Raw genomic sequence first — 143863 nt, forward strand, 5'->3', positions numbered from 1 at the left:
TTGTTACAGCCATGCCACAGCACCAGGAGTGGTGCTAGCTAAACGCGAAGGTTCTTATTTTCCTGAATTCCCGGTCATGCTTATGTATGGCTGCTGTGGAGCTCTCACTCCTGCATGCTGAAATCTGACATGAAAAAAAAAAAAAAAAAAAAAGACTATAGATGAATTTCACTTTTCTGTCTGCTTGAGTCTTGGCTAATTCTTCAGCCATGTCACATAGGACTCGAGTCCACATAAACCTTCCAGTGGCTCTGTGCAAAAGAATGAATTCACTCTTTGGTACTGTACAGTTTACAGTGGCTGATTTTGCCATTCATCTGAGTAATAAAAGACATTTCTACGTTTCTTTTTTAAACGCAGCTGAAGTGGGTTTGGCTGCCACGTGAAACAGGATTCACACAGGAGAAGCACTATGTATCCCGCTAAATGTCACATTATTCTGGCCCACGAGGGAGGTCACAATAACTTAACAAAAGAATAGCAGGAAAACAATGGGTTAGGAGCAAGACAGAGCATGAAGGGAAAATCAGGATAGAATGAGTAGAACAAAAAAGTACAACAGAGCTCTCTGAAGTCCGCTGCCATTTAACATGACATGCTCAAGCCGATCAAATGAACATAATGCTGCAATACTAATGAAGAGTCAACAGAAGCACCTTGGCCATTCCTCTGTCTGCAGCTACGGCAGTAAATCAAGTTTCATCATTGTGCATTTCTTTTTTGTTCCGCCCCAGCCAAAGCCCAGGCAGGGACAAGATGTTCCTGCAAACCTGCAGGGCGCAAAGACGTAGATGGGGACAGGCCTGTTCCTCCCCAGTCCTGATACACTCGTGCGCCACATCTCTCGTGCTTTGCCTTTTGCTGTTAAAATTCCTGCAGGCAAGGGAGAGAGGATTGCTTGTAACACTAGCACAGCATGTGAGTTGTGACTTTTGTTTTTATTTCTAGTCCAGCTCCCTGAATCATAGAATATGTGTTAATTCTCAAAGCAAGAACATATTCCTCAATGCTTCGAAAGTCACGCTTTTGAAAACTGAATCTTCTATTTCTTCCATCAGCTCACTTCTTCAGTCTCTCTTTAGATTTTTAAAATATTCTCATTACTGTTCATACCAAGGCAACAGACTCATTGGCATCATAAAATGAAAGATTGACAGAGAGACTTGCACAGAGTGTGCATTTCATATGTTCCACCATGCTTAGGCTGGACTGACTGCATTCTTCCTAAACTAAGAGCTAGATTTCTTGCTTTTGTCAGACCTTTTTCAGTGCAAGGTTATACAAAGTTGTACATACCACCCTGTTGGAGCAGTTCTCATGAGGAAAGCCCATCCTGAATACCATGGCATGCTTTCTGCAGCAATTACCCAGCTGGTGCTGTTTCCATATCTCTGTAGATTTTCGATGACACTAACAGCATGGTAAATCAAGCAGAATTACCTTAGTTTCTGATGCATTAGAAATACGGTAGTTTTGCAGCCTAAGCTCACTTTTTTTTTTTTTTTTTGGTACACTTTGAATCAGCTTCTTCTATTTTATTCTGGGATATGGAACAGAAGGGAGAATACCAGATGATTTGCCAAATGGAGAGGAATTAAACTGTGCCAAGTGTTATCTGGAGTTTACTCACAGACACATACGCCCATATCACAAATTGCCTTGCTGCAATATTTTTCCACTAAACCTGAAAGTGGTGCAAGAGGCATTATTGTGCATTTCTTCATGGATTACAAGATTCGTATGCACTCAAATGCCTTTGTTTTTGTAATATGTGCCCTGCTGGTTTTGAAATGTGTTTGGTGTGTCAGAATCTGGCTAGTGTCTGTCAGTAGTGAAAGTGTTAATGCTTCAGATACAATAAAGCTTCATCAAAAATAGCACCCCCACCAACTGAGGCTTATTCCTTGGGAGGCAGATAACACTTTTCTTATCATTTCAACTAAAAGCCTCTGAGTCCTTTTACAGTTCCTACTTATACCACACCCCGGCACCAGCTGTTCACATGCAGTGGTCACCCCTCTGTCCTGCAAATGAAGAGCATTTGCAGGTCCATAAGTATATTAGAGACGGCTGGGCTCTCAGAGCTGGTCTTGTTCAAATACATAGTCCATCTTGTAATTGACTGTCAGCTTGATTTACAATGGCAGTTGTGATGGGTTTGGAGATTTCAGTCCAAAAGGCTCTCTGAAATAAATGAGGGGAAAAGTCAATCCAGAGAGGCAACTCAATTTGTTAATATCATCAAAGAACAGGGAACAATTTAGGCAACACATCAGCCCGAAACAAAATGCACTCAGGACAGAAGCAGACCATACAGAGATGGTTTATAAAACAAATCACAACAGCTGTAGAAATTATAGAAGGAGATGGAGGAAAGAAGGTCAGAAAGGGGAAATAAAAAATCAGTCTATCCAGAAGTGAAGCAAGGAATGAGCAACAACATTTAAATTCTGAAAAATTTGACCTTTCTATTATCTTACGTCATTTGTGGAAAAAGCTCCATAGGAAAGAAAATCAATCATATGTTGTGGGTTTGAAATGGTGGCACTGCAAATCTACCGGACAACCAGTTTGCCTCAGAAAAAAAATGTGCCTTACAATTTAATTTTTGTACTGTGGAGTTTTGTTTAAACATTAGGAAAGGAGATAAAGGGTAAGTCTTCACTTCCCTTCACTTCCAAGGCTCTCAACATCTTGCATTCTGCAGCCATTGCCTTTCCATTTTTAAAGTGAACAGAGACACACTGAATATTTTCCTCCCATTGAAGAGCTCGTCAGCAGGTGAAAATATTAACACCTTATTTTCCAGTCACAACTTTGCCAGTCTCATTCCTGTGCTTAAGCTGTTTCTTTCAGACTAAATCAGCTGAGATTCTTTCTAAATTAAAACCATTCATTGACATTTTGGGCTTTGTTTCAGTAAACAGAAATAAAGTGTAAAGCAAAGTTGACTTCAAAATCTATCACATATTTTATACAGAACCTTAAGGACTAAAATAGGATGTTTTTTTTAAAGAAAACCCAAAAAGTTATTGTATGAATCTGATCCTCTTGATCCTTCACCTTGGTAGAACTTACTCATTTGAATGGGTTATTACTTTGCCACAGGGATTTCTCTTCCTTTATATACCAAAGGCACTGTTCTTCACTCTTTTGGAAGGTTTAATTATTTCTGGACTTAAAATCCTTAATCTCCTTCCTGTCTACTCAAACAGGTTGGAAAATTATGTCCATATTGTTTGCACTGGCAATGTTTACATATAAGTTCTTTTTTCCGCTAAAAGGAGTCTATTTTTTAAAGAAAAACATTCTGTTCCAATTTCTGTTGAAAAATATTTTACCTTACAAAATAAGAGGTAAACATAAACTGAAAATTCTGCGAATATGTGTGTTTCAAGTAAACTGAAATACAAAAACCAGATGGTGCTTTTCATCAGTCTTAATTCTTCTTCTTTACATCAATTTCACTCCTGCTTTTCTCATCTCCAGAGCTTATTACAAGTTCATTCAGTTCATGACCATTCCCTTTTCATGACTTCCAATCTTTTTTGTCTCATCACTGAAAACTCTCTTATTTTTCCTTTCATTTGCACCTCCTACTCTCATTTTGATATCTCTTTTTCTCACTACAGCTACAGTACCTTTCAGGCCTGGTAAAAAGCAATCTTTCCAGCTTTAAAGTTCTACCTCAGTTCCTCCAAATGTATCAGCTACGACTGTGCTCCCTGTTATACAAAACATTACCCATTATCCAGACATTTTCTTATGATGCCCTTAACCTAAGTCATTGAATTTTGTCTTTGGATATTATCACTTACCTGGCAAAAAACCTATGGGATCTCATTAAAATTCCTTTCTTTTGCCCTTCTTCCCAGAAGAGAATGTAGGACAAGCAAATTAATTAATATATAGATAGATCCCAAAGTCCCAACAACATTCCCCATGAGGAACATGCTCATAAAATTCCATCTTTTCACATTCCCAAGGAACTAGGTTATTTTTTCTGCTGCCCGTAGCCCTCCTGGGATTGTTGGCTGGGGACTCTCTCTGGGAGAAGGGAGGAAAGGCTGCAGCTGCATAACACTACTGAGGTAAATCTGTTAGCACATTTCCATACATGAATGACTTTATTAAAGTCATTTAGCCAGAGCTGGAGAGGCTGAGGTACAAAACCTACAAAGAAATTCAAAAAAAAAGATGATTATGGGATTTGACAACAGTGGTCATGGGGGCAGTATTACAGAAAGGGACAATGAAAAAGGGGATTTAAGAATTGTAAAGAAACAAAGGAATATGTATAAAGGAAAAGAATAGGGCAAAAGATGTGGCTACAACAAATGTTTCTAAAAATACCATCTTTGTAAACAACCTGAACATACATCAAACATGACATCATCTGTGTATTGGGATCAGGGGGTTAACTTTAATTACGTTTAAACATAAAAAAGTAGATGCCTCCTCCAAAGCAGTTTCCCTCTGGAATCAAAAAATAAAATAAAATAAAAAAGAAAAGGAGAAATAAGGAAAAAAAAAAAAAAATGAGAAAGGATAAAACATAAAATACCTGGAGTTCCCTGAAAGATGAGATGCAGTGAGAGAAAGCCTCTCTGGAAATGTTTTTTTTTTTTACAGGTTTCTGAAGAGTCATTGCTTTGTAACACAGAGCTCTGCTCCCCAGGAAACTCCACTCCTCGGGACTGCCAAGCGCACAGCCTGGCTAGCAAAGTGCAGCTGCTCAGAGAGTAAGCTGCACTCTGCTACTGAAAGAAGGGGCAGTTGTTTCTGCTTTGTCCACGCTATGCAAAGGTAGTGTCTTAAACTAGAAAAGCTCCCGTGAAAGAGTGAGGGATTTCAAAGGACAGCAGAGGAAGTGTAAGGAGGAAGAGATGGCCAAAGCCAGCTTTCCAGAGAGTACTGGAAGCCTTTGAAATAAACTTGGAAAGAACATTCACCAAGTTTGGTAGCATTTGTATGCTGAGATCTGTACAGAGAAAATCAGCCTTTGAGTTCTGTACCTCCTTTGGATCCATCTGCTTCCTGATTACTACATCTAAGTTGTTACTTCTAGGCTAGCGCTTTACATGCTGAAAGGAAGATGAAAGGCAAGATACAAACTAATGTACACGCTCAGTAGAAGGTTCCCATGAATGTAAAGGAGGGAGGATGGAGGGCCATGGACTCGCTCAGTGCTAAGGGAGAAAGGAAAAATAAAAAAAAAAAGTTATGCCATTGGCATCTGAATGAGGACGCCAGTTTTTGCTGCTGTAACTGAGTGCAGAACCCAGCTTCATTTAGTGCTGGTCAAAATGTCTTCCATTGTAAACGCATGTGCCAATTCTGGGCACATCCAGCGTCTTTGGAGAGAGCCTCCACTGTGATTTCTGTTCTCAGGATAGAAAACAAAAATAATCTGAGGTTTCTGAAGCATCAGTGTTCATACACTGTCCCTCTACACGAGTCGCTGCTCTCCAGCTGAGGTCAGACCTTCTCTTTGACAAAGAAACGAGAGCCAGCAATCTGTTTCCTCATCTTCTGCTCATCCTTCCTTCTGCTCATCTATGTGACGTACAGTAGGAAATCCAAAATGAGAGAGCACTGCTAGAAACAGATTAACAGAGGGAAGTCCTCCTGAGGAGACTTTGAAAGTGAGCACCAGGGAACTGGGCAAGTAAGGAATGCTACAGGGCAGGGAACAAATGCCCCGAGGTTCCGCCTGCAGGAAGGGAGGGAACACGGCCAGGTGGCACTGGATGCTGTATGCCAACACCTGATCCGCTCCTTATTGCCCCAGAGCACTTGCAGTCGCAGTCACAGCCACAGTGCTCCCCAGCCACACATCCCAGAGCACAGCCTTCGTCCCTGCAGCACGTACGTGCTGCTCTGCTGCCTCGTTGTCGACCACAAGAGGGTTTTTGTAACATATGGGAGCTCTATACCTGGAACATCCTCTGGGTAGGAAACTAACTGTTGGAGAGAGCAGGGGAAAGAAGCTTGCATGTGCCACTCTGAAGCAATTTACCAGGTGTTTGCTTGATTTCAGAGCTAGTGTAAGCTTTCCTTTTTTTTTTTTTTTTTTTTAACTTCACTGCTGAAAACATTTCTATTCTTCTTACAAAAGAGCGTGGAGCTTATTCAGCTGTAGTGGAAATCCATTGACTCACGCTAGAGATAAATTTGCCCCTCAGGATTCAAAAGGAAACAGTCAAAGCATTCTGGCATGGTGCAAGGAAACATGCCTGCTCCTAAACCCCTTCCTGGGGCAGAGCACACTCCTCTCACCCCTGCAACCAGCAGGATCTGCTAGCTGGTACAAAGTAGGAAGCAGAAAAATAGCTCTGCACCTTCGCCCTCTCACCTGGCTTTTTTCCAGTCACCATCCCACCTGGCTGCATGGGAGCTGCCCGCTGAGTGCTGCTCACCCCTTCCCAGACAGGGAAGGCAGGCAGGCAACCCTCTGTCCTTCCCCCCACGCTCTCACCAGCCCCAGGCACTTGCCTGAACACTGGACCTTGCCTGTAGGCTGTAAAATCTTAAAGGCCCTCCCAGCTGACAGGGGCTGTGGAAACATAACGTGAATCTTAACGGCACCCTATTGGCGGTATCTGGGATCATCTTTGCCTGCCCGCTAGCATTTATTGAGGTCAGTAAAACCACTCTGACATTTATGTGTTGTTTGCAGAAGGAAAGGGGTGGGTAAAAGACTGGCATTGGATGCTTAGTCTCCCTTTTATCAGGAGCTATTTGAAGAGTGCTATTTGAAGAGTCAGACTAGATTTAGCAAGATGATTCAGGAGGGATCAACAGAGCTTTATTTCATATAGTCCCAACTTGAGAAGCGAGATTGCTTTACCTGCAATTGCTCTCAAGCTCATTCTCAGCAGAATACATGTGGATTTTATGCAACTTGCCACCATTTTCTCTCCTTAAAACCCTTTAACTGGTGTCTCAAAATTTCAGCCTTTGAGGGTAATTTTTTTCACGAGGCGACCTTTCTGATGCAGCAAGGTGCACACAGAAGCCTGATGGTTACAGAGGCCCATAGCAACAGTGTTAAGTAAGCATAAAACCTGGGTTTTTCTTTGAGATATAAATAAACACCACATTTCCAGGGAGACAGTCCCATCTTTATTTGTCTCCCAAGGAGTCTAGACAGTGGCAGTCACCAACATCAGTGATAACACACTGCCCTGTAGAGCACCATGCAGAATAAGGACCCTCCAGACTCTCTGTTTGTCATTTTGAACACTTCAGATGGGCCACACAAAGCCAGCCCAGTCGTCTCACATCCTTGCAGAGATTCAGCAGCTTTCCTTTAGCCCAAGACAAGGATAAAGCAGTGGACAAGTCACTGCTGAGAAATCACACTTGCTTCATCCCTCCTCCCTAAGTCCCATAGTGCAGGAGCTGGGATCTAAGGCCTAGGTACCCTGCTCTGGTGCTTACAGGTTCTCTGAAAGCAACAGCTGGGTTTTACCAAGGACCCATAAAAGTCTTTCTAGCTAACGTGAGGCTTAAAAGATTAACCCGATGCTTAAAAGAAACACATGCTAAAAGCAGACTGCAATTCTCCTGATTCAGCAGTACTCCCTCAATGTGCTTATGAATTTCATCACTCAGCGCCAACGTGCATGACAGATGGAGACAGACAGAGTGGTGATGGCAGGGGTGGAGGGTGCAGTATTTCCTTTCCTCTTTTGCTCCTTAGTCAAACAAATGGCAGCCAAGTAACACCCTCCAAACTCCCCCTTCTCTGCAAGTTAATGGCAGCTACAAGATGTAATATTCATTAGCTCAATGGTTTGCAGTGCAACTCAAGGCTCAGCTGATATTTTTCATGTGGAATGAGGCAAGAAAATATAATGGGAAGGCTTGGTGGCTGCCTGAGCCCAATTTCTCATTACTCTGATTGTACCTGAGAGCTAAGTGTGAAATTTTGCATACCAAAATATGTTATAGAAAGGGTGCAATATACCTGACTGTGGAGCTTTTAAAGAAACAGAAAGCAATGCACGCCTAGTACTCACCTGTAGAAGTATTACCAGTAGTTCTCTTAATTAACTTATATTCTTGACCACTTTTTTTTCCAGTAAATTAATTTTGTACTGGTGAAAAATAACAGAGCAAGGATCTTGGAACCCTAAAGTCCTCTAACCAGAGAATAAATAAAGCACATGCAGCAGCAACACGATCTCTCCATCTTTCATTATTATTGTCTTCTTCTTTCCTTCAGTGCCAAGAAGCAGTAAAACAACCTGTATTCTTGGTCCTGGGCCACATATATATCTTCAGCCAGGTCTTTGGGTGTGAAGTGGCCAGGCTTGCTCCTTCTCTTTAAGGTGCCTCTCTTAAATGCAGTGTGTTAACCCATGATCCAGTTCTGATGGCCTGTTATCTACACCGTGTTTATTCTCTGTGCTGAAAACACTTGCTATAGGTGACCAAAACAGCTCCACAGACTTTTTTTTCCTGCTCTTCTTGCTGCTACATTCTTCCAGCTTCTTCCCCTGTATCTATGCATCTATTATCATTGACCCTGCCATTTTCTACATTCCTACATTTCATTCAAACTGTGAGCACATCCATCATGCACTTACGGCAATTGTGTCTCTTCATATTTACCAGCTGCATCTCATCCCAGCAATGTCTGCATTTTGCAATCTGCATCTACGAAAACACAATAGCAATGGACAATAGTAAAAATTCTGTCGCCGTCTGTAGTGGATCTTGTTTTCTGTCCTTCAGTGGGTTTTGTGCTCCTGAAGAAATTATTTTCTTTGCTTACTTGGAAGCTAAAACTTTGCTATTTTTATGGTGGCTTTTTGCTTAGCTCAGTAATGGTCTGTTGTTATTGCCCAGAAGGGAGCCCCAGGTGGGACCTGGGCCTGAGACATCAGCTGTTTAAACAAGTGGAACGGCTGCCATTAATCTTTGCTTCTGGAGCTCATAGCAGGAAAATGGAGCAAGCAGGGAATTGGTTCTCAATAAAAGAAGCGTCCTTCAGCCTTGCACAGTTTCATGTCCAGCCACTAATCAATATATATTGTTCCCATAGATCACAGCAGCGGCAGGTGAGAAATTGCTTGGACTAGAGGCTGGTGTAGAGTGGACATGTGAGGATTTCCCATGCACACCACAGACAGATCAATCTTGGAGAATAAGACTCAGAAGAAGTGTCAGGAAAAGGCAAGAGATGATACCAAGGATATCTGAAAGCAGAGTCTCTGAGGGAAATATGAAGACAGGAGGAAAGCCCGGTTCTTGGCATAAGGATTTTCTTGTACTGCAAAGATCAATAGAAATATGCTAGAAGATATGTCTTTGCAAAATTATTGGTAGCTGAGGGCTAACTGAAAAATGCCACGTGGCTGCATACCAGGACCTCTTTGTATTAATGACTTTCTTGCTAGTATCTCAAACAACTGCATCCTCTGGTCCACACAAGGCGCATCTCAATATTGCTCCTATGTTCTGACCAACTCACCCTTGCCCCTTCCTCCTCTGTCTGCTGACTCTCTCTTTGCCACATCAAGGCTATATTCGTCACTACAATGTGATTCTTCTTGTGCAGGACGGTTCCTCGGTGCTATGAGCTGCTCCAGCCTCCCTTCCACTCTCATAAACCAGCAGAGCAGTTGCTACAAATGCAATTTACAACAGCCCATGAGAGTGGCCCTGAGATCCAAGAGGCCCATTCTGCTTAGATATAGGAATGCAATCTCCAGGTTACTGCTCTCCGAGTCCACGGAGCTGGGTTCAGTCTGACTGAGGCACCACGCTGACATTTGAGAGCAAGCCAGCAGTTCCCATTGTGTGCCTGGCTCTTCTCTAACAGCAACCAAAACTCCGGCGTTTGGGTACTGTATTTCTTACCAGAGGCTTTGGCTACAAATAACTCATTTTTTCCTTCAGGAACAAAGGAAAACATCTAGAGCACTTAATTGGCTGCGTTGACCTAACTCCATGCAGAGGATGCTTTCATGACCTTCAGGAACCGTATCGCTGCCCACTGCTGGCCAGCAGCCCCAGTTAGAGCTGGCACACGCCGGACTGAGCATCTCCGAAGGAAAGGTTTAATGGGCCCAATGGCTGTCTTTTCTGTAAAGAACAGAGGGTACCTTAAAGTGGGCCACGATGGAGAAGAGAGGTTTTAATGGCTAAGAATTTGCCCAGTAGGTAACACAGCCCCTGTGTTTTCAGCCGCTGTGCAGGAGAGGTTAAAGCAACAGGCATTTCAATTCCCAGAAGGAAGAAAGCACTTCTGGTTATATTACCAAGACAAATAGTGCAGTGAAATCAGTTCTGAGAGACAAGAATTGGTCCCGAAAGATTGACTGAGTAAATTTTCAGTACAATTCAATTCATATGCTCGTTTGGTACTTTCTATTTTTTCCTTGTAAGCAGGTGGTAGGCAGCACAGAATGTGGCAAGCTCTTTTTCATGATTGATGATTTAGACTCTTCAATTAAAACCGTGTTTGCAGGTTTGAGCAAATCTCTGTGATGAGGGAGAAGGAAGAGCTCCGTGTGTGCAAAGAAGAAAGTCTTATTTTTTGTGTGCACTAACACCTCCGTTCCACTTCTTTAGTTCTGTCATTATTTGACCAAGGGGATAGGGCACCACAGCACACCGTTGTGGGCTGGAAGCGTGATGCCCAGCTCCTCTCCTTCACAGGGTCTGCACCACCCTGCCAAGGACACAGGGAGGTCAGGTGTGAGCTGGGAGCTTTGCTGTAGCTGCAGCAGGAGTGTCACCCGAGGGCTGACCGTGCTGTTGCTCCCAGTGCCTTCTGTCACCCGTCTTATCATTCTCTAAGGACCTCGTTAGGGAGGGATAAAGTGTGTTGTGACAGGTGCAAACCAGCTGTAAAAAAAAAAAAAAAAAAAAAAAAAAAAGAGTCTGTCTGCTGTAGGAAATGACCATCCAGGTCCCTCTTGGAAACCCTGGCAATGTGCACTGCTGCTTCACCTCCTGTTCCCAGCTGAGGAACACCTGCCTTGGGTTGGTGTGTCCACAGGCATGATCCACCCCAAGTCCCTGCTGGCCACTGGAGCTGAGGGCACGGGCCCAGCCACCACTGCTGGGCTGCTTTTGCACTTCCTAATTAGCACTGAGAGCAGGCGCCCTGGCTGGATTGCTGCCTTGCTCAAGCAAGCCTGATCCCTGGCAGTGGTTTTGAAGAGGACGTTTCACCTGTTTTTGCTGAATGAAAATGCATCCTCCTTGAGGATGACATGCAGTGAATATTCAGGTACCCTGCAATTCTTAAGGTAACTGAACTTGCTTATCCTGTAAATGGTAGGTTGTAACATATCCTTAGCCCATGTTTTTTATGAGATTCAGTATCTTTTGTACGTGGATATTTCTTTTGCCCTCTAAGAAATGAAATTTTGATTGATTTGTTTTATAAATGGCCTTTTATTGTGGTCAGGATTGCCAAGAGTGATCGTAAGCAAGTTTTGTCTTTTGTTTTCACTAATTTATTTCAAATTGCTCTAAGGAGCATCTCATCAAATGGCTGATATTTTCACTGCCTAAACAGTCCTGGAATGAAAAATGCCTGTTGTCTGCTGGCTGGGAGAAAAGCAGACTTTTGTATCCACGTTGCTATCAGCTGTATTCTGAGCTGGGAATTCACTGACAGTTATTTGCCAGATACTGAAACAACATTGTAAATTGGCTTGGTTCCAGCTGTGCTTTGGAAGAAGTGCATAAACAAGGTGTATCATTCAAACCCAGCACATTTCAGAGAGCTGCTTTTGTTGGAAATGGGGGATACAGAGCCATGTTAATGCATCTGTATGGCTTCTGGACTACAGGTGTTACTTCAGTTAGCTGTCATGTCCTGTTAATTTAAGGGATGTTCCTACAAAACTGCCTTTCACTAGCTAAATCTGTGTTATCCTCTGGAGGTGCCTCTTTCTTTCCCTTGATTATGGATATCTGGGTATATCTCAATCACCAGCAGAGGTACCTGACTTACACACCTCGGGTGAGATGGAATTAAGCCAGTTGTGCACATCCCTCTTCTCCACCAAAAGCTGTGGAAGTTGGTGCAATTATGTGGTCAAAGATACTAAATTAGCAACTTTGTAGTGAGATTGTGAAGGTGGGCAAATGGCCTAGATCCACAGTTTGGGAAGGTGAAAATATTCCCGTTGGAATAACCATTATCACTGGACCAGAAGTGGCTTAACCTTCCTGTATTAACTTTAAATATATTTAGAGAACCAGTCCAGTGAGCAGTCCTTCATAGGGACTTCCACAGTGTTTGGGGCAGGAAGGTGTTATAACCACCTGAGGCTATCATGAAGTATAAGGCACACTGTTGTATCATCTCCACCAACTCCCAGCCCCTTGCAGGTGATGGATTGCTTCTCAGAAAGGTTTCCTGTGGCCACAGGCTGTGTTGTGGGCTGATAAGCCTGGCCTTTCCCTCTTCTGCTGTCTGCACTGGCTTAGATCTGAAGCGTACATGCCCAAACCTTTCTTGAGTTTCCCTTTATGGCAGCAATGATAAAACCTGAGACATGCAGCAAGGATGTAGCATTAAATTATTTTGACAGAGCTAAAATTACTTGCCCAGGATGTCAGTCAGGAGAAAGCAAGAAGACAGCATGAGAAGTACACCAATAAGGCAGCCAAGGCTCGGGTCCAGAGAAGTGACTTTTGAGGTGGAAAAGCAGCAGCCTGGGCACAGAACTTTTTAGAGCAGCCAGACCTGGTAACTTCTGCGATACTAAGCATTGAATCCTGCAAAAGCCTGAGAGCCCCTGCCCTTTGACTTATATGAACGCTGAAGGTAAGCCAGAGGTGCAGTAGTAATAAGCACCTCTCTATCTTTTGTACCAGTACCATGGTACATACACTCTAAAACATTCCTGTTTAACAAAGGCTAAACCAACACTTAGCTGGATTTCAGTATGTTTCTTATAAATATTCATGTGTTTGGTCTCACAGCACAGCTATAAGTTACGTAAATATTATTATTCCCACATCGTGAATAAGGAGTCGTTCAGTAGACACAATTTTATGCCTGCAGTTTAGATCACAGAGATGTCTACAACTCTTACTGCTCTTTCAAATCAGGGACTTAAGCACCTGAACGGCCTAAGTTGCCAGAGCAGAAGGGGGATGTTCATGCCCCAGAATCTCACCCTAAATGATGGTCCGTGTCAGCTAATCAACATGCAGCATGGAAAAGGGAGCTTGCACAATCTTAACTTCTTGTGCCATATCTTATCCAAAAGACCATCCTTTCTCTGTGTTATTGTGTGTGGCTCCAATGTAAACTGTTTAAGTGGAAATGAGTCTTAAAGGAGCATCACAAGTAGCAGGTGAGAAAAGTCCTGTTTAATTTGTCAGGTTTAAGGTCTACCTGCATAAATACATTAAATAAAAGTAAATAAATAAATAAATAAAAGGGGGGGACATATATGTGGGTTTTTGTACAAATAGACTCACAAAACAGAGATTCCTCTCTGCAGTGTTTGAAATTAGCTGCTCACAACACCCATCATAACGCCAAGAGCAACATCTTAGCCAGCTACGGCTTCTGACTGTTTACTTGCAAAATCTATGTCATGCGCTCAGTGCCTTGATGATCAGTAGTTTCTTTGCCCTTCCCTGGATAGACGAAGGGGTGGAACTAAGGAGTTATGGATGTTTTCCACCTGTTCTTAAAGTTAGAAAGCCAGTTCATTGCATTGCCTCTAGAACAATTGCTTATTAAATATGTCATTAATTCTAGTTCTTTTTAACACGTTAGCATAGAGTCTGTAAGAGCCAAGGGAACAGAAACATTGGAAGCCATTTCTCACACATCAGTGAAATAATAAAACACTATGAACTAAAAGAAGAACATGAGCTTAAAAGAACAAATTCCATCTGGAAATTTTATTTATGTATCAAAACTAATTATTGCAAGTTCCACCTCAGTAGCACTTGAGGATTTCATTACAAGATCTAATTGGACTTATATGTACTGTAAAAGTTTTTTATCTTTTAATTGGTAGCAGACATCAAAGCAAAGAGAATCAGAGACAAACTTGGTATTTGTTCCACAAACTCATCTTCTGGCTTCATTTGCATTTACATGGTTCTTTGGAGCCGCTCGCAGCACAGGCTTGTATTAGCATGCCAAAAAAGAATCTGCTCCTGGTCCTCCAGTTCAATGCTTCAGAAGTTTGTCAGAGTCATCCAGCCAGTCAGATCTTAATTACCAAAGGATTCTGCTTCAAGTCAGCCCTGTTTCCCACCCCTCCTCAAGCCTGTCTGGAACAGGTTTGGAAAAAAGACACATGGCAGCTGTTGTGCCATTTTTCTGCACTGTCCATGACGGAGGGGCAAGCCTACTTTCCCAGGGGTGAATGAGTCCTTGGAACAGCTCATCTGAAGTAGTTTTGTGGGTCTGGATCATAGCCCTTTTAACCTTCACCCAGCCTGGCAGCCTGAACATTTTTGCTTGATTCTACCTTTAATGTAGCCAAGCTACATTTGGGCTCTTTCAGAGAAACATCTCTTGAGCTGCTGTGGGAACATTTCTAGAGCCAGTGACACAGAGGTGGATTCTTCCAGCCCAGTGAATCAATAATAGCTGAATTCATTAAGGCTGAGGCAGCAGTAGTAGCAACACAGATTTAAACCTGCCGTCTTAGGATGTGCAAAAGTTGGCTAGATGCTAGTGACACCAAAAGACACCAAAATATCTACTCATGAAAGTCAGGCACCACTGTTCATCTGAGCTCAAGTTGAACTGACCCAGGTGCATCCCTGAACCTTGCTAATATCTGAAATCAAGCTGTAAGTGGAGACAGCGACAGAAAGGGCGAAAATGACATAAAAGATTCTTTTGAATGTTGAGCATTCATGCTGGCATGTTGGGAAGATGAATGAGCTGCCAAAGAGACTGAAGATTTTTAGTTGTATTTATCATTCAAATGTTCTTCTGATTTGTTGCATTTTACCAAAGAATAGCTGCGTCCTTTCTTCCTTTAAGCTTCTAGTTTATACTCATATTCATTGTTTACAAGGGAAGTATTGATTGTTGAGGTTTCAGCTTGGAGGTATTTAATCTTCATAGTTTTCTGTGTGTTTGAGCCAGTTTTGTGTTAAAACTGTAAGAGGCCTACACTGGTACTGGCCACCCATGCTGGAAGAAAGGTCGTGTGTTAGAAGTGTAACACCTCCCGGCCTTTACAAGGAATTGTGAAAGCTGCCAGTCTACTTTTCTGGTCCTGCAGCAAAAAACGGGGTAATTTTTTTACAAATATACAAATACAAATAACTGGCAAACTGCATTTACACCATGTGCAGAAGCAGAGAGGGTACAGGAACATTGTTTTCAGAATCTGTTGACCCATTTGCTGTCACCTTGCTCTGTCAGCTTGTGCTGCTTCACTTTGCCACATAGAAAAAGACCGCAATACTTACACACAGATCCCCAAAGGGCAAGAAGGCTAAACTGACACTGTTCAGTTGCTTTGGGAACCCTCAGAGAAATTGACTCAGACAAAAGATGATGCTGACCCAAATGACACCATCATTTTCTCTCTGTGATGGTCCTGAGATGTGACCTCCACTGAAAAGGCATCCTGCTCCCCATGGTGCTTGCACATAAGATGAGTATGTCCTTCAGGAAGGCGTTTTATTTCCTTTTCTCTGGCTCCTTCTAACTCTCACCCTCTTCTTGAAGCAGCCCAGCAGCTTCGATAGTGGATCCTTCCCTTTCTTTTACAGATATTAATTAAAGAGCTCAATCTCCAATTCATTTATTATAATAAAATAACCAAGCAGTATAAAGCAATCTAATTTTCTCTACTCCACAGAGGCCAACAAAATGCTCACTTTGGAGCCTTAATATAATCAAAGAGCTGAAGAGTTACTCAGAGGCATGCTGAAGATTCACATGTTTGAGTGGGTCATGGATGCTTTATTATACCCTCATCATAACAAAAAAAAAATAATTAAAAAAAATGCTTATTCTTTGATGAGGAGTTCCACAGTGACTGAAAGCAAGCAGCTTTATAACAGCACTTGTAAAAGCAGCCTACATCTCATAGGAAGTACGTGCAGTCCTGTCTCTAAATTGATAGTTCCTCCCAGCTAAACAGCTGCAGAACTGACCATGGTGCGTGTATATGGGCTACATGGCAGCACTTTTGCTCCTGAACAGTATGACAGTGCACTGTACCAGGCCATATTAATGGACAGGTCATAGGAAAGACTACTGCTTCTTTGTCATGGTTAGCCTGCCCAGCAGCAACACTGGAAAGTAAATATTCTTAACTGGTATTTTTCTTATCTGAGAAAACAAGGATTTTTGAGATATGATCACCCTCACTCTACATTAGATAGCCTACATTAAGAAAACTGTCTGAAAATCCTCACCTGCAGTTTGTGCCCTACTGAGTAGTAGAAAAAACAACAGTACACAAAACCATCAGAAATCAGACTTCATTAGTTCCTTTGCTCTCATAACTACATGTTTATTTACTATGGTAATTCTCCTGCAAAAAAAAACCTCACTGCAAAAAAGTTCTCCTGCATTCATAATCCGCTGCTTGGAACACCCTGATCCTCTGTTTCCATAGGGGTGTCTACACTTTGTAGTGTTAAGCTGTTGAAAGAGGACACTTCACAGACCAACAGGCTAAAAATGGCTTTAGAGCTTCGGTGTATCAACACATACGCGGGGGGCTGATATCCCCCTGCCTGAGCAATCATTTTACATCTGTGCAAAATGAGCTTCAAGCTTTTCCATTCTGATTCAGTTGAGTTTCAACACCCTTTATGGGTAAGTTTAAATGACAGCATAAGCGGCAAGACAACAGAAAATCAAACGCTGTGATATGGATATGCCAGCTCAAAATGGATAAGGCAATAATAAAACAGATTAGCCTTGTGGTTTTCATGCCAGCAATCCTAATATAATTGACATACTCTACAGGAATCACAGGAAAATAGATAGGGACATAGGATTGGCAGGGAGTGCCTAGGTCATTGAGTCCAGTCCCCTGCTATCACAGGCAACCATGTCATATAATCCTTCTCATAAATCCTTTGACTTGCCAATGAAATGCAGCGAACACAGGGGAGAACACTGCAGCTGTTCAGTAGAGCATAGAAAAACCCACAGTCTGTTTACAATAAAATATTTAATTGAAGTCATACAGGGTTTTAATAGGGATGAACCAAAAAAGTTTGGTTTATTTTATCTCTGACACCAAACTTTTCTGTCAGGTGTGAAAGTGTCACATGTGAATATCTGATGCAGGACATTCATATTCCTCTTTCACATATAAGGGGGGTCTATGAGAAGTGAGGGTTGGTTTGAGCAGCAGTGTGGTCAAAGATTGTCCATGGATCATGAATAATCAACACTGGTTGAATATTCCACTGCACATATCACTTGAGGCATAATGAACATGACATTTGACTAGTTTGTCTGTTGGCTCCAGGAAAGGCTAACCAAATCCAGAAGGGAGGATATGCCAGGTCCTTAATCCCTGTTTTACACAGGATATCAGAGACATTCATCTATGGCACGTAGAGTTCTGAGAAAAACACAGGTCTTCCCCAAGTTTCTATTCAGTTTGTGATTCAGACATTTAATTCTGTCTTGCTCTTTTGCAAGCTACATATAAATAACCCACTACCCGTTGATTTAGCTTCCAGAAGGGCCAAATTCAATGGCAAGAGAAAGGGATTAGTTGGAACGGCTTGCTGGGACCGATAAAACTAATGAGGAAACAGTCTGCATTGTTCACTTCTGTCAAGTGCACATTAAGCAGTTTAACCTTTTGCTGTTTCCTTGCCAGTGGCCAATATTTATGTCTACATAAAGGGAAGCATAGGTCTCTCTTTCAGAGCTCCTCATGCTCCAGCATGTATTATTAGCCAAACCATGAGCAGTAAATAATCAAGACATTTGAACCCATTCTGCCAGAAGCAGAAGCTCAGATTGTTCCCTGAGCTAAAGAGAGCTGCTGCCTGCTCGTTCCCTCCAGGAGGCAGTTCTCAGTGCTGCATCAAACAGCCAAGGAGAAGGAAAAGGGCTGCACATCTGTGGAGCATCTCCTCATCAAGCTTGTTCACTCTGAGCTAAGTAGCTGTTTTGGTCAGTACCAGGTAAGGGCTGAGAATTCAATGGTATCCTGTTGTAAATTCAGTGCAGAAAGAAAAGTGAGAAGGTAAGGGGAAAAGTTTAGCCAGTCCTCAAACTTTGCTAGTGAATGCTTATGCTCAGATACCTTCACTAGTCACTGGCTCACACCTTTTTAAAAGGACAAAGAGGGAACTGAGGTTAATCCCTTCCAATTGAGCCCTTCCAAACTGTTGTGAGATAACATGATAGCTGTAACATTCTGAAGTGAATATTGCACTTTATCTATGCATTATACTCAGTTTTCTCTTTCATTTGTAAGATATATTGTGATTGCAGATTTCCATTATGAAAGGATATAACTTAAACTACAAAACCAGTTGCTTGAGATTCTCTAAAGGGCACAGAGAGAAAAGTGGCACTATATCAAGGAGCTGGTCCTTGTTTGGAATATGTTGCAGATGAAATGTTGAGGGAAAGAGAAAAATGGCCAGTTTATAGAGTTGAGGTACCATTCTGCCAGGGATGTTAAAGATAACAAGAGGGTGTACATAATGAGCTTCTCTGGCCTCTGAGCCTTGGAAAATAGATGAGAGAAACAAAGAAAATATGTGAGGAGTAAATTAAGAGTTAAAGCATTGGCAGAAAATGATAAGTGAACCACTTCTAGTCTGGTTTCAGCAGCTTTTACAGGGTATATATGCCATGGAAAATGATGGAATTGAATAAAAGAAGTAGGGAAAATTAAGCTTAGTGCTAAATTTATTTGGAGTGTTCCAGTAATGGCTTGGCTTACCAGGAAAGTTCTCTTATACTTACCTTACTCAAAATATAGAATGTTGGTATTTCTGTCTATCTGTATCGCAGTAATTTGTTGGTATTTATACTCAGGAGACTAACCTTTCTGCTGCATTCCTGACTCCTTTTGAAAGTTATATTTTAGTGTATTTTCTCATAGGGATAAACTGGAGAGGTAACAATTCCCTTGCCTCTTTCCATAGCCCCCACAGAATAGACCCAAACTGGTCATGCACAGAGAGCGTGCTCTTTTAAGGGAGATCAAGAAATTCAGAGGTGAAAAGCACGCGGGCAAATATTTCTAAAGAAAAATAGCATGGTTTTGTCAATCTGACTGCAGAAAGAATACCTGAGTGCAAATACACATGGCAAATTGGAGAGGTTTCATCAGACAGGAAGACTTCTAAATAGTTACATTTCTTTAAGAAATTCTTAAAGTACAACTTAATGTCATTCTTCAAAAGTTTTTTAAAGTTTCCAAAAGTTGGAAGTACTTTCTTAAAACTTTTATTTGTAAGGTTCTTTCATTCTTGTTTCCATTATTAAAAGTTAAGGCATCCTCTTCACCAAAGTGTATCTGTCAGTACATAGAAGTCCTTTCACTCATTAACATTTGATGCATCTTCCCCACTTTTCCCTGTCACTTGCTTATGTTCATGTTCTAATTACCTCTTTCCATTTGAGAAAGCAAACAAACTCAACCATATTCACAATAGTATCACAGAATCTTCACACTTTCGCCACAGTGAGTGTAACTAGAAAGTGAGCATCCTGGAGCTTCCATGTTTCCACACAAATACCCAGGCAACAACTGTCCAGATGTTAGTTGGCCTTAGCTTCAATAAAGGAATTTTCAGATTTTTATTTTAAGAAGTTCTGTGATGGTTCTCCTGGTCATTAGAAATGCCGTCAGTATCTCAATCCCTCATGTCAGAACAGAAACTGAAGACAAGGAAGCGCTCGATGCAGACCACAGGCAGCGCTCATCTCTATGGCAGGCTGTGGTGAGCTGAGCAGGGACTGAGCAGGCTGGCCAGATGATGAGCTGAAAGGCACTACTAACCTGATGAGTTCCCGAGGTCCCAGGCATGCACAGACAGATGTGAAGGAGCATCTCCAGCAAAGTGCCTTGAAAGGTCCGAGAGAGGGCATATAAACTACACAGCATGTATGAGTAGGGATAGGACTCCCTACACTGGGCAAAGCATCACGGCACAGCCCAGGGAAAAGATGGCAAGGCTGATATATTTTGATGGCTGCTATTTCCTGAGATTAAAGGCAAGGGATGATTTCTAACAGCAACAACAGGAAACAAAGCAAAGTGAGGGGCAAAACAGAAAATGAGGTCTTCTAAAGGAGGTCCAAGACAAAGTAATGTAAACAAGAAAAGCAAAGGAGGGAGAAAAGAACCATTCACACATATTCAGGTACATTCACACATATTCATAAAACTAGGACAAACACTCAATGCTGCCACAAGCTGGGGAGTAGACAGAATGAAAGAATAAAGGGTAAAAGAAACAGTAGTTGGTTTTGAAGTGATGTACTTCATGCCTCTCTCTCCACTAATTACAGCTGCACCAGCAACTAACTTCTCCTCTTCCTCTGCCAAGAGAGAACACTGACAAAATGCACTCAGGCAGTGAAGGGTCCTCAGTGCTTTTCCTGCTGACTGGCGTCATCTGTCCATGGAAAAACTACTCCCTACATCAGTTACACCAAAGTCATGCTGTGCTGTTCTGGATGGAATGAGATGTCACTTTGGTCTCTGGCCCATTCAGTCATCAGCTTCGCTGCTCAGTGCTCTCATAAATGCACTGGTTGATACTAATAGGGATGGACTGAGGAGAGAAATGACTTGTTTCTTTCCTAGCTTTCATCCTGTGCAGCAACTCTCACCTGTGCGTACAACACACATATACAGTCTGCTGATGGCTGTCGCAAGTCTACCTCCTGCTGGGCAGAGTTCCCTTCTGCCTGAAGTACAAGAGCAGAGCATATTGCAACTGTGGAAATGTCACCAAATTACAGCAAGGTGAGCATTTACAAGGGGAAAAAGGCCTGCTAGCCAGCAAGCATTTTCAAAGCATGTTCACAAATCCAGCTTATCTCACATGCCAGTTCTCCCCCGCCCCATTCCCATTCCCACTGAATAGACACTAATTGAAAATTATGTTTTCAATGTGAAGCCTTTTTCTAATTTGGTCTTGTTTAGAAGCATTTAGGGATCCTATGGTTTGTTGTATTTCTGAAGTGCTTTGCATGAAGTCCCAAGGGAAGCCAACAAAGGGCACTGTCAACATTTTGCTGGCAGACAGCAAGGGTTTTGACTCAGCACAGAATATTCATGTGCTCCAAGGAGCACAGATTCTTGGGGCAGAGGAGACAGCTGCAGAGCTCCAGTGCAAAGCATCTAGCAAAATGCTAAAAAGTCTGTTCCTCTCCAGGGTTTTTTGAAGTCCTTGAGCAATCCTAAATTCCCTGGTAAGCAAGAGAGAACTCTACTAAGTATACTAAAATATTTCTAATGGAAAAGGTAGAATTACCAATTCAGTATTATTCGATTTGTTCACGAGGATGCTTTACAGTCTATAAGTCACATGTACACATTATATTGCATAGGCTAAAATCTTTTCATGGGGCTGTGTATGCTTTTGTAGAGTATGACAGATGAGTTTACAAAGTATATAACTTTTGTATTTAGCCAACAAAATATGAAATAATACTTTTCATAAGGAACAGCTTGCAGCTTACAACATGTATTTGCAGGATCTACTCACCACCAGCCACCCCAATAAATTTTAAATTAGTTATAGATACAAATAGATTGGGCTCAAAGGGTTATGGTAAACGGGGTTACATCAGGCTACCACCCAGTCACTAGTGGGGTTCCCCAGGGTTCCACTTTAGGGCCAGTTCTCTTCAATGTTTTCATAAATGATCTGATCTTTCATAAATAAGTTAGTTTGTGGATAATACTCAGTCTGACTCCCTCAAGGATAGAGAGGTCTTGCAGAGAGGTCTTGACCAATTAAAGAGCTCATCAATCACCAACAATATGAAATTTAACAAGAGCAAGTGTCAGATTCTGCACCTGGGATAGGGCAACCCTAGTTATACGTACAATCTGGGGAATGAGGGGATGGAGAACAGCCCTTCAGGAAGTGGTCTGGGGGTTTTGGTCAATGGCAGATTAAATATGAGTTAACAGTGTGCCCTGGCAGCCAAAATGGCCAACTATATGTATATCCTGGGACGCATCAGGCACAGCACAGCTAGCTGGTCAAGCGAAGTGACTGGCCTCTGCTGCCTTGTGCAGGCGCAGCCTCAGCTCAAGTACCTCATGCAGTTTAGGGCACAACAGAAGAAGAGGGACCTAAAACTATTAGAGAGTGTCCAAAGTTGGGGCTAAAAAGATGGTGAAGGGTCTGGAGGGCAAGACGTATGAGGAGCAGTTGAGGTCACTGGGTTTGCTCAGCCCCGAGCAGAGTAGGCTGAGGGGAGGCCCCATGGCGGCCTGCAGCTCCCTCACGAGGGGAGCGGAGGGGCAGGCGCTGAGCTCTGCTCTCTGGGGACAGAGACAGGACCCAAGGGAACGGCATGGAGCTGGGACAGGCGAGGGTCAGGCTGGGGGTTAGGGAAAGGCTCTTCATGAAGAAGGTGGTCGAGCACTGGGACGGTCCCCCCAGGGCAGTGATCACAGCACCAAACCTGCTGGAGTTCAAGAATAAGGGTGTTTAAGGAAAGGTTGGACATGGTGCTTAGCAACATGGTTTAGTGGGTGATATTGGTGGTAGGGGGATGGTTGGACAAGATGATCTTGGAGACCTTTTCCAACATTAATGATTCTATGGTCCTAAGAAGTGCTTGGACAATACTCTCAGCCATATGGTCTGATTTTGGGTGGCCCTGTGCAGAGCCAGGAGTTGATGATCTTTGTGGGTCCTTTCCAGCTTGGGATATTCTATGATTCTAAATGCAATAAAAAAACCTATGTGGTATAGTATTACATCTTTAAAACTCTACACATGCAATACATGCCTGTACATTCATTTACTTAATACAGAATGGTTACAAGGATAAAAACATTAAGGAGTGCAGTGGAGACTTCAAAAACAATTTATTAAACAAAGTCCTGTTCCTGGTTATTGTTGTTTTTCTGAGTTTTCGGATTAGTATAAAACCTGTTCTACATGCAGAAGTTTTGCTGGCACAGCTAAGTTAAGAACATAGCAATCTAGCACATTAATTGACATCCCCATGACAATAAAAGTCTTAGAGCTATGCCAGAAAAATTTCCTTGGCAGTCTAATTTCTCTAGTTCAAGAAATGAGAGAAAGGAAAATAACATTTTCCTTTTTTTAGAGTAATTGGAAATACAAATTACCATCAAACTTTTTCCAATGTAATAAAGGTCTGAATCTATTTAGGATGATTTTTCTCACTAGAGTGGCTCAGAGTCTTAGAGCGGTATTATTTATCTCAAATCTAGTCAAGATCCAAACTTTTGTCTGGGACTGGCAATATTGACTGCTGTTTTGAACAGATATTCCAAGTATTTCAGGTATTCAATCCCATATGCTGAAATTTTGCTGAAGTACCTGTGGAGAACTTTGCCAAAGCCAGCTAAAAATGAACCTCAAATACTCCTGATTCTGCTCTCTCTTCTGTCCTCCTTCTGTCCACCATTTTCACACTCTCACCACCCAGCACAGATGAAAACAGTGCTCCGCGCCATAGCAAATGCCACTGCAAATACACAGAAGTTGTGGAGATGTCCTCACAGCTTGCTGCCATGTGGCCTTTGCTCTGCCAACCTGCCATCCCGCTGTGGAACAGCGCTCACAGTTTTGGAAGCGGTTACAACAGCTGTCTCACCAGCCTCGGGAGCACTGGAAGGCCCGGGAGGGCAGGCAGCTCAGCAAGGAGGGTGAGTCAGCATTCATGGCTGAAATGCTGCTTCTGAATTTATCAGACAGGATGCAAGTGGTGAGGAGGGTCCTGGGACAATCATCAGCATCTGCTGGGTTTCTGGGTAAGACAGGCCAAATTGTTGGATGTCTGTGTAGAGCATTTGGCTCAAAGACCCTGACGCCTACCTGAGGACTGGAGTTCCTGCAGGTAAGCATGCTGCCCCTGTTTTCCTCGGCTCAGTTTGGTGCAGACAGATTGAACTTCTCTGCTGGAGGTGGGCGGTGAAGAAAGGCAGTGTCAGCCGATGTTACGAGGTTTGCCGCTGTTCAGAGTTTATTGAAGGCTTTGTGCACACATGGTTCAGAGTCTGAAATAAGATGTGTTGGACGTCTGTTCACTCTTTTTGCTGCACAAGGTGTCAGAGCCTGTTAGCAGAAATGGGTACCATTGCATTGGGCTGCCATACCTGGATGAGCACAATGGCAGACTTACTACTGTGAATGCAGATGGTCTCGAAACCTTCGTGATTCAGATATTGCCAGGAACTTGCAAACTCACATTAAACAAAACTGGTGATTTGTTCCTATCACCATAACAGACAAATGGTGTTTGCATTCTCCCTATAATTCCAGAGACCTGCTCATCCTTCATGTGTGATTAAATCTTTTACTTAATAACATGCTAGAAGGGAGTTGCTTAATCATTTGTAGCTACAGATAATGTTAGAAAGTATTCAGGTGCCAGAAGGAGAAACATTACTGCCTCTCACTAAATGGCAAGGCTGTAAAGAACTACCTGCTGGTGGCAGGAGCACTGAGTTTTGCCCAACGTGGTGAGAACAAGGTGGAAGTGCTCCCTGAGCACTGGAAGGTAGCAGTGTAATTCCTTCTCCAAACTTACAGTTGCTTGGGACACGTACTCAAGGATGCTTTCTTTGAGGACACAAGTCGATTTTACCCATATGTTTCATTAAACTTGTGGCTGTGTTGCTTTCTTTTTGCTTTGTGTAACATTCCACTGATGTTGCAGAATTTAACAAGGTGTCAAGAGAGAACACTTCATGGATGGTAGCACAAATATTTTATGTAGTTTCATGAAATATTTCACAAAATACTAGATGAGTATTTTGTATGGTCTGGTTTGTGTGATTTCAGGGTTATGTCTTACTCAAGTTGCAGAAATACTTCATCAGAATGGCAGGGAATACTTCATGAAATAAAACATGAATATTCATATGAGATTGCATGAGAAGTTTCATGACTAGCCACATTCCAATGTTTGGAAAACATCTTATGGCACTTTCTTTTTGAAATTTTCCTCAAAATATTACTACAACTTTTCAACTACGCTAACGTTTAATCCAGGCTTTAGCCTGCAGCAAATTACCATCTTATATCTTTTCAAAAGGAGGATGGAGGACTCATTATCTGCCCCATTAATGTGCCCTAAGCAGCATTGTATAAACACGGATCTTTTCAATGTAGGTAGAATAAACCCAGAATAAACCAGTCATCTGCCTCCCTTCCATAGATGCCCTTTGAGTTGAACAATCCATAGCTGCTGTCTCCATTTTTGTCTTGCCACACATTGTATTTCACAGTCACTTTTTTCTGCACTTTGAGATGTTTCCCCTCTATTATTGCTGTATGAATAGTCCACACTAGCAAGAGAATCAAATTGACTCTGGCAACTCTGGAGTTTTCAATCTTTAAGCAACCTTTCCAGTGCGGAAAGGCACACATTGTGGGCTCCAAATAATAGTGCCAGTTAACTATAGTTAACATGCAAGGCACAAATGCTTTGTCAGGCCTTTGAGCCTTCTGAGTTATAGAAGAGAATGAGGCTTACTGCCTAGCTCACAAATCATTCGAAAGGATACTCTGCAGCTGGGTAAACAGCAGGACCGATACCATCAGACTGCTATCACACGTACAAAGTCAGCAATGTGAAAAAATAGGAAAAAAACAGCAACAATAAAAACCTTTATTTCTCTTATCTTGTTCTTCTGCTGAGTTTGGCAATGTCACTCGGAACAGCCCATTGTACCACTTTTTCAGACAGAAACGCAGCCTGACTCTCAATCCTGCACAGCACTCCTTCAGTAGAGGCTCGGTCCTGCTCTGTTTGGGGACGCAGATGCGGGGTGATGGCACAACCTCTCTGGCCAGCCTGCAAAGCCGGGCTTCTTCTGTCGGCGTTTCAGTCCCGACAGGAGCAGAGGCGGGGACGCCCGGCTCCATCCGTGGTCGCCGAGTGCCGCCTGCCGACCCAGGGAAAGCGAGGCGAGGAGGAAAATGCCTTCGTGTGACACAGCCGCACCATGGAGAGCACCTGCAGCTCGGTCAGAGCATGCTGAGAAGGACAAAATAAATACTAAAGTGATAAAAATATAATATATATATATATTAAAATAAAAAAAAAAAATGTTGAAATAAATAAAATAAAATAAAATAAAATAAAATAAAATAAAATAAAATAAAATAAAATAAAATAAAATAAAATAATAAAATCTATTTAATGGCTAGATAGAGCCAAGGCAGAAGACATGGGATAACATGATGCTTATAACCATGCAAGGTACCTCGAATGTGTGCCAACAAAAGGGATTACATCTCTAAACAATTTTATGCATTCATTGTGTTCCCCCGTGATATCCAAATACCTTTTTCTGATTAATGCTATGCAATGTTTAGGATGGAATGGGGATAATTGCTATATGCATCATTTATAAAACTAGGCTTAGTGATTCAAGTCTGATTCTACAGAATGGGAAACAGAAAATTATGAGAATTCAGGATTTATTGCTCATCTGGCACAATCTGGCTAATGGATTCAATTTCAGACACTTTGTTATCCACCAGGTATCTGTCCCACAGAAACCTCTCAGCCCTGGTACCTGAGGATCCACGTGATTGAACCACTGTGCCTGTGAGATGTTTTTGTTAAGTATATCTTCTCTCTCTGTCCCCATGTGGTCAAAACGCAAGTCTATTACTGCCACTGTACACAGATGCATATGGTCTATCTGTCACCAATGAGCAAGACAGTTCTGAGACATGAACGGTAATTTTTATTCATCCAAGAAAAGAAGCAAATTTCAATGATTTCACAAGTAAATTTCACAAGATTCTTCCTCTGGAGAACCTACTGAAAATTGTGTGGAGATCAGCAATGATGCCAATGTATGGGGATTAGTGGCTGGTATGGAGGGATGGAAGTCAAATGTACAATGGTAGCAGTCCATTAGTGAATGACTCAGTAATTTCCATAGGGTTATCACCACATGAATTGGCATGAGATTGTGAAGACAGAGGAGATGAAAATCCTAAGTGATGGCCACATTAATCATATTCTGTGAAACCAGGACGCTCGCACCGCACAGTCTGTTGCAAGCTATGTTGCCATTCACAGATACGCATTTGAAGCTTTTGAGTTTCTACAGATGCATTTCCAAAAATATCCCAACTTTAACAGACCAAGAGATACCTGACTAACTTTTAAAAATAATTTCAAACAATGTGTCCTAGACTTGTAACACTCCTCATTCATATTGCTTCCATATTAATGCTGAAGACTAATGGTAACTAATTTTAAGGCTTCATTACAATAATAATAAAAAAAAAAAATCATGTATGAGTAAGATGGAGACTAGAAAATGGAAATTTCTGTAAGGAGAGAAAAATTAAGAGAAGAATGATGTGAATCAACAAGAATGTAGGTGAGAAAAAAAAGGTGATGTGTGGAAGAAGAACGAGGACAGAAATAGAACAAACACTGCAGAAAATGTGTTCTTAATGTGGCTCTGAATGTCCCTTTTCCTTTTTCATGTTCTCTTTTAGAGTCGCTGACCACAGCTGAATGGATTGTTGTCAGAGAAAGTAATATAATTCCAAGGCATATAATACCTATTACAATGCAATATGTATAATCGTGGTTAAAATACTGTATGTATGTGTATATAGCACATTATATAATGGTATTATAGTATTTTGTAATTGCTTAACATCCCACCCTACTCATAAATCTCCCTCTAGTGCAGCCGAGGATGAATAGTTCAACCCACCACTCCTTCCCACCCCTCTCCAGCACCTGCTCTGCTGTGCCACAAGGTGCCCATCTTTCCCAGCATGTACACAGCCCCTCTCTTACCCACAGGCATCCATGCCTACTTCTCTATTTTTCCCCCACAGCTCTTACACAATAATGTACAAATGCTACATATTGGTCTGATTATTGATGGTTACTGTAGAATGTAATCACCATCTAACAGCATGTGTCGAGGAAGCAAGGAAGAAAAAGAGATAATGAGGCACCTCCGTCTACATGAATATTTCAGGGGGGTTAAAAAGCAACTAAATGTGAGGTTCATCTTTCCACTTTTTGGACCAAGGTGTAAAGCTTGCCATGGTAGTGCCAATAAAGTAGACTATAAAGAGTTTTGAATTCTGCATTCAGCAGAGGTGCTGACTGCAAGATGTTTGAGGGCAAGATATGGACATCTCCCAATATCTGTCCAGCTGCCTGAACAAGCTGTCTTACCACAGAAGATTAAAGGTCCAGGTAAGCTGTGCATGCATGCAGCTCTCTTGATGCTGAAAAATGTCTCTTTCTCCAATATTACATTTTCTTCTGTCTGCTAAGATTAACCATAATATTAGGAAGACAGCTTTGGATGAACAATATTTTCACAAACACACCAGGGCCAGGCCTGGGTCTGACAGCATCATGGTCTCATGGAGTTCTTGGTCACGTCAAGTGCTGGTGAAACCACCAGGATGCTAATGCACCTAGTGACAAGGGGAAGTTGCTGCTGCAGTGGTTTTACTTTTTATCACATTTTTAGGTCATTAGAGCTCACCATGTGTGTCCTCCCTCCATTGCCTACATTGTTGCAGGTACTTTGGTTTCTATGTGCTGGGATGAGGTTCGACATGGCTGAGTGCCAGTTCCTGCACTTTGGCCACAACAACCCCATGCAGCGCTACAGGCCTGGGGCAGAGTGGCTGGAAAGCTGTGCAGAGGAAAAGGATCTGGGGGTGTTGGTCAATGGTCACCTGGACATGAGCAGGCAGTGTGCCCAGGTGGCCAACAAGGCCAACAGCATCCTGGCTTATACCAGGAATAGTGCAGCCAGCAGCAGCAGGGTGGTGATCATCCCTCTGTGCTCTGCTCTGGTGAGGCCGTACCCTGAGTACTGTGTTCAGCTTTGGGCCCCTCAGTACAAGGACATCAAGGCCCTGGAGTGTGTCCAGAGCAGGGCTACGAAGCTGGTGAAGGGCCTGGAGCACAGGTCCTGTGAGAAGCGGCTGAGGGAACTGGGATAGTATAGTCTGGAGAAGAGGAGGCTCAGGGGAGACCTTATTGCTCTCTACAACTACCTCTACAACTCTCTACAACTAACAAGGAAGTTGTGCGGAGCTGGGGGTTGGCCTCTTCTCACAGATAACTAGTAATAGGCCTAGAGGGAATGGCCTCAAGTTGCACCAGAGGAGGTTTAGATTGGAAATTAGGAGACATTTCTTCTCGGAAAAAGTAGTTAGTCATTGGGACGGGTTGCCCAGGGAGGTGGTGGAGTCACCGTCCCTGGGGTTGTTTAAGGAAAAGTTGGACATGGTGCTTAGGGACACAGTTGAATGGGTGACATTGGTAGTAGGGTGATGGTTGGACCAGATGATCTTGGAGGTCTTTTCCAACCTTAATGATTCTGTGATTCTGTGATTCTAAGGGTAACTGTGGGAAAAGAGAAATCAGAGAAATCAGAAAAGAAAAAAAAAAAAAAAAAAAAATTAAAAATTAAAAAAAAAAAAGAGGAGTGAGCAGAAAAGTGACATAATACTTAAAGGGCTGCAAAAGGTAAACAACAGGTTCCTGAGCAAGCACGTGCACCCGGAAAAGGAGCAGGGTGCCCTGGCTGCTAAGAACAGGGCCAGGCAGACCTCACAAAATGGCGGCAAAACCCTGAGGGGGGAAAATGGCTGCCCAGCTGGCAGCAGGTGAGGGGATTGTCCCCCATGGCCCGGAGGGGCTGGCTGGGGACACCGGGCATCCCTGGGGCTGCAGCTGGGCACCTGAGGGCCAGGGACAGCCTGAAGGAAGCTTCCAGAAAGAGAAAACGGGAAACTGAGGGGCAGCTTATCACCGGAGAAAGTGAAAAATAGTCTGGGAAAGAGAGGAGTGGCTGCAAGTGTGAACTGATGTGAGAAATCTATTTATTTTTTTTCACAGAATCACAGAATTTCTAGGTTGGAAGAGACCTCAAGATCATTGAGTCCAACCTCTGACCTAACGCTAACAGTCCCCACTAAACCATATCCCTAAGCTCTACATCTAAACGTCTTTTAAACACTTCCAGGGATGGTGACTCCACCACTTCCCTGGGCAGCCTGTTCCAATGCCTCACAACCCTTTCAGTAAAGAAGTTCTTCCTAACATCTAACCTAAAACTCCCCTGGCACAACTTTAGCCCATTCCCCCTCGTCCTGTCACCAGGCACGTGGGAGAACAGACCAACCCCCACCTCGCTACAGCCTCCCTTGAGGTACCTAAAAAGAGCAATAAGGTCGCCCCTGAGCCTCCTCTTCTCCAGGCTGAACAAGCCCAGCTCCCTCAGCCGCTCCTCGTAGGACTTGTTCTCCAGGCCCCTCACCAGCTTCGTCGCCCTTCTCTGGACCCACTCAAGCACCTCGATGTCCTTCTTGTAGCGAGGGGCCCAAAACTGAACACAGTACTCGAGGTGCGGCCTCACCAGAGCCGAGTACAGGGGGACGATCACCTCCCTAGCCCTGCTGACCACATTTTCTTTACAAAATAAATAAATAAATGAAGGAAACCAAGAAACATCATCATCTGTTGGCTCTCTCAGCTGAAGACCAAAATTAACAGCACCTATGGGCTACCAGAGTGGTGGTGCCATACACACTTTTATGTCTGCATGATACAAAAGGGCCTGATTTCTACCCAGGATGGATTTTTCTCTCAGAGAAGCCTCCCATGCCACAGGTCTCCATGTCGCTTGCTTTCCTTCCTCTTTCAGGCAGGCTGAAGTTGTGCTGGAGCCCCACGAGGCTGCACACCCACAACACCCACCACCTTCGCAGGGTGGCTGCATGGTGCCACAGCCCCCCTGGCCCAGCTTGGAGCACCAAGTCTCCTTTGTGTCGTCCCCAGACCCTTGGCAGTCACCCTCTCCCTCTGACCAGTTTCTTAATCGTGCCCCTTTGGGGTCTAATCGAGCGCTCTCGACGCCCCTTTCTGGAGTCGGTGTGATATGTTGGGCACCACCGATTTTATGAATATATGTGTGTATATTTTGTGACTGTATACAAAATATCCTGGTTCAAGCCGAGCTCCCCCCAGCCGGTTTTATTTTATTTTATTATTTTATTTCATGCTATTACTCCGGCCCTGCAGAGGGCGCCGCGCGGCTCCCTCCCACCGCGACCGCTCTGCGCCTCCCTCCTCGCTGGTGCTGACGGCGGCGGCGGCGGCGGCGGCGGCCTCGGTGTCCGCCTCGGTGTCGGCTGTGCCTGTTGTTTTCCCCGTGCCCGCCGCGCCATGCCCACCGTCGAGGAGCTCTACCGCAACTACGGCATCCTGGCCGATGCCACCGAGACGGCGGGGCAGGTGCGGCGGGGAGGCGGCCTGCGGGGCCTGGCCGGGCCTGGCCGCGCCTGGGGCTCGAGTGGCGCCGCGGGCCGGGCCGGGGAGCTCGGCCCTGGGGGGGGCGGCGCGGGGGTGGTTGTGCTAAAGGGCTCCTGCAGGAGCTGGACGGGGGAAGGGGAGGGTGTTTAGGGGTTGGTAGCGCCTCGCTGCCTCCTTACGAACGGTCCTCACCGCCACAGGAGGCTTTAGGGGTAAAATCCTGGCACGATCTGCCGCACAGCAGCACCAGCGCTGAGTGCAGCCAACACGGGGATGCCCCAGTATGTTAGCAGCTCCAGGATGTTTTCCGTAATTAAAACTCATTCTTTAATAGCATGAGGCGCGCATGCTATTTAATGCTTACCCCAAAAAAAGTAGTAAAAGTGGTTTTTTATTATGTTTTTGACAAAATGTACCTAAATAGGAAAGGAGCTCTTTTTTTATCTAGCAATGGATTGTTAACCACATACTGGTAAACAAAGTTACGTGGACAGTTCTTTAAGAAAACAAATAACAGGGTTTTATTTTTTGTTGTTGTTTGTTTGCTTTTAAAGTTACTTTTTTTTTTAATTCAGGTCTGCTCACTTTGTATGACTGTCCCCCCATCACTGCAGGCAGTCCAGCAAAGACAGCAGCTTAGAGGCAACTGAAAAATGGAACTAAAATGCTGAGATCTGGGGGGAGAGATGCAGAATAAAATAGATGCTGGTAGTGTGCTCTTTAACAAACGCACAGTCTTTTATCATTTTCATGAGTGTGGGTAACTCTCATAAGGTAGGAATAGGAGTGTGAGATAGATGAGCTCCAGGATAGCTGAGAATGCTGCTCGTGGCAGGATCAGTGCCAGATGTCTCCAAACCTCTCAGGGTAAGAGCAGGGCAAGTTTAGAATGATGGTTCCTGGTGTGCTCTCCTGGCTTTTGTTTCTTTACAGCTTATGGGCATCCAGAGTCAGGGAGAGACCCTTTGCGTTCATGCTAGGATGTTCTTCAGCAAACTTCTCTGGCACTTCTTTTATCTGGTTATATTTCTGGCAGATGAATGTTTTATGCCAAAATGTTCTGTTACTTCATTGACCTTTGTGAACAAATTACCTTCTTTGAACTTGTCATTTCGTAATCATACTTGATGTCTAATTTTTGCATTTTGAGAAGCCATGAGTAATTGTCCCTTATTCATTGATTTTATCCCACTTACAGTTTTATTATCTTTTAATATCCCTATGAGTGTGATTTCTCGCTGTGAGAAGCCATAGTCACGCTGCCTCAAAAAGGAAACTTTGAACATGAGAAGGGCAGGGGACAACTGGAACTATGACATTAAGTGGAATAATGTAAAACAGCAGAAATACTCAGCTGCTAAAAGTGTTTCAGTTGAGAAAGGAACAGAGGTAGGATGAGTATAGCTCATTGGCTATAAAATAACAGGAAGTGGTTTAGAATAATTAGGAAGACATACTTTGTAACAGCTCGTTAAACTTGTCATGGTTGTTATAGAGTATAAATCAGTCAAAGAGCTGATCTAGAGTAATTAATGGATTAGAGGTCTATTTTTAGTCTGGGCTTAGGACATTCATATGTTACAGACTGGGAGGAAAAGTGCAAAAATAAAGGATTACTCATTTTCTGCACTTGCCTACTTTTTTCTTCATTGCTGCTAAGGAGAAGATAAAACAAACTTCTGCCTGAACTGTGTCTTAGGAGCAATTAGCAGTAATACAAAGTAATGGAGCACGGGCTGCTCCAAGCTACTCTATTTCAGTTGCTGTTTGGACACTTTTAGGTTTAAGTAATTTGTTCCACCAGAGGTCATTCTTAGTGTGCACTCTCAGAACCAGTAGCCATGATAATGCGCATTTCATTGCTAGTTTGTGCTGCCACGTTCCTGCCCGTGCTGTTGAGCGTGCCGTGAAGGCACAGCCGCAGAGAAAACTGGATGCGGGTGTGGGTCAGCTGAAAACCAACCATTTTTATCCTCAATTATTTTTCTTCCGGATCAGTGTCCCAATCCAGTTCAGAATCTGGCTCCTCAGATCGGTGTCAGAATGGTGTAGGGAGTGTTTCAGCAGCGCTGGTACTGAAGGTTAAGATGCAGCTTACTGTAAAGGGCATTAAAGCAGCGTTCTGCTTTGTGAATCAGGATCTTCACTTGCTGTGAGTGAACTTTTATGCGGAGTGGGGCTGTGATACACGTGGCTCTGGGAAATTTGGAGCAAATAAAGGAAAGCATCCTGTGCTGTTGAGGTTACTGTTGCAGTTGGGACACATCGTCTAAAACATTTTTTTCACAACGATGAGGAGAATTAATGGTAGAATGTTCCGATTCCTGCCAGCATCCTGACAACGCTGACTTTTATTTCTAGTAGGGGGTATCCCTGCCCCTGGCAGGGGGGTGGAACTAGATGATCTTTAAAGTTCCTTCCAAACCAAACCATTCTGTGATCCTATGAAGCACATCTGTAACCACAACAAATACTGAATTTATTCTAAAGTCTCAAGTCGTGCGTGCACAAAATCAGAAGTGCCTGTGCGTCTCTAGTTGGAGCTGCTAGAGAATTTGCCACTTTTGCTGAAGTGTTTATTTCTGTACTTCAACTGGAGATCTATTTTTTGTTGTTTACTTATTTATTACATCCAGACTCTGTTAACAGATGTGTTAAGAACTCCTTTACCCCAATTCAAGTCAACTGCTCAAACATGCCAAAGATGCTTTAGAGCAATACATGTTAAAAATCACTCACAATTTGTTCCAGTACAGTTGCTGGGAGAGGTAGCCTCTGCTTAAGAATCAATAAAAGAGCAGACAGAAAGAAGAAACTCCTTGAAAAAATGCCTAAGCGCAGTGAAGAAGGTGATCGTGTAATTCCTTTACACTAATCTAATCACAAGTGGTGTGCAAGAGCTGTTAGCCCTCACAGTTTGAACAGGAAGCTCTTGAACAGGTAGAGGAACTGAATAACAGTACAGTTGGTAGAGGCAAATTTTACTAGATTAACGAGATTTTATTGCTCTGAGAGAAATGTGCTTCTTCATATAAAGCTTGTATAATATAGTTCACTGAAATAGATGCAGTAAACGGGAGAGAAAACAATCCTTTGTCTTGAGATTACCCCAAGATTTTTCTATTTGTGTGTTCTGTTTTTCCTCTTTTAGCATAAGGATGCTTACCAGGCGATCTTGGATGGTGTGAAAGGAGGTGCCAAGGAGAAGAGGCTCGCAGCCCAGTTCATTCCGAAGTTCTTCAAACATTTTCCTGAATTAGCTGACTCAGCTATCAATGCCCAGTTGGACCTCTGTGAGGATGAAGATGTTTCTGTAAGAATAAGGACTGGAACCTTGTAGCAAGTTGATACATTGATTTATGTTTTGCTATTCCTTTTTTGTTGTTGTTGTTGTTTGCTTTTTCTGTTTGTTTGGTTTTGGTTTGGTTTTCCTTAACTTGTGTCTTTTTTGGGGGGGGGGGGAGGAGGAAGGTTGGTCTTTGGAAAGCTGAAAGACACAAGAATGTTAGTGTATTCCTACAACAGAAAAACCTACTGTGTGATGTTATGGGGAGATAAATCCATTTTCGTTGGACTTTGCACGCCCATCATTGATCAGTGGCCTATCTCTGCAGAAAAAAAAAAACAAAGCTTAGATATGGTTTCTTTGAATATCTTACATTTTTCTTTTCAAAACACTTCATGGTAATGGATTCTAATAAATCTTGCTAGGGACGAGAAAATTTCATTTGTACCTGAAAACCAGGGAGTTGCTAAAAGAATGTGGTCTTTTTCTGGTTTTGTTGTTGGTTTGTTTGTTTGTTTTTGTCAAACTTCTTGTGGAAATTGAGTTGTCTGATTTTTTTGTAATTATTTTTTAATTTTTTTTTTCATGCTGCTGACAATTTCAACAGATCCGGCGCCAGGCAATTAAGGAATTGCCTCAGTTTGCCACTGGAGATAACCTTCCCCGGGTAGCAGACATACTGACCCAGCTTCTCCAGTCAGGTAGGAGACATTGGTAGTTTCTTGGCTGATCTCCTTGTGCACACCTAGAAATGTCTGCGGTTTTGTCCTGTAAAATGTTTTGTGTTGATTCATTAGTTTGTTACAAAGCAGCTTGTCCCAGTGGAATTCATGTCCTGCTTCTGTTCTTTCTCACCTCTTTATATTTGCTCTCCAATTATGCTACTAGTTTCGCTAATTATTCAGATCTAAATTAAAAATCTTTGTTTATATCTCAAACTCTTTTTTTTCATTCAAGTTGTCTAAAAGCATTTGTAGAAGAAAAAGATACGCAGTTACAGTCTACAAGAAACTGCCTTCCAACTGAGAGCTATTGGATTTCTAATTCAGAAACCTTTAAAAAAAAAAAAGGCTTTTTCTTTGATGCAGTACATTTTCTTGTACAAAATACTCAGTTCCGAATTTAATATACAGTATGTATTTTTTATATTTCAGTATGTTTTTGAAGTGCTAAATATTACATGTTCAAAATTATATTAAAAATGCATGCTTCAGTCTCTACAGATTTGCTTCTCAGAAGAAACATAGTTTTTAGGAACATGTACATTTCTCCATTTAGTTCAACGAGAATTGTTTCGTTCATCTAGGAATTCTGTAGATTAGAATGAAGTTAACTGATTTACTTTAATCTAGTAAGAGTGAGCTTGTTTATTCAACTGTTCCGTACAATGACCAAACACGCTGAATTAAAACGTTGCTTTAGGTTTTCAGTCCTATCAAGTTTGTAATACCAAAGCTATGGGGGCAAGAGGGGGAAGATGAAATGACAAATCATTTTTTCTTTTGCTTCCAGCTTTTGTAATCATGGGTTTCTACTTCCTTGGTCTAATAGTAGCTTAAGCGCACGTTGTGTTATTAATAATGCTGAAGATAGAATCCTTCTTATATGATACCAGAAATCTTTCTGTGTTTCTGTGTTTGCCTTTCAAGGATATGTATGTGATTTTTTTCTCTCTCTTCAGATGATTCTGCAGAATTCAATTTGGTCAACAATGCATTGCTCAGTATCTTTAAGATGGATGCTAAAGGTAAAGGACACATTTTTCTTTAAATGTCTTTTATTAATACTTCCCAGTCTCATGGGATGAGAGCAGGACCCAAATTTGTATCTTAGTACAATGCAAAAGTTAGAAACGTACTCATTGGTTTGTTTTGCAAATGATACTGAAATTCTCAATAGTTGAGGATCTGAAATATGCAGACCAAGAAAAGAATGTAGTTTCTTATGTCAAAAGACGTGAAAATTATCTTAAAATATTTCATGGAGTCTTGCAATAGGAAATTGCTTTCTAATGTGTTGAAGGCTCAGCTTCAAACTTTAAAAATAATTTGTTTATTCTGATTTATTTTTCATTCAGGGACTTTGGGAGGCTTATTCAGTCAAATTCTTCAGGGGGAGGATATTGTGAGAGAGAGGGCCATCAAGTTCCTCTCTACAAAACTGAAAACCCTGCCTGAGGAGGTGTTGACAAAGGAGGTCGAAGAGTTCATATTAACTGAATCAAAGAAGGTAAGTGTCTTAAATTTTTTCTTATCAACAACTTCATTGTGGCAGAGGCCCACAACTAAATGTTCCAGATTTGGCCTAAGGAGAGCCTAGTGAAGGAGAATCCTCAATCTGCTTGATTCCCTCAATCTACTGGCTATGATTTTGTCATGGTCCAGGACAGTGTTCATCAGCCTCCAGTCCCCAGGATGCTCAGGGCCTTCGCAGCTGGGCAGTTCCACAGACAGCCAGTTCCCTGCATGTGCAGATGTGCGGAAGTTCGTTCATCCCACGTGCAGGACTTGGCGTTTGTCCTTTTTGGATTTCTTGAGATTCCAGTGCATTCCCTAAGCTGAAAAAAATACAGAAAGTATTAAGAAAGTCAGTCGAGTAGATACTCACTTAAGATTTATTCTGCCTGAAACATACAATTTTGTTAGATGAGAAATTTTGTCCTAAGGTTACTGTTGAAGAAAAATGCTACCTATGCACAACATGATGGCAGTTAGCTAATTTGGAGATGCATAGGATTATACTGCATCTTTTTGTGGGTTCCTTTAACCTTTTTGTTTTTAAATAACTATGAGATAATTTAAACATTAGATAGCTGCACACTTTACCTTTTCAAATCAAGTAGATTTGACTTGGAGGCTTGCAAATTACCACAATGGAATTATGTTTTCTGGTGTTTTACTAAGGTGCTGGAAGATGTGACAGGCGAGGAATTTGTTCTGTTCATGAAAATCCTGTCTGGGTTAAAAAGCCTACAGACAGTAAGTGGGAGGCAGCAGCTGGTGGAGCTGGTCGCCGAACAAGCTGACCTGGAGCAAACATTCAATCCCACTGACCCCGATTGCGTGGACAGACTTCTACAGTGTACTCGGCAGGCAGTGCCGCTCTTCTCAGTATGTATTTATTTGTTTTGTGTGAGGAATGTTGTGGAAAGTTAATAGCTGTAGCTCCTCTCTCTTCAGTGTTCTGAATGTTTCTGTTAGAGTGACAGTGTACCAGTACTTCTCCACCTTTAGCTTTTAATATGGTAGATTGTTGGAAAGCACCCCTTGCACCTGTGAATGCAAAGAGCTTTTGCGTATTCTCTGGTCTTCAACATTTTCTTTCAAATTTAAGACATTGTAGTTAATTATGACAAGATTCTCACACTAGCATCATACTTGTATGTTTGATTAATACAAGTCCAGTGCCAGGCAATTGCAGCATGGTCTATTTTCAGGTTTTAGGCAATCTTTTCAGCTCCTGTTGCAGAGTGCCTCTGAGCTTAAGCTACCTGGCAGGGTCTCTGCATTTCACAGTTAAAGAGAAGTTGAATAAAGCCTTAAGGTATAGCTCTGTGGTGGGAATGTACAGGGTTGGGAGGGTGATGGGGGAAAAGCATTTAACTCACCCAAACTCAGAGTAGCCTGAATAAAGCGTGATGTGTTTTGTTGTTTTGTGTTTTTTTTTGCAGAAGAACGTTCATTCCACAAAATTTGTTACCTACTTCTGTGAGCATGTGCTTCCGAACCTCGGTTCTTTGACTACTCCAGTGGAGGGTGTTGATATCCAGTTAGAGGTAAGCCAAGGTTACAGTCCATTTCAATCCTAAGAAATACACATCTGTACTGGAGGAGAACTAGCTATACTAGAACAAAATGTTTGCTGTATTGAGGCATGACTGAGCATTGCCTTTTAAAGCATGTGTTGTTTGTCCCAGGCTTTTGAGGCACGGCTAGAGTAAGTAGAGCAGTGTAATCAACTTTATATTACCGTCAATTTTTTTAAGCATGTAACATTTACTGAAATGTTTGTTGCATGGCTTGTGCTAATTTAGTCTCCTAAGGGAGTGGTTTAATGTCTGCAATTTTGGTTACATTAATCAGAGCTGCAGCTGCAGTTCAATCTTTGTGAGTCTCACTGTGGAGGTGAGCTGTGCTGCAGGCATGAGTTGTCGAGGTTTTTGTTCACTTGTTGATTAATGGTGCTTGTTGGGATTAGGCAGCGACACCCATATTTCTGGGGTTTACTCATGTGTGGAGACATGAAGAACAAACTAGGCATGTTCTTCCTTGTATTCTTTCCTGAGGATTACGTTTTTTTTAATAACTGACCTCTACTATGCCAACCATAATGACATAATAGTCTCTTTTTAGTTTGAAAGTTAAGCCTTCATACATATCTTTTAACACATTAAAAAAACCGGCTATCCTTATGTCTAGGTCTTGAAGCTTCTTGCAGAAATGAGTTCATTTTGTGGAGATATGGAAAAGCTTGAATCAAACTTGAAGAAGTTGTTTGATAAGTTACTGGTAAGACTAATTCAATTTCTACTTAAGTAAAAGACTAAAATGAACATTTTTAATCAAAACAAGTTATTTTCATCCATTAATCTACTTATACTTTTTTGAATGTGGCTATATCGCAAATAGTGTTGTCCATGAGTCGAGGAAAAACATAATTTGCAATCCAGAGCCCTTCTAGATATAGAGGAGGGTACAATGTTAGCTGCATAATGGTTTTTGTTCAGTATACTCATGGTTTTGTTACTTTTTAAATTCTAAACTGATGAGAGACTCATGCTGGGTTGCATCACACACTGTGTCTGTGCTGCTCTTCTTAAGCAAAGGCAGCAAGCACTCTTTCAGAAGCACTGGTGCAGTCCATTGTTGCTTTCTGTGGTAGCAGCACTACCATAATATTTCCTCCTAGCCAGGGGGTGTGAAGTGGCGTGAGTGTAGGCAAACCACCTGCACCAGGATTTTGTGCAGAACCTGATCCTGTTAGTACAAGGGTGGGGAAAAAAAGCAGAAATAAAGCCTCCAGTATGAACACTGCAAGAGAACTGCCAGTCCCTGTAAGTGTGCCTCACCTGTTTCTTCTTTCTGTTCATTAGGAGTACATGCCACTTCCTCCGGAGGAAGCAGAGAACGGGGAAAATGCCAGCAGTGAAGAGCCCAAGTTGCAGTTCAGTTACGTGGAGTGTCTGTTGTACAGCTTCCATCAGCTAGGTCGTAAGCTTCCAGACTTCCTTACAGCCAAGTTGAATGCGGAGAAATTGAAAGACTTTAAAATCAGGTAATTGTCTAAGGGGGGTCTTTGAGTTCTGTTAGAAAGGATGAATTATTAGTGTCTGGATGCTAGAGAAATACAAATCAGATTGGTAGAAGGCTACTTCTGAGCATTTTTCTTCAAGGGAGAAAAAAAAAGATTACAACTTTCTTTTGCTTATCTTTTGTTTTGTTTTTATAGGAATATATGAAATTAACATCTTGTTTTAAAACTTTTTAGGCTACAGTATTTTGCTCGAGGGTTGCAGGTGTATATTCGACAGCTTCGTCTTGCGCTCCAAGGGAAAACTGGAGAAGCCTTGAAGACAGAGGAGGTAAGTATTGTGTAAGAATTCTGCTTTTCTGATTGAGCCTTCAGAAGTAACAGTTGGTGCACATTAACAGGCTAACATCTGTTGTAAGCATGCAAACAGATTAAGGGAATAATACTTTAACATCATCACCATTTTCCCTTTAAACATATTTAAGGCTGCGGTTGAGATAATGATTCAGTATCTGGTTGGATTGTTACTTATCCTGGGCAGTCAGAGCTTTCCTGAGCACTACTTCTGCTATTTTTTAAAGTGGTTCGTAATGATGTAACTGCAACCTGATAGCGGAAGAATGCACTTGTTATTCCTGATCTCATCTGGCAGTCTTCTCAATTTCTAAGCAGGAAATTTGCAGTATTGTAGATTCCTGAACCAGTGTTGAGCTGGAAGTAACGCAGTTAAGTGTTAGTGCCTGTACGTATTGACACTGCTGTGTTGCTAGTCAGTGCCTTCTGTGTTGAAAATACCAAAAAGCGAGTTTGCCTAAAGAAAAATGTGTATGAACTGCTAGTGTTAAACTGTTTAAATTGCACTCTTGTTCGTCCATTGTTTTATAGACCTGAGTGGATGTCAAATTGGTGTGTGGTGTGGCCACGTCACTAGTGATGTCATTGTCAATGTGCCACTTCTGGAGGAGGGAATGAGGAAAACTTACTGTGCAGCTGCACAGTATTGTGCACTTATTGTGCAGCGTCACAACTGATGCTGAGTTCTGCAAGCTAAAAAGATCTTTTAGTTTTTGGTAATTTTGTTAAGCCACTCTGCACAACCATGTGTATTTCATATGTGCTCTGTGTCTTTGCTTTGAAGGAGGAAGTTTTATACGTTGGGAAAAATTGAGATTGGGAAATACACTGGAACATTACAAGCCACTAGCTAGTACAGAACTGCTGGAAGTCTAAAAAACAGCTGTCACGTATTCTTGGAAGCATGCACACCTTTTACTATTGCTACAGTAGTTCAGTGAATCGCAGTCAGTTTAGTGTTATAACTTCATGAAATGCAGCTGGTATAATTTAAAGTAATAGAAGGTATTCAACAGTGGTGTGTTTTGTTTTTTTACAGAACAAGATCAAAGTGGTTGCCTTGAAAATAACAAATAACATCAATGTTTTAATCAAGGTAAGTATTAACATGATGAAGGAGTAAATTCACAAAGTAGAGAAACCTACAGAGGAAAAAAGGAATAAATCTGAATCAACTTGTATTAATAAGGTGGTTTTTGTTACTCAGCTCAGGATGCTGTCTGCTTCAACTGTACCTGAAGCAGAAATAGATATGCTGTTTAAACAAACTTCTGAGCCTTTGCTGCTGTTGGTAGAGGGTGTCAGGGCCCTTCTTAGCATCAGCAGTTAGGAGCAGGAGCAGAAAACCTCGCTTTAGGGGTCTCTGGATTCTGGCTGAGTTGTCTTTCCCTTCTATTTCCCTTTTCTGCCATGGTAGGGAGACACGTGTTCAAAGAGGTGCAAGTAGATGGAAGAAGGAGGCAAAGCAAGCCTCCTGTACAGACCTCTTTTTTCCAAAGAGTCTAGGAGAGATGAGCTGTAGAAAGCCATTTCTATCCATAGCCCTTGAAACCTTTTGATTTCTGCTAACCACCTTTTAAGAACTCCACTGGTTTCCCTAGTTGGCCTGTATTCCTTCATTTCTCATCTCCCATCTTCAATACATGACCATGAATCAAACACTGCCTATGCTTTTGAGAAGCCTTTTTTTATTTTTAACCACGTTAGCTGGGATATCAGATGTATAGCCATTGTAGTTCATTAAAAGATGTTTTACATGCAGAGGTAGAGAAAGACGGTGTGTAATTGCAGTATGAGTAACTGCAATTGCTACTTTGATAGCAGATTTCATTTGAATTTCCTACTAAAGTATATGGAACTAAGACAGCAAGGTAAGACAGTTGCTGTCACCTTATTGTGCCATAGGACTTAAAAGGTTTTGGTTTTAAAATTGTTGGAAAGTAAGTGCTATTCTGGAGCCTCTGTAGATACCTAAACATTTGGAGTACAGTTGACATGGGTTTAATGTTAAATAAACTGCCCAATTTTGTCTCCACAGGATCTCTTTCACATTCCTCCTTCTTACAAAAGTACAGTCACACTGTCCTGGAAACCAGTACAGAAGGCAGATGCAAGGTAAGAGGTTTTTCATGAAAAACATAGATAATATTTATATATAAAAATATATAGATAAAATGAAAAAAGGGGTGTTAGCTTCTGCTGTTTGCAAGATAAATATCTCAGGCTGCATATGGATAATGTATACGGTGTGCATGAGCTAAAAGTTTCACAACCAAAAATAACACCCATCCTGAAAGAAATTAAGGCTGTGGTATGATACCTTAGTCTTGCTTTAGGGATGCAATAGACTGAATCAACTGGAGATTAGCTTACTTCCTCTTCTGAAGTATTATTCCGGGCATCTTCATTAGCTATCACTAGTTTACAACTGTTGATCTTTGAGGCTGAACAGCTGTTGTTGCTGTACTTGTCACCACAGGGGTGAAATGATCTGTTTTTGTTTTCTTCCATCAGTCAAAAAAGAACAAGTGAAGATACAACCTCAAGTTCACCTCCAAAGAAGGCTTCGGCAGGACCAAAAAGGGATGCCAGGCAGATATATAATCCTCCCAGTGGAAAATACAGTAGTAACCTGGGTAGTTTTTCTTATGGTAAGTTAAGCAGCTTGGAAAAACTTTTTCTAGTTAGAGTTGTGCCCATGGTTCTCTTTGTAGGTTAATAAGACCTGTATTTTAAGGCTGTACGTGAAGAAAAAGCATGGATGGGGAAAAAGGGAGTTTGATAATACTTTCAAACAAATCCCAAGAAACTTTAAAAAAATGTTTTGTGCTTTTTTCACTCTGATCAAATTTGGTTTTGACAAAGAGAAACAAAAAATTTTCACAGTACACAAATAGTTTGCATGGTATCCAGCTATGGTTAAGATCCTCAATTTGTATATAGTGAGATACCAGCCCAACAAAGAAACTTGAGTATGCTGATGTAACTTAAGGACAGGAAACGACAGGCTGACGAAGTTGTGGTTTGCCATCAGTTTTATGAAATCATTAGGAGTGAGTCAGGCAAACATGAAGATCAATGTGGTTTTATTGGACAGAAGGGTGAGCTGCTGAAGTTATTTACAGCTCAATTTTCAGTTCTGTTAAAATTGATTGGTTCAAAAGTGGTTCTAAAATAATGGGAGAGCCCTGTATCATAGTATACAGGAAGACTGCATTTAGCTTAGAGAGGCTCTGTTGCCATTGTTTTACACTTGGTAGGGTCTGGTGTCCATCAGTGTGCAACTTGGAGATCTTGTAATAAGCAAGATTAACCTCAGAGACTTAAGTCAGCCTCCAGTTATTACTGTTTAATTCTGGTCAGCATGCATGAACGTGTATGAAAAGTTTTAATTTCTGTTTCAGAGCAAAGAGGTGGTTTCCGTGGTGGACGTGGAAGAGGCTGGGGAGGACGTGGCAATCGTAGTCGAGGAAGAATCTACTGAGTAGACCGTTGTATCTTCCCCGGCCCCAATGGGCTAACGTAAAAGTACTACTCAGCAAAAGATTGCTTGGAATATTGTTTCCTTCAAGGACTGCCTTCCACTAGGACTGACTTAAATGTTCTTTATACCTTTGTATGTATGATCTACTTTTCTAACGGACTACAACTTGTCCATAGTGAAACTACAACTGTATTTTTGGATGCTTACAGTCAGCAGTTTTGGGTTCTTATTTTTGAAGTGTCTTCAGGATTTATTCAAAATTGGAAAAGAGCATAGATGTCTTATCAAAAGCTACATCTTAATTGTTTGTATATTAACCTAAAAATCAGCTACTGCATAACAAACTATGTAATTGAGTTCATGTATTAAGTAATGGACAGGAAAGGCATGATTACAGAGATACATGTCAGATAAGCTTAGCAGCTGAAGTAATCCTTTCCTCATCTGTAACCATATTTTGCAATATGTGGAGAAGAGTACCATTGCTAAATTAGATTTTATTTACTTACTATAATGGACTTGACTGAGAGACATGCTGGTTTTCTGAAGTTTGCAGCATGACTGGAAATTTATTTTGCTTGTAGCATGAAGCAGTCCTTTTCCTTAGAGATGTGGAGAATGTGGTGTTTTCTTTGTTTTGCACATCTTACTCTTCTCCGTGCATTGTAATGCAAAAGTGGTGTTTTGCAAAAGGAATTCTTAATGTTGAATATGAATATGTGCATATACTTATGCCATGAAATTACAGTAAATGAACAGGAAAAAAGGTAATAATAAATGAATAGAATTATTTCAGGAATGGATAAAGATTGATGCAGTGATTAAGCTTCATAGACCGGAGCTGGAACGTAGCAGTACCTGGCTCTTTTCTGTGTTTTGCAGATTTCTGGGTTAGTTGGCACTCAAGGATTGTTTTTCAGTTTCATTTTGTCTTTTTATCAATACAGTTGCATTTAAAAATATATAAATAAAATTGTATTTTGGGTAACATTGAAAAATTCCAGCATGTACTTAAATTCAAGTGGAAAAATTAACAATTCCATGCTATTTTTTTTCATAGCAACTTGGGATTCTTATTTACTGGTATACACCCAGAAAATACAATGTAAGAGCACAATGCTTTTTTTTTATTCTCACCACTTAAAATTTTTACTTCTCAGGTCACTCAACATTGTAAGGGGGTTAGCTGGTAGTAAAAATGAAGTTGGGGCAGAGGAAGACAATTTTTAAAAGTGTTCCAGGGCGTGTTGATGTAAAATAGCTTAGGCTTTAGAAGGATGAAGAATTTTCTTACTCTCCTTTTTTTTTCCTGCAGCCATTTGATATCCACACACAAATGCCTGAACGTGATGTTTTGCCACCTAGTTCCATTTGTATTTGCTTGTAAATCTGATTCAGGTGTCTTCATTAACATTGACATTCATCACTGCAGTCAAAAGGACAGAATACCAAAACTATGTCGAAGTTGACTAAATTTAAAGTCTATTCTTGCTCAGCTCTGGAGCAGTAGGCAGCAAACTTTGGACATTCCAGGACATACGAGCTTACTTTCTGTTTCTGATTACGTGCCAGCTGCTGAACTCAGATTTGTCACTAAAACCAACAAACTTGGCAAAGAGTTTTCAAGTACAAATTCAAGAGATCAAAGTGTCGCTCTGAAAACAGGGAATGGATAGGTAATAGGCTTCCACTGAAGAAGAAGGAAAAAAAAAAAAAAAAGACATTTTGCACTTGTTGCTATAATTTGTGTTTTTAGGGGATTTAAGAATGTTATCTCAAAGCCTAAACGTAGCTTGTATTTAGACTAATAACCAGGTACTAGCAGCTTGTTTTCTCACTGAGTTTTGAGTGAGTTTCCTTTATGGGATTCCTGTTTTTCAGAGGTGATGTGCAAAGTTCTTGTAGCCTCAGAAGTAGTTAGAATTTTTTTCCCTACTTTCATATTTAATTTTAATGCAGTGAGTTCTTGTGGAGACACCTGTTTACCATCTTGTTGAATTGTAAATGTTCCCTTATGCTTTTGGAATAAATTCATTTTGTAATTTTGTTTGGCTCATTGTTTCACAGTTACTCTACACCGTGTTGTGGTGGCTTATTACAAGGGTGCTGCGGTACCTTTTGTTTTAGTGACTTGCTCCTTAGGTTGCTATAGATGTATTGAGCTGTTTGCCACCAAGAAATACTTATAAGACTGTGTTAGATGTTTCAATTTCTGAGTAATTCAATTTAAATGCGAAATTATGGACAGTGATTGAAATAATCAGCAGAAGTTGCATGTCTAGTAGATCTATTATATTTTATTTGGGAATGTATCATGTGAAAAGGAGACGTTGTCTTATTCTATCTCCTAGATGTTGACAGTGCAATAAAATTCATTAGTATCTTAACGATAGAGCACTAGTGGCTTGGAGTTAACAACCTCTTTTATTCGGTGAAACGAGCAACGTGCTACGGTGCAAACTTTGCCATCAGTAAGTAACTTGTATCTGTGGGATATATGCTTAGTGGGATGCAAGCCCTTAACATTGGTTGATTGAACGTGTAGGGTTTTATTTTAATTGTAGGCGGTCCCGGCAGCGCCTCAGCGCGCCCCGCCCCGCTCCCCCCTCCCAAAATGGCGGCGCGGGCGGATCCGGTTCCGGGTGGCGCGGGCAGGCCGGGATCTGGGGAAGATGGCGGCGGCTGCGGAGTCCGGGCGGGGCGGGCTGGGGCTGGGGCCGGGGCTGAGGCGGGCGTGGGTCCTGTCGGGCTGGGCGCTCGGCCTCTGCTCGCTGCTGGCCTCGGGGCCGCGGCCCGCCGCCGCCACCACGCACTGGGTGGTCACCGAGGACGGGAAGATCCAGCAGCAGGTGAGGGGGCACGGCCGGGGGGCGCTTGTGGTGCAGGGCTGTGTGGCTGCCTCCTTCGGCAGGGGCTGGGGCTGCGGGTGCCGGGCTGCGCCTCACGGGCACCAAGTGGCTGGAAAAGATAACGCCGAGTTGGGGTTGGGCCCTCTCTGCCTCTTCCATCCCTCCCTGGTGCAGCATTAAGCTGTTATCGTGGCGGATCTGATTCTGTCTGCAGCTGGAGGGGAAGAAGCAGCCCCCACAGCAAGCTGTGTGGTCTCTCCCCGGTAATTTTTATCAAAAATAGAGCAGTACGGAGCGCTGAGTGTCTGTAAACATCCTTCTGAGGCACTGCTGGTGGGGTGTCTCATCAGACAGCACTTACAGTCCTGAGGCAGGTGGAACCGGCTTCCCCTAAAGGAACCCCCTGCTGCCTCTGTCAACCTCAGGCGCCGTCCTATGGGTCTGGAGTTGTCTGCACAGGTCTGAGCACTCTCTCACCCTAATTAATCGCAAACTAATGAATGACAACGTCTCCAGTGTTATTTTTCCTTCCTTTTCCACTTTACGTAGTGGAGAAGTGATGAGAGTGTATGATAATGGTCTGGAAGCATCTGTGTGTGTATATTAATTGTATATTATCAAATTTGGCTGAAGCATTGATTTGGATTATTGAATGAAAAGCAGCTGTGACTTGGCAAAAATCTAATTAGCTGACATGACTTGAAAAATCTAATTAGTTAAATGCAGCACTGATTTTAGGAAGTGGCTTTTTATGCCATCAGTTAACTGATGGGACGTGTGGAAGCTTCCCCTGTAGGATTGCTGTGCAGTAAGCTGCTCAGTCACCATTACCTGCTCCTTCTAAGGGCTCCTTCCCTGCCCGTGCCACCCGCTGCTCAGCACAGCCCCAGCCTGCCCCAGGCCTCCCTGCAGCTGCTAATTGTCCAGAGAGCTTTTTGGAGGAAGGTGTGGTTCAGTATCCCTTACTGTTTTCCTTCTGGCTTTTGAGAAGAAGAAACGCATTTGTGGGTATTGCCATTGCCAGCCCTGCAGAGCACCTCTGAATTTAACTTTTTCCCCACTCATTTGTATTTTGGGGAATGAGAAGCCTGGATATTTCCTAGAGTGGACTTGAATGTTGTTTTAAATGCCAAAATGTAATTACTATTTTTTTGCTGCTAACTGTTGAACCGTAACAGAATACTTTCATTATCCAGAAAGGAGGAATTGTCTTACGTGCAGTGGTAATAGGATGATTTGTAATTGATTTATTATCAATTCATTGATAGCTCTAATATTTTGGAATTCAATGGTTCTGTTCTTTTAATACTAAGACCTAAATACTTATTAGCAAAACATAAGCCTAAAATTTCCCCTCAGAACATCCTTTTGTTTTAGTTTTTCAAGGTGTTATTCTTCATTAAATTGATATTTATTATAAGAGGTTGTCTTTTTACCAGTACAGTTTAGCCAGAAAGAATGACTGAATGGCTTTTTTGTGTGTGTGTGTGTTTTCAGTGGGGCTTTACGTTCATTTTGCAAGCCTTTGGGCTGTGCAGCTTTTTGTGTTTCTCTACAGTGTCTGGGGTTTCAGCTTCTCAACCTATGTGATGTGCTACCTGTCACCTTACCTTTAGAATTTTAGTCTTTCTAATTCATCTACTGCTGTTTTGTCAAAAAATATTGTCACGTCAGGTTTCTCTGTGGGACTCTAGACTCTTCCTCAGAACTTCAAAGTAATGCTCCATTCTTGCTGTTTACGGGGCAGCCCATGTTTGAGTTTTGGAGAGCCTTATCTTCCTGAAGCCAGCTGTGTAAGTGAAGGCTCGCGTTTGGAACAAGCTTCAGCTGCTGCTGGTTTGAGCACAGTAACCTGAAGAAGATTGTAGAGTAACACTGCCTGCCCTGCAGCTCAAAGCAGGTCACTGAGGGCCCTGCCCACCTGAATTTAGCATCTGGAGATCCAGCAGCTCTGTTGGGCCGTTGGACACCTGGTCCAGTGGACAACTGCTTTCAGAGTGAAATCATTTCTAATGATTTCATTGATGAAATTAAATCATTTCTTTTCTAATCAGAATTTTGCTTGTAGCAGCTGGTGTCCGATGCCTCTCACTGTGGCACCTCGAGAGGAGTCTGGCTCTGTCTTCTCTGTGCTCTCCCATTTTGAAGCTGAAAACAGCAGCAATGCCCCCCTGGGCCTCCTCAAGACTGAGTCAGCCCAGTTCTCTCAGCCCCTCTGTGTGCTGTGTCCAGGCCCCAGGCCGCTTTGAATGGGCTTTGCTGGGCTTGCTCAGGTGCATCAGTGTCTGTCTCGTGCCAGGGACCGAAAGCTGAAGCCGATTTATTCTCAGAAGTGCTTTTGCTTTCCTCACCCTGCTGGTCCCAGTCTTGCCACCACAGCCCAGCAGGCAGTTGACCTTCATTGCTGCAGAACCAAACACTGCTGACAAATAATCGTGATTTTTTTTTTCCCCTACCAGAACCCAGATGTCCTTTTCTGCAAAGCTGTTTTGTGTATGGCCAGCCCCAGCGTTTCCCGGTGCAGGAGGCTCTTCCAAAGGCTTTCTGCTTGTCCTTGCTGAATGGCCCGATGGTTTCTGCAGCTGTCCCTCTTCCAGCAGCCCTGCCCTCTGCCCTGCCGCCCCCGCCCCGCGTTTGCAGAGGACACCAGGCTTGCCGAGGTCCTTCTTTTTCCCCAGTGTTCATGAAAACACTAAACCGTGTTGGCCCCACTATTGATCCCTGCGAGTGCTGCTCGTGCCCAGCCACTGCTGGACTTTGCACTGCTGATCGCAGCCCTGCCAGCACAGCAGCCTCCAGCTGGAAGTGGCTGGTGCTGTCCGGTGACTCAGAGTCGTGGTAGCTTTTGTATTATTTAATTTTGGGAGTATAAGCTTTCTCAAGCTCTGAAATGCATTTTAAAATCGTCACCTTTTTGGAGCAGGAAGGGCTTAATCTTCACTTGGACTGCTTAGGTGTATCTGAAGGAAGCCCGTGTAACTGGTAAAGATACAGGCAAAAAGCTGAAGTGATAGCAAAAGGCAGCCGCTCGCCCTGTTAAATGATTCACCAGCTGTAGATGTTCAGATAAGCACCAGTGACAAGTGACTTTGCTGCAGCTCGTGGTTTGCTGCAGTGAATTTTGTTTTCCTCGTTACCCAAGTGCGCTGTGGATGAGGAGCTGGAAGCAGAAGTTGCAGCTCCTGGCCTCTACAAAATCCAGCAGCCTGGATCTGTTTGAGGGACGGGTTTTGTATTATGGCCCTAGGATCTCCACTAGCCATCTTCTCCTCGTAGTGCAGTAAGAGTGTAAGCCTCTGATATGAGACCACGTTGGAGTGAGATTGACTTCTCTGTGGCATCAGACAGCTTGCTGGCTGAGACTTCATACGGAGCTCCTGGTGGTAGAGCAGCCTGACAGGTGGCACAACAAGGCCAACCTAACATCTTGCAGCGTATCACCAAGATCCCATCTAGTGAATGGGAATGCCTGCTCAGTAGGCCCTGCTGTTCCAGTTTCTGTCGAGTATTTCTGAGTGATGAGGCAGGTTAATTCCCTGCACTGCATGCAAAGTTTTGTTGTCTCAGTACACCCTCACCAGAAAAGCCTTCAAGCTGTATCTGTTGCTCTAGCAGCTGTTTCCAGGTCACATCTTTCTCGGAGTTGGTTCCTATTCCTTTTTTTGGCCTGAGTCCTCCTTCAGCTGTGTGTTCCTGCAAAGCCAGGGACCGAGTCATTGTATCTCTAGTGAAATTACATCTGCATGGTGCATGTGTTTAAAAACCTTTTTGTTTCACACCTCCCAGTGTAAAGTTCAGACTAACATATAACCAATTTTAGGCTATGCTTTTACGATAGCAGGGAAAGTGGCTGCTCTACAGAAGCACCAGTGTTCTTCAAGAGGACAGAGGAACTTGGCAGAGCGAGGACAGATTAAATATGGTGCAGCCAACAGTTTCCATGCTCATTTTGGCGATGACGCTAGCTGCTATCAGGCGCCAGAGACCTGACATACCAGAGCTGAGGTAGGGTCTTCGCAGAGGTCACGTTTGGGCTTGGTGGAGACGATTACAGCCGAGCACGTTGTGCTGGACTCCAAAAAGTGCCTTTATGTGGACTGATATAAACACTGGAGAAGCCAGTCCGGAGTGACTAAACTAAAAGTGGCAAAGAGCTCCCAGACAGATGGTTCAAAGCAGGCCTGAGGAGGCGTTGCCAGGAGCAGAGAGCCTCAGGCAAGGAATCTGAGCTGGCCGAAAGTTGTTTTGTTTTCGTGTGCTGAAGTTTGTGAGGAGGTGACCAGGAGAACAGCGTGAAGGAGCAAGGCTCTCAGCCTGTCCTGTGCTGAGAAGACCAGCCCCTCAGTAAGCGACATCTGAATCTCATGGAGAGAGACGTCGTGTTTGATTCCTGCTTAGTACAAGAAGAGGAGCGTTACCTATTAGGTCTTCATTTGGTGATGGATTTGCATGTGAGTGTGTCCCGAGTTGCAGCAAGGCACGGTGATTCACAGCCGGCTTTCAGGTTAGTGAGTGCACTGCTGCTGTCAGTCTGGCTGCATGGGTACGCCAGCAGGTTGAGATGAAAACAAAGGTCTGTGCATATGCTAAAACTAGAGAAAAAGCAGCCACCCGAAGCCAAGGAAAACTGAAAATCTAGTGCAGGCAAACAGAAACCGATTTTCTGCTTGCAGAGCATCTTCTGTGCTATGTTCAGCAGTCGCTCAGTCTCATCTTGAAAAAGGCAGGTGGATGTTTGCTTCGCTATTTCTCTGAAGGTTGGTTTTCTTGGCCGTCTGACCTTGTTCTTGACTGCGTTTCTTATTCTGCCAAGTCTGTTGTGTGCTAAACAAAACAAATTGCTCTTTATTGCTGGCGTGTGTGTAACACAGAGCACCTTCCCTGAAGCAGTCTCCAGCACGCGTGCCTCTGGATGAGCGTGTACAGAGAGACCTCGGCTGGAGATCGGTGTGAATCCGCCCAAGTTCGGGACTTGTCGTCCAACCGCAGGATGACGACCTGAAACATGTTCGACCTCACGCCTCGGTATCCTCAAATTTGGCATCCTGGCCCTGTTTTGTGTCAGCGTTAAGTGTGAGGCAGGCTGACAAGATGATGCCCATCGACTGTTGGAACCCGATGGTTGTGTGGTGGAGGCTGTGCCCGATGCCTGACACGCTTTCCCCCATTGCAGGAGCTTCACAGCAAAAGGGCAGCCTGGAAGCTGCCCAAGCACGAGTGTGCAGGAAGGCCCAGGGAAAGCCAGAAGAGCAATGTCAGCAAGACTGTACAAACCACTGGCTTTTCATCTAGCTGATTTTTATTTTTTTTATTTTTTTTTTTTTTGCATGCATGTAAAGCCGAATCCCTACCTGTTTTTAACAAGCCAGTTGAGAAATGAAACCCATGCTATGAAGTGCCTGCCCTAAAAATATAGCATAGGATAAAGTTGTTCATTAACCAGCAATGCCTAATGGGTTGTGTGTGGGTTGGCGCTGTTGGCTGAAGGAATTACTACTCAATATTAACATGTTTAGGTATCTTGTGAGAGTATTTATCTCTTCCTGTAGTTTGACTAACAGAACACAGTGTTTTTTAGGATTTGGCAGCAAGCAGGCAGCAGGAAGCAGTCTGCCTTTCTGAAAACAAATTCTTGTTTATTGCAGATTTGTATGGGTGATCTCCATCTCTTGTTTTGATTTGGCTGAGCATACAGCTGATATCTATTTGGCTACTGTCGAAAATAAACCTCAGCTAGAATACACACATTGGAAATTTGTTTTGTACCAGTAAACATCACCGCCAATACGCTGCAGACAATTGGTGTTAGGAATCAAGTGCTGTTTTCCTTCGTGTTTAGATCTGTTTTCTGCGATGCTCATGGCCACTGTGCTCTGTTGAAATGATCTCAGTTGAGCAGACCTACTGGATAATATAGAAACTTGGTCAGGTTTTGTGTTTGAAGTGCTACAGGCGTTTAAAATTTCTTTTCCCTGCAGCTCAGCTCTTTTTAACAATATCAAAATGGTTAATGCTGCTTTTTAGCAGACCCTGCAGCTGTAAGCTTTCAAGTAGCTGAATATTTATTACAGAAACTCAATTCAGCATCATTTTTCTAGGTGAGCCTTTGTGACATCCTTTGGAACAAGTATCTGCTGACACTCTCTGCTCATCATTTGGATAAGCCCGAGAGTTTATTTTCCACTTTAGTAGCTTGTCTTTCTTACACTGAAGCCTGTACAGAAATTTCTGCAGTTTTTCCAGAAATGCCATGTTACTATCACATTAGTGTAGAGTATCTTGAGATAGCAAGAATATACCGAAGGGCAGGCAGCAGTTTTTAGATCCTTCTCTCCTACTTGAGACTGCAGAGGGTTCTAGTCTAGTGGGAATCACCTTAATTTCTAAGCAAAATGGCAAAAATACTGTATTTACAGTCTATAAAACAAGTACCAGGAGCCCATTTTGTTGCCTGCCATACGTTAATGTAGTGTCTTTTCCAGCATCTTCCTGTCATAATCTGCCTTCTGCCTGTCATTGCTTTTAGCTGTTCTGATACTGGCAGTCCTCTACCTCAGCTAGGAGTGAGAGATCCACCTTACTTTGAAAAAAAGGAAAAGTGTAACCTAAAAATAGTTGATTGAGGTATTCATATGCACTCTTTTTCAGATAATAATAATAATTCCTGGTGTATGTAACTGAACTGTGAGGAAAAAATAAACTGGCAGATTTGGCAAAGGTCTAAGTACTCCGAGGCTTTGATACCTGCAGGTAACACAGGAGGCTCTCTAAGACTTCAGGGTTTGATTCAGCTCTCGTGTCTTCTTTTGTTGCACAAATTCAGCATCTTGCTGAATCAGGTTCTTGCTGTACTTCGTGACGGTGAGTAAACTCGAACTGTGCTTTATAAAGAAACTTTCACCTCTGGGCAAAGTTGAACAGAGAACAAAATTTAAAAGTGGCTTCCTGGCAGGCTTTCTGCAGTCTAGCAGTAGGAGCCATTAGAGTTTCAAGGCAGGCTTTTCAGCATTATTTTTTTCCTGTTTACTATGCTTGAATCAAAGTCAGTTTCTTGCATCTCAAGCAGTTCATCTTGAATGGCACAGTCTCAGCACTTCAGAGAAGGAGTAAATGAACGTGGTGCTTTGCCATCAGCCAAGCACTTTGAGTTAGAAGTAAATAACTGGATCAAGCATCTGTTCTGGTGCAAGAGTCCCTTCTAACCGTGAGGCTCTTGCATGTGTTCTGCAGGTTGACTTCCATTTTGTTTCCACCTGAAAGAGCTTTCTGGGGGGGTCCTTACATTTTGTAAAAGATTAGCTAAATCTAAATATCCATTTTTTTATTCTTTTTTTTTCCCTCTTCTGAGTGCCCTGTTGAGATAAGGCACATCAGATGTAGACTTCGAAGGGGTAAAGGATCTGTAGCGTTGGCAGGCCATTGTCCCATATTTCATAAAAGTGAGGCCACCGTTTCCAGTGCTGTTTGAATTTATGGTAACAACCTCAGCTCTGGTCTAAAACAAGGCAGCAAGCATCAGATGTTATGATTTTTAACTCTTGGCTGTGGGTGGATGTATCTGCAACTTTCTGTTTGATGAAAGTGTGACACGCTAAGTGAAACCAAGCCTTGCACGGTAAAAGGTTCAATCCTAAGATAAAAAGAAGGAGCTGAGAACACGGGAACTGGATGGCACCTGCTGCGCTGTTGAAATACAACATGACTGCTTCTGAGAGAATACCTGCTCTCTAATAAAGCTTGATGGTTGAAGTCAGTTCTAGACTAGTTTCCAGAATAAAGCTTTTTGTTTTGCTTTCCCTACTAGTTAATTTCATTAAATTTGGCATTAAATGCAAACTCTGTGCCACACGCATCTTTACCAGTGCTTCGAAGAGATACAAACTCATCTTCATTCCAGCCATTCCCGGGCTGTGCCATCAGCGAGTCTGGAGAAGCTCAGACAGACAGGGGTCACCTATGCCCTTTATTTTGCAACAGGAGGCTTTCGGTGCAGTTATTTGCAAACACCAGGACTGTCAAGAGGGAAGCTGTGGCTGTAAGTTAGTGGATACATGCCCTGTGCACTGTGAGATCGTACACAATTGTAGAATCTACACCTGTATGGATGTAACATGCTCTTCCTCCAAGCTGTTCCAGCACCATTGCTGTTTTCTGTCTAAAGAAATATTTTCTCTAGTGGATGCCACAAAGATTTAGTTCAATTGTGCAAAGACAAGAGACATGATGAAAAGAAAAATAAGGTGGTGTTTTATGCAAAGCTTCCTGGTGGAGCCAGTCTCCCTCCTATTTTTTTGTTTTAGATATTTTCTTGAAATTGGAGGCATTTCCACGGTGAGGTCAGCCTGCTAGGAGACTACTATGTAGAGGAATCAAGTGTTGGTAAGAGCATAAATAGGACATGAGCCTGAATTAAACCAGTATCTACCTAAAGTCTTTTAGAGTGTCTTTCTAGTGGGGAGAAAGAGATTTAATGCAAAGCAGAGCTCCAGGTGCCCGCTAAATACATATTATTTGGACTATAGCTTCTCAGACTAAAGAATTATTTGACAGACGAGTGAAACCATGAGGGCTTTTCTGAATCTCCTGTTTGTGTTGCCATCCCTTCAATTTTTACTTTTTTTTCTTTTTTTCAGCCCACAGAAAAGCTCTATCCTGTCTTACATTTGTGTTCAGTGTGCTGTTGTCCAATTTTGGGGGTGTGACTGCACAGAAAAATGAAAAGGCGATGGGCAAGCCTGGCACAGTGAAGGTGGGGAACGCGGGTCGCAGGCCCTGCAGGAGTCCGAGCTGCCTGCTCGTTTTCAGCAGGTGCTGTTACCCACCTGCCTTTACCACTGCTGGTACCGTTACCTCTGCCCTGTGGATTATGCTGATATTAAAGCATTGTGTGCTACCTGCTCGCTGTGGTAAATTCATCGTGAGGTAGAATTGGCGCCCTCGGTGTCTGAGGCGGCGCGGCTGATCTGACAGCCGAGTAGGTCAGCGCTGGTTTTTCCCAGCACTGTGAAAATAAAATGCCTTCGATCCAGGAAGAGGATGGTGTAGAAAGGTGGATAAGAAACCCCAAGTCCTGACAGTATTCCTGGCTGGATCTGAGAGGAGAAGGTTGCCTGTCGGGTGGCAGTAGCAGAGGCCTGTGGCTGCCAGGGGTTAGCCCTGAGGTAAGAGCTGCTCGCCTCAGGCTGGTTTGGGCTGCTGTGCTCAGTGCTAATGGTCCGATCTTCTTGAGATATTTCTCAGCTGGATTAAATGAGCTGTTTTTCAGCAGAGCTGTAAGATTACAGGTAGTAAGAAAAGGGAAGATGCCCCCACTTGGCAGCAGGGATCACCCCAAGCAGCTCAGGCTGATTCCTGCTGAGGGCCAGGTTGACATTATCTGTCTCATTTGCAGGCATGATATCATAAGATCTCCCGTAGATTTCAATTAAGAGTCTGTTTTCCTTTGTGTCATATGGCATTACTCTGTAGGTCTGGATGCTTTTTATTTCCTTAGTTAAAATCGTACAGTGCCTTTGTACCAAAAATGCTTTGAATACTTTCGTTGTGTTGGATCAAGTTTCCTTTCCAAGCCTTGTATTTTTGACCAGTGTTGCTACTAATTTCTTTCCCATTCAAATTGTTCAGAAGTCACTGGATCTAAGTGGATTTTTATATCTAGGATCTAATAGTGAAGTCTTCGATAATTTCTTACAACGAAAGCCTTGAGGTTTCGTTATCAGAAATGATGAGACCTAAATGCAACGTTGGATTGACAGTACTCAGTTTTTTTATTTTAGAGCTTTTTGTTCAGGCTTTGCGTTGGTCTTGGAGACAATAACTGCTAAGATTATTAAATAATAATAACTTTCTACTAAGTTGAAAGGTTTTGCTATCATTAGAAAGTCTTCATTTTGTGACAGACTGAGGTCAGATCTGGAGTTGAAAACCCGAAGGCTAACTAAGATCATGCATGCTGCTGAAGCTGCTAGATATGATATGATTTCCTGGTAGATTGACGTAACTTTATTAGTGAATTCAAGGGTGTTGCTGTTTGGCTTCTTTTGTCGCTTTTATTTCTGATACCAGGTGATAGTTGATAGGAATTTGGAGCCACTCAGTTAAACAGAAGCTGTCTCTGAGTATGACTCTGTTTCTGAACGAATGCTCATCTGAAATCATTCAGCTTTCAGAATAAGCTTTTTTTAAACTTCCAGAATAAGATTTTTAGAAAAGATCATCTCATTACAACCCCACCTGCCAAGGGCCGGGACACCTCCCATCAGGCCAGGTTGCTCAAAGCCCCATCAGGCCTGGCCTTGAGCACTTCCTGGGATGGAGCACCCACACCTCCTCTGGGCAGCCTGTGCCAGGGCCTCACCACCCTCCAAGTAAAGAATTTTCTCCTTATATCTTATCTAAATCTTAATATTTTTTAGTTTAAAGCCATTACTCCTTGTCCTATAACTACACTCCCTGACGAAGAGTTCATCTGCTTTCTTGTAAGCTCCCCTTTAGGTACTGGAAGGCTGCAATGAGGTCTCCTCAGAGCCTTCCCTTCTCCAGGCTGAACGACCCCAACTCCCTCAGCCTGTCTTAACAGTGATGCCTGCATAATATTCTGCAAAAAAAAAAATCACTCCCCAGATGCAGTTAGTCACTGAAAGTGGAGCTCATAGTTGACTTTGCTCTCAGTGACAGTGTGATATTGTGCAAACAGCCTTTAGGAGTCAGAGGAACGGTGCTGTTTTGGAGTGCGTGATTAAGGGCTTTGAATAGTAAAATTTACCTTTGTTTTCTTTGCAAGTTCATACCTTATTCACTTGCACATACCGTGATAATTTCTCCAGCAAATGAGGTATGAACAAGTTTTGCATTCACTACATAACTCTGTTTTATGAGCAGCATGGTCAAAGTGAGGTGGGGCCCATCGGAGGAAATAGGGCATAGAACTGTAAGTAAAATGCTGTGGACTTTAATACTTCAATTAACAACAGTGTTTGTAGTGTTTGATTTTTTTGCTACTGCTTTTCTGTGCTTCTCTGGATCATTGTGGATCCTCTATTGCCCTTTGCTGGCAACAGTTAAATCTATAATCTCCAAATTCATAGGGTAACTGCTATCAGTTAATTATTACTTTCTCTTGGTCTGGTGATATAATAATTAATTCACCGGGGAAGAAGATGAGTGTGCAGATAGCCACCCTCCAAAAAGTCTGCATGCAGAGAGGAGCAGTTCAGCCTGTGATTTGAAAAGGAAAATTTAGCCAAATTTAGCGATGAGCAACCTTGTAGGTTGGTTGTTTTTGTTTGCTTGGTTTTGAGGTGGAGGAGGGAACAGACAAATACTTGGTTTTGCCTAGGAGATGGAGTTCTTGTTTAGTAGGGAGGTTTTCAAGGAAGGTGGTCTTAATGGTCAGTAGTCCAGAAAACGTAGATTTGAGCTTCTTCTTTGACTTAGAGCCAAAAAAACCTGGCTCGAGGCTTCATCTGCTGAGAGTTAACATTAAAAATGAGCAGCAATTTGCTGTTGTCCTGCTGGAGCTGCAACTCCCTGCAATAAAAGAGACGTTCAGGAATATGCCCAAGTTGTTTGGAAAGTTGGAAGAAAAATAAAAGCAGGAGCTTAGAGGCTCTGCTGCTATATGTGGTAGGCTTTTCCATTAAATTATAATGTCACCACGTTTGTATAGACGAAATAAAGGCAGCAAAGCAATCATACCTGGCACAGAACGCTCCCATTGCTTCAGTAAATTTAAAAAATAGAAACAGATTAAGGCAGAAAGCGGTGGGCAGCCCTTGTAGGGGAGGTGTCAGTGCTAACACACAAATAGTATTTATGTCTTCGTGCAGTAGTTGGTTCCATTTTCTGTAAGTTTGAATGTAAACTGAGCAGATCCAGGGATATCTTGCTGTAGATCATCTACCACAACATCCTGAGCTACAATTCCATGAAATGGGTGAACTCATCGACATTAAAAAATAATGATAGAAAGAGGAGATCTTGCTGTTCTTCCCACCCTCCTTCCTCGTCCTGTCATCACATCCTCCTGGCCATTTCCTCGCTTCTGTTCTCATTCTCACTGGATCTGCAATGAACTAACTTTAATTTACTAGTTCAGGTAGAGCAACAAATAGCAGCTTACTGAAACCATTTAGGAACCGGTAAAAGTCAGCATATAACCACTCTTGTCTGTGACGTGCCTGTAATGCTGGAATTTATCGAGCTGCCAGTTCTTGTGTATAGCTATGGAAGCTGCGGCACGGTCTTCTGTAATAAAGTTTTCAATCTTTGCCTGCTTACCTCTTGATTTCATTCATTTACTTCTTCATCCTGAAGGCAATAGATCTTTGAAAGGCTTAATACTGGGCTTGTGTGTTGAATTGGTTGTGTGGAAGAGTTGACTTGAAGGTGAAGTACTTTATACCTCTTGAGGAACCAGACAGAGGCATTTTAAAGCTGTAAGAGAGAACAGATTTTTGCAATAGCACTTCCAGTTTATCTAGTACCTTAGTACTTCAGCAATAAGTACTCCTAGCAATGTTTTGTAATTTTGCTTGCCTCTTACGCTTAGAATTTGTGCACCTGAATAAACCAAAGTAGGTTTGAAATTAAAGCATGGGGTAGATTCTCCAATTACAATGTTGTTGGACATAGAGATTAAAAATACAGGAATATTATGAATGGTGAGTGGCCATAAAATCTCTGAAATCTCTTTTCTCATCTGAAATGACAGACTGTGGTTGAATGAGCATAACTTCCTATCTTATAAAATCACTCTAATTTAGAAAATGTCTTACCTGGACTGTTGAATTGTCTTGCAGGTGGATTCACCGATGAACTTGAGGAACCCGCATGATTTGGTAATACTAATGAGACAAGAAACAACAGTTAACTACCTCAAAGAACTGGAGGTAAAACAAAACTTTAAGTACTTACAAATTGCCAGAGGTACAGCATTTATTTCATAGTTTTAGTGATAGGTCTAGACAGGGAACAAATGTTAATGCTGGCATAGTTCTGCTTAACCAAAAGGATAAAGAATTATTCAGAATTCAGGATTTTTGGGCCACCCTGAGCAAGTTGTCCAGGACCGTGTCCAGGTGGCTTTTGAAGATCTTCAAGGAGGGAGACTCCATGACCCCTCTGGGCAACCTATACCAGTGCAAGTTTAAATATGATAAGGATGGGCACACAAATAGCTCTCAGCCTTTCTTTTGGCCACACATTCACTCCTCTTTCTCTTGTGCCAGATTTCATTTTGTCAGATTAGTGTAAGTAGCTAACTGAGAAGTTAACACCAGAGATAACTTCAGGTAAATAAGAGAGGAGTACTGGAACAAAAAAGCAGGACTGCCCCATGTGTGATTATGTTTGGCTGATCTTTCTCATTGAGGTGTACTTATTTTTGTGGTAGTGGGCATTTTAGCTACTGTGAAAGAATAATTATAAGCTCCTTGGGACGTGGTTTGTGGTTTGTAAATGATTAATATACAATTTGTGGCATACCAATGACTTTCAGCAGAAATAAATTATTTTAAGATCTCGCACAAGATGCTATTACTGCATATATCTCAAGTGTTGCATAATAGTGTGTTATCAAATACATGTGGCTTTAAAAATGCAAATTTTCTCTTTTCACACATACAAATCCTTCTGATATTTAATGCGTTTTCAGTTTGCAGATCTAGGTGAGAATTAAATATAGCATCATGTCCTAGGATAGATGATTAGTCCATTGACTACTCATAATAATGTTCTTTCTGGGGTGGAGAGTAGCCCCAAAGGCATGTCATAAGCTTACATAACAAAAATTGTTCTCCGTCTCAGTTCTTGTTGGCCTGCTGCCTCAGTTAGAGTTTGCATGCTGAATGGTTAACAGTTCATTTTGTTTGCAGCCTCTGATACTAATTTTGTGATGTCCTAAAGTGGAGAAAAAGGGTTTAAATATGAAAAGTTGGTTTATTGTTAACTACTATTTCTCCTTTTTCTGAATGGCCACCAATGAAATGGGAATTTTATAAGCCTTCTTTTTAGCTACAGCAAGCGAAATAAAGGCCTGTTCATGTTGTATTATCTTTGCTGAAAGTATTCGTCTTCCATCTAAAACAAAAAATGTCCTACAGATATTATAAAATACCAGGAAAGACTCCCAGAACGTTAAGAGAAAAAGTCACATTTTCTTCAAATTGACTTTGTTTTAAGGAAATAACTGGATTGTTCAACTGCAAGTTACTTTGCTTTCATCAGTATACGTTTTTCTGTTTCCTTTTTTTTTTATTTCAATTCCTCCAGAAACGGTTAGTTGCTCAAAAGATTCATATAGAGGAAAATGAGGACAGAGACACAGGGCTGGAACAACGGCACAATAAAGAAGACCCAGACTGCATTAAAGCAAAGGTGCCCTTGGGGGACCTAGATCTATATGATGGCACTTACATCACCTTAGAGAGCAAAGATATCCGGTAATAAGATGCTTTATATTTTAAGATCTGTACCTGAATGGAAAAAAATCTCTTACTGCAATTAAAAAGAAAAACACTGTCATGTGACTATTTTAGAGAGTCATTTTATTTTATGTTAACATGAACTAACATTGAAAAAACACCTGTCCCTAATTACAAAGGGGTACCACTCAGAACTGCAGTCTCCTCCCAAAACTCAGCCATGTTACTTGTTGAGACTACCCTAAGACTTCTCATTTCTTCCACCAGACTCCCTGTCAGTACTGCCAATGTAACTCTGTAGTGATAGGAGCACACGTGAATTAAACTGAAGCCTTTCATGCAGAAGGGGATCAAATTTCCTTGAGTGCTTTGGGTTTTGTTGAGCTAGATATACTTCTTGTAGTGGGAACTCCCTTGACTTAATTTTTAATGAAATTTTGTTTATGACCAAGAAGTTATACCTCCTGGTCAAATTTTATCCCATGCATTTAGCAAATAAAGGATGTGTAGAAGTCTGACGTTCAGCTTCACTGGTAATTCATCTTCAGGGATGACTGTTTTGTTTTTATTTTTTGAACATAATCAGATGAGTATGGGAGGTGGAAAAAGGTTAATTTTATCCTCAGATACCTTCATTTGGGCTTCTAACTACTTTGTTGTTGTGTAGTTGTGGGGATTTTTTGTTTTGTTTCGGGGGGGAGGGGGTCCAGTTGAGCCTTCTAGTCTGCATGTATTGTTATTTGATGAGCATATAAATCATTAATCATGCTAGTGATACAGTAGGTTGATGGTGATGCATTTGGAGGCTATCCAAGTGTTGATATCTTTTTAAAAGCAGATAGCAATTCATGTACTTTATAGTGGGTGACATCTTTAGACAATTGAAATCTGGGGAGGCATCAGAAATGGTGTTATGTACTCAAACACAGAGGCTTTGTAACAGTCAAATCAGAATATTGTGTCTGTCAACTACAATATTGTATTTTCAGGACTATAATAGTATATTAATCTGGAGTCCACTATGTTGTGTTATGTTCTCAGCCCTGAAGACTATATAGACACAAAGTCTCCAGTGCCTCCAGACCTGCAGCAGCCAGACTGTACAAAAGTTCTAGATCTTCCATACAGCATTCATGCTTTTCAGCACTTACGGGTAAGTAAGCAAATGGAAGTATGTTATTTTATTTTTTTCCCTATCAGGAAGAGGAACAGAAAACTCCTACTGGCAGTTCTCAGTCAAGGTTGAAAGATAATGTAATTTTTTTGAGACTGTCTCAGACTTTGAACCACAATTTTACCCTGCTTGAAGGACCTGCGTGTAAAGTTCATCTCTTTAGAATGGTTACAGAAGCGTGGTGCAGAAATTGCTGCTGTTAACGATATTATATGAATACATTTTCAAATGCAGACCCAGCTTTCTTGATATTTATTTTATTACAAGTCTTGAAAACAGTTTTTCATCTACAAATAAGGATTTTCTTATGAAGAAAATGGAAACAGAAGTTTTCTAGTTCTATTCTTGGGTTTGTGTGTAATTTGGAAACAAGTACCTTTTTTGTTCAGACGAGAAGAAAGGAGAGAAAAGTGAGTAATTCCATAGCGTGTAACGTGACAAGTGAGAGTTAAGTGCCTCAGTGGTCATTAGTGAAATCAGTAGTTACCAAATGTGCGACGTTACCAGGAGTTGGTACGTAGCCCGTAGCATTCCTCAAGCAGAGGGTGCTTTTAGAAGACATGATGCTAATGACCATGTTTGCCTCTCCATAATAATATGTATTATTCATATGTCAAAAATGTAATATCCTGTCAAGTTTTGAAGATCTTGATATGACAGGATGATAGGAATGCAAAATAATCAAACTGTAAATTTTCCTGGAAGTCATGTTCTTGTTCTCTCATGTTCTCTAGTTTTTAAAGTGTCAGCAAATACCTATCTTCAACTTTTATTTTAGGGAGTCCAAGAAAGAGTCAATCTTTCTGCGCCCCTGTTACCTAAAGAAGATCCCATCTTCACATACTTGTCGCGGAGGCTGGGAAGAAGTATAGAAGAAATAGGACATCGTATTTATGATGGACTAATGAAGGTATGAAACTGTAAACTTACTGTACACTCAAAAAGAGTGCTAAAAAGGTCTCAGAATATCAGATATGCCTAGTACATGCAGTCAGATCCAGTACTAGTTTTGCGCATATATTTCAGTTTTACATTTCAGTTACAAACGACAGAGTAAAAACATTTTCTGCTAGGTAAGCAGAAGCAGGTGAAAGCTTCAGCAAAGCCAGTAAGTAGATACTTACTGTCATCTTTAATGACCACATCTATTTTTGTGGTCTATCAAGCCAAGTGTGTTACTCTGTCAAAGTAATAAGAGCTTTTAAACAAAAATGTGAGTACTTAAAGAACAAATGTTAGTACTGCAATGTCTTAAATGTAGTACTGAAATGTCTGAAATTTTAAAATGTCTTCCTGTAAAATATAGAAACTGTTTCAACTCAAGCTGTCTGTCCCTTCATATTTCATCTCACTTAGAATTTTTACCTGTATGAAAGGCAGAAGTTCTGTTTCTTTCATACGCTTACGTGCTGATTCATTCCTCCTGAAGATTCACAACTATTGCCAAATGACAGCTTCCCAGAGGAAAAGGATAACTTAGAGTTATCAGTGCTCAGTTTTCTATCCCATAGTAATTAAAGCCCTGAATAAACTTTTAGTTCATGTCTTAGTTGATTGTATAGTCCGTGCATTTCTCTTTACTGCAGAACTCTTCTTCCTGGGTACTTTATAATATGGCTTCTTTTTACTGGCGAATAAAAAACGAACCATACCAAGTAGTTGAATGTGCCATGCGTGCCCTTCATTTTTCTTCAAGGTGAGAATTGCTGACAGATTTCTTTTCAGATTGTTTTTCTAGTTATTGTAATTACTAAAAAAGTTTTAATTTTTAGGACTGTTTCCTAGGAAATAAAAAAAAAAAAAAAAAAAAGTAACAAGAATTTAACTTGTTCTTATTTTTTATATGCTAAATGAGGCGTATATGTAATTTAGACACCTGATTCTTCTTTCAAATTGCATATTTAATATGTGACTGAAGAATGAGTGTGTTCTTCTGCATGATTCTTATACAGCCTAACCTTCTTTTAATCTTTCCTTCTTTTTCTTCTTTCCTTTTTTTTGGTTTTGTTTTTTTGTTTGTTTGTTTCTAGGCAAAATAAAGATATTGCACTGGTAAATTTGGCAAATATTCTGCACCGAGCTCACTTCTCTGCCGATGCAGCTATTGTGGTCCATGCAGCTCTGGATTACAGTGACTTCTTTACCAGCTACTACACTTTGGGAAATATATACGCAGTAATTATTATCTTTATTTTTCAAGAGTCATAGAAAATCAAATAATACGTAATCTTTCTGGCTTGACTTTAGTCTTCTACAGTGTATCTTGTGTTCCACATGCATTACAGACCTTAATGTTCAAGGTTCCATCAAAATATTTTCATCCTAATGGCCTCCCTTTAACAAATACAGTGGCTTGGGTTTCTGAAAAGACAGGCTGCTTGTTAGCACAGGTTAAAATCTGAGTCAATGACTTCTTTAAAAATAATTTTTATAAAGATAAAATATTACAGAACAATGGCTAATTCTTTTTCTCTTCATCATTCTTTAGATGCTTGGGGAGTACAACCACTCAGTCCTGTGTTATGATCATGCTCTACAGGCCAAGCCAGGTTTTGAGCAAGCTGTGAAAAGGAAGCATGCTGTCCTATGTCAGCAAAAGCTTGAGCAAAAACTGGAAGCTCAACATAGGTAACAAAAGAAGCACCCTAGTGGAAGTTCATGCAATCTCAATTTATTGCTCTGCTGCAGCGTTTCTTTACGTTTCAAATAGAATAACAATGTTTTTTCATTTATACATTTCTTTGTCTATTTGCTGAAGTTAATAAGAATAAAGTATTAAAGTATTCATAAGAATACTTCAAGCAATCCAGAACAAAACTGAAAACATACAACATTATAGGAAAAAATATGTTTTGAAAAGCGTTAAAAGTAAATTTTTTCTACTGTTAAATTTTCAAGATCACTTCAGCGAACCTTGAATGAATTGAAGGAATACCAGAAGCAGCATGACCATTACCTTAGGCAACAAGATGTTTTAGATAAGTACAAGCTCATCCAGGAGGAGCAAATCCTGAGGAACATCATTCATGAGACACAGATGGCTAAAGAAGCTCAATTAGGTACAACTTTTTAGAGTTAATCTCTATTATAGCAATGAAGAATTGCATGCATTCAGATTAATGTCAGGGCATAATTTATTTGTATATTTTGATGGCCTTTAGTGGCTGCTCTGTTTCACCTGTTAAACCAGTGATTATGACCTATTCTTGAGCAGGTGTTTTTTGAGTCCTTTAAAAGATGAAATTTTTGAGCTGTTTTTAAAAAAATGGTAGAGGTTGAAGGTGGGTTTTTCTGTTTTGTGCTTTTGGACTGTATATTCTTCTCCTCTTCTTGAAAACTTCATTTACATTGTAGAGCAACGTGTTTTGTGCTCCGCAGGGAACCATCAGATTTGTAGACTGGGCAACCAGCAGCATAGCTTGCACTGCCAGTGGGACCAGCCTGTTCGCTATCACCGTGGAGACATTTTTGAAAATGTGGAATATGTTCAGGTTTGTGCATAAATTGATACCGCTGTTCTGAACTGCAGTTCTTATTTTGTTCTGTTTTTTCTTTTGAGAGGTTTAACAAAAGGAGGTACCTTTGGGGTGTCATAGTGAGAAATAGCTTAGTCCCCTTTGAGGAGTTGAAAGTATTAAATGTTAGTTTCTTTTGCTAGTAATACAAGCTGAGATCAATGGTGGATTATAGAAATGTAGAGTTTTTATTAAATAAGGCTTTGGTTTACTTAGAAAAGAGAACTGTTAGAGTTATTTAAATTTAAATGCGTTATTTTTTCCCAAGTCTTAGTGTTGTGTGAGGTACTAGCCATTTCTATAGTCCTCTTTGCTTTTTCAGCCTGCATAGAACAGACAGCCATTTATTTCTAGGAAATACAAAAATTCCTAAGTTGAGGAATTACAGCTTTCTGTCACTTAAATTCTACTACATTTCAGGGATGCTAGTAGGAGGATAACAAGTTGAATTTTCCAATTCATTATCCCATCAAAGAGGACAGGAAAAGTATTAGTTAATGAAGAGGCAAAGATTTCTAGGTTTTCGATTCAAGTGTACAAGTGGTATGTGGAACGAGAATTACTCTGTATTGGAATGTACTTTCCATCAAAGTAGTTCAAAAATGCGTTTAATATTGTATTAATCACTTGTCTCTACAGCCTCAGTGAATTGAAATTTCTTTTGTTTATTATGCTATCAGTATGACTCCAACTATGTAGCTGTTGCATATTCCTTTGAATTTATAATTTTTTCCTGCCAGAAGGAGCACAAAGCTGCAGTACAGAATTAACAGAAGAGTAGAGCTCATTTGTGGTGAATCTAGTGAGTGCTTTTTGCAGCACTAAAATGATGCGTTAGCCTGCTTTCATGAGCATTTGCTAATTGTGTATCTTGAACTAGACAGTGCACCAAGGAAATTTGATAGAGGAATAATCAGAAGTGCTGGAAGCAGAGTGTGTGCTAACACTGAAAACCCAGAACAAAAGCTAGCCAAGCATCCCTGCTGATGTGTTAGAACTACAGATAAAGATTATCCTTTAATGTATTCTGTAATGTGGAATGTGTTCTGGAGCTTCCTCTTAACTAACTTAAGAAAACAGGAATAATTATTTTTTATTATGCTATGTTTTCTTCTTGGATGTTCTTCCTATTCAGGTTATTAAGGTAGTTTTGCAAGCCATTAATCTTGGTAGCTCTGACCTGAACTAGAGATACGTGGTCTGGTCTATATATGTACATATAGCTTGCGGTCTATTAGAAATGTTGGCTTGATACCTCTTAGCGTTATTTGGTGATTTGTAGTTGTATTTTCATTACTGACTTACTTATAATGTGGATATTGCTTTTTCCATGGTGTGAGTGGATCAAGGAACTTGAATTCCCGTTTTTTCCCTGCTACTTAATTTTCAGGTTATCAGTAAGATTAATTACATAAAGCAGTGAGGAAAAAATGTGTAGAAATCCAGCCAATAATATAACATCTCTTTTCCTTATGAAATACTGCATTTTTTCTGTTTATAGTTTGGTGAGGACTCTTCAACTTCTAGTATGACATCTCTGAATTTCGATCTTGATACAAACCAGAGTGATCACAGCCAGTCCTTGCGGTCTTCCCCTGTTGCTCGTTCCATCGTTTCAGTGTGGAGTGTAGAATCCAGTAGAGTAAGTGAACAGGATAAGTTTTGCTGTTTCAAAGAGGAGTTTTGAAAGTGTGCATGTCATCTTGTCCTTGTTTGTGTGAGAATGTGTAGCATTTCTTTATTTTGTTATGCTTATCTCTATGGTTTCTGCATACCAGTTCCCAGTAATTTAAAACTCTACTACAGTACAGAGGGGGTGGTTGTTATTCACTGCCTTTGCAAAAATCTAGTGCAAGGAAAGCAATACAGCTGAGTAAAAATAGAAACTGAGATGCTGTTCCAGAAAAGATTAAAAAATATATATATAGTTCTGAAGATCTCTACTCTTTTCTTCCTCCAGATTATTCCTTATTTCTTATTAGATTGTTAACTGGAATGTTAAAAATGTTGATCAAATAATCAAAACAATGCCTTTGCCCCTTAGGATAAGCAGCATATTCTTTGGCCTCAACGATCAGAGTGCATGAAATCTTTCCCCAAAATTCCTGATCCAGAAGAGCTGCCATCTTATTTCCTTCCCCCAGAAAACAGGGGATTCAGGCAAGTGTTGATTTTAAAAACTCATGTTTATACATTTTGACACAAAGTTTTAATGGCCTTTTGCTCTCTGGAGAGGATGGATACAATTAGTAACCAATGATACAGATGTATTCATGTCTCTTCCTTTGGCTGTCCCAGGGAATGAGTGATTTTCCTTTACTGTTTGTTTGGTTTTTTCTGTAACTGTAACAGACCAAATTCTATTCTTGACTTTATTTGGTGCAAGATGAATGCATGAAATATCTACAGTATTACTAGAAGAATGAAGGTTTAAGTGCATGTATGAACATATTCTAGAGCATATTTTAAGAGAAAGAGAGATCAGGTCTGTTCTCTCTGTCTAATAAGCATAATTAACTGTTGTAGGTTGCAGACATCCTCTTAGCTTTAGTTATGTTATTGGCAAACTGTGTAGACCAGAAAGCCTTGGATTATTCCTTTGGGACAGAGGTAGAAAACCAGCTTAGTTGTGGAATAGCCAACAGTATTTATTATTAAATAGGGTAAAACAAATGTGTCTACACTGCAGTAACTATCTTGTGTGGGTCAAGGTAATTTTATAATATTCTATTCACTTAAAATAACAATGGGGATACTTGAGATGCTTTTTTTTTTTTCTCGTAGTCAGTATGATTCTAGTATTGAGCATTTGTTAAAGCAGAGGTTCCCATCCACAAATGCCTTGAAGCTTCCTTTGAAAAAACGGTGTTGCCTTAAATAGAATGTTCTTTTGAAATAATCTGGCTACTTCTTGATGATGTTTTCAAATTAAAACTTTAGTTTAAAATAATTTTTCATTTTCTTTTTCACTTATCTATTTAATCCTAAGCTTCATACAGCCCTTGGTAGCATAATATTAGGACCTTCTGTTTCTTAATCTCTACTGAATTGTTCGTTGTTTACTGGTATTATAAGCTTAAAAGTTGGAAATAAAAACCTTATCCATTAATGCTTGTGAAGGGAGGATGGTCCTTGAACTCTTATCATTTCTAGCTCATTTCCAGTCCACAGTGTGAGACTTGTCAGTTGTTACATAGCTGATTCTTATATTTACGTATCAGTGACTTGCAACATGTGCTATTGATTTGTCTTGGATCTCTTTATTCCTAGAGTCCAGTCAATCCTAAATACCGCAAGAGAATCTGTTGGGCATGGAGAAACCCAGCCACCAGACTGTTCTCCCATTACTGACGCTCGTAACAATGAATTCCTGTTCCTACTGGTCAAAGAACTAGACAGTAATCTAGATCTGAAATTTAAGATGCCAGATGATCACGCAAGACAAGTAAGAGATGCATTCTCATTGGTTCTCTTCTGTTTTAAATTTCATCTTTTTTTTTGCCTTAAAATTCTTATTCAGGACATCAAGGTTCTGATATTTAAAAGATGACTTCATACCACATATTCAAAAATGAAAGCAAGTGCTTCCTAATACTGCTGGAGAAAGGGAGAGTTTGTCGCTCAGCATAAGGCTATTGTCTGACCTCTCTTAAAACGCTTAAATACTGCACATAGAATAAGAAAAATAATTTACTTAAAATTACTATTTTATTTTAAAACTTCTAATAGTCACCTGAAATGATTCATCTTCTTGAGATTTCCAATAATGGCTGTATTCTACCAAGTTGGTAACTTTAGGCTGAGATTAGTCCTTCATATTGCTTTCTGTAGATTGACTGCTTAAATGATATAAATAATGTGAACATGTAATGATTAATTTAGACATTTTATCTTCTTTTAACTAAATTTCAAATCCTTTGAAATTTTACAATATATAGCTACATCGGTCATTCAAATCTTTTCTCTTTTAAAAATAAAAAAAATCTCTTTGTCTAGATCTTGCATTCTCGTATCAACAATCAAACTATTACACAGGAAAATATGGGAGCATTTCTTAATCATGCCATGAAAAAGGTATGTCAAAAACTGTAAGATGAGATAAATGGAGAATTCTTACTTGAGGCTTGTTTCTATACTTTTAATAAAGTCAGTCAGAGATGTTCAAGAAGTAAGGTTATTTGCTGTGCCTGTGAGTGAGATGAAACTAACTTGAAAGTCCAGGCTTATAAGAGATGCACAGACAGAAAGAGAAAAGCTATTTCCTTTAGCTGGGTGTAGTTATTTGTTCTTGTTGTGACTGCAGGATACTGAGCAGCAACATACTAGCTAATCCTGGCAGACATTAATTTAAAAGAACAAAGTAACTCAGTAGAGTTTGATCTTTTACCCCTTCTTGCATGTCTGCCTCTTGCTCTTAACTTCTCCTCCCCACTAACCTGCCCCCATCCTCCCCACCCCCAAAAAGACAACCAACCCACTGTCAGTCTTCTGTCAGGATAATTAGCACTCCGGGGCAAAGCGTGTACATCTGTGTAACGCCACCTCCATCTTGCGTGGGGCCTTTGAGAGTCATCATAAGTCAAATGACAGGAAGCATTGAGATAGAAGTTGGCTCTTTTTTGACATCTCAAGCTGATTATTTCTCAAATTAACTCTCTCATACGAGTTGTGTCAAGGCAGTGTATGTATGTATTGGTTTTAGTCTAAAATCAGTACAATTTATGATGTGCATCTGTCTTACACAGAAGAAGAAAAATTAACAGCAGGAGTAGATTCCTGTTACACTATTCAGAATAAACCTATATATGTCTAATATCTTACTGTTGCAGTGCATACATATTTTGTTTTTTTACTGTTGCATTCTGTTGCCTTCATATTAAAAGTCTGAACTTCTTCATCAGCTACGTGCTGATGCCTGAATAGTGTTATGTCGTACCTACTCTGCTAGTGATCAGCTTTCTAGGGCACAAATGCCACAGCTGGTATCTTTGTAATGGGAAAAACAAAGTGTTCATAACTTGCTTATGATTTAGTTATAGGACATTAAGACCTGAGTATGGAGAGTGGTTCAGTGAGGAGATCAGCACTAATAACATGCGAGTGATGTGTGTGCACTGCAAAACAAGGGTGATAAATAATTGCACAATTATAGGTTATTATGTAAGATACTCCTGACAAAAAGTTGATATATCCTAGTGGTATCTTCCTGTACCTCTTGAACCACAGGAAAAGCCCTTCTATATGAGGTTGCCTTTAAAATTTTGAAGAAAATCTTTGTATCAGTTAACTTTTTCAATACATTATTTCTGTAATGCCAGCTGTATGGTTAATACAACGCTACTGTAAGCATCCCTATCTGTTTTGCTTCTTTAGTCCTAGCTGCATGTTTCCTGTTCACGTGTGGATTTGAGCTTCCAACATGTAGGTTGGAACAGACATTAATTTTAGTTGATGCTTTTATACTTTAAGCTCTTCGTATAATTGGGTAGCACTGAAAATATTAAAAAAACTAGAACATAAATGTTTCTAAAGCATTTCCATCTGCTCCATCTGAAAGAGGATGTTTTACTTAGCTCTGCCCACTTGACAGGATTTTAAAATGTTGCTATTTTTTCTCTAGGATGAGTGTTTGTTTTTTCTGTTCTAGGTGAAAGAGGAGGAAGGAACATTTAAGGTGTATTTGACACTTCCTCCGTTATTCCACATGCCCTCACTTGTTACTTGCTGTTTTATAATCTTCAAACAGCATCTCCTGCATCATCTTGTCACCTTGTCATCTATTCATAAAACATAAATAGATAACTAAGAAAAAGCAATTCTGAAACCTTAAATTGACAGTCTTGAAGTTGGGTATAGGACGAGGAAGGACATTTAACTAGTGGTTGGAAACTGCCTGACCTTCAAATTGGTAACATTTTTGCATAGAACTGTGTTGGTGTAATTTTAAGGCTCTGAAGTGAGCTAACCATTATCAGTTGCATATTTTAAAGGATTTTGTGGTCATGTCATAAGGCAGTCATATGAGTAAAGTGTGTGAGCAACAGCTCCTACTAAATTACAGTGCAGATCAGTTTGTTCAATCTGCTGTGCACTGATAAAACTCAGTGTGTGAGCGGGGTGAAGTGTGATATGTATCTATCTAGTAAAATAGTATGCAAGGGTGAGTTTTGTTTGTTTTTCACCAAACTGAGCACTTCTGTCTCACTGAGGCACCTTTCTTGTGGGTATTTTCATCCTATTCCCTGACTCTCCTATAGCCCGAAGATTCTCTGTGGCTTGTGCTTAATGAAGCTGGATTGTACTGGCGTGCAGTTGGAAATAGCACCTTTGCCATCACCTGTTTGCAAAAAGCATTTAATTTGGCTCCACATGAATATCAGGATATCCCTCTGGTCAATCTTGCTAACCTCTTGATTCATTATGGTCTTCATTTGGATGCCAGCAGGCTCTTGCTGCAGGCTTTGGCTATCAATGCCTCCGAGGTAAGATTTCTTTGTGTGTGTTGGTTCAGTAGTGGATGTCCTTTCCTTTACTCGATTAGGAGTGTTATGGATTTGTCCTTATTTACCTGAAGCATGCAGCTCAGCTTCCAACTCGTGGTTTGGATCGGATGTTGGTTTTCATTCACACTCTTGATCTAACTTGGTGATGCTGGTTGCTGAGAATGTAGGCACCTGGAACAGAAATGCTCCTGGAATAGATGACAGACTTTTTGCTTCCCAAAGCCTGTGTCACCAGTGGCTTCAGGGAATCCAGTCCTGATGTTTTGGCAACATTGTCATTTAAAAGAGAGATCATAATGCTGTTGTCATTCTGTCTTGATTTTTAAACCCTTTAAGTAGCAGACATGTTAGTAAGGTCTTCGACTGTGTGGACATCTTTCTGTGCCACTTGGTTTTTGGTTTTGCTTTTTTTATATACTGTTTTATTTGTCCCTAGATTTAATGTACATACCTGGATGTAAATGTGTGTCCTAGTTATTTTGACTTAATTTCCAAACATAGATTTAAAACAGTTATTGTATTTCTGAATGGTAAGATTATAAACATTTTGTAGATTGTCACCTATCTAAGGGAAAAAGTCACTGTATAAGCTGTTTAAACTGCTGAACTGGCCAGAACGATTGTGAAAAGGAAAGGAGAGAGAAAAATGTTCAAATGAGATGGGACCTGAGGTTAGATTGGGGTTTAGATATGCATGTCATAGTACCTGTTCTCTGGCAAGTAGTTTTGGTCTTAAATTTGCAATGCTTCAGTAAGAAGCTGAAATAACTTCTTCCTATGCTTGCACCTCTGTAGTTAGATAAGACAGAGGGCTTACACCTGCCCCGCTGCCAGTCACCTAGCACTGAAAGCAAGAAGCAGAGTAAGCTTTTTTAATATAACATTCAGCAACAATTTTGCACTTCTTGGAAAAGAATCTGGCCCATGTGGGTCACAGGTAAGAGTGCAAAAACAAATTATACAAAGAACTACACTTAAGTGACGTGCCTTAAGAAGAACAATTGAAAATACAGCCACGAAGGTTAACCTAGGACCACACTGCATGGATTAGGACTTTTCTTCAACAGTATTGGTGAGTCCTGCCTCATTACAACAATGCCTGATCCTATTTTTTCAGGCATTTACAGTCCTGAAGTGATTATTGTCTCAAAAAAAATCTGGCAGGAAAAATTGTGCTTAAATGAAACTGTCTGGAGTACAATGAAAAGTAAATATAAATCAAAATGAATGACAGCTACAGGGAGTTAAGCATGTGCTTTGAGAGCAAAAGTTTAGACTTTTGAATGCAGTTGCTCAACTTTTTCTGAATGACGCTTAATAATACAAGGAGAGTTTGAAAAATCTGATGCTGTTCGTCAATCTCCAAATTTTCAGATAATGAATGTAAAACTACCTCATAAGGGGAAAAAATGGCTGCCATGTCATAATATTATAGTAATTATTCTAGTATTCTATTAATTGTAGCAAATTTCTTTGTGTAAGTAAAGGACTGTTTTCAGTCAAAGAAAAAGTAATGCCTTACTATGTGCCTGTATTTGCTGATTCAGTTCTAGCCAGTAAAAAAGGTGTTCATGATCTGTGCTTTAAAAATACATATTATGTGGAGAATGGCCAAAAGCAATGGACAAAAGCATGAGGTTTTAAAAAGAACTGAAAATAAACATACATCCCTAAGCTAGTATGAAATGGGCGTTTTCAGTAACCTCTGTCTGCTCGAGTAAATGCTGAACACTGTTGACTATTCAAATTTATCTGTACTGCTAAAATTGTAGTAATATTTTTATATTTGTGCTGACTTTCAATCATTCAGAAATATCCTCAGATGTTTTAGTTCAGTTCTTTATTACTCTGTGCGGTAAGCATTGTTCATGATGGTTCATCCCAGTGTGTGTTTAACAGCTTTTTTGTGGAAAACTGGAATCCTGAATACAGCCTTATGTCAGAACAGCTTTGTTTAGCACCAGTGCATCAAGCTGTTAGCTCTCCTTTCAAGGAATAGGCAATCCCTATTGAAAAAGTTTACCAAGTTTGGGAGGGTGTGGATTGATAGGGGTTTTTCCTATTCTATTTTAAACGGTGAACATACTTACACTGAGGTATATTGCTTTTCTCTTTGTAGCCTCTGACTTTTTTGAGCCTAGGAAATGCCTATCTGGCTCTGAACAACATCAGTGGAGCCTTGCAGGCCTTCAGACATGCACTGGATTTGACTACCAAGTGTCTGGAGTGTGAAAGCAGCCTGAAGATGATCCGCTGTTTGCAGTTTTACCCTTTTCTCTACAACATCACTTCTTCTGCATGCAGCGGTAAGCAACTACTGAAAGATGGACCACGAGTGAAATAGTGTCCTTTTGCCTTGAGTGTTGCACCTGAAATTCCTGGTTACTGTGCTGTTTCTCCAAGGATCCTCCCTTCTCTTTGTAGTGTATTTTCCCCATAAGGACCAGGGTTGAGGCACTAGTTTTAATGGAGAAGTTATGGTCCATTAAGAAGTGCTTGAGGATGACTTCTTAAATATCTAGAGAGCTACCACTGAGTGCAAATTACCTCCTGAGCATGTCAGTAATACCTTAACAGCCTGACTGATATCTCTTACTGGTAAATGAGGAATGCTGGGCTGAGTATTTATGGAAGTGCACAGCTGCTGCTGCTAGGCTACTCAATGGCCCCTTTGCACATCCCTTCAAATTTTGCAGTTGGATGGATTTGTTTTCTTAAAGCTGAAGAAATTGGTAAAGAGCAGCTCTAGTTTTAGGTCTTACCATTTCAGTGTGTTCAGCACTTTGTATGTCATTTTCTAGTGTTCAGTCTATATGGAATAGACTATATAATGTCAATGGTATTTTGTTGATATGGGGCCTGTGGTCACTGCTCTTCACCCCCCAAAAATCTGCCGAGAATGTCAATGTTGAACCTAATCTCTCCCAGCTAAAATATTTGAAAATATTTGACATGCAGCGCTTTGTTGTTAGTGGCTGCTTGAATAAGCCCTTTACAAACACAATGTTTGGTATCCCAGATTTCTCCCAAATTGTCACTAAGTGTCTTTTCATCTAATCTTTCTTTTGTTTTTAAATGAAAACCTCACTTGACAATAATGCTTTTGATTTTTAGTATTGCAAGGACTTTCCCTGATTATTTTTTTTATGATTTTATTTTATTTATATTTCCACCTCTAGAGGAAAAACACGGAAAAAGCTGCTCTGATTTAGCATCTAGAACTCTTCTGTCTAAGCATAGACCAGAGGTCATCCATACTTCTTGATATGGTATGGATGATTCCAGCGTAGTTGATATTTGAGGACTATGTCATCAGATTAATACTATCTTCTACGGTCTTCTGCATTTTTGCTGATTGACAGCACAGCAGTTGTACAGATAACTGAATGCTGTTTGGCTAAATGTAGTGTAGGAAGTGGTATTAAGGCCCATCTGGTGGGTCTCTTACTGATTTCCGTAACGTCAGCTTGTACACTGCTACCTTTCGTCCCTTAACACTGAACTGTCCTTCTCTTACATACCCCAATACCACAGGCAGTAGTAGAAATGTAACTTCTCATCTCAAGAGTGTCTTTTGCTAATGTGAAAGAAAAAATCATGTCTGTTTACTTTTTATTAAGGTCTTTTATTAAGATCTTTTTTAAAAAAAAAAAAAAAAAAAGTTGTAACTCAAAAGGTTAAAATTGTTCTAGTCAAACCTCAATGAAAGCAACTCTATTTTGAAATTTAGCCAAAAGGCTAATTTAAAGATACATTCACAGAACTGAGAAGATAACAAACAATGGCTGGTTTTGAACCACAAAATAATCTTTTACAGTTTTCTTCATTAAATCTTACTGTAAGACCTAAAAATGTACTCCTGTAGTTTGGCTGAATATTAGCTTCTGTTTCCGTTAATTCATGATCCAGGATCTTCATTTTGAAGATGACTATCACTGCATATGCAGTTTAAGAAGTTGGTGTTTCTTAAATGTGAGGAGGAACCCATATGAAGTGTTATCCTTCTTTTTTTTGCTAGCATGGCCACAGATTAACAAAGTGACCGTGAATATATTTGTCTGGTAGGTTGTGGGTTTTGATTGTTTATTAAGGAATCCATAAAGCTGGTAATTCAAGAAAAGAGCTGAATGTGCCATAGCATATTCATTTGATCATTGTATGTCAGAATTTTAGTATTTAACAAGTATTTTACTCTGTATTTTTGCCTTTTCCTGGGACTCTTCGTGTCTTAATATTTCTCTCTCTTCCATTTCTGTCTATAATACCCTTTAGGTCGTCTTCTGTCTGAGTGCAAGAAACCTGAAAGCGTGAACCTGACAGTGTAAATGTTCTTCTGCAGAACATAAAATAAACATGCTGTTTAATTCAACCTTGATAATGATTTGTGGTTTAAATCAAAAATCAGTTAGGCAAATATACCTTTCCATTTTTTATCTTATTTCCATAAGGTTTGGGGAAATGTTTTTCTCCTGCTGTAAACTTCAACAGACTTGAGAGGAAACTTGACAGGCTGTGTGAAAGTGAAGTTGTCTCCAAAACCAGAATTATTTCAAGAATGCATACACAGAACTCACACTTCAATCTGACAAGTATCCTGAGATTTTGGAGTTTTCAGTTCATCCTTCAGACCAAAGAAAACAACTGTAGAGAGAGAACTTTGAATTTCTACCTTAAGTACTTAACACAAACCTTTGCTAGGATTATTACTTGTACATGCAATTACTCAACCACTTAGTATTCTAAAAAAAAAAATGCAAACTATATTTAGATGTTACTATTAAATATTCCCCGTTGCACTTTGAGCATTCCTTAGTATGTTCATATCGTGTAGACTTGAAAGATTCATAGAGCAACTTGATCTGTTCTTGTTCAGTTCCATGACAGACTGGAATTCACGTCTTGACAACAAGATGCAATCTGAACAATACTTCCACACACCTTTCTGTATGGGACTTTAGATACAGAGCCAGTGCAGCTCATATGTCAATACTAGGATCAAACGTGTGCTTAGCAATCCAAGGATCACCAGCATGTTACTTTGGGAGCCCATCATAGAGCTCATAGCCCATAGATCATGTGTTGCTACTTGGGGATGCTTGACACCTAGTCCTCTTGTTAAGCACTTTAGCACATTGTTAACGACTTATATCCATCTCCTTTGAGGTGTGTCAGAGCTACAGAGTAGTCACATTGCAGTACCTGGTACGCTGAAAGTTTCACCTAAGACTTGGAACGTCACAGGTTGCCTCTCATAAAACTTATTTTGATAAGCGTTTCCTCAATATTTCTGAAAGCAATGGCAGCAGGGCTGTGTCGTGGTTTAACCCGACCGGCAGCTAAACACCACGCAGCCGTTCGCTCACCCTCCCCCCTCCCTCTCTGGGACGGGGGAGAGAAATGGAAAGTGAAGCCCGTGAGTTGAGATAAAGACAGTTTAATAAGACAGGAAAAAAAAATAACAAAAATAATAATAACAATAATAATAATGATGATACAATGGGGATAATACGAAAGTAATAATAGTATGTACAAACAAGTGATGCACAATGCAATTGCTCACCACCCGCTGACCGATGCCCAGCCTAACCCCGAGCAGTCCGGCCCCCCTCCCCCCGGCTAGCCACCCCTATATATTGTTTAGCATGACGTCAGATGGTATGGAATACCCCTTTGGCTAGTTTGGGTCACCTGTCCTGGGTCTGTCCCCTCCCAGCTCTTACTGCACCCCCCAGCCTGCCCGTTGGCAGGACAGAGCAAAGGCTGAGATGTCCTTGGCTTAGTATAAGCACTGCTCTGCAACAATTAAAGCATCGGGGTGTTATCAGCACTCTTCTCATTCTAAGCCAAAACACAGCATTCCACCAGCTACTAGGAAGAAAATTAATTCTGTGCTAACTGAAACCAGGACAGGCTGCATGTGCCCTACTTTGGGATTGCAGGCCCATGTGAGGGGTGTTTCTGTTTGGCCTGTCAAAAGCCTCAGGAGAACCCCACTAACTAGCAAGACACACAGCTCCTTGCCCTGCTGCCATGAGATGTCAGTGGGAGTTGTGTGCATGGTGCAGTGAATGGAATATAGGATCCGAATTTTGCACTTAGAGCCTGGTAGTAGATTACAGGGTGTCGTTTATTTCATATGAGTGTACAGGACTTTGGAAGTGCGTTACACTAGTGCTGATTTTTTTGGATGCTTACTTTTACCTTCCTGTCTGCTGCTGCCTCATGCAGTTTTTTCTAACTGCCTCTGTTTTAGGCAGATTTTTTTAATTTCAAACCCAAGTCACTTCGTGCAGACGAGAAGAGCTCATCATGCCCTTCGTGTTCTTCTAGACAGGATCTAAATGCAAAACCTTAAACTTATTAATAAATTGGTATTTAAAACATGAAGCATGACATGTTTTAAGCTTCAAGTATCTTTAGTCTTACCACTTGGTGGGGTAGTGCTTTTACAGAAACCTTCCTGCTGCTCCTCTGGAGTTATAGGCAGTGTGAGTACATTACGAATACCTCTGTAATATCAAGACCTCCAAATCCTTCTAAGTAGCAAGTATGTATGTATGTGAAAGCAGCACAGACCTCCTCTTACTCTGATTTGGTTCTGTGAAGTATTCCACAGCAGCTTAATGATCCACTTTAAGTATGGTTCCAGTGCCCTCTTGTGGAACAAACACCCTATACCACCTGAAATCAAAAGTCTTGGTTTATTTCATCTGCTTCCTGTGAAAATAAAACATGGGGAAAAGGTATTTACACTCAGCAGTGTATGCATTTCCCTTTGTCCCCCAGCACATACACTCTAACAAAGCTAATAAGCTGAGACCTTTAAGAAAGTTGACCTGAAAAAGAAAGGTTGACCTGAAAGGTCAATTTCTCTGCTTGAAATTCTGATAGTATGCTGACAGACAGATTAAATTACTTACTTAAATCAGCATCACAATTGAAGCCTCTGACTTTTAACTTAATAGCTACAATCATTTCAAGCTCCCTATAGCAATTTCAGCTACTCAAACACTAAGCAAAAGCTCTCCATACAACAAAACAAGCATACATTTCCTTTACAGTAGCGTGTGTTAAAACACAGATGTGAAATATTTGCTCTTTACATTCTTAAACATCTTTCACTTACTCACTGATCCCCAGCCAGCAATGACCTCCATTGTCCCTAGTAAGGGGCTGCTAAATTTTGTTTCTGTTTTCTACAGCATGAGGTCCTTTTAGACATTTTTTACAGGCATTTTAGCTTCCTTCTTCTCAAGCTGCCTTATCGTGCAGCCCCAAGGATGCTCATCACTTACAGTGTTAGTCCAGAACCTACACTAATTGCACGGGACTCTGACCTGAACACTACTTCATATTTAAAACTAAACTTTCTCTTTCTTTGTCTTGTTTATCATGTAAAGGCAGAATTCTTGAGTGCTTCTGAAACAGACCACCGTTAAATGTTAGTGCTCTTATTTGAGTATATTAATGAAAAGCGTTAGGTCTGTGACCATTCATTTGTGTTGGTTTTACTGTTTCTCCACTACCTTATAGGAAAGTTAATTGGTGCAAAAGGAGTAGTCCCCAAAGTGGGTTTTTTAAACAAGCAGAATTCCATCAAGCACACAAACGGGTTGTCAAAGCTCTTGGAAGCACATCAAGGCAAGTATTTGTGTTATTTAATAACCAGGTAGCACCACAGAGAAAGTGAGCTGTCTTAAACAGTAGCAATGCTAAAACAACTGTTGTCATTTGAAGTGAAATGTTGGGTTGCTTATTCCCACACCCTCTCTCTCCCACGTGAACACGTTGTCCACCCTGCGAGTTTCACCAGGGAGCTGGGTATTGAGCTGAATTCGTTCCCAAATCCCTGGCAACGGGAGTCACGCAGCGCCAGGCCGTCTGAAAGATCTGTTGATGCTGCACAGGTGGGATCTAGGTCACCTTCCCTGGGCTCTGCAGTGCTAAAGGAGTAAGGGGAGGTTAAATGGTACCTGCGTAGAATGAAAACGTCTTGCCTAAAGCAGGCAGATGGGAGATACAGGGGAGGAGGACTGCTTTTTGTCCTGTTGGAGACGGATGTTCTTAGGTGGTGGAGGTGTCTGAAACTGTCAGACACACCTTGGACTGGGAGATCTTCAAGATACAGAATCAGAGAATGTAGTGCTACGTTAAACATCACGTTTTTAGCTACAACAGTGTTCCAGAGTTTGCATAGCCCACTGCTCATGCACGCTGTTTCCAAGCTACTGCTTGTTGGAAAGCCATTGTGCCTCTTAAAAGTTTCTGAGCATGCTGTTTTAAGAATAACTGTACTCCTTAAATGTCATTCTCTTTTGCATTTGTCAAACATGCTCGTGGTGTGGGTGAATTTGGTCTGCAGCCTTCTTTTGTGCTAACATTAGATAGTTTCTGTATATCCTGCAAGGTCTGTCTTGCTAGCTTATGTGCTTGCTCTGCTTATTTACAGCATGCCAGTGTACCTAAAACTGTTCCCAAAAGTCATCGGTCTCACTTTGTACCGTATTCGATGAAGAGCTGTGTACCCACAATATTTAGCGTGCTGTATTCGTTCTGTCTTTTCCTGGGATCAGAAGGCCACAGGGGAGCAGAGGGAGGAGAAAGAAGGCGTTGCCTCAGCTTCAGGAGAACTGAGGGGACAGAGAGAGCATGATGGAGAGAGAGTTCAGCAAGAGTTTACTGATGCAAAACTCTTAACATATAAAGGAAAAGTAGTACAGTATTAGACTAAACATAGTGTGACAATTCCTATTTTTATCTGCCTTTATAGTGCAGGTGATTCTTCATGATAGAGGTCTGGATCTTTCAGTTACTTCAGCATCCGTATGTATGTAATGGGAGGATCGTCAGGGTTTAGAATGGAAGTGAGAAGGTTCTCTTTCCAACCAAATCTTCCAAAACCTGATACTTGCAGTTGTCAGGTTTATTAACATTTCTCTGCAATGCTCTTGGTGCATTTTTGTGATAGGAATGTAGAGAAAATGACACGTTTGCTGTTTTCTGTCTTCATCTTCTTCTAGGATGCTGCTGTTGCCAGTGGTGATTTCTTGCATATAGCTGCTAAAATTTCTTGCTAATCCTGCATGGTGTGCTCTCCTCGGAGCTGGGCCTTTTTAAAAAGGTCCAACAACTGCAAATGTTTGACAGGCTTGTGTTTGTACAAACAACTTCGTAGTGAACGTGCCCAGACTGAATTAGTGATTTGGTTAAAGTATATTTGGAAGAGAAAGAACGTGTGGCCCCCACGTACAGGAGAACTGACAGTACGTGGTTTGGTCTCATTAACAACTTGCCAAGACCTTGAAGGCTGTGCTCACTTCGCTTGAATCCGAGAACTTGTAAAGTGGTGATGTGTAGCCTCAGCCTGTAATGAGTCATGTTGAGATTGTCTCAAAGCAGCATGCAGTGCCATGTGCTCAGATTAAAATGAGCACTGCATGCTGAGCCATGGAGTGCCAGGCACTTAACTACCCCTGATCTGTCTACTTTATTGATTTGTTTTTCCTTTTAAGGTTGGTTGCCTGGTTCATGCGAGAATCTGCTGTGCTCTGACTGTCCTCAAAGCTTGAAATCTATCATCCATTCTGGCTACTAGTGACCGAAACTAGGACAATTCGAAGTTTCCCTAGGGGAAGGGATAGGTGCTTCTTGAACGCAGCAGTTCTGGAGAGATGGGAAATTCTTCGAAAAATCCATGCATTTTTGCAGGGGCTGTTCTGTAGCTTTGTACAACACTGGCAGCATGAGGAGAATGTTTTCCTCTTGAATCCTAAACTAGGGGGATTGGCAGTATTCTTGCCTGACCTAACCTTCAGCAGGGGTTGCCTACCTGGACTGTTGAAAAAGCTAATCCATATTTTGATTGTTTTTCATTGTTTTTCATTGCTCCCTCAAAACCAGAATTGATTTTTGTCTATTTTATCTACAGGAACAGCTCTGCTCTTTAATGGTATTGTGTAAAATGTAGCCCATCAAACAAACAAAGCACTTAAAAGCTGTCTTAGAAGAGTAAGGGGCATACCTACCTGGCTAGTTAACACATTCTTTTGCTGCTTGTGACAGTGTCTCTTTGCTTTGGTATTCAATTAGGAGCAATGTTGCTCAAATATCTGTCCCAAGCAAATCTAACAATTGTTGTGGATCAATTTTGACTGTTAAGCTGCTCTGGCTGAGCAGTATAATATACTGAAGAGATGCACAGATGAACGTAAAACAAAGCCTATCAAAAATATTTTCTTTAAAAAAAAATACAAAATCAGATCACTGCAGAATACTGTTTAAATTCACCCGTATAGCACAAACCTTACAGACAACCGTGGTCAAAAGCTATCCAGGTAAGGCCGTTCCTTGGCTCGCTAGTGTCTCTGTGTGTGTTGAGAGAAATGGAAAGTGAGCTGACTCGGTTGCATTAGCTGTTGTAGGGTTTATTTTTCATGAATGGGCTATTTTTGTATTTAGCCCCTTTTAAATTTGAGTCCTGTAGAATATTTAATGTTTAGCATAAGAAGAGGTATGGGGCTTATGATGGAGGGAGGAAAATAAAAAGAGCGAAACGAACACGGGGCACTGTTGCCTTTCCTTTCATAGTGGTACTTAAAGCAAGAATTCCTATGGCTTAATCAGAAACATGTTTCAGAAGTGTATTGTGTGAAGTCAAGGAACCAAATACTCGCCATTCAATCTTCCCAGCATACATTATACTGCAATCCAGTGTAGGCGGGTATTTAATGTTAAGAAATTACTAAGGAGGTGTTTTATCTGATGTTAGGGAAAAAAAAAAAATCTAGCACGCTGGAGGAGTCACTGAGGACAAGCCTTTGTCTTTGAAATTTACGTGTGCTTGTTTATCTTGCTTGCTTGCTTTCTCCAGAACAAAAATTAAAAAAAAAAAAAAAAACAAAAAAAACACTATCTTTGAGGCACAAACTGAAATTCAGGCTGGAGTGCTGCTTACCTTGCTGCTCTATATGTAGTCCCAGAGTACCCTGAAAGAGACATTTCTAGTCTATCTTATCTACAGGCAGGATTTGAGAGTTTAAATTCAGATGTTTCTATGTTTTGGGCACTGTTCCCAGGCATCACAAAGCAAGTTATTGCTTCTAGACATGTGTCGTAATAAAACAACCTCCTATTGTAGTGGGTGGCGAGGAAGGAGGACAGTGAAGGCTTCAGATAGTCAACCTCCTTGATTTTCCCCTCCCTGTTTTTAATTATGGAACAGATGTTTTGGGGGTTGTTTGTTCTGTTGGTTTTTTGCTTTGTTTTGTTTTAAGATTTCTGTGCTGCTATACAGTATTGCTGAATTGGGAAAGTTTTGGAGGTATGTCCCTTCTTAAACTGCACTGTGTTCACATTTAAATAGGTTTATCTGCCTCTTTTTTTCATGTTTTATTTATCGCCTCCTTATATTTCATAAGGAGAGTTTTTTTGTCAGTCTGCATTAGGGACTAGTCTGTTACAAAACACTGAGGTGTTTTTGTCTGTTAATATGAACAAGAAATTTGGCTATAAATGGGTGGCATCTGTGTGTTTTAAAAGGTTTAATCAGAACTGCTGTAATGAGACACATAGATAATCTTTAAATCTATAGCTAAGCCAATTTAGAGGCATCTTTTTGGCTACAAATCACATTAAAATCTATTTCCCTACAAGTGAGAACAGTTGTTTTACAGTTTAATCCTCTTAATTGTAAACCTGTTGTTGGAATAAATAGCGAAAGAATGAACTCTTGTATGCTTCCTTTTGTGTGCTGAAGTCTAAATTTTGACCATGCAAATCGTGCTGTTGTTTGCTGTGCACCAAACCAAAGCTTGTTATGTAGCGAGCTTGTATGACTACGTGCTTTCGAGCGTGCCCCTCAGCATCTTTAAAGAAGTTGCCATTGGCTGCTCATCGAAGGGAGGAATTTAAGATGAGGTAGGAATGGATGAAAACTTGTAAAATGCTTGATACTGCTTTTCATTATTCGTGCTCTTTAATTCTTTGGTTAGAAAAATGTCCTGCCCTATGCCCTTGAAATTGTTTGGGTTTTGTTGGTTTTTGTTTGTTTGTGGGTTTTGTTATTTTGTTTCGTTAGTTTTTGTCTTGTAACCTTTAGTTTTGCAAAGGAGGGTTTATATTAAAGGAAAAACGCTGAAAATGAACAGTGCTTCCATGTGGGAAGAAAACATACCAGAAGCTTAGTCTAAATTTTAGGGCACTAGAGTCATCATTCTCTTCCAGTAAAAAAACGTGAAGCTCAAGAGGGAACTTAATACACTCTGTCCTTTGTTATTCTAAAGGAATAGCTATGATGGTATGAGGGCAGCAGATGCGATTTTTAATGCTTAACCCAATGCATTACAACTGTAAAAGATATTGGAGGTACATTTGTATTATTATCACAAAGCCTGGGTGTGCTTTGAAACTACTGGTCAAGTTATCGGCTTCAGGGAGAGCAGGACTCACCTCTGGGCGGGCTGGCTTGCTTTTGGCCTCTCTGTTATGCTTCTGCAGATGTAGCCTGTCCTTTTGCTTTGTGTCTTTTTCGAGCCCTGGAGTACACGGTGAATATCTCATAAGAGTTGTGTATTTCTCCTCAGTTAAATATAGACCTATCACACGTTCGCATGGCAGTAGTGCGTAGCGAGGTAATTGTAATTAAGAACTTCTACTTTTCTTCTGCCTTTAATTCCCTGCTCCAATTGTCGCTATTAATCATTTCCACTAAAAAGAAACTGAGAACTCCTTTGTTATGTTTCGTTATTTTTACACTCCCGTGTGTGCTAAGCACAAAATTTACTTTGATTCTGCTCCTGGAGCATGGTTCAGTCCTGCACTTGGAGCCGCTTCCTGACGACAGCCTTGTTCCGTCAGAAGTGCTTTGCAGTTTCCACTTTCAAAGCTCAGTTACGTGATTTTATTTTTTGAAGTGTAAATATGTATTCTTTCTGTAATTAGAAAGAAAGGAAAATAGTAAGAAAAGGAAGGCGTGAACTTTACAGCAAAAAAAAATATCTTAATAAAAGCACAATAAGTTATAATTAAAGTGAGCAGAGCAGCAAGATCTGCTAAAGATAGGTCTCTTTTTTAGTTTCTGCTCATGCTATTGCTTTTAAAAGTAATCTTAAAATAACTGGCATGTTTTTTTCCCCATAGCAAATGTGTAATTCTAAAGAATGTTAATTTATTTTGCCACCAAATATCCACTACATATGTGACCAGAATAACCCGGTGGTGGTTAATAGCTTACAGGATCTTTCCGAAATGATCTGTTCACCTTGAAACGTCAAGGTAATTGGGATGTGTGCTGTGTAATCACCGGAGTTAACAGTGCTGTGAAAGTCAAAGCCCACGTTTTAGATGTTTAGATGGTCCCTCAAACAGCATTTCCCCATAACACTACCCTGCCTTTCCGTAGCAAGCACCCCAAAATTTTCACATGATCTAATAAGAGCATTAATTATTACTCATTTTCATAGCTAAAGTGATAATATACCACCCTCTTTAATCGTTTGACTCACGTCTTTTTGCATCTGCATAAGCAGCGACTAGCAAAAGTGAAAAGAAGACTACTCACTGGTGCGCTGCTCTGGAAATGTCTATAGATGAGGCTCTTCACCTGCGTTCAGGGAATCAAACCTCTCTCCATTGAGCTCAGTGATACGTCACACCTGCTACTAAAAAAAAAAAAAAATTACTAAATTTCATTTGGAGGAATAACAGGTTTGAGTGTGCACCAGAAGACAAGCGTGAATTCAAACTACTTGCTTTGGTTTTGTTTTTTTTTTTTATTAGCTTTACTGGCTCTGGTAGGTACTAAAGCTTTGGTGGAAATTCAGGAGGGGTCCTGAAGACCAAGCAGATGGATAATATTAGATGGAAAGGACGATCTAGCAGAGCTTTTCTGTATTTCGAGTGTAAGGCGCACACACACACCCTTCCCCCCCATGACAGGGGGGTTGGAACTAGATGATCCTTAAGGTCCCTTCCAACCCAAACCGTTCAATGACTCTGTGTTGTGGTGGTGCTGGCCAAGTGCTCTCACATTGGCCCAAAAAATTACAGGCTCAAATGACATGAGAGGTAGAGACCTTTTAATACATGTATATAATAGAGTTTTCTGCTTTCCATCTTTAGAAACCCCAGGCTTCAGTGTAGAGTCTGTATTTGTTTTTTCTAACCAATGGGTATGCTGTATAGCTTAGGAACTTTTCTCACTTTTTCCTTCCAGTTTTTATATTAAACAGGCACAAACTATTTATTTGTCTCATTTCCTTCAGTTGAGTAAAAGTGCAGAAAGCCACATGCATGTTGTGTCCTGTCTCTAGCATCTTTGTTCCATTGACTGGACCAAAGTAACCAGGCCTTGTAATACCCAAGGGAGAGCAGAGGCTGATCATCTATAGATGCTATTTAACTGAGCATTTCTAGGGTTGCAGTTGCTGTTGTCCTTCACACAGCTAGTGTGCACCAAGTGTTGAAGTGACGCAAGCAATGCTTTGCCGCCAGGGAATGTTCCTGGAGTCTCGGGCTGCGTTGTTCCCTTGCTCTGACACCCGTACCTGGTGTTCTTCCCAGTTGTTCTCCAGGCACGCAGCTGATACAAGCTGTAAAATTCTGACTTGCGGTGTTTTGGTACCACCAGATTCATGGTAAGCACATCAGAGATCTTAAACTTCCATTGTCTTTTCAACCAGCTTTTTTTTTTTTTTTTTTTTTTTCCTCCTGTGACATCAGGCAACTGGAAGCAGTAATTTGGAAAAATGAGGCCACTCAGGTTTCTATATATAGCAGCTCTCAGATCCCAAGAAAGCCAGCACTCCCATCATCTGTTTTTAGCTGTCAGTGTTTGTAAATTAATATTAACAAGGTTAGTCTTAAGTAGAATTTTAAGTGTCTGCATCATTTTTTTTTTTTCCTCCTGCTTGCTATTTCCAGCTTTTTTTCTCATTTTGGTGTTTTTATCTCAATTAAAAACAGTTGACTGTATTTCAGCCCCTTTGCTGCCCCCCTCACACACACATACACACACCTCAGTGATGAGCTGACCTTCAGCAGAGGGAATGGTGGTCATCGCGTTGCTGGGAAGCACCTGACTTGCATCAAAATCAGGCTGGTTTTGATGTCAGGCAGGAGGACCAGTTTCATCTTCAGGGTTCTGTGCACACCATTCTTCATGAATTAATCATGAGGATCTCCATATATTGAAGAGAGATTTTTTTTTTTAATGAAACCAATTAATTTTTTATTGACAGCACGGGGGGGGAGGTAAGGAGAGGATTAAAGAAAGAGACACTGACTAATAGAATAAGTAGGAAAGGCAGAGTATAATTGTATGGCAGATGTTAGGACAGTTTCTGAAGTTAACAGCTTCTGTTTTGAACGTTTACTCATCTAATAGCCGTGTTTGACTTTTTATATATAGCAGAAAAGGTAAGGCAAGAAATAGTTTTCACGGAGGATTTATGAGTACAGGTGAATATATTTGTGTTTGCTAATAACCCCGCGAATATACCAGTCTGTTTCTCCTCCCGAGGTGTCACCCGAGTGTTGGCAGCTGCAGAAGTACAGAGCATGCAGTAAAAAGCTGCAGCTCGGTGCTGCTGGGAAGCGGTGGAATGGGTGACACCTTCCTGAGAGTTACAGCCAGCCTCTCTGCATCCCGGCCTGATAAAGAGTGAAGCCTAAAAGCATTCTTCTAGAGCATGGGATCACTGTGTGGAGGAAAAAGGAGTCACTGATCTTCATTCATATTCTTTGTGGTACACGCTGCCAGCTGGAAAAATAACGCTTTCCGTATGAATCGAGCAATGGGGTTAGCGCTCGTAAGGGTAGACTGGGGAACACACTTGATAATCTTCCATTTAGTTTAATCTCTCTTTGATTCGCTATGTGCTTCTTAATTCACTTGTGTACAGAAGCTATTTTCACTCACAGGTGATGGAAAGGAGGAAGGAGGGATTTTCAAGCAGCAACAGCTCGGTGCACAGAATATCTGTTCTCCTCCTCAGTGACAGACGGAGGCTGCAGACAGGGCCCTGCTCTGTGTGTCAGCTCTGTAGTTGTGCCACAAAGTAAGGGGCACCTCCCTGCCCCTCGCAGCATGTGGGGAATGCGGGTTTCGGTACCTGTGGAGCTGCGGGGGAGTCACGGGGGGCTCAGCTCTTTCAAAACCCCACCTGGAAGGCTGACAAGGTGAACATAAGCACCGTGAGCATTATAGTGTCTAGCGAGGTTCATACGGCAGGCAACCCCCATGTATGGTCCAGTGTCACTGAAAATATGCTTTGGAACACTCACTGGAATTGCTACCAACATAGAATGATTTCCAAGGTACTGTGCCACCACCTGTCAAAAGATACCTGAGTTTTCTTTCATTGGTAACTCACAGTGTATACCTAAGTACATTATCAGTAACTGTTTTAGGTGATCTGCCTTGTGAAGAGGCAGAACAGTTTTTTGGTTTTGTTTTTTCTTAGCAATGTCTTTGGTACCTTGTGGAATTGTACTGTTACTCTGTATGTAGAAAACCAGAAGATTGTAGTTTCTGCTCCTCCTGTCTAAAAGGAGCAGTTTTATGTGGTATATCAATAAATTCCTCTCTTTCAGGTCACTGTCATGAGAAAAATCTAGATGGCAGTCATGACAAGGAGAAATACTTTGAGCACCATGAGTCAGTCACAGCAGTGGCAGAAGGACACTCTGAGGGAGGTACAGAAGATCCAGAAGTCCTTACTCAGGGTTCAGCAAGGGATCCCTCCATCCTGAGACTGGAAAGTAAGTCAGCGTAACAAAATTGGTACTGACAGGTGAATCAGTTTCTAGATTTTTCAAAGAGCTGCCTTCCTTCCTCGAAGAAAGCTACATTTCTTCTCAAGTGAAAAATAACCCTTAAAACTTCATTCTGTTCACTGTTCTTATCCAAGCCTGGCATAAAAATGCATGAAATAAAAGGTTAAAATTCTACAAAGACATGTTGGTTGTACCTTAGTAAATTCTCTATCAGCTGTGCCAGGCAGTAGTGAGGGAACTCAGTCTCTGTGGTTAAGGTACAGAGAGCATTAGTCAGTGTTTAATGCATATATGCCTAGAAAATTCATCTTTGAAAAGTCACCCTTGAATGGGCAGAACTTTGGTCTGGAAAGGAGACTGATGGAAGTGCTCTGGAAGTGTTAATTTCTGAAGCAATGGTTGGTGCTTTTTTGCACTGGGCAAGTCTGCATTCTCCAGTCCCATTCTGGTTTTGCAGCATGCAGTGAGTATTCAGTTAATGCAAGTGGAAGAGTGAGGTCACAGAAAAAAGAAAAAAAAAAAAAAGAAACTTTTTTTGTACAATTCACGGATGCAGTAAGTAAAGAATTTTTGACATTTCTGTGGTTTTCCATTTTAGACACAGTTACTCCAGAAAGCAATGATTCAGAAGGAGTGGAGGGTTTAGATGATGATCATATGTCTGAAGAGATGCTGGCTTTGGTGGATGAGTTTGAAAACTCATGGCCTCAGGAAGCTTTTGAAGGGGCTCTGGAGGTAAAAGGTCGTCGGATGGACTTGCAGGGAATCCGTGTCCTAAAAAAGGGAGCTCAGGATGGACTGGCTAGCTCCTGTTTTGGGGACTGTGGTGATGATGACGAAGCTGAATGGGTAAGTTTGGATCAGTTCATAAAAATCTTGCACCAGCTTACTGTTGTGCAGGGAAAGGCTAGGACAGTTTGTGGGTTTTAGCACTGGTTTAGATAGAATCTTCATGATTTTCATCTGTGGGTCTAAGAGATGGTTTGAGTGAAATGAACAAGTAGTTTCAATCTCTAAAGGCTTCCACATCACTAAAACTGATGTCATTGGTGTTAATTCTCAACAGCAAGAGCTTAGATGTTGAACGATGCTGTGTGCCTTCAAACTTACTGCTTTTAGTTGCAAAGGCAACAGGTTTTTAAACAAAAGTTCTGGTTAGCATGAAGATGGCGCAATACCTGTTGTCATCATGTTACAAACAAAATATATAATGAAAAACATGTTTCACTTCTCCAGCAGTTAAATTGTTTTCTGTTACATTAGAGGTAGTACATGTAGTTGTGTACTGTGTGTGTGTTGTGTGAGAATGGGTTGAGATGGGAAGGGAAAGAAATCTCATCTGTAATATCTTCAAAATTGAATCTTTGGGCTAAAACAGGTAGCATACTGTAGCTGATAATGTTAATGCTGCTTCTTAATGTTAACCTGGACAATATTGTCCTTTTGGTAGATCACTTTTCAGGTCAAACGTTTAAAGAAACCAAAAGCTGATAGTTTGGATCTCCAGGAGCCAGTCAGGAGACACGGAGAAGAGGGGATTAATGGAGAAAATGAAAATTTCTACCAAACTGCCCTGGAGATCAGTGGACCAAAGATACCTTCTCCTGGACCAATAGGTAACCTGCTGCAACTAGAAAAAGCTGTCCTTTGCACCTTTTGGAATATTGTGGTTTATTTCTTTGCAGCTTTTATATTATACGGGTTTATTATCATACATATGCATCACAAATACTACATAGTGAAATAAACCTTCTAGATGGGAATGTGGGATTTTAAGAAATCTCTTCTATCAGCACCTCCTTCATGATGCACAGCATACCTTTATTGGCTGAATGAAAAATGTTAATTGCCAGAACTTCTGGGGATGAAGTGATAAAAGGCGAGAATGGAAGACGTGGATAATGTCAGTAGAAGTAGCAAGAGGGTGGTGGTGGAAGGGATGACTTTTTCCTTTAAAACTGAATGGGCAGTAAAGTTGCTTTATTTACCAGATGAGAGAGACCTTCAGGGACAAATACAGGGTGATAGCTTGAATTAATTAAATATAACAAAATATAAATATATAAAAAAAAAGGCAATTCAAAACCAAACAGCAGAGAACTTGGTCTAGTAGAAATAATATAAAGCTTTACATCCTGCTGTGATTCATTTGGTGATATTAGAAGAGAAAATTCAGATGCTGTCTTCCAGTAGACTGGAGCTAAAGAAGAGCACAGTTTTGCACCAGCGTAGGTGAGGAGGTTTGCAGGGAGAGGTGGAGGTTTTGCAACTTAAGTAACAGGTACCAGAGAGGAGAGCTGTTAAGATAATGCATGCTAGTTCCATTGGTCTATTCAGGTGGGTAGAAATCATCAGCACATGGTTACTTAGAATAAAATTTGGAACTTGTGGAACCTAATGATGCTAGAAGAGCCAAAATAATGGTTCCCCCATACTTCTCGTTTTACCTTGATTTCAAAGGATGTAAAATCTTAATGCTGTAGGGTTGATGTGTAAGCAAAAACGTGTTCTCCAATCCATTTTAGTCATTGACAATTTGTTGACCTAGAATGTGAGTTCACATTTTGAAGTCTTTTACATTAAATCTTTAACACACTCCTTTTTAAGCATCTGACAAAGGTAAGTTGTTGAATTAAATATTTAAATAGAGAAGATTACATGAAAACAAACTATAATTTGTGAACACACACCTTTCCTCTCCTCAGTGTATTTTTTCTCCCCGAGCTACTTTTATGGGTTTATTATATAGCATCCCTCAGCTGTAAAGTCATTAACTTCCTAGCGCTCCTGAGAGGCAAGGTCTGCTGACATCTTCTTCACGAGAACTAAATCACTGAAAGTTTAAGTAACACATTGGAGGTTTCCTGGGGAGTTCCTAGGAGAACAGGGAAATGAAGCTATCTGTCCTCTATCTAACTAGTGCTTTGATTACTTACCTATCCCTATGTAGCATTTCCATACCTCTCACTATCTTTTGCCATTCATGCAGATAGTTAACTCGTAATCGGGTAGTGCAAGGTGCTGATGACAAGAAAGGATCTTTTCCTTCTGAGGTTTCCCAGTGTTTCACAAAATTAGCTTTCCTTTAGTCAGAACGTTTTACTAAAGACGTGGCAATGCAGGCTTTGTCATTATTTTGCAAAATTGTGGTGAAACACTTCCTTTGAAGTAAATAGGATTTGCATCCAAATGGTCAAAAATGTAGGTAACCACAAATAGGTACTGAAATACTGCATGTGTACCTGGTGAGACAGCTGCACGTTGTTGAACTTGGCCTCCCACTCTGCAGATTTATGGCTACAGTGAATCTTTCTTACCTTCAAAACAGTTCAGATGTTTCTGATGCAAGACAAAAATGTTTCCTAGCATTTAACATGTAGGATCCAGGTTTGTAGGATCTGGTACCATATCCACACTCATGAGGAAAAGATTTCAGTAGGGTTTGGATCAAATCTGAAAATGTGTAATCGCTTACTAGTTTTCAGAAATGTTGCTGTGTTGAGTGGAAGAATGCAATATAAGCTAGTGGCTGTCCTAATATTCAGTGATAAGAAATGGCAGTATATTTCACCTGAAATTGTCAGAAGATGGAGTTATCAGCTTCTATTAGTTCTTACTGTAGGTGTAGAACATAAATGATGACTCACTTACGAACTTTCTTTAAGGACATCTAAGTAGAGACATCATGTAAACAAGAACGGTGATTGTTCTTAATCTGTAGCTATTGAAAAATTATAATAAAACATTTTTTTGAGACCTCCAAATCTGTCTTCCATAGGATCCACTTCTGTCTTTGAATCCAATGAGCTTCGTTTAGCATATTTAGTTTGGGGATTGTTCTTAAAGAAATCTGTCTGCAGGACTGTGACTTCTGTAATGTAGGGAATGTATCTGCTGCTATGAAGTATTTTGTAAATCATTGTACTAAAGCAGAATGTCTTTTTGCTTCTTTTTGCTTCAAGAGAATTTCTCTTAACTTTTTGGATGTTTTTTTTTTTCTCTAGGAAAAAAGCGTGACTATCGTAGCCTTGGCTGGCCAAGTCCTGATGAATGCCTGAAACTCCGTAGGGTAGAGCTTACAACTGTGGCCAGCACATGGCTTGCTGTTTCTGCTAAAAACATTGAGTAAGTATCTTATATGTGGACCGTAAGTCACTCACACAAAGCAAGACAGCTGTATGGCCTCAAGTGTATATTAACTGAAAGTTCTTTAAGAACTATTAGAATTTCAAAGAAGTTTGAAAACATTATGTGGTATTTCATTATTCCACTTGTAAAGAAAAGCGCAACAGCAGACTGAAGATCCAGTTTCTCTTGCTTCTTAAGCTACTCAAAGGAGATTCTGCCAGATTCTAGGCAGTTTATACTCACTAGGGAACTTTGTGATGACTCTTGCCTTTCTTCTCCCGACTGATTCAGTTCATTACCTTTGTAGCATTACAGAACACATCGATTTTGCAACGCAGCTGCAAGAACCAGCCATGGAGCCCCTTTGCAACCCTAATCTACCAGCCAGTATGCATACTTTGGACCACCTGCAAGGTGTCTCGAGTCGAGCAAGCTTGCATTACACTGGAGAAAGTCAACTTAAAGAGGTATGCCACAGGTGAAGGTTCTCACACAAAAATGACCAAACCATGGCAGATTCGAGGTACATTTACTTCGGTGCCCTGTCTCTGAAAGTATCTTCAGCGAGTGAACACCTGGATAAAACTATAAGAACAACACAACTAATATTTTACCAGACTGTTTTCCTAGCCTTCTGTGATTTGGGCTGAGGGAAATCCTAAAACACCAGTAGTGCCTCTGTATTGATGAATTAATAGAAGAAAAAATCAATGAAGAACACATAAATTTCTAGCATTCCTAGTATACAGCAGCATGGAATTAAAAAGCTACGTGATGATACAGATAGTATTAACTCAAGGTATACAGTGATGTTTGGGATGGAACAAGTTAGGGCATTTGTAAAAGGCTGGGTAAAAAAGCAGCAAACAAGCAGACAAGTGAAGGGCATCTCTTATCAGGTTCCATCCTCTCAGGACGTGTTTTTCCTCTTTCACAGGTGTTACAGAATCTTGGCAAGGACCAGTACTCACCACAGTCATTAGAACAAGTTGGTACTCGAATAGCCAAAGCTTTGGAAAAGGTACGTGTAAGTGAGAAAAAGAATGGTGTCTGGCTGCAGTTTATCCAGTCTCAAACTATATGACTGACATTCCAGTTAAGGAATGCAGTACTACTTGGACCAAAGATTTGTGTCTTTTCAGCTTCTCTAAGGCCCTCACAGGTACTTTCTTGAGCTATATCCTCTTCTTACAGATGCGAGTCCCGCTGCCAGGTCTCTTGCCTACCTTTCTACTAAAACATAAGCATATCATATTCCCAGTGTATTTCCAGCCCTGTTTTGAGCCGTATTGCTAGCTGCTGATATTTATTAAATTATTTTAACAGTTCTTAATCCTCTTTCTGTTGATACAACATTGGCTTGGAGCTTATAGAAAGTCAGAGTTAAGCCATGGCTCAACTCTTCCAGTTGCACTTCTGGCAGGCAGGCAGCTGACAGGCAAGGACTTCCTCTCTTTCTTACTTATTTCCTTTTACCTTATGCAGTGTTGAACTGAAGTGTCAGATGCCTTCAGGCAGAGGTATAGCACCATGTGTGAGGCTGCAGTTCCTGTTCTTGCTGGAGAGATGATTAGGAACATATTTTTCCCAGGATGTACAAGGTGGATAGGGATGTAGGGATTGTTGTTCTGTATTTACAGTGCAAGGAGGATGTTCCAAACTATCATACAAAAGAGTACAACCGAAACAGCTTGGTGCCCCTGGCCTATTCTAGAAAGCCATCAAAAGAACTTACTATGCTTTGAAACTAAAGCCAGTATACCTTTGTTGTTCCCAAAAAGTGAAGATGTTACTCTTATGCCTACATTATAAATCTTAGTTCCTTTTGATTTCAGATGTGCCAACTTTTCTTTTACAAGCTATGCTTCCCCCTGCAGACAAGAAGCTTTATCCAAATTAGCTGAAGATTTAGTACTGACAGACCAGAAACTAAGTTCTCACTGAGGCTGGCAGTGCTGGAAATAAAATGCAGTTTTTCTGTGTACCAGTCTCATTCATTATTCACAAGAGCTAATCAAACAAATCAAGATGGCTACTTATCTAATTGCATATGTGAACATAAACATTCATTTAAAGCGTCTGAGTCCACAGAATTCAAGCGCATGGTATTTTCCCTTCTGACACGTGACATGGGAGTCAGCCAACTAGAGGCAACAAGCTCGGTCAGCGAGACTGCTCAGGCGTCTGCCCTGGGCTGCATCCCACAGCACCCTTTCTCTTTCCGAGGAGTCCAGTCAGCTAACTTAGCTAAGAATGTTGATTTATACAGGGTAATGCGTGCATGCATCTGAATGCTCAGCACCTGGCAGCTGGTTAGAAGCTGTTGTGACTGCTGAAACTGTTGTTGCTGTATAAAGCTATTAAGATGCTATTCCCTTAAGAAAATTATGTTGCATTTGGAATTTGTGTTTCATATGGCAGTCTCATTGACCTGGCTGCTGCATATGTGGTAGAGAAACTCCTTCTGACGCTTTGGAATAGAAACAGAATCATAGAATATCCTGAGTTGGAAGGGACCCACAAGGATCATCGAGTCCAACTCCGGGTACCACACAGGTCTACCCAAAAATTCAGACCATGTGACTTAAGTGCACAGTCCAAATGCTTCTTAAACTCCAACAGGCTTGGTGCAGTGACTGCGTTCCTGGGGAGCCAGTGAATAGTTTATTGTTAAGTGTAACACCCTCCACCCTCAGTATATCAAGTAAATTCAAAGAGTGAAAGACAAGGAGTCTGTTCACTACAGGTGTTTGCATGACTGGGTTTTGTGTTCTTCTTTTGCCAGAATCAGACTTCGTGGGTCCTCTCTAGCATGGCTGCTCTGTACTGGAGGGTGAAGGGCCAAGGAAAGAAGGCAATTGACTGCTTACGGCAAGCGCTGCACTATGCACCCCATCACATGAAGGTGTGTACACATCACATCTGCCTGCTACAGGGATGAAATCACGTTTTGCTTGTGTAACAGCCATATGGAGTTTTCACAAACTGTTAAGGCCAGAATTGTGCACATCAAGTGTCTGTAATGTGTTGGACATCAGCTAGCTGTGGTGAAACCTCAAGACCCTCACCACGTGTTGAGTGTGGGCAACTACAAAAGAGGAATTTCCTGCAATTCAGTGGGTTTGACACTCCTCTGGGCAATACAGGCTTGAACTCCCCTCTGTTACGTAGGACTGAGTCTTTGTCAGCCTCTGTCTGTACAAGTCTTGTAACCTAAAATGTGGGGAGTATGTCTTGTCATTGTGTTTTTAAAGGGGGGAAGTGGCGAGTTCTAAAGGAATAATGTAAATGCTTAAAGTGTAAGTGTTTTGGCTGAGTAGTGCCTGACTTTGTGCAGCAGTTTTGTGGTTTAGGCCAAAAGGGCAGTATTTGGGACAGTCTCCTGTTTAATGTTACAGCTGTCTGAAGTGCTCTGTATACCCTTCACCCTGCCCCATGAGATGCTGAGCAGGGATGTCTGTTCTTAGACACCAGGCTCCCCCTTACAAACTGGTAAATGCAGTACTGGCCCCTAACTCAACATTGCAGATTTCACTCTGGGACCTGAACAACAAATTGTGCAACACTGCAAAGTACAAACCACTTCTTGAACCTTGGTCTTAAATCCTTCTCTGAAAATCAGACAACAGTGTTTTGCACTCCGTATTATTAGGAATATTTAGCCATTAACAGGAGAAATACCTCAGCTAAGAAATGTTGATCTATTCCTACTCCACATCCTGAGTGTCTTTTGTCTCCTATAATTCTGTCTTTTTGCCGTTGTCTTTTTAAAACAAGGTTGGAGCCAAGGTCTAACACAACATGCTCTTGTTTATTTTATTTACTTATCTTTCTTTTATGGTGTAGGTACTGCTGACTGTTTCCTAGCGGTGTGATACAGTGTTGCTTGGGATGGACTCACACCAAATTTGTGCTTTGTTTTTGTCCTTTTGAAGTTGCCCCCATGCCTCCAGATAAAACTGGGGGTCTTGTTTGTAAAGATTTAGCTGCAACTTGAACTCAGTGAGAGTTAACACTGAATGAATTGCTATTTACTATTTTGTTTAATCCTTCTCCTTGGCTTTATGTGCTCTCCCTACTTCATCTCACCTTTTCTCATCTAAATAAAAGATAATTAATTTTCCTGTGGGCTTCTTTTGTGATTCTCACTTCCACAGTATCTGCATAGTATCAAAACTGTGGCAGGGATCAAATACCTACAGAATTTTTTATTCTTCTGTTGAGGGCATCTAAGACTTGCTTCTGAGTAGTATTTTGTCCTTTGTAGATGTGAAGCTCCCAGAGAGTTTGTTATGGCTGTCAGGGCTCCACAATTTTGTCAGTCAGACACGGTCACAGTCTAGAAATTCAGAAAATAAAAACATCAGTGACTACCTGAGAAAACTTTATTTATAGCTTTTACTCAGCATCCTACAGGAATTCTGTACCAGAAGCAGGATAGAAAACAGTGTGCCAGCTGTGCTAATGGTTAGACCCTTTTTTTCACTTCCCTGCTTTCCCTTTTTATTCCTGTTCCTTCCCCTTCTATGCAACAGCTGAAGGAGGGGGGTTAGACTAACAGCTTCTCTCATCTCTTAGACTGCATCTCTTCTTTTGGGTGAAAACTAACAAAACATCATCTAAAAATTAAATGTATGTACTAGGACATTTAATGTGAGTTTAGTTTTCGAATCGCTTGTCTATGCAACAGTCATGTGTATCACTTTTGCGAGCAGATGTGTTTATAAGAGGGTTTTTTGTTTGTTTGTTTATAACTCAGGTTGAAATGCCCTTTTTATAGTAAAATAAGTCGAATTCATCACCTTCAAAAAGTGATCAGATAGTGGAGTGGCCAGGTGGTGGAGCCTTCTGTCTTCCTGATCCTGAAACTATTTCAGTGGAAAGAACCTCACCGTTTATCGCTTTCTCTTCCAGGATGTACCACTAATAAGCCTAGCAAACATCTTCCACAATGCCAGGCTTTGGAATGATGCCATCATCGTGGCTACCATGGCAGTGGAAATAGCACCGCACTTTGTGGTTAATCATTTCACGCTGGCAAATGTCTACGTAGCAATGGTGAGTGTGCTGTCCCCTGTCTGTGTCTTGTCTTTGGTAAAGTCTATATACAAATCCTGTTTCCACAAGTTGGAATTTTGAGAGATCAACATTCACAAAATAAGGGAGGGATCAGGAAGAGAATATATATTTTTTTAATGTACTTTTTAAGACCATCAAAGCTCTCTATTACTCATTTAATTCTTGAAGGCCAGTGTTCTTACAATCTGGCTTCAGGATGCTGTCTGCAAAGCTTTGTTAAGACAATAGCAAACAGTTGATAATTTTGGTTGTCTTCCCATCTAAACACAGGATATTTTTGTAATACTGGGAAATTAATGACAAGCTGAGTTTTTATCCTGGAGAGCTTAGTTTAACATAATTAGTAAAACACAGTTTGCTGCTGCAGTGAACAAACACAAGGGATGTTTAACTTCAGTATCTGAATTATCAACACCCAAAATAGTTTACAGATTTCATTTAAATTTCTTCATACTGCCTATACATTCTAATCTGCAAGTCAGCTTTCAGTATTTCCTGTAAATGCAAAATGTTCATTCCTTCTACATTACAAAGGCAGGATTGTTTCTTTCGTGTTTTATTCTCATCTTTAACAGGGCCGGTATATTTGAAAGGTAAGAGAGACACCATTAAACTGAAACATAGCTAATATCTATGTCTGCTTCAGAAATATTTTCAATTACACGTGTTCCTATGTACCCCTGCCAGTTTTTAGTACTTGTTGTAGATCTGTCCTTAATGTTTCACTCTTCTGATTGAGTGAATCTTAGAGATAACAAGGAAAGTTGAGCAGGTGGTCATGTATTGTGGGAAATCAGGGTTGAAAAGAGCAGAATGCGCAGTGCTATCAAACACACAGTGCAAACAAACTGAAGAAAGGAATGACTTTATTCTATTAAGGTATTACTTCTCACAGTAGAAAGAAATGAAGTAGAAGTTTGATGCATGAGTTTTGAATGTCTTTCAAGTTAGAACAGGGCCTAAGAATAACTTTATTCTCCTGGCTATGAGAGATTTCTCAGTGAAGCCACATTCATAACATAAAATGACTAGCAACAGGACAAACTTATCTTCTGGATCAACTTACACTGATATAAAGAAAAGTTAGTTTATTTTCTTCATATTTAGCCATCTGTATTTGAGAGCTGACCCTGGCAACAAGGTTGTAAAAGACACCATGTTAATTAATAGTATAGCATTGTAGAGGTCAACATTCCTTTATGTGCAAGACTTTTCAGCAAATTGCCTTAAAAAGCAGAAACTGTTGGCCATTTTAAGGACTGAGAACTTCAGATGGATGTTATAGAAACTAATGCTGTGGGAAATAAATCTAAAAGAACTTCAAAGTCATATCAGATCACAGCAAGGAAATAACTACATCTAAAAATGGAAAAATATGATTCTTGTTTTCATTTGTTTGTCAGTGCTCCCATAACCTAATATGGGATATTCGATGTAATTCCTGTTGAAACCGTATTAAAATACACTTTTTTTAAATCACGACTCATTGATCTAGCTAGTGTTTATAAAGTGGCTAGAGGTGAATGTTACCTGGACTGTACAAATAGTTACCAAGAAACAGAACACGACTGAAGTTGAGGTAATGCTTAGAGTGAGATCCTGGGAGTTGTAAGTATGAAGCAGGAGTCTGCCCATACTTCTGTCTTCTTTTACTTAGAAAGAAAATAAATTCAAAGTCTAGAAATGCTGTGCAGTGTGCTGCCTGCTTTCACATGACAGTGTTGGTTTAGCTCTTTACCAGTAGTTCATCAATAGTCTTGCCCTAGGAAATACTGAATATGCTGTTTAAGAGAAAAAGCACCCAAGTCCAGCATCTGTTTGAAAGCTCTTTTAGTGGTTCCCTTTAGTAGATTTGGAAAATAAATAAATTCTCATTCACAGTCCCAAAAATATGTCATAGGAGTAGCTCAGTTCCTATAAGAGAAAAGAGGAGGAAAAAATGTAGAAAGTGACTGAAAAACCCACATTTTGTTTGTTTGTTTTTGTTTTTCTCCTCTCATATTTTTCTTCTAAGACATTATTAGAAGTTGGCATTTTTTCCTGGTTAATAAACAAAAAAAAGTGGGGTGGTATAGATAATCAGATTTCAGTACTCTAAAAATAAATGTTACTACACCATGAATGCTTCTTACTACCATTCTGGAGTCCAGGTTGTCTAGCTACTGTAAGATTTTAAATTATTAGGTTGATTTTTTTAATTTCCTTAGTTTGAGTAATCTTTTTATACTAATTTCAAGCGTGTTCTTAAAAATGTTACCTTTTTAGCAAAGTTGATATTTTTGCATCATACAAGAATGCAAAGTTTTGATCTATGTCAATTCTGGATGAAATCTGCTTTTTAAAGGTTATTTCATAGTAAGAACGCACACACCTACTATTAAAAGGAAAAAGGTAAGCGAATTGGTCAGTAATATTTAACAGTGATTTGACTCCCTTCCATGGGTTATGCAAAATTGGGTCATATAAGTCCAAGAAAGTACCGGTTATTTGGAGGGAAAAAAATAAAAACCAATAAACCACCAGGATGGTTTAGCTACTTCTGTGTATACCATGCCACTTAACTACTTAGAACAGGGAGGAAATAGAAAATGGTAGTGTCCACCCTTTTCAGAATCTGACTTAATGCAATCTTTGTTCTTTCTTTATAGGAAGAGTTTGAAAAGGCGATGAAATGGTATGAGTCAACGTTAAAACTTCAGCCGGAGTTTGCCCCAGCGAAGAATCGAATCCGCACCATTCAGTGTCATTTACTTATGAAAAAAGAGCGACGGTCTCCGTAGAGATCAGCATGTTTCTCTTTTTTTTAAGTCATTATTCACTATTCTGCTTTTAAGTGTGCTAAGATAAATTGATGAATCAACATTTTTAACAAGACTTCTAAAAAGAGATGAGATTTGGATCAAGTGTTCTTTTATTTTTTTCTCAGATAAAGGAGCATCTTCGGAAAATGTTTCACAGACCATAATTTTAAAACATCCTTGTAAATATTAAACCAAGGAACTTCCATAAGTCCATGACCACCTATGCCAGGACCCAGGCATCATTAGTTTTTTCCTTAATGCTCAGATTGGCATCAGCATCCAAAATAACTTGCTTCATGTCTTATAATCTACATCAATAGAAATGCAAAGCAAACACCCATACCAGTAAGAAGAGATAATCAGCAGTTCATCCATGTGAAACTCATGCTTTGTCCAGTCCTGTTTACTCCATGCCACATTGCCTGCTTTTTGGGAAGGAGAGGGACAGAATTTCAAATGGTTTGTTTGTTTGTTTGTGTTTTTTTTTTTTTTTTTTTTTAATTAAAAAAGAGGGGGGTGTTAGGAACATCTAGCATTTGCGGAATTGTTTATTTCTGTTGGGGGATGAGGAGGAAATGAGGAGGGGAAAACAGCAGGACACTAAAGTTAAAGTGGTTTTTAAACTTACTTGCAGAAAAAAAAAAAAATCAGTAAAAATCCCAATAAGATGTTTTCTATCTGTCTATATATTCATAGCCCTCTGCCTCCCTGAAGGGTTGTTTTTACTGGTTCTTTGGTCACTGTATTTCTGGTCATTTCGGAGTAAGGTGCAAGTTTATGCTCACTCTGAGCCATACTTTCAGCTGCTGAGAAGGAGCAGGGAGGCAGTGTCAAGGTATCATCAGCAAATGAGTCAGGTGAAAGATTTCCAAATCAGTTCTCTTTTTGTTTGGTGGAGGACATGATTCTCCAGACATCATTGTTGAATCAACAAGGGCACATATTTGAAATAAAATAAATTGTTTATGAACAAAACACAGCGTCTCCTCTAATCTGTGTGTCCTGTGCCATTTGAAGGAGATTAGGCTTGGGGAACCGCAGCCTTTCTTTGGGAGCAAACAGAGCTGGGAGTCAGGAAAGCCTTTAACACCCTTGATTTAGATAATGATTTTCTACATATCCATGGAAAAATCTCAATACCTCTATGCCTGGCTCCTTTTTAATGTTTCTTCATTCAGTGACGCAAATTAAGAGTAAGTATGGCAGTGGTGGAAACTATGGCATCAACATATTTTTTAACCTACTTTATTACTTCATAAAAGGATCCTGAATATTTTTATATATAATTGAAGATGAACAGTTCTAAGGCAAATGTTTACCTCTGTTTTACTGCAAGTAATTTCTGCTAATCTAGAAAGCCTCAAAGAGGTATAAGCAAGTGCTTATACCAACAATTTGGGTAGATTTTCATTAAAAATGGGTCAATGTGTTGAATTTCTGATGGCCAACAGAGACAACAGCATATCAAATTTCATTCTCTTCCCAAGGCTACTCAAAAGCCTGATAATGTTGACGGGAGATCCATCTCTATAAACTCTAGTGTGAGGAGGCAGATCACTTTCTGTAAAGTCTGATACACCACCACAAGCATCATGGACTGAGTTAATGAATTGCAGAGACTTCTCACAGAGATGTTTGGGAGGAGAACCTAGTAAGGTAGGTGTAAGTAAATGGAAAGAAGTTCCATCTGAGGTAGAAAAATATTAAAGCAAAAGGCTTTTCCTCGAACTAAAGAAATGCAAAGAGAGGCAGCGTTTTATTCTTTTTTGTTTTGTTTTTTACCAATTGCTTTACGTTCACAGTGGTTGATAAAACCTTGGGAGTACTTGGCAAATGTTACGTTTTGAAATGTAATATGCACAAACTTCTCTTACTTGGGATAGAGGATCCAGCTTACAGCTTGGTTTCCTAATGTATTGTGGTCAAATCAAGTGATTTGATCAAGCTACACACTGAGCTTTCTACTGCATCTGTCTCGCCGATGGTGAGCAGTGTTGGGATTTAAGTAAGTAAAGACTAAAACAGGTCCATAAGAACCTAGAGCAGCCATACGAGGGATACAGGTGGTCAACACTGGCTGTGTCAATAGATGGAATTGAAATAGACCTTCTGGATCAACAAGTATTACGCTCATAGACAGCATTGGTGCACACTTAAAATTAGTCATTAATACTCTTGTCAGTTTACATCTTGCTTACTGCAGTTGTTTTTTGTTTGTTTGTTTTAGAAATGCAGTGAGGTGCACTGTATATAGACATCACACAAAAGGCAGGAACGCTGCTGTGTGCATGACCATACTGTAAACTGGTGTTACCACCAAGGAGTAGCAGGCTATTTATCATCTTGAGCTGTGTGCATTTTCAGAGAACTCACACCTTATAAATGGTTCTTCCAAACTGCAGCAGTCTGACTCCATGTATTTTGTCTGAATCTTAGTTAAGTGTTTTAAGGGAGCATGTATTGCCTTACTCCCATTAAACTCGGCTGTACAGCTGTTCACTTGTTAATCGGTTACTCTGCTGTATCTGCCATGCAACTAACTTTGAAATAGCTCGTGCTTCCCTCTTAACTGTCTTTTCATAAATTTTAGGTAATTCTTTTAAGCGTTATAATGATTTCCATCAGCTGTTTGCAGTGCATAAGCAGTGCATAAAATTGATGCAGAGAAGCGAAGAGATCTACTTGAGCATAAAATTGGGCTAACGCCAGCAGTAAGCATGTGTCCTAAAAATTTCACCCGCTGATGAATCTACTGGGGACCATTTGCTCCCACCTTGGAGAAGGCAGATGGAGTGCTCTTCTTTCTCATTTCTGTGTCTGAAACCCTCCTACATAAATGCAAAGAATGGGGGGTTTTGAGTGGTCTGGCTGTGTTCAAGTGTCAGTCAAAGAAAAACTAATTTTGCTTAGTTTAGAAGCAGGAGACAAGTTGGGCAGCGTGTTGAAAGGGAAGCCAGTGCATTTTGTGGAGCAAAGGTGTGGTTCTCCGCAGGATGAGCTAGCTATTTAAGGATGAAATCCATCTTCATTTAGTCCATTTTAAAATAAGCTAGCTAAGCTAGTTGTCTGGGCTCCATCTTCAGTAGATGGAGAAGATGATTATCTCCAGAGGGTGATTCACCTCCCTGTGACAAATTGCCTGTTCAAACTGCCTAGTCCTTTCCATTGAGTACCTTTGACCAACTAAATTTAAACATGATTTCTAATGAGACTTAGTGACTTATTTCATAATGACTAGCTCTGCTAAGTGTATCTTCCAAGTAGTCTAATTTAGAGATGACAAAATCATAGGTAAGCAGGAAAATCCTCTTTTCTAAAATACATATTTTTCCCTCCATCGTTTCCAGAGCGTTCACAGAAATTGAAATACAGATGGGAAAAAGTCTCCATTTGTTTGCAGATGTCATCATGCACCTGATATCAAAGGGCTTTTCAGAGCACAACTTGCAGGAACAGAATTGGATACTTCTGTGTATGGAGCGGTGGCTTTGGTTCACCACTGATGGCATAGCTGTACTGATCAGGACTGCTCCGATCCTCCACAAAGAAGGAAAACGCAAAGTGCTGTGGCACCCAGTGTGACCATAGCAGTGCACTGAAACAATAGGTTTTACAATGCAGCAGAGGCTGGGATCTTAATTTCCATCACCACTAGTTTCCCTGCATCGCCTGTGATGACCAACTTTTCTAATAGACCGAAAATACGAATCTGACAAGTTTTCTGATGGAGCTTGCAACCTTCTTTTTTCCCCATTCCCTAACCCTCCTACCTCCTCTCTTAACTAAGAGGAAGGAGGATAAAAACAAAGCCCCATAACCTCGCTGTAGCAATTGTACAGTAGCCAAAGATGCTGTACTAGCTCTGCTACGGAACTGGGATGCGACTCGTGGCATTTTGCTCGTGGGCAGCTTTCAGTAGCTGCCATGAACTTGTCTGGTTAGCAAATTAGAGCCCCCTGTGTTTAGACCTGCTTCACGAGCAGTGATGTTCCCAGCCGTGTCGCTGCCCTTCTGCGTGACTTTAGGCAAGGCATTTCCCCTCCTCGCTGCACCTCTCTGCCTCCCACGCCTTGTCTGATGTCTTTTTAGAACATATGGGGTTTTTGGAGCTGGAATCGCTGCTGTTTATGTCTTTGTATGAGAAACAGTTGTAGTGCCAGGGAATACAAATAGTAACAGCACAAATTAAAAACAACTGTGTGGAGACCTATGAAGTGGGGAACGGGAAGAGTTTAATAGTCTCTGTATCAGCACTGAAAGAGTGAAAATGCTTTAGAAGAACTTCTTTTGGCGTTTGGAAAAATGCAAGCTCCTTTTCATCTCCAGAACTACTGGATGTTGCGTGGAAGGTTCAAGATGGTCCTCCCATCTCAAGCATCTCTAGAGGTGTCCTTCTGGCGTGTTGCAGGTTGCCTTGATTTCTTAGAGGACCAGCTGGCCACGTTCTGGCCAGTGAGTCTCACTTCAAAGAAATGTCCCCAAAGAGTGAGGTTTGTTGCCTGAGAGCCCGAGGGGTTGCTCTTGTTGATTTTCTCGTTTAATTTGCCGAATGTACTCAGGCATGCCAGTATTGATTCAAACAAAACAAATGGGTCTGTGAATGCTGAGGCTTATGAAGCTTTGCTATCAATTTGTGGTTTTCTGGTTGCCATCTGATGGCTGGTCGTCTGTGAGAGCCAGCAGAAGGCTGGCCCGCAAATGATGAACAGGAAAAGCCAGGCAGCGAGCTTAAATGCATTTTATCATTGTTATTAGGAAATCTAGATGAGATTGATACAACCTATGTTCTGTACATACAACATTAAGTGTGGAGTCTTGCCGAATTAAATGAGAGGGTTCTCATACTCAAAGCTCTTCTCAGATTTAAGTATTGAAAAGAGCAGGATTGATTTGGACCAGCATTTTGGTAAGGCTCACCCCTTGAAACAGCAACCCTCACAACTTCTCTTGAGTTTTAGCCTTTTATCCTAATTATCTGTGTTTGGGCCTTAGAGCAAAAACAATATTAATAGTAACCAAGTTCAGTGGTACCACAGGAGCTTCAAATTCAGGTGGTGGTGAGTTAGCCTTGTGGCATTTTCAAGAGGATCCTCTGAAGACAGGTGTTCTGGTTTTTATTTTTGTATTTAGTTTCAGACTGTTCCTTCCATTTTCGGTCCTTCGGAGTCGGGTTATTTCTAGCCTAATAGAGTTTTGCTATTTGTGTCTATTTGTGCTCATAGCAGGCCAGGTGTTTCAGACAAGACAATCTCTGTTCTGCAGAGAGCGCTGTCACAGACGTTGGCCCACGGTAAACTTCCAATGGTTACAGCCTTTGCCTGCAGAGTTCACTCCGTGGTCAAGGATTAGATGGCTGCTTGTTCGTATCTGCTGGCTCTAGTCCCTTCACGGTGACATCGCTGCTGTTCTCAAACTTTGAGCGATCCACGTTTCTCTGTGCAGAACGCAGCAGTCTGCCAAGCCAGGCAGCCGTCGTTCTAATACAGTAATGGAAAACTTTCAACCCAAATTTTTGACTGTTTTTTTTTTTTTTTTGATCTAAATCCAATCTTGTCTTCTCTCTATAATTATCTAATTCTACTGTAGCTTAAAAAATAAAAAATAAATCTCAGAGCTGCTGCAGTTGCAAATTACAGTATGATAGCATGAGTTACCAGTATGTCTTATGACTGCCTTTGGCTGTAGCCTGCCTTGTGCTCCATGTGCTGAGGGGCAAAGAAGTAATATTTAAAAGTCATTAAGAGACACTGACTCGTGGGCAGGCGCGATCTAAACAAAAGAAATGGATGGTGGAAGCCCAGAGGACACCAGTTTTATCCAACTGCCACGCCAAGAGCTAAGGTAGGACAGCGTTCTGTGGGAACAGGGAAAAGAAACCAGGTTTCAGTGGTGAGACTTTAGGAGCAGGGGGATCTCTCAGGAGAAGAGCACGAGCACGGAGAGCCCCAGAGCTCAGCACAGTGCTGCGAGGTGTCTGACGTGCCCAGCACACCAACAGGCTGGGGTGCCTGTGCCCTGCGTTCAAACACAGCTGTGTGTCACTGCTGGGTCTCCTCCTGTGATGATGTATGCCCATTTTCTAACTTGCAGGTATTGCAGCATCTGTAAGCACCCACGGCAGGGATTTCCAGAGGTCAGGGTCCTTTCTGAAGAAGCAGCAATGAAGAATCAGCTGTTGGCTTTGAACCTGCCAGTTCCGTGTGGTGCTTCCTATTTCTTGTGTCAGAAGAGACCATGCACAGTTGTTCTCCCTCAGCTTTCCCATTGCAGGCTTGTCTAAGGCATGCCTTGCTGACTAAGCTGAGGCCTGACTAGGCTTGTTTTGGCTTTCAGCCTAGTGGCTCTTGTTTGGGAATATAGAACACTTGCTAAAAAGTGAATTTTTTATCATCAGCATGTACAGCATCTGCAGTCTGCTTTCTCTCCCGCTTCTCCACCTGGATTGCGAATGCTGCTGGGAGAGAAAGGTCAGGACGTGACTCAGGTACACAAGGTGTTAACACCGGGGTGGCCGATCTGCAGCCCACACACCAGCTGCATCTCCTGGCCCGCTTGTTCTCACTCAGCGAGGTCTGCGCCTTGTCTCGTGGCACAGGGATGTAGCTGCGTGTTGGGTCAGCTGAGGAAGAGTCTTCTGAGCAACCAGGTGGCATAGTGGCACCTGTAGAGGTCCCTAATTATGGAGGGATGCGCACATTCGTGTAACAAAAAGCTCCACATGTACCTCACTAACCAAGAAGTGGGGCCCCTGTTTGCTGTCTGGCCACACGGCTCAGTGGAGTCACAGCAAATGCAGACTGTGGCACCACACCAAGCTCTTTGCACGCACTGGTGTGCTACTATGAGAACCACCCCCGTGGTTAATTGTAATCATGGGGTGTAACGTTAAATCTCTGGTTTATTCCCTGGCCTGGTGCTGTTAACTGTTAGGCTGCCCTAATGAAAATTGGAAGCACCCAGCCTTTGCAACCTGAGCCTTACCTGTGGGTTATGCGGTGCCTTACGGTCTGTTCCAGTGAACTGGCAGAGGCAAACTGAATGACCTTACAAGCGGTAATTCCTTAATTGCCCGTGGTCACTCAGGGCAGTTTTAATGATTTGGAGCGGCTTGGGCAGCACCTAGCGTGCCGCAGGTTTACGTGGGCCCTCCTTTAAGCTCCATAGCAGCCCTGCTCCCACACCTGCAGCAGCGCAAGCACCTCGGGGAGCACCTAACGGGGTGGCCGCAGCCCAGCTGAAGCCCTCTCCAGCTGAGGGGGAAGGACTGTGCTTCCTCAGGAGCAGAGCAGCGTAGCACCGGCACTGCTATCCTGACAAAGATCCCCGTGTCCTCTTTGATAAATAGGATATTCTGTGCTCGTAGAAACCCAGAGTGTTTCTTACGAACCACTTTCCCCTAAAATGCTTCAAAGACATTTTGACCAGCGGAACAAACAATGGGACGTGTTTTAGTGTTGACAAGGCTTCTTTTCTTCAGCTGGAGGACCTGCAAGAGGAAGAAAAGAGGAAAAACTCCCACCCAGTGTGGTTTTTTTCCCTCTTTCCTTAGAAACTCTTCCACTGAGAAGCCAGGACAAACCCCTTCTGCGCTTTCAACCTTCTTGGGCGCTAGGCAGAGGAGCAGGGCCTGCCCATTAGCTCCGTGAACCCAGGCAGAGGGCTTTTCTTCTCTTCGTCTTTTTGTTTATTGGCTAAGCCCCGAGCTCCATTCTTCTTTTTAATGTGTTTTGGGGTAACTGAGTGGCAGCTGCAGTTCTTCCAGTCCAGATAGCGTGTCCCAGCGTATCAGGTTACCGTGATTTGTCTGTTCCACGGGCAACCCGTCAAGTCTTTGACTTTAAAACTTCCTGTTATAGAGCAAGAGCAACAAGACTTCCTGATTTTGTCAGGGTGGGCGAGGAAGTTTTGAGAGGGGAATTAGAAGTGTGGATGAATTCATAATACTGGTTTAAAAAAAAAAAAAAAAAAAAAAAGAGGGGGAGATATTTAATAGAATGAACTACATGGGCACAGTGGATAAGATGGAAATGAATCCACCCCTGTAACTCTTTCATTTCCAAGTGCCACCAGCAGTCCTTGATTACAGTCTCGTGCCTTTCCCTGTGCCCTGCTCCTGATGTCTCCAGCAAAATGGGGCCTGGCTGGCACCTCTGGCTTCGGGGGGACCAGCAGTTTTACTTCTTCTTCCTTAATCCTCAAAGGCTTCCTCGCAGAGCCCAGCTGTAGCTCCCAGGCACCTGCCTTTCCCTGTGTCCCGCTTCCTCCACCCCGTGAGCCCTGCGGCCGGAGGAGAATTGCAAAGGTGGAGGGGAGCTGGGGCTGCGCGGAGAAACCAGGCAGTGGCAGCTGCCAGCCTCCGAGTGCTTCCCCTGTTCCTCACCGTCTCCTACAGCCTCTTCGAGCTGCTGTGTGGGAGGAAAGAGCAGCACCAGCAGCTGGAGGAAGGTGGGAGGAGTGGGAGGGAGACGAGGGCAGAGCACCTGGGGGCTGCGAGCCGCCCTCGCTGGCCGCCCCCTCCAGGCTGCAGGGGGGCCGAGGAGCACGGCAGCGGGGCGGGCAGCGGGGCGATCCCTCACCCCTAGGGCGTTTGTGCCTCTCTCCAGGCCAGGCACGGAGAAGTTACTCCCCGCAGCCCGGTGCTGCTGCCCGTGGCCTGCAGGTGGCAGCCGGAGCCCAGCGAGCGGCGCCGGGCCGGGCTCGCAGCCCGCTGCTCCCCCCGGGGCTGCGGGGCCGTCGGGGCTGGGGCTGGGGCTGCCGCTCCGCCGCCTCGCCCCCCAGCAGGGGCAGAGCCGCAGCCGGGTGACCCCAAAACCCCGTCCTGAGGCGGCTGCAAAGCCTGAGCCCCCCCGCTTGCAGCCCCAGACGGGGCGAGCACGGGCGTCCCCCTGCCCTGAGGCTGCCCCGAAACGCCTCAGCTCGCCCCCGGGGTCCACCTCGGGATCCCTCAGCCCCCGACCGACCCCTCCCCGGGGCTGGGGGAGCGAGGAGGGGGCTCCCCGAGAGGAACTGGGGCAAAACCCGCAGGGACGAGCCGTCGGGGTTTGGTCGCCGGCCCCCCGGCACCTTGCAGCCCCCTGGAGGGGACGGGAGCGGAGCCGGGGCTGCCCCTGCGGGGTGTGGGGGTGGCCGCGGGGGGGACACGTCCTGCCTGTCCCCCCTCTGCACAGGGTGCTTGGGACACACGGGAGGGGACCGCAGGCTGCAGGGCTGTCGCTCTGCCCCCCATTTGCCAGCCTGAAATGCTCTTTAAAACGTATTTAAAAAAAAAAAAATCCAAACACTATTAAATGCAAAGAAATCATGAAAAACAACAAGGAACAAAAGCTCTCAATCCTAGCTGAGCACTGCACAGACAGGAACCTGCTCTGACGTACATGAGCACCCCATAGGGATTAACTCTCTCCTGCCCAGCAAAGCCAGCCTTCTAGTTTCTACTTTGCAGCACATTTTGTGTGCTATAAATGTATTTAATCTAGCCAGATAGAGAGATTAAAAGGTACAGGTTTAGTTCCTATCTGCAGCTGCCTCCACCCTAAAATAAAATAAAAAAAAAAAACTGGTCTGGGATTTTTCTGCCTCTATGACAGATCCAAAGAAATTTCCCTGGTGAAGCAGACACGAGAAACAGGCAGCAAAATGAGAAGGAGAAGCTCTTGGAGTCATTTTCCCCTTTGCCTCCCTGTAGCAGATCTGCAGGAGGGAGGGTGTCGCCCGTCTACTACCAGCCAGGTCGTGGTTTGCTTCCTCGCCCCTTAGCTGGGCTTCCTAAAACCCCTTGCAGCCCCTTGCAGCCCCAGCCTCGTCCAGCACCCCCAGCGAGGTGACAGCAGGCACCATTAACCCTGCCAGGCAAAGAGGGGCAGCAAGGCACCAGGGGGCATTGTGCCAAGCCACCTTACAGGTAGTGCCTGGAAGAGAAATTGGGAGGTGGCAGCCTCAGTTTTGACTTTCACCTTCACGTCAGGTTTCCTCCTTTTCCTCCGCCTGCAGTGCCAGACCACTGCAGTGCCAAGTACACAACAGCATCCTCCATCTTCTCACCATCTTTGGTACCACGACAGGGTGGAGGGATGTGTAGCCTGCAAGCCTCCAGACCCTCACACACTTTGCTAGGAGCCTGCAGCTTAGAAAGCTGGACTGGGAGATTCACACTTCTGGCTGTCTGCATTGTCCTTCATTTCTGTAGAAGTGGAGCATCATTGCTGAGGAGGGAGTTACTCAGAAATGACTTGCTTCACGTACTGTCACTGCATCTGTCCCATGTTTAAGCTGAGTGAGAAGGTCTGATGCCTTTCCTGATGTACTGTGTGCTCCTATTCCCTTTCTTTCCCCGCATCTGTTGACAATTCAAAGTCTCTCCATGGGACCACCTGCTCAGGGATACACCCTTTAATAGGTCTCAGCTGCGGCTACAACAAGAAAAATTAGGAACAGTGTAGAATTGCTGTGACAATTAAGACATAGCACTGCATAAATGAGCTTATCCTTTTCATTGTATCAGCAAATTTTGAGTTCTCTTTTTTTTAACTTCAGGTCTGACTGGACACAACTAGCATCTTGGGGTGCCTGAGGTGTCTGCATGGGAGATGTGTAGACACCACCCTTCTCTTTCCCTGATAACCAATTACCGTGGTACAGCACAGGACCTGAGCAAGCATCCGTAGCACCTGAGATGGCAGTGATACTCCTGTGATGGAGGGTAGATCATCAGACACAGGTAGGTGGTAACAGGTATGATGTTTTCCTTGAGAAATACAAGTGCAAATATTTACCTGTTTTCACTCTACTGCAGTTAACATTGCAAAAAGAAATTGAAATTTCTTCTTCTAAAAAGGGGGAGGAGGGGGGGATGGCTTCTTAGGAAGATGGGAGTTATGGTAGAGAATGCCTCATGTCTGCACATCTGTTCTAGAAATGGAAAATGTTCGTGAGCTGTATCCAGTCACTTCATTGAAGTCTTTTCCCAAAACACCACCTCTGCTTTTCTTGATTCTGGGAAGGTACAATTCTGAATCTATATTTTAAGTTCATCCTAAAATAAGACAACACAAGGTTGAAGATGCCTAGTTAGCACTGCAGGAATGTGATACTAGGAATTCAGATGTTACGTGGTATAAAATGTATGGTGTACAGATTCTAAATTCAAGAGCTTGCCAGCAAGTTTCTGGCCAATCTTGTTGATCATTTTGCCATGATTTTAATGTTGGTCCTCACACATCGGTGCAATGTAGAAATGTTGAGGGAAGTGCCACAGGTGACAACTGGGACTTCTCTGAGCCTCTTGTCATCCTCTTGACATTGAAAGTTTTGGACTGTGCCTGGGGCCCACGAGGCCCTGTCTAGCAGCAAGTGCAAAGTTTTAGAGGGAAGTCATTGAGGATATTGTGGCACGAGACAGTAGGGGAAAGCAATAGCTGAGAGTCAGAATGTGAAAAAAATACACACTTCTCAGGGTTGTGTTGCTCAAAAGCCACCGTTCAGTGGCATTTGATGAGAACTTCCCAGCTAAGACCAACAAGATATCAGCATGGTACAATGTTACCTGAACGCTACAGAGGAAGGCTTAAAATCCCTTTAGCGCGCCTCATTGCTTAACATCTATCTAGCTCTACGAAGTCGAGCAAAGACTGGTTTTCATATTATTTTAAATGCCCCAAAACTTGGGATTGAAACCTAAATCCTTCCTCATCCGTGGCCCTCCTGTTAGTGATGAGACCACAGCATCACAGATCCTCTTAAGGATCTTAAGTTAAAACTGCTTTCTTCCAGTGCTGCTGCTCTCGTTGTCTCCATTTGCTAATTGTGAACATGGAAACTTGATAGCCAGAGACCTCAGGCTAGAGCTTTACAGATCTCCAGATTACACAGTCATAATTAAATTGAGGAGAGTGGAGGGAAAGGAATTAATATTAAAAAAAAAAAAAAAAAAAAAGACGACAACCTAACCCCCAGAAATCAAATCCATGACAATGAGTTTAAATGTATGGTGTGTGGCCAGTGACATATGAGTCACTTGAGCCTATCTTTATAAGAGTAACAAAGTATGAATAAAACACCCAGCTGGCATGGTGCCACTGTCCCTGTAGATATATCAGAGCATAACAGCAGCCTGCGTTGTCAGCTGGAGGTTTATTGTCATCAAGGCCAATGGAAATCTTAGTCCTGGTGCTCGGATAAGAGTCATCCCACACCCCAGCCTCCTATTACAGCTCTTCCTCAGAGCCATCCTCCATAGCTGTGCTTCTCTTCACTGCCTTCACACCCCATCCCCATTTGGTTTTCGTGAATCAACACAGTTGTCAAAAAAATCCTTAGGAAGTACCTGGGCCCGCTTCTCTGGTAGTTACGCGGCCCAAGAGCCTAGCAGCTCTGCAGAGCAGGTTTGACCTATTCTTGCCTTGTTGTTTTGTGTTAACTGGGGAGCTGCTGGACAGGATGGAGGAGCCGATGCATGGCCTTCACGTCCCCATGTGTGGTGTGACCACAGGCCATGGCTGGGCCCGTCCACGTTTTCCATCTGGGGACTTGAGCGTGGCCAGTGCTGAACTGGCACTTGCTTTCTGCTGTGCAGAGAAATGCTTTGTGAAATGGAGGTTGTGGGGTAAGGGATGTTGGTAAAGCCTCCGAGGAGGTTCAGCAGGCATCGGTCAGGAGCCGTGCTGGTGGCAGCTGCCCCTGCTGCAGCTCGCAGGCTGGGTAGGCGAGCAGTGCAGGTGCCCTCCAGCCCTGCTGCGCTGCAGCAGCCCCTTAGAGCAGCTTCCACCACCATCAGCGTGACGAGCTGTCACAACCAAAACATAAAGAGGGGGTGAGGGCCATGTTCATCCGGGGACGAGAGCTTGTAATAGATCAGTGTACTTCCCAACCCCTGCTCCCATGGATGCAGCTATACCAGATGCAAAAGTTGGTAGCTAATCCTGTCCCACCCTCCATCACCAAGGATCAGACCAGTGGGAGGCTGTGAGGGCTATTTTTCCTGAAATAGCCGGTTTTCTACTCAACACCATTCCATACTGGTGGTGCAGCTGGGAGGCCCAGCCCGGTCAGCACTCCCCCATGGCCACGCAGCCCTTCCCTGGGGTCAAGGACAGGTTTGCACGAGGGGCCAGGTGGGCAGTGGCGGCACGGGTCCCAGCTCATCACTCCAGCTGCGGTCCCATTTGCTTGGAGGCCACAAATGAGAGCAGTGCATGCGTTCCCAGACGAGTCAGGGAACTGTGCCATCGTGAGGCAACTGATCCCGTGTCTGTGGCACCGAGAAGAGGAGCCCTCCCCCGTGCCTCAGCAAGCAGGCAACGAGTGGGGGCTCCTCCATGGGAATCCCTCCCCGCCACAGCCTGCTCTCCCCCAGGTCCCTGGCGTGTGTGTGTGGGGTGCGCTGCACCTGCATCAGACGGGCGGCTGCCGGCTTGTTTCTCATTCCGGCGTTCAGCTGAAGATAGATCTGCACTGCCTGCGTAGATGTGAAGGGAGGATGGTTCAGCTGGTGTAGCTGGCTCAGCCTGAAATGCCCCGCCGCATCCAGCCCTCTCCCTCACAGGAAAGGAGGCAGCTGTAGCCTGTTGCCTCTCGCTGAGTCTGTTTGTAGGGAAGTTGTAAGGTGAAAGCTCAAATATGTGGGCTGAGCACTCCAAGGTTTTAAAAAAAAAAAAAAAAAAAAAACACCCAGATCTTCCCAAGTGGAGGGGCAGCTGGAGGTTCACACTGGTATTTGTGAAGCCCAGCCCAGGATGGGGTGAGGTGTTGTCCTTCCCAGGCTGTATGGCCCATGCGTGCACAGCCCAAACTCTCTGGCTTCTTCCATCCATTATGAGGTACTAATTAATTTCACCCCATACCTTCCCCAGCTATTCCTGCTCTAGCCTGCCAGCTAGGGCAGCACAGCTTACCCAGCTCAGGCAGTGGCAGCAGCAGGAAGAGGCTGAGGAGCGTCATCTCCTCCCCACTTTCCTGCCTATCAGGTGTTCTTTGTGCACACAGGTGTGTGTAAAACGTGCCTGGCTGGGTTTTGCCAGGAATCAGGGGTGTACTTGTGTCCACAGATCTGACAATTAGGGACTGTCATGGCCATGGAAGGCTGGCCCCCTCCTTGGATGCCACAGAGCAAAAAGCTCTTGGTCACACAGGGAGTGTTGTGTTGAGATGGATGAGACGGCGATGCCACAGACTCACTCCATGGCCTTGGGTAAGCCGCCCAACATTCATCTACCCAACGATAAAGTAAAGGTAAAGGTCTTTTGTTCCTCTTGTCTTTATTCTTTTATTTTCATTCTCTTCCTCCTCCCTTCACCTACTAAGCTTCTTGGCCAGTTTCTTACTACCAGGCATGTACCTCTCTCAGCATGTTACACTGCAAGTCTTAATCAATGGTTTTCCTCTTCCACATAACAAGTCGCGATTAAAATCCCTGCAGAAATACTCAGATTGGGAGAGGTTATTTTGAGAAGGACAGGATGAAAAAAAAAAAAAAGATTTTGTTAAAATGCAGACGCTGCCCTTCCTAAGGCGGGCTGAGTTAGCATCCCAGAATTTGGTAATAAACACCACTTTTTTTCCGTGTGCCCACCCCTGCTTTCATCCGTAGTGAGCTGAAGCTTTCTGCTGCAGAAAGTGCTCTGTCCTCAATTAAAAGAAGGAAAACACCGAATAAAATAAGCCCCTGATAATATAACTCCCTTCCCACTGCCTGAGTCTCTGCACCAGGGAACTGCGGATGATCTCCCGGTGCAAACAGCCCCCTGTGTAAAAATAGCAACACAACTGCAAACTTCAGGGTAATCACTGCTTGATTTCAAAATATTTGCTCTGCTCCTGCCTTGTCCTTTATCTGTCAGGCCTCTATATGTCACTAAAGCAACATTCGACAAGTCCTCGCCAGGGCTGCCTCCTTCGGTGCGCTCCACCATTATTAATGGCAACAAGCTCCATCTCCGAGTATTTAAAAATATACCCTTCTCTAAATATAGGCAATCTGTGCGTGCTTAGCTACTACAGGGCAGAATGAGAGGGACCAAAATATTGACACGCACTGGGTGTGTATAATTTGTTTTGATTCCTGCTCCCTCCCTCCCTTGTACACCGGTCTGCGCGTTACCCGCACACCTTGGCGGAAAATCTGTTATTATCTAGCAGGAGGAATGTGGCTGCCGCTCGGAGCCGGAGTCTCCTTTGTTTATTTTTCCGTGCTCTGTCCAAGCGGTGTCAATGAGAGCGGAGCTTAGGGCTCTATTTATAGCCTGCCTCACGCAGGGCTGCACCTCGCCGCCAGCCACAGCCACCCCGGGGGGGACACGGGGCCCTCGGCCAGGGGAAAGCCTGGGGGCAAAGGGGGGCAGGCGAGGTGGAGATGGGCAAAAGGGGCCATCAGAGATGGGGTTTGGGAGAGATCTGAGGAGGGAGGCGGCTGTTCCCAGTCAGGAGGGGGTTTGGAGTGAAGTGTCGAGGGGCCAGCCTCGCCCCTCACTGGGGGAGCCCGGGAGGTGGTGGCAGGGAGCCCCGCCACTTGGGAAGCCTCCTTGGGGGATGCAGAAACATCCCAGCTCACCCAGTGCCAAGGGAGACTTCAAAAGAAAAGGAGGGAAGGGAAAAATAAAAAAGGCAGGAGTACAGTTTGTCACTAGGGGAGGGGGCGACTGGTCTAACGGGAGCACGATGGGGAACTTGGGGGCTCTGGGCTGGTGTGGGTGGGTGCTGCAGGGATGAGGCTCAGGATGTGCTCCCCAGCCCTTCCCAGCACTAGCCCTGTTTTGGGGTGATGGGCTGTGACCCCAGATGGCCTCAGCACCCCTCCCAGCCCCCCCAGTTCTCACCAAGCTGGACCTTCACCCCCACACCACACTGAGCTCCTCTGCTGGGCTGCCCCCCATGGGGACGCGTCCCATCCCCACCAGTGGCAGCTTCCTCACAGGGGGGTAATTGTGGCCCCCACAGCTCTGGGATGAGCTGGGGACCATGCTGAGGTGCATTGGCGTTAATAATCATGCCCTCGGTGCAGTCTGCAGGGCTTCGGGTGCTGACTGAGGAGCAAAAATGCGGTGGAGGGGGGAGCAGGAAAGGGAGCCTGTATTGGGGGGAAACACAGACTCTCCCCTGGGTACGCATGGGGAGCTTAGGGCCACCCCGTTTTCCTACCGGGGTGCAGAGAAAAATCTGCATTTTCTGCCTGAAGTAGTGCTCGAGCTGGCAGGGAGAGCTGGGCTGGCCAGATGGAGGGATGAGAGGGAGGCAGGGAGAGCGAGGCAGGCAGGGAGGGGAGGGGAGCAGGGAGCTAGACACCTACGCAAACACCGAGTGAGAGGAGATCCTTGGATGCAAACACAGACACAGGCGTCCTCCTCCTCCTCACATGCCCCTGATTCATTTCCACATGCCATACACGTGACATGCTAATTCAGGGCTACTACAGAACTCCAGGGCGAGAGAGGAACGGGAGAGAGAAATAAAACCCAGCAAGACACCCAACCGCAGGTTTTTAAGGGGGATTTGGTGCAGCTTAGCAGCAGCCCCGCTCCCCACTGGGGCGGGGGCAATAGGGGAGGCCTCACCACAGCCCCTCGCCCCCCTGCCCACCCTAGGGCAGTGGCAACATGTGCCCCCCCCAGGGCTCTGCTTGCAGCCCCCCGGCTCCCACAGCTGCAGGGTGGGCTGGTGGGGGTCAGGCCCCCGGGGGCAGGGAGGCCAGGCAAGGAGATGCTAATTTCTTCAGGGGGGAGAAACATCAGGCCAAGTGTGTTTGTGAGCAAAAGGGAAAATCCCCCGACCTCTCTGCTCTGCTCCCATTTCTGCTGGCAAACAGGGCAGGAGTGGTGCCGCCAATGTCAGGGAAAGCTGCATCTCGGTAGAGGCATCTTTGTGCTAATTCCTTCATTAATTTAGTGGCCGTGAGACAAGGGATGTGGCAGAGCTAATATCTATGTAACATGGAGCACCAAAGATATTCCGGGCTATATCACAGCCTCAGGATGCTTTTGCTACCCAAAACTGCCCCCCAGACATCTCTCACAGGAGCTCCAAATCCATCAGGGCAAAACCACCTTTGCCTTCTCCTGGGCAGCATCGTATGTGTTGTACCTTTGGAAAGCAGAGGTGAAATCTGCAGCTCTCAGCTGCAGTCCTGGTAATTTTCTCCTGTGAACAGGTGGTGCTTACAGTTTTTCCTCCAAGTGCTGACTGCCCTTCTCTTCCTGGGAGCCCCTGGCCCCAAGGAAGACATCTTAGGAAGCTGCTTTCCTCTGCTGCATTCCTGAGGAGGAAAGAGACATGATCTAGTTTACTGGCTGCTCTAGATCTCCCTGTGTGTGAAGGGGCTTTCTCAGCAAGGCTGAATATTTTGAAACAAGACCTGTGAAGGAGAAATCACAAAAATCCCAGATTTAGCTGCCATAGTTTTTATGAGAGACACTGCTTGTTCAGGAGAAGAAACCTGTGCTGCTTCATGCAAAGAGTGAGAGAAGAAGGTGAAAAGCATCCGAGTTAAATATTCCACCCGAGTATCTTAAACTGACAGCCACATGAGGTAAAAAAATCCCACAAGCTATATAAGACTGTGTAAGGCTTACTGAAAAACAAGGCTTTCTGTCTAAGGCAGAAGGAACAAAGGTCACTCACAACACCCACTACTGTATATATTTTTAAACTCTCATTGTGTCCGTTCTCAGAGGCCCTAATCATGATCGAGGCCCTTGTGTGTACAGACAGAAAGGTAAAAGGCACCCACCCCAAAATGCTTTTAATGGTGTAGGCAGATATTTAAATGGGAAAGGGTCACAAATACACACAAGCACACGTGTGTGCATGGATTTGACATCGAGTGCCATCTCTGTTCATAGCATTGCCCGTGGGCCCCACAGGACCAGCTGCTCCCCCAAAAGTAACGAGGAAAGCCCCGACCAAAGGACATGCAACCTCAAGTGAGGCAAGGACCAACCGAGTGCTCACCGAGGCCTCAGCCAGCTGCCCACGCAGCCCCGGGGTCCTGCCTCTCCCTTTCTGTTCCACCACCTTCCCCCATGTGCAGGAACCAGGGCTTCATTTTTCGTAATTGCATTAATACCTGTTCTTCCCTCACGCTAGCAATTTGGCTGATTTCTTGTTTATTGCTTTTCACCTCCCGCCATCAATAATTCAGCCACACGGCCCCCAGGAGGTGCAGAACCAACTGCTGGCTGTGCAGAGCCTCGCCGAGGCAAGGCGAGACGCGGTGGCTGGGCTCAGGGCCCCGCTCCAGCCCCAGGCACAGGCCAGCAGATGACAAACCTGCGGTGCTGGGGCTCTCGCTGGCTTGGGGAGGTTTGTTCTTCCTTCCCTTTCCTTGGGTTTTGCTGTGAGTGATGACTGCAGGATGTGACCCTAATTGTAAATCAGTTTCATCTGAGGGCTCTGCACCCGTGGTTTCGCCTCTCCTCCCGTGGTGGGTGCACTTTGTTCTTTCAGTCCCCAAATCAAAGCGCCGTACCCAGGTCCCCTCAGGATTCCCTCTGTGGTTTAGGTCGTGGGGATCATTTCGGGTCTCAGCAGAAACTGGTTCAGGTAATTAAAGCGCTACTGTAACCTAGAAAATCCCGTGTTAGGGACTGGAAGGGGTTAGGAGAGGGAAGGCTGCGAAGCATCAGCTCCACCCGTGCTCTCTAGCGAACGTCAGAGCCATATAGGTCAGGCAGGAGCCATTGACTCTGCTGTACCTGCTCCACAGATAACCAGGGGACTGCATTCTGCCTGCGTGTCAGCCGCGCTGCTTTTCAGCCCGATTAAATTAGCTAAACCCTTCCTAAAGCTGTGGAGAAATAAATATCCCTCTCCTCCTCCTTCAGCAGCCGCTGTTTCTCACACGCTGTCCCCTCGGCTCAGCACTCAGACGCCCGGACACCTCCTCCGGGGGATATCTGTGGCCGAGGGGCAGGGTCCAGCACAACCTCTCCCCACCGGAGTCACCCCAACTCGGGTGCTGAGGGGGCTCGCAGCCTGGAAAAGGGAGCCAAGTCAAGCCACAAGGGGGCATGGTCTGTTCTAATTCATAAAATGTGGATTCATTGACAAAAACGCTGAACAATTGGTGAATGGTGTGTGCATAAGTTAATGCTTCTGGAGAAGGCAGGGTTGGTGACGGTGTAGCTCGGCACTGGGGCTTGTGCACAGGCAGACCGAGAGGCACGGCAGGGCACTCGTGTCCTAAAATGCACCCGTGGCCACTCTGCCAGCTCTTTCTTGCTGGGGAGGGGAGGACACAGAAGCTAATGCTGCTCCCAAACTCCACCGAAAGTAACGACAGCAGCAATGCCAAAGCTGGGAGGATGCTAGTGACAGCCACAGGCTTCAGCCTGAGCCACTCTGCTGATGCTTTGTTGTGTGTTTTGTGGTTTTTTTTTTAAGGTTTTGTAGCAAATGTGCTCAGCTGCCAAACATTTTTAATTCCTCTGCTAAACGAGATGGGAGTGGAGCCTGTCGGCTGGGAAGAATATTTACTCATCAGCAAAGCAGACATCCACTTCCATCTCCTTGCCAGGTGCAATAGACCCTTCCCCACCACGGGGAGCTTCTGCTGCCTCTTCCTGCCCTGCAGCACCCATGCCAGGGACCAGGGTGTGCACCAAAGGGAGGGGAGAGAGGGGGCTGAGCACTGAAGGGGAGCCTCGTCCCTTGGGGGTGCTTTAGCCCAGCTCTGTCATGGCCACACTATGTGTCTGTGGTGAGGTGAAGGACTAGGAATTGCTGGTGACCACTGCAAAGTCCTGCTTTCATATAGATTTTCCCAACGTGATGGATAAGAGAGAAAATACGAGATGAGCAGAAGCTTTTCTGGCTGGGTGTCTGACAGTAAATAGTAGTTTTATTGGCTTTTTTTAGAGTCCTATCTTCTCGATCCAAAATGGAGCCAGATGTGCTGGGAGTCAGTTCCTAACTTCACAGGGTATGAGTCAAAATGTGCAGCTCGCCGCCTGGAACTCCGGTGACTGCAGTGGAGTTCAGCCAAGGACAATTTTGGCGAAGAGGAGTGGTCAGGACGGCCCTAAGCGATACCAGGTACGTGTGAGCTATGGTCATGTCTGCCTGCCCATAACCCCTTCCCTCAAAATGCCTGGGCAATGCCGTCAGACCTGCACCCTCTGTGGGCTGGGACCACCCTTTTGGTGCGAGGTGTTCCCCCCTGCAGGCAGGTTGCACCCCAAGCGAGGGCAGAGTCACAGTGTGAGCCTGGCCCCACGTCCTGGATTTTATTTTTTTTCCTGCCTCTCTGCAATGTGGTGGGGGAGGGAAAATGCCAGGCAGAAAGAAAAACTGCCTGCGCTGTCCCCACAGTGCAAGGAGGGGAAATACTGGATTGCTCCATAGTGACAAGTCGGTGCGTCACGGAGAGCACCTCCTCCAGCAGCCACGCAGGGGAGGACCAGGCCTACAGCCATCATTATTCAGCTTCAAAGATTCAGGCTTCAAACCCCTTCATCTCCCTTACAAAAGACAGAAAGCCCCCGTTACACGGGTCAGGAGGCAGCCTTGCCCTCTCTCTCTTGTCTCTCCCGCTGTGCAGGTGCAAGCAGGACGTGGGCACCGTAAGGTTTTGTACAAAAAGATGGGGGAACAGGCTGGATGTACCTGGAGTGTGAAACAGTTAGATCTTGAGAGAGTTTGTCCAAAATGGCCTCTCTGAGGCTTTGAGCTACAACGCAGTGGAGGTAGAGAGAAACCTGCAAAGGGCTCTCTGTCCTGAAAGACACCCTGACACAACAGCGGGGGGGTGTGTGTGTGTGTCCTAAAACTGCTGGGGAAATCAGCAGGGCTGAACCCAGCCTGAAGCACGCTAAAGGTTAGGATGCCATATGTCGGACTGCTGCAGAGGGATCTCCTGTCAGAACCTGCATGGCCATTCGTGGTGCTGACGGCACCACCACACCATTCAGTGTTTTCTGTGTGGCATGGGCAAAGCTGCAGCTAAGGGACCGAGAAGCCCAGCTCACCCCTGGAGCGCATTTGATAAGTAGGGTGCAGGATGAGGGCCTTTCACTGGGCTGTGCCAGGGCTTCGGTGGTGCCACAGCTGATCATCACTTTGCTTTTGTTAAACCCCTGCTAGGTCTCCAGCAGCTGGGCTCCTGGCACTCTGTGCAGACCCAGATTTCCACCTTGGGCTTCAAGTTGTGTAGGAGAACATGGCATCGTCTTTTGGCTTGGGGCTGTGCACACACAGCCCCTTCTCGCATGCCCTGATGTCCCTCTAGGTGAGGTGGCATACGTTGCCCCTGAGCCCATGTGCCACGCAGCCTGTCCAGACCCCAAATCTCCCTTCTACAAGTTCTTCCAGGGCTGCACCTTACACAGTAACTCCTTGTGGTCTTTAAACACAGGATGCCAATTTGATTAAAAGAAAAAAAAAAAAAAGGAAAATAACAAGGTATGTCTGACCCACAACAATTAAATTCAGTAACTCACCTTGCCCATCCTCCCTAAGCCCTTTTCTAATCCTTCTTTATATGGTACCTCGTTTGGACTGCGATCTTGCCGGATTTGACCACAAAGCAGTGTGCCCTGAGCTGCCTTCCCTCACCGTTATTTAGTGCTCAGAGCAGTTGTTGCTGCACAGTTAGCGTGGTGTCTCCCTGCTCTTCTAGAAAACTCTGATACTCACAGGACTGCAACGTCTGAGAAGGCAGCAGTAAAACGTTAAAAGAAATATCACTCCCCAGCACCACCTTAACTGTGTCCTGTTGGCATTAGCTCCGGGGAATGGCACAGCAAAAAGTGAGGAGCCTAATAAATAGACCTGAGACGCTCTCTTTGGGTGTGCTATTATTAGAAACACAAACAACAAATTGGAAATCCAGCATTTATCTGCATCTATTCTGAGTGTATTTGCTGTGGTGACTGTGGCTGTATCGATTATCAGTGGGAGCAGCTTGGAAAAGCTGAGATCATGACAGAGTGTGAGGGCTGCGCTGGGGGGACAGGTGCAGGTTATTTGGTTTGCCTGATGTGCCCGTGGAGATCTGCTGCTGCAGGAACCAGCAGCCTGGTGGGCTGCGTCGGGGTGACCTGCTGCTCCTTGGGAGGGCCGAGCGAGGCCACCTCCCAAGGGATCTGCATAGGAAGGGAGACGTCAAGATGACTTCCAGCGTGATGCGTGTGGGCTCAGCACTTGAACATAGGCCAAGCCTAGCTTGCTCCTCTCAGCTGCGCACGACCTTCCACTGCCTTTTGCCATGGCAAGGGAAGGCAGGCTTTGTGCTGGAGCCCTCTGAGCTCGTTTCCAGAGCAGCAGCGGGTGAGGCAGGGTACAGGTGTGCGTGCTGGTGCCCGGAGGGCAGGACTGAGGTTGCACTGCAAATACTGTGTGCGATGCAGTGCTGCATGTCCAGGGTTTCCACTCTGTCTTTTAGCCACTCTCTGCTTCCCTAAGTCCCAAAAAGAAATTAAGCAACTTTAATTCCCTATAAGCAAAGTTCTGGAGCATGTGATCTTCTTCAGTCCTGTCCATCCACAAAAAAAGTGACCTTTTCCATGTCAAGAGCCCAGCTCTCCTCACTGTGTGGGCTCGTTGTGTTGCCCACGTTGGGTTCCCTCTCCTTACCCTCCTGTGCTCGCAGGTACCAGCGTGTGGCCCTGGGGAGGAGCTGGGGAGCAGCCTGGAGCCCCTGAGCACACCACTCTGAACAGCTGAGCAGGCCGACGTGAAGGCAACTGGAAGGATGTGTAGGAGACCTGGGACAACGCTCTCCAGAGCCCTGTGAGGTACTGGTGTTGGCTGAGAAGTTTGTGAAGCCCAGTTGCTCAGCTTCTCACACTCCTCTTCTCTGCTTTCATCCCCTGTGCCCCTTTGTTCCATCTCTTCTTACTCCCCTGTGGGGCATCTGAAATCCCCTTTGTTGCACCCAGACTTGGTCCCTCTGTGTGTTCTGCCACCCTTCTCTTCCTCTCCATCCACACCCTGTTTGCAGTTCTCTTCCCTCTTCTTCCCACACCATGTCTCAGCCTCAGAGCTTCTGGGTCAGGGTCCCAATTTTGCTCCCTCTCCTTTGTTTCTCTTTTCTGCCACCTTTTAATCCCACCCCCTCCCAATCCCTTTTGCCTCTCTGGAGCCCTGTCTTCTCCTGCTTGGTCTTTGCTCTGGTGCCATCTACTTTCTGCGTCCAACCAACCCACACCATCCCTGCTTGGTCAGCACAGGTGCCCCAAACTCTTCCCTGTGCTCACTGCCTCCCAAAAAAAAACATTTTTTAAAAAAAAGGGCAATTCAAGAGCAGTCTGGGTTAAAGGGATTTTGTATCAGAGACTTACTGGGGCAGATGACCAACTTACTTTGTTTTTCCTTGACTGTATTCACTTGCCTTGCTCCGTGTAACCTAATCCTGTTTTTTAACCATCTTCTATCTCCCCTCTGTTAGTCATTACTGATTTTCCTGACTGCTTAGGTTTCTAAAACAAAATGGGGCTGTTTATTTTAGAGCGCTCGCAAATGGTTTTTAAAGCAGAGATAGTGGGGCTTGGACAAAAGGCACCCCTGGAAAAAAAGCAAGAATTGCACGCACTGTGCAATTCCCAAGAGCTGCGAGAGAAGCAGTCACCTGCTCGGTGCACGGGTGCAGCTGAGGTTCAGCGAGCACCCTGTCTCACCTGGAATCACCCGGGTATTTTACCAGCAATCTGCCTGGAAACCTTCTTGCCTCAGCACATGTCTCATTGCACATGAGCGCTGCTCCGTCTTTGATCCGATAGCTTGCCACGAGCTGATCCGGGGGCTCAAGCCCAAAGGTCAGCAACTTCTGCAGTGGTGTCATCGGCGGGGGCTGTGCACCGGCAAAAAGGGATGCCAGGCAACAGACCAGCCTGAGCAGGGCCAAGCCATGCGTTGAGAAATAAACAGCACCAGTAACACGGAGGAAGGCATTAATGTATTATTCACGTAATGGCCCCGCTTTCCTTCTTCTCCCAGATTTTTCCCCTAGAAGTGAGGGGGGAGCCTCTGTGCCCAGCTCTGCTAAACTTCAGGGGATGCGCAGCCCACAGAGGCAGCTGCAGGCAGAGTACACGCGTGGCCATTGCGTGAAGCAAAGCAGCTGATGACCTCCCTGCTGGGTACCCAGGTCTTCCCACTCAAATGACTCCAACTTTGCACCGAGCGGCCTTTTCCAGGGCCTCCACGAGGCTCCTGGGCAGCAAACCACACCTGATGGGGCAGGGGAACATCAAGGTGTGTTGCGTGCACCATCGCTAGCAGAGAGCCAAGCTCATCATGCACCACAGCCCAGAGAGCCACGCACCCCGGGACAGCTCTGAGCGCACCCCAAGCAACACACGGTGCACCCAGCGGTGCCTCGCTGCAGCGGTGATTAATCATTTTGGCCCCGATCCTGCAAACATTCCTGAGTTTAATGTTACTACTATGAGTAATCCCCTTGATTTCAAATTAGATTAGTCACAGTCTTAACACTTGGCACGTGAATAAATGTTTGCAGGGTGAGAGCCCTATTTATGGCCTGATCTTGCAAATTATTACTGTCTAGCACAGTGCTTCTGTTCCTGAATAGTTTCACTGATGGGGGGAAAAAAAAACAACTCAAACACTCCCCTGGATGCTGAATGTTGCAGGATTGGGTCTGGTGCGTGGCAAGAGTGCAGTGTGGGTCACGGGCAGAGGCGTCTGAGCCTCGAGGGGTGGGTGGGTGCCTGCTGGAGGCTCTGACCCAAAGCTCTCACGAGCCGCCCGCCGTCGATGTTTTCTCCTCTCCTCTACCCCTGATTCTGAGATTCAGGTCTTCCATCTCCAGTGTAAATGGATTTTTTTTTTCTGTTTATTTTTAAAGAAAGAGAAAAAAAAAAAAAAAGAGAGATTAAATCAATTTTGCTAAGTTAGGGTGAAGACAATAAGGAAAGCAATAAGCAGATTGCAAATTTAAATCACCAGTCTAATCAAATTCCTCTGGGCTGCGGTGTCCTTTCTGTGAAATCAACCTGCATTAAAGGGACTGTGCTGCTGTTTGTGAATGTACCATCTCTGCAAATTACCGCTGCTCCGTTGCATTGTGTTTGTATGAATGGGGGTGACATGTGCTTGCCCACAGGTCCACGTGAGAGAGGTGGGGTGAGGAAGGAAGGATATTTTTAAAATGAATCTAGAGGGAGAAAGTGGAAGCTGCGGCTTCAGAGAATGTGAATGGTATCCTAAAATAACCCCTGTCATCTGCCCACCCACCCACCCACCCTCTGCCAAAATCAAGGTGCAGCTCTTTCATTTAAAATTAATTCTTGGCCCCGGAGGGTATCGATAGATCAATATCTTGTGCTTCTGATCTCTCGTGGGCCACCCTTCAATGGCTCATGCAAAGGCTAAAAACAGAAAGATGCAACACAAAAGATACCGCAGTCAGCTCAAGCAGGGGGGTTATTTTTAGATCAGAAAAGGGAAAGGAGGGGAGAGAGAGAGAGAGAGAGAGAAAGGAACGAGAGGGAGAGAGGCTGGTCTAGGGTTTGCAATCTAATTTGGTCTCTCTTTCTCTCCCCCCCCAATTTCTTTCTTTCTCTCTTTTTTTTTTTTTTATTCCATCAATGGTATTTTCCATACAATCTGATTTCTCCCCGCTCTGCCGGGAGGGGGATTGGGGTGGGGAGGGGGGTTGTGGGGGGGGCAGCACAGCAAAGCCGGGCTGAAGATTCTGGAGTTTTATGGCTCATTCCAGCTAGTGGCTTCTCTCTGCCAGTTGAATTAATTTGATACTATTTTTGAAAGTCAGTGTTTCTAAGGGAGACCTAATGACGCAATGACGTCAATGCAGGTCAATAGCACACACTGGAGGAACTGACTGTGCTACCGGGAGCCAAGGGCTGGGAGCCCGCTCCGGCACCCCAAGCAGCTCCCGCACCCCAAACCGGGGATGGGGACTGGGGGGGGGGGGGGGGGTGCGCGGGTGTCCCCCCCTCCCCAAAAAAAAAAAAAAAAAAAAAAAAAAGAAATAAGAGAGAGACGCAGTGCAGCGAAACCCCCCAAAAAACGCCCCCCACTCGCTACCTGTGGCGGGGAGGAGGCAGGCAGGGACACACGCGGGTGCCCGCCCGGGCCAAGGGGCCAGAAATAGCGGCGGGGGCGCGCAGGGGCAGCGCGGGGGCTGCGCGAATCCGCCCCGCGCAGGCACCCGGGAGGTGCCGGGCTCGGCGGTGCGGGGGTGGTGCGTGGGCGGCGGGCGGGCGGGCGGGCGGGGGGGGGGGGCTGCTGCTCCCGGCTCCAAGTCAGGCTCTGAACACGAACTGGCTCGCTTTTTTTTTTTTAATGCTTTTTTTTTTTTTTGCCTCCCTCTTTTTTTTTTTTTCTTGTCTCCTTTTTTTTTTTTTCCTTTTTTTTTCCTCTTTTTTTCTACCTCTTTTTTTTTTTTCTGCCTTTCTTTTTTCTGCCTCTTTTTTCTGCCTCTTTTTTTTTTTTCTGCCTCTTTTTTTTTTTTCTGCCTCTTTTTTTTTTTTTCTCTGCCTCTTTTTTTTTTTTTTTTTTTTTGCCTTTCTCCTGGAAGAGTGCAGACACACATTACGCGAAACCCACAGCCTTTTGCGAGATACACAGCTCGAAACGCTCTAGTTTATTTATACAGCCCCTCCACCCTCTGCTCTTCCCACCCGTCCCCAAATTCCCTAGAAATCCAGCTAAGGCGTGGGGAAGAAGGGGAAGCGTTTTTCTCGTGGGGGGGGATTATTTATTTTCGTTTTGTTTGGGGATTGTTTTGGTTTGTTGTTTTCTTTCTTTTTTCTTTCTTTGCACACAAAAATAAGTGAAGAAGATTTTGCAAGGTAGGTTTCTCCGTGTGTGTGTGTGTGCGTGTGCGTGCGCGTGTCTGTGTGTGCAGGTGTTTTGCTTTTTGCAAAGTTTCCTGATTTCAGCTGCTAGATGCTTTTACAAGAAAGTAGACTTTTCTGATTTGTTCTGCTGCCTGCCTTTTGAAAGACTGGACAACGTTGCATTCCCTCTCCTTGCAAAGAGTTCTCTAGCCTGTCGTGTCGTGTGTCCTGTGTATTTGATGTTCCTGCAGGAGAGCATGCTAGTTTGCGAGCCCAAACTGCAGGCAGGGAGATGTGTGTTTGAGACCCCCCGCCCCACTTTTGGCAGAGGCTGCAACTTTCACTTTGTCACAATTTGGGGGGGGGGGGGGCGAACGAAGGGGTTGACTCACTCGGGTAGCAAGCTTGCAAATGGAATTTTAATTGCAAAAAGAGTCCAAGTCAGCAGCGTTAAAGCTTAAGGGGGATGGAAGGGAGTTGACATTTCTTGCATAGAGAATTTGCTACCACTGGGAATAGACTGCAAGCCCGTAGTGTGGGGGTACAGGCAAAATAATAACAAAGTAAATGATGAGACAAAATACTAATTAAAGTGATGCAAGAAAGTGAGAGGCTGTTACAAGCTCTAACCACCTGTAGAGGGAAATCTTTATACATAGTAATTTCTGATAGCTGATCTATAGAGAAACTAAAGAGAATGACATGTTCCAAACTTTGCTGCTCTGCAATGTGCAACCCGAGGTGCAAGTTGCTTGGTTAATTCTTGGGGGCTTGCAAACTGCAGAGCCTGGTAGCTCGGGAGAAACTCGTGTTCAGCATCCACCGAGCCTGAGCCCCCACCTTGGCTGCAGCCATCTGTGGTGCATGTCCTGGTTTTCTTTAATGCTGCTGCACTCGACGTGGTTATCAACAGATGTCTTGCCTGTGAAGAGCAGGTTTGATTTATTGCTAATTTCAAGCGGGTTGCTTAAGCTGGAAAAGTTGGATGGTCTTCACTGACTGAGGGGAAGGCTTACCGAGCAGCCGTGAGGACTGACGGGAAGCCTCTTCCCATGGCACAACCCTGCTCAACTCATGCTTAACAAAAAGAATAACAACCGATGCCTCATGGTGACTGGCACAGGGCTGCGATTAGCTCACCACACCTTGCGTGTGCCTCTTCTTCTGCAGAAGCTGAGGCACTCCATGGAGCTGTGGCTCTGACCCCGCAGCCAGGACACGGGATCGCTCCGTCTGCATGGAGCAGCCCGGCCTCAGAGGGCCTGACGCCTCAGAGCAGTGAGGTGGCTCTGGAAGCCAAAGCCATGGGCATGTGGCAGGTGACACAAAGCCAACAGGGAGGTGGTTTGGAGGCAGCGTTTTCCCTTCTCGCTTGCCCCTGCTCCATTTCCACCCGCTGTCACAAAGTGCAGGAGGGTCAGGAATGGGCTGGGGCCTGCAAAGCCTTCATGGCCAACTCTCCCACCCTGAGTCCACCTCCCCTGCAGAAATACGGAGACCTTAAGTTAGTTTGGCCTTGAATCACCTCTGCTGCCATCTGCTCACCCCTAGTCTGTCATTTGCGTGTCCAGCTGAGAAAAGGTGGAAAGCCTGTGGTTTATCGCTGTGAATATTGACGCGTACGTCATCGGGGTCATCTGATTAGTGAGAACTGCAGGAGGCGAAACACCATGAGGCAGGGCCACTCTCTCCTTTCTCTGCAGAGCTTTGCAACAGCTGGAGCCCAGCACACAGGAGTGATGTTCTGGGTCCAGCCTGCACCCTCATAATATATATTAGTCCTCTGATTCCTGGTTCAATGTCTATATTGTGTCCTGCCATATATATCTATATGTATTATTTCCAACCCTCATTTTCTGAGGTTCATGCCTGATCTGCTTCCTTTTCTCTGCCCCTCGATGCCATTCCCAAATCTTTGGTTCATCTTAATATCTGAGCATTTTGAAGTGCCACCAGGTTTAAACACCTTCAGGAGCTCCTCGTGTCCTCGTGTGCCACTTCAAAGAAAATTCTGTGGCAGGATGACTCTTTCTAATGAGTTTTCATTAACTCTTTTCCCTTCCCTTTCTCTGGGAACTTCTAAGGTCCTACACATGGTCTTCTCAGTACAGACTCTCTTTAACCCAGATATTCTCACATCCACTTCACCTATGAGTCACTGCACTTTCTAGCCTACAATTATATTTGCATAGCTTGTGCAATAGAGGGAATTCTCCAGCTTGCACACAGCTCAGCTACCTTCCTGTGGTATTGCAGATGCTATGTCTTTTCATGTCAGGTGTAGAAGGATTCTCTGTGTTGGAAGAGCTGACTACTACTTCTTTTTCTGCCCTCGCCTTTGTCTCTACTTTCTTGTCCTCATGGTCCAGCAATGAACAGGACTACAACACCAAAGGATCTTGCCCTGAAAGTGCTTATCTAGGTTCAGATGCTTATGTTGAAGGATATTCCTGATTAAGGTTCCTCCTGCCTTGCACGTTCTTCTGCTGCTCTGATTTTCTCATGTCCAGCCATGTCCTGTGATGCCACTTACCTCAAGGATGTCACATAAACTAATTCTAGAATGAAATTTTTGTTCAAGATGGTGGCACTGTATGGTACTATGCAATACATTCAGCGTCAGATGGACAGCCTTTTAGACCAAAATCCTGCGTTTATTTCCATAGTTTATGTCTGGATTGTCTAATAGTTGCACAGTACTAGAGATCTAGATACAAACTTCTTCATAGTAAATGAACAGCTAAACATGCAATTTCTTATTAGGAAAAAAAAAAAAACCTTCAGAGAGGCAATCTTGCGCTACCTTATATACTCTGTAGAAGTATGAAGGAAAACCCACTCTTCTATGCAACTACGTATGTAGTGGAGGGACTGGACAAAAAGTGAGTACTGGTGAAGAAGAACTGAATTTTGGTCTTTCATCAGCTATCTCATGGTATTTCATGACTTCAGTCATGAAATCACAAAGCCTTCGATTAGGCTTCAATTTTGCTAAATATTGCAATTCATGACTGGATAAATGGAAGAACAAAGTTCCCACCCAGTTTCATTGCAGACCTCTGTGAAAGATGCTCTGAATTTCATTGACATCCATGTGTTGTCTCACTGCCAGGTTCGTTCAGCTCTGCTTTTTCATCTGAAAATCTAGTACCAATCCAAAGATGAGTAGCTCCACTCATCCATGTAGTCCATGGAGTATTTTCAATACTCCATGACATTTATTCCCCCCAAAACAGCAGGATCACAAAAAGATTGCCTCACCCCTGATATTTGTGTTATTGCAATTCATTCTTGCAAATTCTTGTTGTATGAAAGCTTGTTTCTTCCACTTTTCAAACTTAGGCACTGGCTTCCCAATGAATTCCACAATGAGATCAACCGTCAGGCCATGAATCTTGCTCTTGCAGCTCATGACTTTCCACTCCATTTTGTTCTGTCCAAGATTTCCTTCCTAACAACTTGTATCTGTCTCTGATCTTATCAAAATGATCTGCAAAGCTGGAATGCCTTTCTACAAATACCCTATTCAATGTATCCACATCCCTTCCAAAATGAAAAAGTAATTACGTATCCTTTAAATACAAAATCATGCTGGGACACGAGACATTTTCCTTTGTTCTTCATGGAAGTCTGTCTTTGTGCTCTTCCATTTAGATTGTAACCTCATGGGGTAGGTACTGTGTCTTGTTTGTTAGTTAGTACAGTACCCGCCGAACTCAGGGTGATTAGATAAAAATGGCATAATCTATCTTTCTTTTTCTTTTTTTTTTTTTCTCCCCCGAATAAGGATAAGTTTATTTTAATGCCCAAACTGCTGTTTTCAGGTGTTGACTCCTAGCTAGAACCTCCCATGTGGTTATTTTTTTCATTCTGTGTTTGCACGGCATCCAACAGAATGAGCTTAATCTGTGATTGCCAGTATATAATAATAAGGCTCACATTTGGAAGTTTAACTGGTGACATGTGTTGCTAACGTAAGGAGCAATTGACTGATACAATATTAAAGTTTAAAGAAAAAAAATAATTAACACGTTACTAATTTTAGCTAAGTACTCATTGTCAGTCTTGAACAACAATTCAGGATAGCTTTTATATGCAAACCTTGAACTACCCAGAAAATCATTATATGGAATATAATTCAGACTTTGTATCTCTGTTCATATAGTCCTACAATAATTGTAATTACTGCAAAAGCAGCACCAAAATTATGATTTGTGAGGGATTTGCAGAAGTAAGTGTTTCATCAGCTGGCTCTGCAGCAGGCATTTATAGCAATACCATAACAGCCTGCACTTCTCTGTCACTCATCCATGGATCTCCAGATATTCCACTAATACTCAATAAGTTATGTATGATACTCACTTCCCCATCCAGTTCACGTGAGGAGCTGGTTCAAGTATTAATACACATCTCCTGATATTAAGGAAACATAGGTGTGGCTACAGCCGCTATCCATGCCCTGCTTTGGTGTTTCCACTGATGACAGGACAAAATGGAGGAGACCGTTATGATTCCACTGCATGTTTGCCCATCTGTTGGCTGGTGCGATCAGGTATATGCAATGCAAAGTGTTTCTAAATACTGTCTTAAAGGACTGTACTCTTCAGAGTATTGAAGTGTCTTTCCTCCGGTTAATTTCATAGCATCTCCTGTCTTCTCCATGAGAGCTGTCAGTCCAGTAGCTGTCACAACTTTCCCTAGGGGAGGTGAACCATTTCTTAACAGAAAAATCTTGCAGATGCTTCCACTCCCGTGCTCAGTCATGTTAATTACCTCCTTCCAATTCATGGTCAAATAACGCTATGTATCAATGGCAGTAGTTATTTACATGACCAAGTGAAAGGAACTGAAGTGTTTTAAGTTTGTATAGAGAAGCTTCAGCAACTGGTAAAATAAAAGCCATTGCTGTTTGGCCAGCTGGTCCTTCTGGGACTTCCAAAAGTTCTGTACACACTGATGGTTTGCCAGTGACAGTCAGGGAACCAGTGGCTTAATTTGTAAACTGTGCATAGCAGAGACAGCTTGGATCCAAGCAGAAACAGCTTGGATCTTGGTGCCATTTATAGGGCTGAACTTGCTATTAGCATGTGATGTATAAATGTTAACTGGTGATAAAAATAGATGTTCAGACAAGAAGTCATATGTGATCTAGATCTTATGCTCCATTCATGTTTTAATTTTCCCTGATGGTTTTGGAATCCATTTTGCCAGATGTTTCTGCCTTGCTGAATGGGGATTTCTAGAAGTTTGGGCTCTAGCTAGGTAGGAATGCCGGAAAGGTAAGTAGAGAGTGACTGATAAAATCACCAACCTGTCATGGTGAGAATATCCACTGGAGTTTATGGCTGAGTAGTAATTTTATGTTGTAATTTTTGATAGCCAGACTGAATTGCATTATGAGGAAGAACAAATCAGAGGCAACAAAATAGGAAAAAGCAGTGTGTCTTGTTACAGGAGCATCAAAGGTCAGAATAAGAGCTCACAAGGCCGTGCCTTCATAACCCTAGGCATCTCACCTTGTCTTTCACCTCATCATCTATGAAATGCAGCTAAATGAATGTGTTTCCTTTTTTTCCACCCAAATGTCTTCTTCTTTGGGAGAACTCAATTTTTTTTTCTTTGACTGGATCCCCTGGCTTCATGTTCTGTTATCTCAGTAAATAAATTCTTCCTAAATTACTTTAATATCACCCCACTCCATATCCCACTCTCTCCCACTGGCTATGATACTGGCTAGTTTTAAGTTAAAGACTGACACAGGTTTTTGGCATTTCTTCATCACTGCCTTCTCTCTTTGTTTTTTTTTTCTACCAGTACAAGATCCTGTATAATGCACCACAAACTGTTGTCTTATCTTTGTGTTCTTGTTTATAACTCTTTCTTTAAGGTGGTTGGCAGATATGTGTGCACATTGTGTTAAAGGTCATGGGTCTTATTCATGAAAAGTTCTATTTTAAAGGCTAATGAAAATCAAATCTTAGTATAAAGGCTCATCAAATTTGTGGCAGGATTCCTCAAAAGTTATGCTCCATGTATCTGAAGTATGATGTCTATTTACTGTATTTCTTCCATAGGTTCAACTTTTATTAAAAAGTGGTATGATTTCCTTTTGACATCATCCTCAATATTGAGACCTTTGTACTCTTTTTCCACCAGCTTCATTATGCTAATGGTTTTCTTCTTTTTCATCCCTGCTACACAGAAGCATGTCTCTAGGGTCTGATTTTGCTGCCATTGGAAGAAGATCCAGTTTATATCCCTTTACATGTCATAGCCATTATATTTCTCTACAATGTAAGCAGAAAAGCAAAAGATAACAGAGCAACCCAGCTATACTGGCATTTCAGTCAAAAACTGATCGAGGTGATTATTAACACAATCTGTGTGAGATGACATCAACATGCGAGTTGCCTATTTTGTTGGTTTCCTGGTCTATGCATCTGGGTTCTCCAAAAACAATCCCATACCTTGAAGTCACGAGTCTTAATAAGTCCTTGATCTTCTGACACAGGTGAGATTTTCTTTACTAAAACACTGAACAGCTTCTCTTTACGATGTTGGAGGAAAAGCTCTCTTTTCCTCCTTTGTGCTTCCTTGTATGTTCTGATCTCTGATTATTTGTAATATTGCTGTCTTCTTACTGACACCTTTTATTGATTATCTCAATGCTATAGATATCTTCAAGAACATCCTGGTTAGGTAAGTAGGTATCGTCTTATCTTTGTTTTATAGGTGGATAAACCAAGCATAAAGTGATGGGCTCTTCACATGAAATTTGAGGAGAACCTCAAAAATATTAAAGGAAAAAGGCTTTCAATGAGAAAATTTAGATCAACATGCATTGCAGCAAATTTGTGACTAGAATAGGAATATCTAGATCAGAAGAGGAATATCTAGATCCCAATCCCCTGCTTCAGTTAGCAATCACTCTTCTTCAGGTCCCATCACTAGCTTAGACCTTGCTACCTATAATAGGCAGTAGGTTGTGGAAGAGATGTCACTCTAATTTTAATTTATTTTAATTTCAATGTGATTACTCTTTCTTCTGGGTGCTATATTTTCCTGTAACCAAGGGTTAACTAGCATAAGTTACTGACTGCCCTGATGCAAGGTGAATTATGTTCAGAAGACTGAGGGGTTTTGTGAGCTCCTGGTGTATCTCTGTGGCACTTCACTCTTTGTCTCCGGTCTTCTTCTGCTCTCTTTGCCTTTGGAAAATATCAAGTGTCATTCAGTTGCCTGAGTGGAGCCCAAGAATGAATTCCAACAGTTTGTGGGAATAAGTGTGGGTTAGGAGAATATTTTGTAACAATTACGTTAATGAATCAATCCCTGGCTCATAGGTCAGCAGAACTCCAAAGCTCTGAGGAAGTAGCATTCCTGCTGTAGCAAGACGTGTTTAGGCTACTTTCCACTCATTTTGCAGTGCTGATCTTGGCTGATCCTTGTCTTGAAGAGAGAATGTGAAAGCCACCTTCCAGTCCAAAATGAGAGATGGGGCCTTGAACTTGGTGGATCAAAACCAAACAAAAACCAAACAAGTGATGAAATACTTTGAAAATACCTTTTACTTGCCAATGAAACTACTTTATATTTGACAGATCATAGCTGTTTTGAGCACCAGTTTTGTGCCAACTAATATTTTACTGCTAATAGTAACAGTAGTGTGCCCATGTGTGCCATTGTCTGTTAGGGCGGAGTATGGAAGGGAACTTCCCAGGGGTGAGGACAGTCCGATACACAGAGCTGCCCCCTTTAGCACTTCCAGCAGCTCTAGGTGTAATGCACTGTACCTGCAGCTGGTGGGCACTGCTTTGTCTGGTATCTGTGGTATTACTTTTCAGTGGAGTATGCTGAATGAGGACCTTTCAGTGAGGACTTTTCAGTACAGGAGCCTTTGCTTTCATTAAGACTTCATTGGTAGGGAAGCTTAATTGTTTGGAAACAAGGAGATTGCTGATAAGTAAAATATCAAGATAGAAGATAAATTTTCCTTTTAGTGCTTCTAATGATCAGGAGAAGTGGGAACTGCTGTTTGGTACACACTTGCCTGCCAAACATTCTTTCCAGTTTGGATGGCTTCCATTTATGTATTTTTTTGAGGCCAGAGATTCCCTGGGCACTGGACATTGCTTCCACCTTGCCTTAAGCAGCAGACAGGCAAGACAGGAGATGGTCCTGCAGAGATGGAGATGGCACATTTGGGTGGAGAAGCAGAGCAGAGCGAAGGAAGAGGCAGGGCGTGTTGGTGAAATTGAGGCTGAAAGATGGTTCTACAGCTTCCAGAAAGACATTTCGAACCTTATGATGGAAACATTAACTACTTCTTTCACTAAGATTGGAGAGTTTAGGGGGAAAAACAAACAAACAAACAAACCACTGCAAGGATTAGGAGGTGGGAAGGAGGGGGGAATCTCAGGCCCATGGAAGAGGCCCTGAGGTCCAGGAGTGCATGGTGTGTCTGCACCAGACCGGCCATCGGGATCATCCCTTTAGGGTGGCTTTTCTTTGCAATGGAGAGGAGCTAAAGCTGGACAGCTTTCCTCTGCTCATGTGCACAGAGGTGACCACTACGTAGAAATGCAAAGCTACGGGTCTGTGTGAGGGAGGGCAGAGAGAAGAGGGCTGTGCCCTCCCTCTGCAGTAGGCCATGGACTCTCTCAAAACTCTTGGGTCTGAGTGGCAAAAGACAGCTTAGGTGCACGTGCCCTGTGTAGCCTAACATTTTTATTTGTCCAGGAAGAACTTCATTGCAGCTCCTCAGAGAAGGTATGTTCCACAGCCGGTTGTGTGTCTGGGGTCGTGAGGTGCTGAGGGCTGTCCTTGGCCTCAGGCTCTCCCCGTTGGGCATTGCTCCGCATCCCTCTGGCTTCTGCACTACTACTGCTGGGCAGGCCGTGTGGTGACAACACGATTCCAGGCGTGAAGTGGAAATCTCTCCTGGTCTAGGGAAGCTGGTGGCTGGTGTGTGTGGAGACGGGTGCGTGGGATGGCTCTGAACAGAGCGCGTGGGGCCTGGTGGTCCCCCCGAGCCTGGCGCGGCGCTGGGGTGGCCTCCTCTCGGTGCATGGGTCCCTGCCCGGCTCCATCGCTGGCGTTGGCACTGCCTGGCTAAATGCGGGCGAGAGGGAGAAATAGCGTTACCTCATCGATTGCCGCTCATTGACATTGGGAAATTCATCGCCTGCGAAAGAAGTTGGTAATAATTAAGTGAGTTAATAAATGGAGGAGCGCGCGTGTGCGGGTCAGGCGGTAAGTGACCTGCCGGCTTCTTGACGGCCCCGGCGTTTTGCTTCTCCCTTCGTGCAAGGTGTGAAGTGGGCTGGTGGTGGAAGAGCATGGCGGGGGGCTCTCGATGCTCACCTGGGGAAGGGACGTCCCCGCAAACCTCGGCTGCCCCTCGCGACTCGCTCCTGTGTCTGACTCGGTCCCCGGGGGCGGGGAGCTTGTTTGATGCTTTTAGTGCCATTTTCCAACAAATGAGAGATGCGTTTAAAAATAGCAACAGCCCTTTGCGCTTGCCTTTTTTTAGGCATTTTGAGAAGTAGCTGCGTCCCTTTGTCTGGGAGACGGGGAAGACGACCTGCTCTTAAAGGTCCTCATTAGCTCCTCCGGGACCGGGGAAGGGCTCCTGGTGGCCCCCCCTCCCCTCCCCGGCTGCCTGTGTTAATTGTCCCCTCTGCACACACTCGGTGGCAAGCGAGGTCGTTTCGGAGATGCGTTTTGCTTAATGGGAGCTGGGCAAGGTGTGGTGCATAAAGGAAATACCTCTCTTTGCCACACAACCCCTGCATTTGTCAGCAAGACAATTCTCTTTGTCTAAATGCTGCTGATGCCCGCTGCTGGGGCAGGGGGCTCGTGGGTGCGAGCGTGTGTCTGTGTGTGCCCCTGCTCAGGCTCAGGGTTAGCTATTTGCGTCCAGGCTATAGCAGCATTATAATTTTTAATTGCAATTTCATTTGTTATTCTCTCCCATTCCCCCACCCCTCTCCCTGTATAATCTGGATCATTGCTCTCTGTAGCTGATTCCGTGGGAGACCAAGCAGAGTGCGTGGGTGCAGAATATAGAAAGCCAGAGCCATAGAATCTGTTATTTGCGTCATTCTAGGAGACGGGGCTGTTTGCCTGACAAATATACAGAATTAATCCTGGTTTTATCAATATCTGTCTTTTGCTACAGTAGCCAAATACAAGTGTAAGGTGGTAGGGGGACTAGCTGCTGCTGCTGCAGCTGCTATTTTTCAGATTTTTTTTTTTTTTTTTGGGGGGGGGGTTGCTAAAATATATTCAGCTCCCCCCCCCCCCTCCCCCCCCCCATGCTGTTTGCCTTGCAAATATTCAAAATATGAGATTTTTATCCACATTGCTTTTTGCTAAAATTGCTAAACACCAGGAGGAGCTGGGGGGGGGGAGGGGGGCAATAGGGGGACGGGCTGGGGGGGTCAGATTTTCTTGCAAGGTCTGGCTATGCAGATTTCTCTGTCTGTGCTTCTGCATGGGATGTGTGTGTTTTTTGAGAAATACCTCCCCATCCCCAGTGCATATTTTTATTTTTCTCTCCCTCCCTTACAAACACACATATGCACCCCCCCCCCCGCCCCCCCAGGATTTTTGTGCAACTGTACAGAAAGCTGCACGCCACAAAATATGGGGCTTGCTAATTAACTCTTTTCCTCGAATTGAAGTGCCTTTCTGCAAGCACAAAGCTCCAAGCACAGACATCTTTTATGATGAACTAGAGCCTCTGAAGAGGAGAATCTGAACGTGACGTCAATAGCTGATAACTGACGCAGCCTTGCAAAGGAGTCTCAGGCTGGCTCCTTGCAGCCTGCAAGCCCTAATGATTCTATTTTTTCCCCAGTCCCCCCTCGTAGTGAATTACTAGAACGCAAACACACACACACACCCTTTTTTCGTATATATATTTATAGATCCTTTATTCTCCAAACAAAGGATTTTTTTTTTTTTTAAGGGGGGAAAGGCACGGGGTGGGGAGGAAAGAATTTAAAAAAAAAAAAAAAAAAAAAAAAAAAAAAAACCTTCTTTGTGCAGGGTGCAATTCACTACATGAAACCATCTCAGTGTCTCTCGGCAAAGCAAGCATCCCTGCCTGAAATCCACATTTGTGCATGATGGCAAACTGGTGCATGGTGGTTGTTGTGTTTTTTCCAAAGCCCACTTTATAAAGACAGTGCAAGAAGACAGACACAGTAATGCTTGCAAGGCAACAGGCAGAGAAGCAGAGGCAGACTCAACACAACTGTGGATTAGGGGTTTGTGCAATAGGACAGCATGGAAGGCGGTCAGTTTGGGCTTTTGGTTTGTGTTGTGTTTCTTTTTTTTTTTTTTTTTTCTCTAATTCTCTGCAATGATGCACCTAAAGCAACTGGGGATGGTGGTGCAGAAAGAAGCTGGGGTAGGGGGACGCGTGGTTGGGGGTGCTGGTGTGTAGGGGGGCAGACTTAATGCACATTTAATGTTTTGGACGTAGCGTTCCAGCGAAATGCCTTTGTGTGTGGATTTTTTTCCCCAGTACCTGCTAAAAATAGCATCAGGGTTTTGATCGCGTTCCAGAAATAGACAGAGGGTTGCACTTGTATAAAAAGCGAGCGCGGGTGGAAGAAAACCTGGACATCACCGCAGTATTTTTTTCCAACTCCTGTCTGGAAATTAATTGTTGGATTCCCCCCGTCCCCTTCCTCGCCCCCCCCCCCCCCCCCCCACTCCCCCTCCCTCCCTCCCCTAGCCGAGGAGTTCCCGTTCGGGTAAGTAGTGATCTTTCCTGTGCATGGTGCAGAGAGTGGCTGTGAGTCTCGTCTTTCTCTAGTGCATGCTTGGGTCCATTTCTATCCCTTCCTCCCCACTTTTCCTCTGAAGCGAGAGGGCTGCGTGCTCGCCTCCACCGTGAATTTGCTGCATGCACGGAGCCCGGAGACAGGGAATTCTTGCAGAAAGGGGGAATCACCCTGCCGGTAAATCTCTGAATCAATAGCGAGCTGCAGCTCTCCCTCTCTCTCCGTCGGCGCTAGTGAGCCCCTCTCCCTCCCGTGTCCCCCCCCCCTCCCCTCCCCTTCCCCGCTTTGCTTTGCCGGGGGGGGGGGACGCGGGGCCGGGCGCTGCTCTCGGGGCCGCCGCCGGGCGCTGTCCGCGCCCCGGTGCTGAACCCGGAGCCGAGCCCGGAGCCGCCGGGGGTCGGGGGCCGCCGGGGTGAAGGGGGGGGTCCCGGGGGGGTCCCGGGGGGCTCCGCCGCCGCCGCCAGCGCCGAGGTTTCCCCTCCTGCGCCGCCGCCGCCCGCCCTTCCCGCCCGTGCGTTTGAAAGAGCCCGCACCTGATGATGGTGCTCGGCAGAATAGGAGGCTATAGGTTGCTTTGTTTGGACTCACCCCTTCTCCTCCCACCTCGTTTGGTGTCCCCCCCACACACACACACCCTCCCAACCTCTTCTCGGAGCGCTCGCACCTTCTTCTTGCGGGGCCGTGTGTGTGTGTGTGTGTGTGTGGTGGGCTCGTCCTCCGCGTCCTTGCTCGCCTCCCCCCCTAACGGGGTGGAGGGGGACCCTGTAGGGTTACCTCGGCGCCGCCGAGCCCCGCCGCTCCCCGGCGCCGTTTCGGAGCCCCGGGCCGGCCCCGCATGCAGCTCCCCGCAGCCGGGAGGGAAAATCCATCGGGCAGCCGCTGGCCGAGGAGGCGGCTCGCCGCCGCGCACGGTTAGCCCTCGCCCTCCGGTAGAAGGAAGCGTAGAAAATGGTGCACCTACCACACAAAGCCCGGCACCGCTTGCGGATCCTGCAGACAATGGCACGGTGCAGACATTGAGCAGCGGCACGGCTCGGCTCGGCTCGGCACGCTTAGCTGGGGGCACAGCGCGTCCTGGCCGAGCCCGCATGCGGTGGCTCTAATCTAGGCGCACAAAAGACACCGTTTCTCGCAATTAATCACACCCCAGCGGCCGAATGCACAACACGGTACTCCACCCACGGCTGCCCCTAATGCACGACCGTCCCTTTTCCCCGAGCTTGCGTGGTCGTATTTACAGGCGGCCCAGGCCCCGGGTTTGTTTGTTTGTTTGTTTGCAAGGAGCGAGCCGCTTCCAACACGTGGAGCCAATCGTTGCCGCTCCTAATAGATCTCTGGAAAACAGTCATTAGAAACAAGAAATGCCCTCCTTCCTCGCCCCCTCCCTCGCCTTCCCAGCCCTCCCCTCCTAGATCGTTGCCTCTCTCGGCACAATGCATAAGATTACCCTTAACTGGATCCTATTAAATAATTCAATGGTGGCGGTGTAATTTTGGTTGGAAACTGCACGGATTTCCAAGTCGTGACTGTAAAAGTGAGTAATGTGCTCTGGCTGCGTCATGGCTCCAGTCACAGATGGTTCCAAACTGAGGAGAAATCGTGACTTCGACTTGAGACGTCCCCTCTCCATGAAAAGACCATCCAATCACACGGCGTCGGGGGGCAGCCGGACTCCTCGGAGCTCGCTTTCTCTTTGCTCTCCCGTCCGTGTGTGTGTGTGTGGTGTGTGTGTGTGTGCGTGTGTGTGTGCGTGTGCCCGCTCCCTGTCCGTGTGTGTCCGTGTGTGTGTGTGTGCGCGCGCGCGCGCGTGTGTATAAAACCCTCAACAAGTTGCAGGAGGGGAAGGGAGAGGAGGGGTTAATCTTGGGGAATCTTCTGCACCTAGTGAGATCGTGACCCTCCCACACAGTACAGTAACTTATATACATACCTGGAGGAAGGGACGCTTTGCTTTTTGGGCTTTTTTTTTTTTTTTTACAAAAAAAAAAAAAAAAAAAAAAAGGAAAGAAAAACAAAACAAAACACAAACCACCCTGGGCGATGCTCGCACCCCGCGGGACTGCCGGAGCGGCCAGGGACGCACGGCCAGGTAAGTGCCGGGGCTTTTGCAACTTGTGCCGCCTGCTCTGCCCCGGCCGCGCTCCGCCGCCGCTCGGCACCGGGACGGCACCGGGGGCTCGGGGGGGGTCCGGGTGAGCGAGGGGAGCGGCGGCGGTGCGGGCGCGGGTGCGGGCAGCGCTGCCTCGCGTGGGCTCCCTCCTCCTCCTCCTCTTCGTCTCCCCCTTCCCCGTCTCCCACCGAGCGGAGCGGAGCCGAGCGGAGCGCGGCGGCGGCGGGATGCGGCGGCGAACTCCCCAACTTCGCGAGTTGCGGCCGAGGTGCGAGCCCCCCCCGCTTTCTTCCCCCTGTCCCCGTCCCAGCCCGTCCCCCGCGGGATCCCTTCCCCTCCCGAGCCCTGCGTGAGCCCCCCGGGACGCGGCGGGTGCGCCTTTCTGCCGCCGCCTGCGGGCACCGGCGAGCTGTCGGGGGGAGAGCTCCGGAGTTTCGGTGCCAGGTCCTGGAAACTTTTAGGAGCCGGCCGGCCCTGCCGGCGGCGGTGCCTGGGTCGCTCTCGACCTCGGCCGGTGTGATGGAGCTCGGGACGAGGCAGGCAGGAGGCGTCCCGCGTCCCCCGCTGCCCCCCGGAGGGTCGCCCCTCGGGGCTGACCGGGGCGCTGGTGAGGACATTGGGGGGGGGTGACAGCATCACGCGTGTGCCCGGTGGCCGCCGCGGGTCCCCCGTGTCCCCGGCTGCCCGCCGGGAGGTGGCGGGCGGCCCGGGGCGCCCCAACCGGGGCGAGAGGCGGCTCCGCAGCCGCGGCCCCCTGACGGCGGGGCTGCCCGGGCTGCGCTCCGAGCCCCGGCGGCTGCGGCTCCCGGAGCGGGTCCGGGGGCTCGGGGGTCGAGGGGGGGCTCGGAGAGGTCGGGGCTGGCCCGGCCGTGCTTTTGTCAAGGATTCGGTGAATAATTAGGCATGAGAATGTTTCTTTATTATTATTATTATTATTATTATTATTATTTCCTCCCCCCCTCCCTTCTCCCTCTCCCCCTCCCATCCCTCCTCCCGCCCGCCTCTCCCCCTTTCGGGGAAAGAAAAAAAAAAAAAAAAAAAAGGCAAAAAAAAAAAAAAAAAAAAGCCGAAGTAGGCAATGTGAGGCGCCGCCTGATTGGTGGGTGACGATTTTAGCCCGCACCAATGAGCTGCCCGCCTGCTCTCTATTTATTTAGCGCTCAGGGGGGAGAGTTTTCTCTTTACGCAGCGCCCGTGCCCAGCGCCGGAGCCTCCGCGCGGAGCGGGGCCGCGGACACGCCGCGCTCCGCCACGCTCCCGCGGCCCCGGCCCTGCCGGGGGGCGACGGGACCTCCTCTTCCTCCTCCTCCTCCTCTTCCTCCTCCTCCTCCTCCTCCTCCCGCCGCCGCCGCCTTCTCGCCGCGGCGGGGTCCGGGCTCGGGGAGCGGGACCCGGTGGGGATGGGGGGTGGGGACCCGGCGTGGCGGGGATGGCGGAGCCGATCGCCCGTGGGTCCCGTGGATGTGGTGGCGGCAGCCGGCCGGATGGATGTAGGAAGCCGCGGGAGACTTTGTCCTTCGCGAATCTTTTTGCGGTCTGGGCTTGCTGTACATAACTAGCTACCCGGGAAGCCCTTACCCCAAAAAGCATTCGCGGAGGGCGCATTCGCCGAAGGAGCAGCAGCTGCGATCGCCGAGCCTTGGACTTATCTAGACTCTGTGGGCTTCTATTATTAATTCCTGGCACCTCTCCCTCTCCCCCATCCAGCCCCCCCTCCCCCCCAAACCCTCCATGCTGTGAGTGTATATATGTGTGTGTGTATATATATATATATATATGTAGTGAGAGCAATAAACACCCTTTCCCCCCTTCCTACTCCGCTTGGTCCCCCGGACGTCCAAATATTCCCCGTAGCCTCCTAGCCTAACTTTTTAATCGACTTTTGCCTAACGGAGCAGATCACACGTTTATTCGGATAACTGTATGGTCGTTTTTATTTCATTAATGGAAAAATAAAAATAGAAAAAAAAACTTCCTAAAAGTTCTCCGCCCCTCACCTTTCTCCCCCTCCCCTCCTTCCAGAGCATATCTGTATTTTAAAAATATGGGCGTCCTAGTTGATCGAGATTAATTCATAAAAAAAAAAAAAAAATCTTCGGAGCGATTCATTAAATGCCCTGTAATCGGGAGCCTCGGCTT

At 43.5% G+C, this 143863-nt stretch overlaps 2 protein-coding genes across 2 annotated transcripts; both read left to right on the forward strand.

Moving 5' to 3' along the window:
* Nucleotides 1-31275: 31275 nt before the first annotated feature.
* API5 (apoptosis inhibitor 5) lies at nucleotides 31276-45873 on the forward strand. The gene is made up of 14 exons (XM_082761861.1): nucleotides 31276-31435; nucleotides 34605-34766; nucleotides 35347-35440; nucleotides 36421-36486; nucleotides 36817-36968; nucleotides 37643-37849; nucleotides 38410-38514; nucleotides 39158-39247; nucleotides 39832-40013; nucleotides 40227-40320; nucleotides 41383-41439; nucleotides 42382-42458; nucleotides 42858-42994; nucleotides 43748-45873. Exons 1-14 carry the CDS (start codon nucleotides 31367-31369, stop codon nucleotides 43825-43827), a joined length of 1572 nt encoding a protein of 523 aa, XP_082617987.1. The 5' UTR covers nucleotides 31276-31366; the 3' UTR covers nucleotides 43828-45873.
* A 562-nt stretch (nucleotides 45874-46435) lies between these two features.
* Nucleotides 46436-101569, forward strand: TTC17 (tetratricopeptide repeat domain 17). Its single transcript, XM_082761683.1, is given in 26 exon segments — nucleotides 46436-46489; nucleotides 46491-46676; nucleotides 59477-59566; nucleotides 60948-61117; nucleotides 62141-62252; nucleotides 63052-63183; nucleotides 63860-63969; nucleotides 64304-64448; nucleotides 64762-64901; nucleotides 65172-65332; nucleotides 65652-65764; nucleotides 67290-67430; nucleotides 67833-67948; nucleotides 69059-69233; nucleotides 69785-69862; nucleotides 72046-72270; nucleotides 74411-74597; nucleotides 88882-89049; nucleotides 89663-89913; nucleotides 90515-90680; nucleotides 93069-93189; nucleotides 93500-93659; nucleotides 94130-94213; nucleotides 95978-96097; nucleotides 98107-98250; nucleotides 100920-101569. Coding segments are annotated over 26 exon segments (3675 nt in total). The 5' UTR covers nucleotides 46436-46441; the 3' UTR covers nucleotides 101052-101569.
* Nucleotides 101570-143863: the final 42294 nt, after the last annotated feature.

Source organism: Aythya marila, assembly GCF_965140915.1.
Source record: "Aythya marila genome assembly, chromosome: 5".
NCBI lineage: Eukaryota > Metazoa > Chordata > Aves > Anseriformes > Anatidae > Aythya > Aythya marila.

Bases quoted from the DNA above. Each gene is read 5' to 3' on its own strand.
- API5 (XM_082761861.1), top strand. From the start codon at position 31,367: ATGCCCACCGTCGAGGAGCTCTACCGCAACTACGGCATCCTGGCCGAT. The intron at 34,767-35,346 runs GTAAGAATAAGG...CAATTTCAACAG, and splicing joins GTGAGGATGAAGATGTTTCT to ATCCGGCGCCAGGCAATTAA. The intron at 42,459-42,857 runs GTAAGAGGTTTT...TTCTTCCATCAG, and splicing joins GTACAGAAGGCAGATGCAAG to TCAAAAAAGAACAAGTGAAG.